This window comes from Martes martes, assembly GCF_963455335.1.
Source record: "Martes martes genome assembly, chromosome: 16".
NCBI lineage: Eukaryota > Metazoa > Chordata > Mammalia > Carnivora > Mustelidae > Martes > Martes martes.
Window position 1 is genome coordinate 54188220 of NC_137904.1, and position 144179 is coordinate 54332398.

At 38.7% G+C, this 144179-nt stretch overlaps 2 protein-coding genes across 3 annotated transcripts in view; both read right to left on the bottom strand.

The window, feature by feature from the left end:
• Nucleotides 1-9292: 9292 nt before the first annotated feature.
• ABCA9 (ATP binding cassette subfamily A member 9) lies at nt 9293-67287 on the bottom strand. The gene is made up of 38 exons (XM_080825950.1): nt 67186-67287; nt 65439-65646; nt 63260-63424; nt 62351-62454; nt 61529-61755; nt 52798-52939; nt 52244-52429; nt 51200-51347; nt 50628-50796; nt 49808-49869; nt 48929-49039; nt 48344-48519; nt 47981-48100; nt 47211-47349; nt 45934-46024; nt 43333-43472; nt 40271-40390; nt 38655-38853; nt 36445-36611; nt 35657-35790; nt 32994-33131; nt 30649-30756; nt 28314-28487; nt 28012-28125; nt 24814-24933; nt 22331-22399; nt 21796-21887; nt 20446-20566; nt 19738-19855; nt 18927-19018; nt 16435-16595; nt 15957-16032; nt 15787-15881; nt 14751-14870; nt 14407-14547; nt 13466-13545; nt 10471-10526; nt 9293-10339 (listed from the first exon to the last, which is right to left on the bottom strand). Exons 1-38 carry the CDS (start codon nt 67279-67281, stop codon nt 10241-10243), a joined length of 4878 nt encoding a protein of 1625 aa, XP_080682076.1. The 5' UTR covers nt 67282-67287; the 3' UTR covers nt 9293-10240.
• An 18310-nt stretch (nt 67288-85597) lies between these two features.
• The window catches only part of ABCA6 (ATP binding cassette subfamily A member 6), a 58938-nt gene continuing 356 nt past the window's right edge, over nt 85598-144179 (bottom strand). Inside the window, exons 2-39 of one of the 2 annotated variants that reach the window (XM_080825948.1) lie at nt 143165-143265; nt 141415-141613; nt 140183-140344; nt 138600-138706; nt 137787-138013; nt 133837-133978; nt 132602-132787; nt 128385-128532; nt 126298-126463; nt 124149-124207; nt 120759-120869; nt 120197-120372; nt 119872-119991; nt 119493-119631; nt 118845-118935; nt 117594-117733; nt 114287-114403; nt 113107-113287; nt 112575-112741; nt 110031-110164; nt 108315-108452; nt 104414-104521; nt 103422-103595; nt 102882-102995; nt 100167-100283; nt 98445-98522; nt 96895-96986; nt 95609-95729; nt 93973-94090; nt 93147-93238; nt 92497-92675; nt 91963-92038; nt 91795-91889; nt 90640-90759; nt 90305-90445; nt 88839-88918; nt 87042-87097; nt 85598-86910 (exon numbers count right to left, since the gene is read on the bottom strand). In XM_080825948.1, the coding sequence (XP_080682074.1) occupies nt 86809-86910; nt 87042-87097; nt 88839-88918; nt 90305-90445; nt 90640-90759; nt 91795-91889; nt 91963-92038; nt 92497-92675; nt 93147-93238; nt 93973-94090; nt 95609-95729; nt 96895-96986; nt 98445-98522; nt 100167-100283; nt 102882-102995; nt 103422-103595; nt 104414-104521; nt 108315-108452; nt 110031-110164; nt 112575-112741; nt 113107-113287; nt 114287-114403; nt 117594-117733; nt 118845-118935; nt 119493-119631; nt 119872-119991; nt 120197-120372; nt 120759-120869; nt 124149-124207; nt 126298-126463; nt 128385-128532; nt 132602-132787; nt 133837-133978; nt 137787-138013; nt 138600-138706; nt 140183-140344; nt 141415-141613; nt 143165-143260 (4869 nt within the window). In that variant the 5' untranslated portion in view covers nt 143261-143265 and the 3' untranslated portion in view covers nt 85598-86808. The remainder of the gene's footprint in view (nt 86911-87041; nt 87098-88838; nt 88919-90304; nt 90446-90639; nt 90760-91794; nt 91890-91962; nt 92039-92496; nt 92676-93146; nt 93239-93972; nt 94091-95608; nt 95730-96894; nt 96987-98444; nt 98523-100166; nt 100284-102881; nt 102996-103421; nt 103596-104413; nt 104522-108314; nt 108453-110030; nt 110165-112574; nt 112742-113106; nt 113288-114286; nt 114404-117593; nt 117734-118844; nt 118936-119492; nt 119632-119871; nt 119992-120196; nt 120373-120758; nt 120870-124148; nt 124208-126297; nt 126464-128384; nt 128533-132601; nt 132788-133836; nt 133979-137786; nt 138014-138599; nt 138707-140182; nt 140345-141414; nt 141614-143164; nt 143266-144179) is intronic. The other variant, XM_080825949.1, reaches the window with a different exon arrangement.

The following is a 144179-nucleotide window of genomic DNA, read 5'->3' on the forward strand; positions in this document are numbered from 1 at the left end:
GAAAATGTTTCCAAATACTTAAGGAAGGACTGGTATACTCTCACAGAAACTTTTAAAAAAATAAAAGGAATACGTATGTCAAGACTTACCTTACTGCTAGACTGGAGGGGCTCATGTGATCTCCAGGGACGTTGGAAGTTGGCTACTGACTCTTGGACCTCTTGGACAAGAGAAGGCTAGAAGGACCAGCTAGTAATTTGCTTAAAATGTGAATTGCCCTTGCCAGGACCTGGGGCTATCCTGTCTTCTTTGTATGGAGATGTTGAGGTGATAGTTTACGTCTAATCTAACCAATTACACAGCTTGGTTTGGATAAGTCACTAGTGGGGGATAAACATGCTCTTATAGACTTTTACCTGGGCTTTCCTGAAGCCAATATTCCTCGCACTTATTTTGGTGGTTGATCATTAAAATACAAAGAGTAGCCCTTGTGACTGAAAAAGGACGGTGAGGATTTACTTCTGGAATTCTCTCAGGCCCCAGATATTTTCCCTGTCCTTTGTTTCCCATCTTGTACCTTACAGAAATATACCCAAAGAGTCTTGTGAGTTCTTTCAATTATCTGCCTCTACATTTATGGAATTGGCACTGTGTATAAGATTTTTAACAATATCCTTGATGCCACAATTTTAATAATGGCTGTAGCTTTGTTTGGGAGAGAGACAAATGGGAATAGGTTGTTGAAGGAGAAGGTGTTCTAGAATCACCGATGCCACCTGGGTTTCATGGCCATCCCTGGGGTGAAGTTGCAAAATCATTGCAGTCATGGACACCAGGAAAAGCTTATCTGGGGTTTTGGGTTGGTATATCTATGACCAAAGATGAATTAAAAGTACATTGTCAAAGAAATTCAAGCCAAGGTCAGCCAAGAAAATGGTTCCTTGGCTGCTTTGGGATCTTTCACCAAGAATGAAAGTAGCTAAGAAACAGCCCGAGGCCACTGGAACTGCTGAGTTATGGTTGGTGATTCAGTTGGTAAGGGAGGGACATAACATCGTAAAGGAGTTTGGGGAAAACTGTTTTGGTGGGAGTATGGTCCCTGTCCAACCAATGAACACCAAGAAGATGATATAGGTAGCAATGGAGAAGAATCAAGACTACCTAAACATGGGGAGATGGCAAAGGGTTAGGCTGCTTTGTGAGCAAGCTTACAGAGCTCCCTTTCTCTTGACCATCCATTGAAGTGGATTTTACACATGAATATCAAAGAACTCTTTTTCTTGCACCAGATACGCGCAAGTGGAAGGGAATGCTTGGTTGTAGGAATTTGTATCAAGGGACAAATTCCCAATCCCCAGTTTGGGGATTGTGGGTAAATATGGTAAAGGTGGAGGTTGTATAAAGTACAATGAGACAGGAATTGTGCAACCCCAGATATGAAGTGGGATATGCCTTCTGAGGCTGCTGAAATGTTTAGACATGGTAACTGGTGAGTCTTCAATTTCTTTTTATTTTGTCTTTACCTCAGTTCATGTGGGATGCTGTCATAAAAGGACTTCCCACTGTTTGGTCCCTCATAGACCTTTATTGTCTGGGGGAATAAGCTTGGGGTTGGGAGGGGAGAAGGAAGTAGTTGTAGACCTCCTCACCCAGCTACCACAAATGTGCCTGAATAATGGGGAGGAAATGTCCATCGTGTGGAAGAAAGAAAATCGAATAAAAATGTGAAAAAAACAAAACAAAAAAACCTTGGAATAATTAAGTCATGTAGGCTCTGTAGAAGGTTAAATAAAAATGGAAGAAACGGATAGAGTAATTACTAAAATTGGAATGGAAAGCTAGAGATTAGATGATCCAGATGTTCCACCAACACTTAGAGCCGTGACAGGGCTGATGAAGTTCTAGAACATCGGTGAGGTTCGGTGGGGTGAGGTCTGGAGCCGATGACCAAAAAAGAATTCTTGAGACATCTTTGGTGCAAAATGGTGGTTTGTTAAAGCACGGGGACAGGACCCGTGGGCAGAAAAAGCTTCTGCCCTCTATCCTGAGGAGTGGCTGATTATATACACAGGAGTTGGGTAGGTGAGGACAAAGGGGATGATGTTAGTCTCTAAGGAATTTTGGAAGCAAGGTCTCCAGGACCTTGAGGGGTTAGCTATTGTTGGGAGAAAAGTTATTTATTACTAGTAAAAAATCTTCTCTGAGACCCTTTAGATGTATATCAGTGGGCCATATGTTTGGGAATGATTGCTGACACTATCCTGGAGGTTTAGAGATAAAGTTTCACATTTCTCCTATCAAGTGTCCTTGTTAGTGAGATTTAGGTTTAGAAGAAATTTAACTTTATTTACATTTCCTTCTGCCCCAGCCTCCTTCAGTTTTTATAGAGGGGAAGGCGACATTAGGGCTTGAGGAACTGAGTTATTTGCCTCTGGAAATTGGGCTATTGATGAGACAGTTTCTTTGTTGTAAATCTCTAAGACATTTATAAACCAAGGGAGACTCCTGTCTTGCAGGATTGTGATCTCTGCAAGTTAACTATTTGTTTTTCTTTTAGGGCAGCCAGGGGTGCCTGAAGAATGTCACACATATTACCGAGGGGAGGGGGTGGAGAGGGGGTGCAAGGTGCCAGCTTTTGCTTTGTCCTCAGCCAGCCTTCTGCTTCCTCATCAGGGCCATGGCAGATGTGAGCCATTTATGCTGACATCAGTGACTTTGAAATATATGATGATCACACAAAAAAGGAATCTACAGTCAATTCCAAACCAGTGTCAATTGAAATAGTGGGAAACAAAGGCCAGAATTATGGTCCTGAGTGACGGGAAGGTGAGGGTCTCTTGGCCCAACTCCTGAAGATAGGTTGGGGTCATGAACAGTGAGGTATGGACGATCTTGCTAAAAACTTTTTCCCAGACTTCCCTGATGTCCAATTTCTTACACATATCTTGGTAGATCTTAAGTCAAAGAAGCACATTCTGTGTGACTAAAAAGAAGCCTAGGGCACTATTCTCAGAGCCCACTGCTTGCCGACATTTTTCTCTGGTCTGGCATATCCTTTACCTTTAAAAGCTCACATGAGGAGTCTGAGAGTTCCTTCAGACATTGGATCTTGTGTGATCCACGAAAATTCTCAATGTGTTTTAAGAGGTCAGCACTACTTTAATACCAACATCAAGCAAGGGTATTTAAGAAATGAAAATTAAGACCAATATGTCTCGAAAGCACAGATACAAAATCCTAAGCAAATGTTGTTGAATCAAATCCACATAGTTGTGACCTAACTGACCATCAACTGGTTCAAGAATGAAAGTCTGGTCAGTATTCAAAAATCTATTGATTTAATTAATCATATGAACTACCAGTAATTAATGATCATTTTACCAGAAGAAAAAAATTATTTTGCAAAAGTCTATATCTGTTCATGATAAAAACTATCAACAGACTAAGAAAAGAGGGGGAATTCTTCAACATGATAAAGGATTTAAAAAAAAAAAACATAGCTAATAGTATTCTTTATGGAAGATGTATGGGATGTCTTGTCTCTGTGAGGAGGAAAAAGAAGGATGTCCATGATCAGTGGGGTGTTTTCAGCATTGTATTGGAGGTCTTAGCAGTGCCAAAATAAATGAAATAAATGTTGTAATCAGGAAAAATTGAGCCTTATTCAGAGGAATGTTTTCATGACATTGGGAAAAACAAAGTATTTTTAAGGCAGAACTAGCCATAAGTGAAACTCTGTTCATTTGAAGGAAGTATTATGAGAATGAAACTGAAAATCACAAAATAAGAGAACATGTGTACATCCACTGTAGATCTGCACAAATCAATAAACAAAAAGCATACAACTTGATTTTTTTTTATGGACAAGAAATCTCAATACAAAAAAATTTCCAAATGGCCAACAAATGTGAAAAGATACTTAACATCATTAGTCATCAATGCAATGTAAATTAAAATCGCAGTAAGGTACTCGTGTACACCCACCATAATGACATATTTTAAACAGATAAACAACAATGTGGGAGGCTCAGAATTCTCACATACTATTGATATAATTCATGTGAATTTGTATGATTACTTTTCGTGACTGTTTAGTAGTATCTACTGTGGATAAGTAAGTTCCTGCTCTATGACCAGCAATTGGACACAAGGCATCAATACACAGAAATGAATGCTTATTTCCACCAAAAGACCTATGAAAGGATGTTTGCAGCAGGTTTATTCCTAATAGCTTGAATAGATAAATAAATCATGGTAGATTTGTACAATGCAATACTACACAACAATAAATAAAAGTGATTCATGGCCATGTAGATGGATTTTACATATAATGTTGAGTTAACAAAAAGAAAACTAGACATGACCCACAGAGACACAGAGACTGTGACTCAGTGCCTCTGTTCACACGGTGGCTGCAACTGCCCAGCCCTTGCTCCTCCTCTCCATCACAGGAAGAATCATGTGTGTTTCTCAGGAAATGTTTAATATTACAATTATAATATTACAACTTTGTCATTCTAAAACATTTTTAGTAATTTATAACATTATATTTCTTTTGTAGAAACCCAAAAGAGTATTTGGGGCTACAAGGCTCTTCCTGAAGTGTGCACTTCCCTGAGGGATAAAGTTTCTCAGCAAAAGCATCCAGTTCTTGCTCCTTGGAGAGGGTCAAGAAAACCTCTCCAGGAAAGGGGAGCAAGGAATAGAGAGAGGGATGTCACCCTGCTTCCTGTAGCTCCAAGTGAGTGTAAGGTCTATGCACACTTTGTACATTGATAGTCCCTGGATGACATAAAATCACTTCACACTGACCCACCTGCTCTAGGCTGGGCAACAAGAGGCTGTACTCCTCCAGGTTGAATTTCTATTCAATTTCTATTCAAGCCATGTATTAGGAGTTCATCTATTTTCAGTCTGGATGGTTTACAACATCACCTTAGGGTACAAACCGAATATACAGGCAAATCTGAAGTGGAGAGGTGGACAGAGTCCTTCTTAAGAGCTAACACACAAACGTGTTTGCTAAGGCTCAGGTGGAAAAGAGAGTGTGTTATGTTTGCATGTTGTCTACCTTATGAGACCTCTATTTAAGGGAGGAGAGATCCTGAGAAGTTTTCCTTCCCTGCACGTGAGCCAGTGCCTTATTAGACTCAACAAAACAACAGGAAGCTGTGGGAAGAAGAAACATGTGGAAAGGGCAAACGTCAGGAGGTTAGAGGGAAGACAGCTCTGGATGTCTAAGGAACAGATAGCCTCCTGGGCTTTTTTTTTTTTTTTTTTCCAAAAGCCATTACAGCTTACCCCTAATCGAGTTGAAAATCCTTCTGGTTCAACAAAATAGCTTGGGAGGCACAGTTAGAGTCTCAATGGGAGCCTAGTGGATTGGAAATGTGCCACCACATGTCCCAGGCCAGTAGCAGCCACCGTGCGGATCTGGGGCATACTGTGAATGACCACACAGGTCATAAGGTTGGGATACTCAGGTGGGAGAAAAGAAAGAAGCATCACAGTGACCACGGATGCTATCAACAGAGGGGAGAAGAATGTCTCTCTTCTTGCTCGATGAGATGATGCCCAAATCATCAGTTGTCTCATAAAGCCAGTTAGATCTTCAAATTGACTTTATCCTGGTATTTTAGATTACATATTATTTATCTCATCTACCTACCTGTCCTGCACTTGGCTGTGTGTCTCCCATTAATATCCTAATGGATTTGCTTCTACGGCTTCTGTTATGTCCTAATAACCCTTAAAGCTCACCTGGAAAAAAAAATGTGTGTGTGTGTATATATATATATATGATAATAGAAAGATTATTAGAAGTCTCAGTATGTGACAGGCTCAGTTGGTTAAGAATCTGACTCTTGATTTTGGTTCAGGTCATGGTCTCAGGGTCATGAGATTGAGTCCCACATCAGGTTCCACACTCCGTGTGGAGTCTGCTTGAGATTCTCTCTCTCCTTCTCCCTCTGCCCCTCCCCCCACTCACATGCTCTCTCTCTCTCTCTCTCTCAAAAAAAAGTTCATGTCTCTTGTTCCCATAAATACATATTAATACATCTGCAATCTAACTGAGATTCTCCACAATGTTTAGCCATGTTAATACGCTGGTAAGTACCAATCTTCAGAAACTGATTTATCTAACACAATTTAAGGGGTATTTTGTTGATTCCCCACTGATGTGGGGAAATTCTCAGATTCTCTTTTCCTTGTGATGAAAACATAATCTTCACTTTGTTTGAAAATACTGCAGTGTTGAAAAAGAAAACTTACCAGAATTTTGAACTGGGAGGCTTCTGTGCCTCTTGACAATGTAAGGATTACACTTAGAATAACGCAGACCCTTAATGCATGTGTGAGAGAATATGTCTAGGGGAAGGACCTAGAAGAGAAATTGTAGGATTTCTGGGTATGAATATGTGTGTGTGTGTTTGTTTGTGTGTGTGTGTATGTGTGTCTCCACATCCTCAATGTTCTCTCTTTTCCCACCTGAACTATGAGAACTTATTTTCTTATTTCCACTGCAATGCCAAGTATTGCCATTCTCTTTGCCTGTCTGATAGGAGTATACAGTATTTCTTTGCTCTCTGAGGCTCTCTTCCCTTGCTTTCTAAAGAAGTCAAGTATCTTCTCAGTCAGCTTTCTTCTTTTGTGAATTCTCCTTTTGTATCATCTGCCCACCTTCTTATTTGACTTTTAAAACTAATGTATTTTGGTGGCACCTGGGTGGCTCTGTCTTTGGCTCAGGTAATGATCTCAGGGTCCTGGGATCGAGTCCTGCATTGGGCTCCCTGCTCAGCAGGGAGTCCTCATCTCCCTCTCTCTTTGCCTGTCACTCCCTCTGCTTGTGTCCTCTCTTTCTCAAATGAATAAATACAATCTTTAAAAATAAATAAAGAAATAAAATGAATATATTTTTAGGAGATCTTTATTCTGGATAATCTTTTTTGTGTTTCGTTTCAGACAACTTCTTTACACATTTGCCAGCTCTTCAACTTTCTTAATCTTAATTTTGTTTATCGTTTCTTTTGTTGTACTGAACTTTTAATTTGGTTATGATTGAACATTATAATTTTTACCTTGTTTGTCTCTGTGCGCCCTGTTTTAGGAACACTTTTCTTTCTGGAAGTCAAAATATATTCTTCTATATTTCCTTCCAACCATTCTGTAGTTTTATTTGTCACATTTTTCGTGATTCCACCTGCATTTTGTTGGTGGGGATCTTTTTTTTTCTTTTATATTTATCAAGCTAACTGTCACAACACCATTTACTTAAGTTCTTTCTTTCTTCATGGATTTTTTTTTTCTGTTTCCCTCTCATTTTCAGGCTTTCTATTTGTATTATGAATCCCTTTGTACATTCCTTCCACACTTTTTTTTTGAAGATTTATTTATTTTAGAGAGGCGGGGGTGAGCATGTAATTGGGGGGAAGGGCAGAGGGAGAAGGAGAGAGAGAATCTCAAGCAGACTCCGCACGGAGTGTGGAACCTGATGTGGGACTCAATCTCATGTCCCTGAGACCATGACCTGAACCAAAATCAAGAGTCAGATTCTTAACCAACTGAGCCTGTCACATAGTGAGACTTCTAATAATCTTTCTATTATCATTAATATATTTTTTTTCCAGGCGCCTGGAAAAAAACTGCCTCATTTAGCTTTCAATGCTCTTTGCCACACTTGCTTTTTCACTGCTTTGGGACACAACAGTTTGCATGGTTCTTCATTTTCCCTCACGGAGGTCATTCACAGACCCTCATGCAACACGTTCCTGAGGCTTGTGCTCTCTTTAAAGAGTTCAAGGAGACGTGAACTTCAAACAGAAGTTACTCTAATGCCTGCAAATTTTAAAATGTGTTATTGACCATTTTTATTGCAAGTTTTCTAGATTTCTTCGAAATGAACAGTTTTTATAGTTTAGTCCAGAGTATTTAACGCAACATGCCAAAACCCCCGAAGGAACAAGATCCACTGTTTTTAATTCATTTTTTACTTTTCTCCAAGGTCATAAAATTACCAGGCAGTTGATTTAAGGACATATAATTTGATTTAGACAATATCTGGAGACGTTTTTGATTGTCACACTCAGGTGGCGATTGCTACTGGCACCTCGTGGGTACAGATCAGCCATTGAATATTCTACAATACACAGGATAGCCTCTCCTTTCTCCCTCCCCCAACAAAGAATTATCTGGCACAAAACACCAACAGTGCCGTCGTTGAGAAAAGCACATCTAGGATGAAAAAAATAAACCCACTCTCATTAAAATTACTTATTCATAATCACTGCGATGTTTTCATTTAATAATCCCTTGGAATAACTTATTCTTACTTTCGACTTCAAATACTCCAAACATTCACTCAGTATATCTTTGTATACTCAGTTAGGTCATCCCTTCTTGGATTTTCACAATACAAAGAAGGGTAGACTCACCCAGAGGCATCCCGTTTTGGATTGGAAGTTACTGTTGTTTGCCTATACTTTGAGGATGGTGTGGCACAAATGGGTTGAAAGTGAAGGAGGGGTCATGCTTGTAGAGTTGATTCAGGCAAGGACTGGGAACAGGGAGCTTAGAATAGTCTTTGGCAATTCCATCAAGAAATACTCCAGGGTTTTGTCCCCACCCATTTCCTGGCATGATCTGGGTTAGTTAATGTAACATTGACTGTCTGTTGTAACAAACAACCCCACTGTCTCCGTAACCTCAGTAGCTCAAAACCACAGTGTTTTGTAGGGGTTTCATTTTTTTGGTTTTGTGTTGCAGTGTGCATAGCTGTGTGTTTCATGACCATGTCCTGCATGGTCCTGGAGCTCTGTAGACAACTCATCTCCAAATGGTGACTCCCAGGCCAGGTGTCAGAAAACTTGGTTTCTGGTGACATCTCTCTTCCTGGCTTGTGGGTAGCCAGCTTGCTGTGTCCTCATGGGATCTTTTCCGTGTGAGTGCACAGAGGTAGGGAATCTCGTCCCCTTCTTGTAAAGATACCAGTGCTATTGGATTAAGGCCCCAATCTTCTGACCTCACTGAACTTCTGACTCTTTAAAGGCCCTATCTCCAAATACAACCACACTGGACTTTGGAGCTTTAACCTATGAATTTCGAGAGAACACAATTCAGTCCATAAGAGCTAACAACAACAACAGTAGCAAGAACAACAACAAAAACTTGCCTAAATAAGAATATACAAGTATATTGCACAGATTTTAAGGTGTTTAGAGGGTCACCAGTTAGAGAAGTCATAAGATACATAAACACGAGAAATTAAGATCTGCTAGACACTTGCATCATAAGAAAACCTATCAAATCAGAAATATGTTTCAAAATTGTGAGATATGTCCCTTTTTTTTTTTTTAAAGATTTTATTTATTTATTTGACAGACAGAGACCACAAGTAGGCAGAGAGGCGGGGAGGGGGGAGGGAAGCAGGCTCCCCGCAGAGCAGAGAGCCCGATGCAGGGCTCGATCCCAGGACCCCGAGACCACGACCCGAGCCGAAGGCAGAGGCTTAACCCACTGAGCCACCCAGGCGCCCTGAGATATGTCCTTTTTAAACTTCCGTCAACTTGATTGTTCAAATTCTTACTGAAATTACTTATTTTAACAGGTTTTCAAATTTCCTTGACAGTCACAACAGACAGAACATAGACTGTACAATATAAAATGTGAAAAAGGACAGAAAAGGAAAATCCATGTATTACGAATAGGCCAAAAAAAAAAAAAAGAACCAAAAAACTCTGAATTACAGAAAGCAAATACTTGTTGGGATGAGCGGTGCGTGTCGTATGAAAGCGCTGTGTCACCGTATTGTACAGCTGAAGTTAATATTACACTGCATGTTAACTAACTGGAATTTAAATAAAAACATTAAAAAAAGCAAATACCATGTTTTTCTGCAATCACTGCCTCTCTCTCCCCTAAATCACAATTAGGTCTTACTTTGTCCTTACACACTTCATTCAAAAGGATAAGAAAATACGCAACATTTTGAGGTTCAAACAAAGAAAATAAAGCAATCTCTGTATCATTTTGAGAGACCCAAACATTCTGTAACAAACACACTTTTAATTTACTTCCCTATGACATGTGGGGTTTAGTTGCTGGCACAGAGGCCCCCATGGTCGGTTTCAAGACTGTTCTCACTGACTTTTCTCCTTAGTCCTGATAGACGTCATGTTATTGAGAAAAATGGTGACATGAATTTCAAAAGCATTTTGTATCATATCTGAGATAAGATATATTAATGATACAAAATATTATATTTTAAAATAGGCCTAAGATTTTTAAAAGGGTATTTGGGACTTCACGGGTCTTCCTGTGGGAGAAGTTTCCACTTCACTGAAGGGTCAAGTTCTTCATCAAAGTCATCCAGCTCCTGCTCCTTGGAGAGCTCCAGGAAAACCTGAGATGGACAAGAAATGAAGAGAGAGAGAGGTCACACTGCCTTCTGTCACTCTGAGTGAATGCAAGGCGTATGCACACGGGGTCCCTTTATAGTGCATGGATGAGACAGAGTCACTCACACCGACTCACCTGCTCCAGGGTGGACTGGGAGAGGCTGTACTCCTCCAGGTCGAAGCTCTGTTTGACTGCAGAAGGACGGACAGACGTTAGGAGTTCATCTATTTTTTATTTGGAGAGTTTTACCAAGGTATGCACAAAATCTACATATAAATAGATTTTAAATGTGAAAGATTAGGTAATAAACACTCTCGGACTAGATCTGTCGGAGACATGAGCTTGTTTGGGCAGTACATAGGCTAAATATGGAAAGGCAAATTCACCGTGTGGTCTTGTAACAGGATGGAAGTACTCTCTCATTACCTTCGAGTTCGGGCAGGGGCACACCAGAGTGGAAAACAAGATGCGAGGTCCCAGACCACCTATGCAGGCTGAGTGGAGAGACGTCCCCTCTGTGCCAGAATGCTACCATGTGCCTCTCGATATCTGCCTTCAGCCTCTCTACTCTGTTCTTTGCTCCACTGGCTGACTTAAGAAAGAGGTTTTTTCTGGTGGTTTCCACCAGTGGTAGCTCATGAGAAGGGAGAGAGGGGAGGGGAGGTCAAAGCCTTTATTCCTTCACTCCCTCCCTGACATCAACTTTGCCCCTTGACGGAAAGTCACTGCTTCTCACAAGATCACAAATTCTACATGATTCTACTCCGGGGTTCCAGCCACTGCTTCCTTTCTTCGTCCCTTTGGACCTGAGAATGTCAACACTTCTGCTGTGTCTAGCCTGGGGTCATCACACAGTGCCTTGTCCCTTGGCAAATGGTCCCTGCCTAAACCAAAAGTCACCGAATTATCCTAGTTTGACCATCTGTTAACAGTGTGGATTGTGAATAAGATCCCCAAACGTGCAGATGCATAAAAGGAAGAAAATAATGAACTGAGAAGTGAGACTAGAAAGCAAAGGTTTCTTGTGGGCTGTTGTCACACGGCTGTAGCATTTCCTTTCTCCTCTCAGTGGACAGAGGATGTGGTGGGATTGGCCTGCAACCTGGGAACATGGGACTGGGTCCTTGCCTCAAGTCTGGGAACACGTCAACAATTGTGCACGGTGATGGCCCTGTACTTTCAGAGTTTGGAGAGGCCAAGCCTCTGCATCCAATGGGAGGTCCTCTAAGAGATCTCTTGGAAAGGGAAGGGAAATCCAAGAAGTGGCCCTGGGGCTGCAAGAGACCAAGAGACCAAGAGGAGAAGGCATCTCCCACCTCAGAGTAGAAGATTTCGTCAGAGGTTCCAGATGGGAGGGGAGAGGGAATCTTCAAGGAACTCCTCTCTGCATAGGAGGTCCTCATGCCATAGTCCAGCTCTAATGAGCAAATCAAGCCTTGCTCTCATACTATCTCTTCTTCCCTCCCCTTACACTCCACACCAAAGAGGCTCAAAACATTAGCAGATGAGTGGAGGAGGGAATAAGATAAGAAGGAGAGAAAGCCAACCCACCTATCTCCCTACTTTCAAGTCTCCAAGCATTAGGCAATGCTGACCTGGAGTGGGCTCACGAGGGCAGAGTTCTGTTGCAGTTCGCAATACCCCAAAGTGATCTGATGCTACGGGAGAATGAGTCAATGTAGCAGGACACAGGAATTGTCATGGGACATGCACTGTGCTTGCACACTACGGGGTCTACCTCATTCAGCTGTGTTTCAGCTGAGAAGATAACTGTGTCTCACCTAACATCTGGAGGGAAAAAAAAATGTTAACTTACATTTCCACCACACGGTGGGGTGGAAAACTGTGATTAAAAAGTTAGGGGTCCCCCCATCTCCTAAGCAGAACTTTAGTTTTTGCAAATGAAACACAGCAGAAGGAATCTGAGGTGGGAGAGAAGATGTTTAAAAGCAGAAACATTAGAAGGCTCTGAAGAAAGGGTTCCCTGTACTCTAGAGACACAGCCCATTCTGGAATATCTCCCTCCCTGCTCCTAATTGGTCATAAAACACTTCATGTTGATCTGAATCTGCTGTGGGAATCTTTCCCACAGGAATGATGCAAAATTGGTCACTAGGCCAGGATGGTGAAAATGGTTACAAAATTGGTCACTAGGCCAGAATGACGACCGTGGAAAATGGTTACATGGACCCTAGAGCAAAGGTGACCAGCAGGAGGACAAAGTAAAAAAGAAAAGCTATCGGGGGCAATCGTAACCTTGTATCAAGGAGAAACACTTCTCTAAGGACTAGAATATCTGGGGCTTCTAAAGACTGACAGGTGACAAATAAGAAAGCACAGATCAAGAAGTGGGGGGGAGAGGACGCCTGGGTGGCTCAGGTGTGTCGGACTCTTGATTTCAGCCTATGTCTTGATCTCAGGGTCCTAAGTTCAACCCCTGTGTTGGGCTCTACTCTGGGTGTGGAGCCTACTTAAAAAAAAAAATAGAGAGAGAGGGGGAGGTGGGGTTCAGCTTTTTATCAGATTTCATACACTGGTGTGATAGGCAAAATCAGAGCTTTGTATACTGATACATCAATGCAGTATACAAAGATCACAATCCAAGAGTCTAGAGAAGAGTTATGGGTTAGCGCACCTCAACAGACACAGACCGCCTAATCAACATTAAACACTATCAAAGAGTACATACAGACAAAAACAAATGCCTTTTTTTTTTTTTTTTTTAATGAATCTGTGGACACTCCAGCTCCAAATGCCAAAGATCTCTTCCTTCTAGAGTCTCATTCAATTAGGTCCCAACTTCTCAACCTTGGCACTAATGACATTCTGGTCTGATCCTTCTTTGCTGCGGGTGGGAGCTGACCTGTGTGCACTGTGGGATGTTGAGCATCACCCCTGGCCTTGACCTGCAAGATACCAGTCACATTCCCCAACTTCATCCCCACTTGTGACAACCAAAGATATCCACAGACATTACCAAATCACTCGTGGTTGAGAACCATGGATTAAAAGTCTTTATTTATTTCTGGTATAAGCGCAATTTCATGCCCGTGTACCTCTTACACTGGTTTTATCCAAGATCTGAATTTCTCAGTTTCCCAGAGTCCTATCTCCAAACAGTGACTCTTACCTATCTCTAATTTGAAGAAAGCTTGCGATAAGGGACACACATCCTTGACGGGCAACTTATAGACCATCAGGGAGGAGTACCTGTGAGGAAAGGAGAGGGAGACTGAGCCCCACATTTCAAGAAGACAACCATGGATGGATGCATGTCTAAAAAGCAGCATTAATGTCACCAACAATTTGTTCCAATGTACGAGTCTACAGACCCATGGACCCAGTGGTAGTGGGAATGTTCTTTAATCAACAAGAAGTCACTTTACTCAAGCAGAAGCAGGAGGAGGCTCTCACAGTAAGGCTCCCTTCTACTCTCAGGAGGAATGGGAGACAGAGGAAACAAGCAGTACCCCAAGAGGGAAGAGTCAGGATTACTTATCATCCTTCGTCCTTAGTGAGAAGAGAACAGCATTTAAGTACAAAGAACTAAGACCAGCTCCTGGCTCCACTGCTAGGATTTGGCGTGATGGAAACAAACTCAAGTGCCACTACAGATAATAATAATAATGCTAAGAACCCCCACTCACTGAGCTTTTACTGATGCCTGGCACCGGGTCTCAGCTTTAGACAAGTGGTCGCATTTAATGGGGATGGTTTTACCCTCTAGAAAGGATCTGGATGACCTAGGTCCATGCACACATTAGGACCTGGCACATGACAGAGCCGCTAGGAATGTGAATTCCCTTACAACAATCAGCTTCCCAATCCGTACTGTGTGTGCTCTCATTTCCCTCCTGCAGAAGGAAATTCCCTTAGAATTGGGCCTTTCTTTAATAATTAATCAATAAAATCACAATTAATTAATTAGAGGTAGTCTCTAATTAATGAATTAAATCACAATTATCATAAAGTCAACAACAACAGCAACAAAAGAATGATCAAATAAAGTTTTATTTCTCTTCACCATAATAGAAAAACAAAAAGATGAAACAAGCCAACACCTGTCCTTACCTTTCTTGCCGAGCAGCCTGGGGGAAAAGTCTCAGAATTTCACAGTGGAGGGGCTCCACCTGGGCCGGGTTCTTCACCTTCATCTCGAGCAGATAATCTTTGCCAAATTTGCTTTTCAGGTGTTGTATGGAACCAATACACCTGGAGGTAGGACGAGGATAAAGTCAAGGAAGAGAAGGAGAAGACAGAGGGATCGCCATCGACTCTCAGCCCCAGGAGGCCAGGGCCGTGCTGAGCGGGAGCAGCCAGTCACCCCAGCCCCTGCCAGTGATAACCCTGTGCAATGCAACGTCTTTGCTCAGGGCCCTCTGGGGGGCCAAGGGTGGGTTCGGATGAGCACCCACCTCAGCCTTCCAGACACCATGATGGCCACACGGTCACACACAGCCTCAGCCTCTGCCATGTAGTGGGTGGTCAAGAGGGCACCCCTCTCCGTGTTCCTAAAGGTGGCCCGGATCGCCTGCCTAAAGGGAGGTCAGGGGCAATGTTAGATGCTGGGAATGCTCAAGGTAAGATGAGAAGACTCTGAAACACCTTTCACAGGCACAGAGGAAACAACTAGTGAATTCGACTTAGACAAAGAAAGGATTTTTGGAGGGAGAGAAGTCATGTAAATACCCAAAATATTGGGTAGAGTATATAATTCAGAACATGGCTGGGGCTGAAGGTAGAAGATGATATTGGGTAAGAGTTTATTTAGAAAAATGCTGAGTTCCAAGAATATGTATGAGAAAGCAGTAGGGAGAAAGAAAATGAGGAACATTTACTTAAAAAGCATGATCATAATCATATAAGCCCTAAAGTACAAAGCAGCAGATTTCTGTATAGTCCTAAGAACTTGAGATTTTTTTTTTTTTCTCGTAAGAACTGTGTATCAGGTGATGCTGTAGAAATTGAAACTGGGGGCGCCTGGGTGGCTCAGTAGGTTAAGCCTCTGCCTTCGGCTCAGGTCATGATCTCAGGGTCCTGGGATGGAGCCCTGCATCCGGCTCTCTGTTCAGCAGAAAGCCTGCTTCCCCTTCTCTCTCTGCCTGCCTCTCTGCCTACTTGTGATCTCTGTCTGTCAAATAAATAAAATCTTAAAAAAAAAAAAAAAAAGAAATTGAAACTGAATAATAGATTGACGTGGTTGAATATAAAAATGGGCCAAGCATACCCCAAAGATCTATCATGAAAACAAGATTCTTAAGAGGATTATGGTGTTAGAATTATCTTTATCTTCCTAATAAAAGTTGACTGTGATAGGGCATCAGAGTTCTCTCCCCTGAATATTGCATTTCCTGATAATGGGTTGTCTTCTGCCTTATAAACCACAATTTTGAAGATCAGTTGTTATAGGGCTCATAAGTTCCCTTGGGATGACTCATGACGTCTCCTCACCACATTTGCTGCTGCCCCTCGGGGTCCATGCCCGTGGAGGGCTCGTCCAGAAGCACCACCGACGGGTTTCCCAGGATGCTCAGCGCGAAGCAGAGCTGCAACGAGAGGAAAAGCGAGTCTGGCACCGACCTGGGGTGCGCAGAGTCAGGCTGAGCCCCCCCCCCCCTTACCTTCCTCTTTATTCCTTCGGATAAAACCTTCACGGGCTGCTTCAGCTGGTCCTGCAGCTTGAGCGCATCTGCCAGCCTGGAGGAGACACAGTGGGTCCATCCACATTAACCCCACACTAAGGGGAATGTGTGGTGGGGGATGGGCAAATCGGAACAAACAGTACATTAGAGACGTTTTTAAAGAGAATATTCTGAATGATCATACAATTGAAACCACCTGGGATGCCTTAGGAGCTTTTTATCGTGGTCAAGTTCATATTTTTCAATGACTAATATGGACTAATATTCCATATTAGGAATAATCAGAAAAATTATTCTCTCCAGGTTTAATGTGTGAAAATACAACACTCCACTGGCTTCTTGAGAGCTAAGTCTTCTCCCACAGACGTGGCGTCATCGGTTAGAATCTCCCTTCCTTAATTCTCTGTGAACATCATTCCTATCACATTCCCCCAGTAGAGATTCTCCCCCCATGTACCGGGTGATGGTGACTGTGGCGTCCCCTTTCTCCAACCCTTTGATGGCGGCGAAGATCTCCAGATGTTCCCTCACCGACAGGTTGGGCCAGAGCACGTTCTCCTGAGGACAGTATCCCAGGAACCCGAGGGAATCCCCCTCACTGCTCCCTTTCAAAATCACCTGCACAAAAAGTTCATTTTCGCATTCAGTCCAAAATTGTGTATACATGTGTATGGGCACATGAGTGCAAAATTCAGTGATGTCCTCGTCTTACACACATGACTGACAAGAGTGGAAATGTAAATCCGTGATCACTTAGCAGTAGGAGAAAGATGGTGAAAAACAAAACAAAACAAAACAAAAACCTCAATAAATCAAAAGGAAGCTATTCCACATTGTCATATACCTCTACAGAGTTTGTTTCCAAGTCCGTTACCCTGGTTGGCTTCAGGGTGGCTTACTGGGTTTTCGCTGTTTGACTTCCTTCACTGATCAAAGGAGTAGACACTCGTTGAAGGTTCTATTTCCCCCATGTTAAATGAGCTATACCTATACCTATAGGTATATACCTATACCTATAATTATAGGGTCTGTTGCATAAGTTTATTGTGAGCATTAAAAATGGCAGCGCTTCTCAATCAGGGGCGATCTTCCTCCCAGAGGACATTTGGTAATGTCTGGAGATGTTTGTGGTTGGTACATTGGGTGCTGCTGGGATCACACGGCGAGAGGCCAGGCATGCCACATAGGACAGTCCTCCACACATGCAAAAAACGGCTAGCCCAAAATGTTACCAGCACCAAGCTTAAGAAATCCTGAACTAAGATAATAAATGAAAGGTCCTTGGCACTACTCCGGCACATAGAAACCAATAAATACTAATAAATAGCATTTATTATTTTTATGAGCCAATCACGGTGCTTTACAATAATATAAATAAGTGATGTGTACCAGTGCTTACTGTGTGCTAGGATCTAAGCAGTTTATGTGTTTTGAATTACATTATCCTTCGAAAAACCCTATATGACTCAGGTATCACTTTTAGAAACTGATTTAGAGTTTAGAAACTTGTAGAAGGTCACACAAGGTAAACCTGGGGGTTAAAGCTAGACTCTGCCTTCAGAATCCAAGCCCTGGACCTCAACACTACGCTGTCTTTTCCAAATACTGCAGAGAAAGGAGCTAGTTAATGTGGGCTCACAGAGCGTTCACTCTAGAGAGAGAAATGGAAAATAAAAACAACTAGACCCATATGGGGATGATTTATAGCCCCTGCTTAATGCTTTCGAGGCAATAAATGGGATAAAGAATAAAAAAGGTGGATCCAATGTTGCCATGAGTAGAGTCAGGGAATGTCCTTTTGGGGAGGTAAATTACAAAGTGACAAGAAGGAGGTAACTAAGTGCAAAGCCGAAGGAGAAACACTGTAGCCAATGGAAAAATAATAAACCCATAGGTCCTACAGAAGGCCAATGACCAAAGGCCAATGTCAGCAAGGGGTGAGCAGAGCCCAGATCTCACAGGGTCTTTTTTTGGCTATGCTAAAGGTTTTGGATCAATTCTAACTGAAGGATGATAAGCAGGAGAGTGACATGATCTCAGCAGCATCTTTTATGGGCTGTTCTGTCTGCTATGTGAGGCAAGAGTAGAAATGGAGAGACAATTTGGAAACTTCTGTTGCAATCCACACCACTAGAAAACCTCTCTTCATGGCCTCTCCCTCTGCCCTGAACCTTCTGTCAAACGTCAGCAGCAGCTCCTCTGCAGTGTTGTGGTCCCTGAGGACGTCTGGCCATTATTTTATCCCACTTGGCCTATACGTACCGCCAAGCGGCATTCACATACCATTCTAGTTTTTTGTTTTTAAGATTTTATTGATTTATTTGATAGAGAGAGATCAGTAGGCAGAGAGGCAGGCAGAGAGAGAGGAAGAAGCAGGCTCCCTGCGGAGCAGAGAGCCCGATGTGGGGCTCGATGTGGGGCTCGATCCCAGGACTCTGGGATCACGACCCGAGCCGAAGGCAGAGGCCTTAACCCATTGAGCCACCCAGGCACCCCCCATTCTAGTTTTTGATTGGGAATTTAGACAATCCTTCCCCCCTCACCAATCTATGATCTTTCTTTTCTGAATAAATCCCAGATCTTGGCAATTTAATTCAACAAATTCTCAGGATCCGTAAGTCAAAAAATGAAAAGTAAAATAACCCCAAAGATCCCTGACCTGAATAAAGCTAGTATTCAGCTTTACTTTTACCAAAACATTTCCTTTTAATGTCACTACTTTTCATCCAATGGAACATATGGTGTCGATAACATAGAGTGCTTTTTGGCATCTAACTAGTTTTGGAATTAAGGAGAGAAGTTTTTAATGACTCCTCTTCATTCTATGCATAACTCGATGGATTCATAAGAAAGGACCATTTATGTATTTTTGAGACTATCATCAACGTTCACAGGTTAGAGCTTGTTCGAGGCAGCGTGAATGACCCTATTTCTGTGTGGTTTACTGACCTGTCCTGCAGTTGGATTTGTATCTCCAGTTATCATCTTAATAGTTGTACTTTTGCCAGCTCCATTGTGTCCTAAGAGCCCTATAATTTCACCTGAAAGAAACAGGTATGCTTAGAATTATAACTTCAAATAATTACAATAAACATAGAGGCAAATACTCCTGGAGGGCTCACTATGTGTCAGGCTCTCTGTCGAGGGCACGGGTGTATTAATTCATCTGTTCTTCACACACACACACACACACACACACACACACACACACACACACACCCCTAGGTGTTGTTACTGGCTTCATTCTATAGGCAAAGAAACTGAGGGGTAAGGAGGATACATAACTTGCCCATCGTCACACAGCCACTAAGATGCTGGAACAGAAACAAATTTCTATCTCAAGTCTGTCGCATTTAATGGACACTTGCCCAAAATGTGTTATTTAGCATAGAGACTGCACTGCTGTACCCCAGTGAGTTCCTCCTGGGTGCATTCCTGTTGTGAAATGAACGATACTCTTTCAAAAGCTACAGCATCCTTCCTAACAGAAAGGCTACCTCCTTTTTTTTTATAGTTGTTCTTTTTTTGTTTCTTTGCCTGTTTCAACAGAACAGACAGAACTGTCTTCTCAGACCGGGAGAAAACGTTGCTATCATAACCGAGGCTTTTAAGCAGGAGGGTTCTGCCCGTGCCTGCGGGGGACAGGCTGCCTTTCATGATTATCAACAGATGGCCCCGGATTCAGCTACTATTATTCCCTCGCAAGACCTCCTCTCGGGAGGTCAAGATAGCTTTAAACATCAAATCTAGTGTCTCCAACCTTTTTTAACACAGAAAGAGACATTTCTTATGGCCACTTTTTTCTTCCTCTTAGCGAAGCAACTTTTCTTCTTGCCTGTATACTCCTTCCGCAGACAGCTAGCAATGATGACGGGTTTCTGTAGAGACAAGGAAATAACAGTGGCGCTTTATTCTTACCTTGAAATGAGTGAGTGCACCACATTCCCTACAACCACATTTTTCCCTGTACAGAACCATGACTCAGACAAGTTCTTTCCCCCAGAAACTGCCATGTTCAGGTGAGCTCTCCCAATCTGTATTCCTGCAGGGAAATAACATTTGTATCATATTGGAGGACCTATGCTTGACTTTTCTCAGAAACCAGGAACAGAGATATCCACCAAACCAATAGGACTGTTCAGACACACACTCACACATGCACACAAACACACATAGATCTCAGATGGACTCTCTCATCTTGCAATAAGCTTCACTCAGTCCGTGAAACTCACAAAGTCTTACTTCCTCAAGTTTTGTAATGTGTAGCTTTTCTTACCCAAACTACAACCCTGAAAAAGGAATTAACAAGTCTCTGCCTGTGGGTATGGGTGTGTATTCCCTTGTTCCCCTATCTCTGGGGACATCGCATATTCAGTGAAGTCAAGGAATGAGCTCTGTGTGTAAGGACAGAAGAACCGCAAAGTGTTTTTCAAAATATTCAGATGAACGTTGTTGTTCGTCGTTCTACCTCATCAAAGTCTGCAACGGTCCCAGCATTTGCAGTTCTCCTTCTTTCTACCTGAACATCCTCATCCTCTCCTTCGGGTTCTTCTGGGTTTGGAAAAATGCCGCTGCTTCTTGGGGAAATTCTAAAATCAAAACAGTGTGATAATAACTGGTCTCCAGTTGAAAAACTTGCAGCAAAAATAATGAGCTTGCTGTAGAGTGCTCTCAATTACGTGAATAGATTCAGTCTGAGAACAGTATAACCCCCATTTTTTGGCTCTGGGCCATCTGCCTTGCAAAGAGCCTGGTTTCCATCAACAAGTCAAATGACGCTACGCTTGCTTTTCCCCTATTTTACTTTTCCTTGTCTGTTGTGACGTTTTAAAAATAAATAAATAAATAGATAGATAGATAAAACAGGACACGTTCTCTGGCGAACGATTTTGGGGGCCCAGTTGTGTGAGAAAGGCATCTAGGAACCGTAATTCTGGCACAGGTATTTTGGAATTCTGAAGACTTTGAGAGAACTGTGGATTGAAACATTTGGAATTCGAGGTGCATCCCAGAAACATCCAGGACACGTAATCACCAGTAGGTGAGCACTGTCACTTCTTAGAGATATGTTTCAGAATCACTCCTTCCTGACTGCTATCCGCCCAGTTCTTTCCTTCGTCACCCCCCACCACTGATTAGTGCTGATGCTCATCTCCCTCCTTCATGCCGTTGCAAATGGCTGATGTCTGCCGATCTCCTAAAATAGGGCTGTCGCATTGTCACACTCCTGCCCTACTACCTACTTTACACTTGAACTGGATTCATATTTTGTGAGTTAGACAAGGTTTCCAAAATCTAGCTGTCTTGATTTTCCCTTATGTAGTTTGCAAAATCTTCCCTATGCTTCCCTATTCCAAAACCCTCCCAAATTTAGCTTTAATTTGATTTTTCATTATCTTCCAGTACAAACCTTTAAGTTCTTTCCAGCTGTCTTCTCAAATCTACAGGAAGGTGGCATTTATATCAACTTCTGCTTTTTTCTACCTTTCTGGAGTGGCTACACTTACCAATTGTTTATCTATATTTACCCATTATTTTAAAGATTTTATCTTTTGTATATAACTTTCTTTTAGTATGTCAGTGAAATTATGGTATTAATTTTTCAGTGTCTCATGTGTGTTAATGTGGTTTCCCTCCCTAGATTGTAAGCTCGTTAAAGTATCATGAATTAGAATAATTTTGTACACTACACAATTCCTAAAAAAAAAAAAAAATCCTGTGTGGTAATTTTTACTTAATTAACTTAGGCATATTGAAATATTTTTAAACAATGAATATTAAAATAAAAAACATGAAATCGTATTTGAATTTTCTCAACCTGAACACAGGATCTTTTCTCATTGATTTCTTTCTAAAGTTCACTTCCAGACACCGGAGAACAAAAACGAAAATGCAAAAATGAAGGTAAGGCTAAGGGGAGAAAAAACAATCAGTGTTAGAAACCACCATAAAAAACAACAAGTTCAATACTGGAATTTATTTAAGGAGTTTGACTGTATGTACAAAGACAGATCTGATAACATTTTGACAAGCTTGAAAGACAATCTATTTAATGTCCAGTGAAACTCTCAGAGCTAGCTAGCTTTCCTGCTCTTCAGAGAAGCCACAACAGACAAGACAGTAGTAAGTTGGTACCAGGACTAATCACACCATTGAGAGTTTGGGCTCTAAACTCCATGTCAAATGATTGTTAAAAAATAGCCGTCCAAATTGTAAAATGTGTGTGTGTGTGTTGCTTCAGATGCCTCAAATACTGCATTTTCAAGTGCCAAAGTTAAACTTTTTAACTTAAGGCTAAACAAACAAATGTGTCCCCCTCATGCAAGAACATCTAAATGGAAATGTATTCTTACTATTAGCAGTGCCAGGAACACGATTTGATGTTCCGAAGCCCCTAAGTAATCCACAGAGTCAGGAGAAATCTGTAAAATGAGGAAAGGTAGGTTTAGATGAACCTTTATCTGTTCTCGAATCTCATCTCACATAAGACGCACTAATGTCCTTTAAATGACCTTGCCAGTGTTCTCTCTCGTGCGTCAGGTAAAAGTCTACTTCTAACCTCACTATGTGTGCTGGCAGGATCCATTGAAGCCATAGGCAAGATTTATCTTAAGACAAACTCTTTCCTCTAACTTTTACCTGCCTTTCTCCCTAAATCTGTGCTCCTTCCCTAAGAACCATTACATAGCTCATCCAGTGCTCCACCCACTCTTAATAACCATGACAATCACTCATGCTACAGACAAAGCTCTTCACCTACAGTTCTGCACAGTTTTCATTAGATTTACAACACATGCGTAATACACATAATATCCATGCACAACATGTAAATGCATGCTTTTCATCAGATTCGCAATACGTTTTGAAACATCCCCCCATTCCTTAGTAAATAAAGACAAGAGCCAATTTTGCTTCTTGAACTTCATTTCCCAGGACTTTTTTCTGAGCAATGGTGAGCTGACTTAGTAAATCTCTATCATAGCTGTCCATCTCTATCATAGCCATCTAGAAAAGATGATTGTGTTCCTCTCCTAGAATGGTTTGCCAGGACCCTGACATTATCAAATGATCTTATTCTCCTACGTGACTTGGTCACCTGCTTCCAAACACCGTACTACACCCAATATCAACTTTAAGCCCCCTGATCTTTGCCCTATCTACCATGTTTTATTTTTTCAGCTTTGTCGCTCTACTCTCTTTACTCCATAAGTTGGAGTTGGTGACCCTCCAACCCACCAACCCCACTGTATTGCTGTCCATAAACCCCCTCATTTCCTTAACTTCATCATTCCGCTTAGAATCCATGGTCTGTTGCTACAATCCCTCCTTATAAGGAACCACCGCTCTGTTATCCTTTTCTCTGTCAGATAGACTCCCTTGGCAAAACACTAACCCTGATTGAATGTAACTCCACCTGCCCTGAATAGTATCTGGGAAGGAGACTATGATAAGAAAAACTATCAGCTTTGCTGACTGCACTTGGAAAGTAGGGCAAGGGATCTTTTAGCACTGCCTGTCAATTCTTCTGACCTACTTTCTGAAATAATTGTTCACATCCTTTCCTCTATCCTCAACATCCCAACACCCCTGTTCACCTCACTCTAAGTTAAAAACGTCATCTCTTTCCATAAGAAAGTAGGATCACTCAGAAGAGAATCATGCATCTTATTATCATCCAAGCCACTAAACTATTTGCCTCTGGCTATGGTCTTGATAAAGAGATAGAATGTTCCTGCTATGATGGAAAGCAACCTCTCTGCTTGGGCACTGTGCCATAAATTTTTTCCCCCTCAGCTATTCAAGGAGTCAGACTTCTTAGGTAGTTCATGTCTCTCTTTTCATCAGAAATTTCTCTCTTCTAAGCATGTTATCTCCCTTCTTAAACAGAAATGTATTCTCCTCATTCATCTACTTTTCCATCTCTGTTACTCTTTTCAGCAAAACTAGAAATAGGTGTCTCTACCGCTGCATTACCTTCTCATCTCACAGTATCTACTAAGCTCACTCTAGTTAGGTTGGGTGCTCACCCTTCCCTTGAATCCTATCTGGTTAATATCACCAACGACTTCCATGGGGTCTCCATCCAATGGTCTCTTCTCAGTCATCAACTTTCTAAACCTCTTGTTTGATGGTTGAATCACTCTCTCCTGCCTAAAATAGTCTTTATTGCCACCTAGAACATATCTGCCCATACAGATACTTTAAGTGTTTAAGGAGAGTTTCTGAGAAGACATTCTGGCGCTGGTGCACACCATCCCCCACTTTTTCTCCTACCTCAGGGTCTCCTCCTCAACCTGACTTGCTGACTCTTTTTACCAATCGTTAAAGTTTGGAGTCAAGGCCAAATCTTTGGCCCACTTTTTATTCTAACTATATTTGTTCTGTAGGTTATATTATCTAGTGCCATGGCTTTAGATATCGTTTATACACTGATGCGTGTCAAGCAGCCACAAGCAGGATTTCAGATTCATACATCCTGCTGGTTACTTGGCATTTCCCATTGCATGCCCATTAGGAAACTTAAAACCAGTGTGTCCAAAATTAACAGAAAAAGCACATCTCATTAGCCTCCCAGTAGGGTCATTTGTTCCCAGGAGAGAGGGTTATCATGAGAACTATAAAATTCCACCACTGCATAGATGCCCTTGACCTTCATGAACCAAGGCAGAGCTTCTTATTAAATAACGTGACTCTTGTCTTTGGTAAAAGAACGATCTTTCCAAAGACAGACTTCAAATTTTGTAGATAAGGACTCCACCAGCATTTTTACAGTATTCTAGGCTATCTCCAGTGGCTGCACACTTCATGACCTAAGGACAGGCATAAAATTACTTACCTCAGAGAAAATGAACAGAGAGCCAATCAGTGAGAAAGGTGGTATTAATATAGTGCAGAGAAATAACCCTAGAAATCCATATTCATTTATATCTGTAGCAACTATTGAGAAGATGGTGATCTAAAAGAAAAAAAAAGTGCAGCTTAATTTCACTAATGTGTAAAAAATCTGAATTTTAGGATGTTTTCCAAGAGGGTGGGAATTCGTCTTGTAAATGTTCTTATTTTCAGCTTCCCCTCACAAGACAGTATTACCACCATTTTTTTTTTCTTTGCAGCACAAGATTGTGTCAGAATTCTGTATTTGACTGACTGTGATATTTTTAAGACACAACAGGGCTCTCAAATTCAATGTGCTTGCAAATCACTTGGAGTTCTTGCTGAAATTCAGATTCCGACAAGAGGGATCTTTATCACACATTGCTCAGTCTTTTCTTTTGTTTCATTTCACAGGAGAGCACAGACATCTGTTTGGATTTAAACATACCAGTATTCATTTTCACAGCTGCATAGTATTTCTTTGAATGGATGTGCAAGAATTCAACAAATTTGCCTTCAGAAAACGTGTTGTTCCAATTCCTCTGCTCCTATAAATAATGGTCTACCTAAATCCTTATCTATTGGCACTCTTTATCTTTATTTTTTAAAGATTTATTTATTTTGTTTTAGAGAGAAAGACGGAGTGTGAGCACAAGTGGGTGGGGCAGAGGGAGAGGGAGAGAGAATCCTCAAGCAGACTCCACGCTGAGCATAGAGCAGGACACGGGGCTCGATCTCATAACCCTGAGGTCATGACCTGAGCTGAAACCGAGAGTCTGGTGCCTCACTGACTGTGCCCACCCAGTTGCTCCAACGCTCTTAGTCTTTTAGAAAAGATTCTGAGAAGGGGCGCCTGGGTGGCTCAGTGGGTTAAGCCTCTGCCTTCAGCTCAGGTCATGATCTCAGGGTCCTGGGATCGAGCCCTGCATCGGGCTCTCTGCTCGTCGGAGCGCCTGCTTCCTCCTCTCTCTCTCTCTGCCTGCTTGTGATCTCTCTCTCTGTCAAATAAGTAAATGAAATCTTAAAAAAAAAAAAAAAAGAAAGAAAGAAAAGATTCTGAGAAGTGTAAATGTGGGTTAAAATGTATGTGGATTCACATTTTCAAGAGTTACTAACAGATTATTTTTCAAAAAGATGGTGATAGTCTATGCTCTTATAAACAGGGATGGGTGTGTATATTAGATCTCCTCACGCACACTGGGTGCTTTAATTAATTACTGTAGGTTTCCTTGTTTTATTGCTGCATAAGTTTACTGTGTCCTATAATATTTGTCATTGGTTTTTAGTAATTTGTCCTTTCTGTGCTTATACTTTTACTGGACATTTTTAAAGGAATAGTATGGTGTTTTCTTAACTGATACAGTTTTCCTCTGTTAGTTTGATAGCTCCTAATAGTGGATCATCATCGTAATCTGAAATAAATCATACTGGACTAGTCATCTTCTTCTTTTAATTTACTTCTGCTTTGTCATCTTTTTATTTAGAGAACTGTCTTTGATTTTCCAAATTAATTTATCAATAATTTTCTTTTTTAGTCAGTTTTTCTTAGGATTTGTACTAAAGTTATGCTCCCTTTATTAAAGGAAATATTAGACTTTGTGAATTATATATATATCTTAAATATATATAAATATTTATATATTATATGTAAATATATATTTTATATATATTTATGATTCCCAAAGTTATTCAACTTTATGCATGTTTAACAGAATTCAGTGTTCCCTACCAGTGGTTTTGTAGCATTTTTAAGTTTTCTTAAATTATTTTTATTTATTAATTTAATTTAATTTTTTTTTCAGTGATCCATAACTCATTGTTTATGCACCACACTCAGTGCTCCATGCAATACATGCCCTCCTTAAAACCCACCACCAGGCTCACCCAAACCCCCACCCCTCTCCCCTCCAAAACCTTCAGTTTGTTGCTCAGAATCCACAGTCTCTCATGGTTTGTCTCCCCCTCCAATTAATTTAATCCTTAAATGGTTCTCCTCCCCCCCCACCCTGCTTTATTGAGATATAATTGACATATTCCACTGTGTAAGTTTAAGATGTACAATGTGATCATTTGATACACATATACACTGTGAAATGATTACCAAAATAAGGTTAGTTAACACACCCCTAACCTTACATAGTTACCTTTTTTGTTGTTGTTACAATGAGAACATTTAAGATCTACTCTCTTAGCAACTTGCAAGTGTATAATATAGTATCGTTAACTATCACCATCCTGCTGTACATTAGATCCCAGCAACTTATTCATCTAATAACCAAAAGTTTATACCCTTTGACCAACATCTCCCCATTTCCCTCATCCACAGCCCCTGGTAATCAGCATTCTTTTCTGTTTCTGTGAGGATGGTGTTTTAGATTCCACACATACATGAGATCACACAGTATTTGTCTTTTTCTCTCTGATTTATTTCACTTAGCCTAATCTCCTCAAGGTTAATCCTACAAGGGGCAGCAGTTCCTTCTTTGTATGGCTGAATAATACTCCATTGTATGTATATACTACATTTTATCTATTCATCTGTCAGTGGACAATTAGGTTGTTTCCAATAAGCATGGGATGCACACACCTCTAAGAGATAATGATTTCATTTCCTTCAGAGAGATACCCAGAGGTACATATCTGGATCATACAGTAATTCTATCTTTTTAATTTTTGAGGAAACTCCATACTGTTTTGCATAGTCGCTGCACCACTTTACAATCCCAGTAACGGTATAAAGTATTCCCTCTTTTCCACATCCTTGCGAGCATGTCTTATCTTTTGTGTTTTTCTTGATAGCCTAACAGGTGTGAGGTGATATCTCATTGGGGTTTTGATCTGCATTTCCCTGATGATGAGTCATACTGAGCTTGTTTTCACATACCTGTTACTATTATTATTATTATTACTATTTTGCTATTGAGTTATATAAGTTCCTTACATATTTTGGATATTAACGCCTTACCAGATACATGGTTTATAAATATTTTCCTCATTCCATAGGCTTCCCTGTCATTGTATTGATTGCTTTTTTTTGCTCTGCAGAAGCTTTTTAGTTTGACACTGTCCCTCTGGTGGATTGTGCCTTTAAAATACATATTCTTAAAATTATTTAAAAATGATTTAAAAATCAAATAATATGTACTGTGTACATACTTACAATTAAGAAGAAAAATGACCAAATACCACTATTTTTTCTCCTATTGCGAAAAATGAATGAAATCACGTATGTCAAGAAAACCAGAGAGGAGACATATCCAATACTACACAAGATCTGAAAATAGAAATATTAAGGTTGGATAAGGTAAATCCAAACCTAGGAAAGCATTCATACCAAAACCTCAACTTTCCAAACTATGCTATAGCAAAGGTAATTTGAAATTGTTTAGTTTAAGATTAATAATGTCATTGCATTCATGAAATATAGTCTAATAAAACTATCTCATAATTTTTGCCACTTACCTGAACTAACAGGTTTTGAATTATATATATAATCTCATCTGGGCTAAAAACGTAATCCATTATTTGCATCAGAAGGAGGATCAAGAAGTAGAGTGGAATATCCACCAGTGCCTGGCCAAACCAGTAAGCAGAAGGATAGAGGCCTGAAATCCGTAGCTGGGAGTGAGCTTTTCTCTGGGAAAGAAAAGGAAGAATCATCAAAAGTGCTGAGTAGTTGAGGCTTGAGAAACTGCAAATATGTGGTCACATAATCATTCATTTGTGTGTGTGTGTCCCTTTCATATATTATGTTGATCCAGTAAATGACACTGTTATCAGCCACACTCCTCCTTTCGGGAGGATCAATGGTGCTCCAAATTGCATGGTGACCTCATTGTCCAAAGGAGAAATGCACCAACAAAACCAGCCCACATTCTGTCACGGAATGACTGGACATTGCCTCATTAAGATGCCTGTTCTTTTCTTTGCAAAGCTACTCTTCCTTTTGACACTAATGGAGACTTATAAATTGTACAAAGATTCCAGAGGTGTAGGTCTACAAATTTCCTGTAAGATTCTTCAAATTTATGCTGGGTATAAACAGTCCTTTTATAATTGGCATTTTATTTTAGGTCTAAGAAATGATCTTCTAAGAAGTCAATTTTATTACTATCTTTTTAGGTTGGCATAAGAAGATGTCTGTTAAAACTAATAAGATAAAAATAAGACACTTATTGTCTTGAAGTAAAGCACATTTTTCATTATTACGTATGAAAACTAGTAAGTAGATTTTGATATTGTGACCTGCTCTAAGTTATATTGTTGCGGTGATTGTCTTAACACAAGGCTTAAAATATTACTTGAACTTTAACAGAAACACAAAAGCAATGAAAATTTTAAATCTTAAACTGAGTCTATATAAAGACATTCTTTAGGAAAAATGTTAGAATGGAGATAAATATTCTGGAAAGGGAAGTGTACCTAAAAAAATCAGGAAAGAGAATGATAGCTAGGATGCGTTAGAGAGCTGGACTTTTCCTATACATTAGTATGTTCAATATATGTTTACCGAGCGCACCATATGCTTTGTGTTGGTCATGGGGCTCTGGTGGAGGTCAAGTTGCAGGGGCCAAGAGAGATAAAGGTGACATGCAAATAAGTGTAGTGGTAGCTACATAATTAAAATTGTAAAAACTAAAATTTAAGAAGTAAAAGTAAAAGTGTTAGATAAAGGTCATAGGAGAGGTGAATTGTAATTAGGGGTTCTGTCAGAGAAGGTTCCCTTGTGAAGGGCCTGAGTGGGGGTCTAAGTGGTGAGTAGGAGTTGCACAGGTGACAGGTAGGGAGCACAGCAGGCAGAGAGCACAGGAGAGAAGACCCGTAATGGGTACAGCTGGCCCTCTCAAGAAACTGGAAAGAATCCAGTTGGCTGGACATAGTTATCGAGGTAATAGTGGCATCATATTAAATTGGAGAGAGACATCTGGGCCCAGTTCATGCACTGATTTTCAGGCTACAGCAAGGATTTTATTCTTGTTGCTTGGTTTGCCAAGAAACCAATGGAGGGACTTAGGTGAGTCATCAACGTGGTCAGATGTGTGCGTTTAAATACTTGTTCTGTCCCACTGTGTGGAGAACGGGTAAGGAGAACACTAGTGAGGAGTCATAGTAAGCATGTAGGGAGGCTGATGTGCTCGTCCAGGAGACAGATGATAGTGGCTCTGACCAGGGTGTTGTAGGAGAGACGGAGGAACGTGGGAAGATTTTAGGTAGATTTCAGAAGTAAATTCCATGACTTCACCATTAGCGGGCCATGGAGGCTAAGGAGAAAGAAGTATTAATATCATGGAGTTTCCAATTACATGTGGATTTTAGATAAATATCTTTAAAAAAAATTTAGTACAAATATTTTCCAACTGAATGAAGCTAAAATGCATCTTGAAAGTGTCAGTCGTTTTCAACAATAAGCCAAAATTCTGTGATGAATTGGTTAGGACTGTTTCACTGAGTAACTTCACCACCACCTTGAAGCAAAAACCATCACCGAGAGAGGCATTGTGATAATGTCAGAGGGTCGTGGGTACCAATCAAAATCTCAGTGATAAGCCAGATGAAATCTGCCATTCCCTGTTAGCTGATGATACCTCCTCCACTGTCCTTCCCGAGGTCTCACCGCTGTTTGAGAAGAATAGCATTTTCTTCATATTTGCCAACCTTTTATTAAAATGTGGGATGATGCATTGTATCAAGTATGTAAATTTGGAGTGTCCCCCCTCCATGTAAATGTACAGTCATAGAGTGGAGAAGGGGTTTCTGAGTAATAAGAACATGCAAGGACTTTGTTAAATCTCCTTACTTTATAGTCGCCGACGCTGCTCATCGCAATGTACGGAGTGAAACAGGCTGCCACCGGGATCCAGAAGAAGAAGTTACTCAGGTACCCATGCTCATAAGACAGGTGCTCCTGAAATCATGCAGAACACGTGAGTTGCTGGCAATTGCACATACGGTTCATTTGTGCTTAATCTTTACTAAGTCATTCAAATAGGTGAATTGGTGCTATGAAGAACGTGGGACAGCCCCCATCTCAGTCCAAATCTCTGTAGCTTCCCAACAGCATGCAAGGGGCAATCAACAGTTCTCACAGTTCTTTCTGAAAAGGCATGGAGGTTAAGGCAGGGGTGGAAGTTGTTAACTGCCTGCGTGATGGCCACATCAAGCAATGCACAAGGGAAAGGGGAGAGCTTGACAGTGAGGACTTCTCCACAGCAATCAAAGGGAAATTCTGCTCAGCATCATCAAGTTCATCTTCATCTACACAAGGGACTGAGGTCAAAGCTAAACACTACCCAAGACAATCACACAGGTCACCTAGGCTGTGGTGGCCACATGCACAGCAGCTACAGGGAGCAGATACAACTAGAGAAAGCAGGATGTCTCCAGAGCACCATTTCTTCCCATCTTAATCTCTCCATCTTTCCTCTCTGCTTCCAGCCCCAACAGTGGAGAAAAAAAAGGGTGGGGAGTCCAGAGCAAGGTCACTCTCTCCTTTTCACTCCAAGATGTTAGACTAGAAAAGAGGGAAAAGGGCAAAGCCCACCACTGCCCACCCACCCAGTCCACCCCCACCATTAGGCCACAAATCGACCCTGCAGTGTTTGAATTGGATAGGAAATTGAAGTTTGAACAGCACTGGAATAATTCTTAATAACAAAGAGCGACCAGGGAGCTGTAGAGGACGCCTACGGTGTCATTTCAAGAAGACGAAGGGAGATTCAAGATGGCGCCATGATGGAGATGCACGCCCTCCCCTCACTGAGGAGATTCTGACTCCAATCTGAGCAGGCCTGGCAAACTACATTTTAAATAAGAACTGCTTCTAGTTCAAATTCAGCCCGTCTGCTGATCTCATCAAAGCTGAACCTTCTTTAATGGAAACTCAAGGCACTCCCAAGAAAAAGAACAAACAGCAATAGTGATGAGAGCAATTTATCGAGTGCCTGTGGTTTCCTACGCTTATGTGCCTTCCTGCTCATCTTTAACTCGGTCAACTGCACCTTGTGCTCACATTGCCTTATTTACGTCTTAAGAAAACTTTGTGATGACGTTTTTATCTGTATTTTTTTTTCCTGTGGATTGCTGAACCAAGGGCTATAGAAGGTCAAGTTGTTAAGACAGCCACTTGTCTGGCCTTTAAGACTCTGACTGTTTCAGTGAGGTCCCACTACCTACTGCCACCGGTGGTGACAGATCTAAGAAGCTGTTGTTAGGGCCAATTTCATGTCAAAACCTGTTTAACTATTAGGGCCTGCTTAGCCAGAGCAACTCCATATTGCCGAGGTAGCCATATTGTTGTTTACATCCACGGACTTCATTCCGGGAATAAACGCCCCCATAGTTCCTGGTATGGTTCCGGGTATTGATTCCGGGAGTAAACTTAACAATAGAAGCCACGTACCTTGGGTCTGTGGTTATGCCCTATAAAACCAGCCTGTGAGATTGGGAGGGGGTCGCTCTCTTCGGAGGCGGCCCTGGCCGGTCAGTCTGACTTCTAATGCTTGGCATAGAATAAGGCTTTGCATAACTTTCACTTTGTCTCAGTCTCGTTCCCCTGGTCGGTCAATCTAACTTCTAATGCTTGGCATAGAATAAGGCTTTGCATAACTTTCACTTTCTCTCAGTCTCGTTCCTTTGATAATGGACCCCAACATTCTACCACATTCTACCACCACAGGTGGTGACAGATCTAAGAAGCCGTCAGTTCTTTTTCCCCAGTTATTTGTCTTTTCTACTCTTCCACTGACCCCAAGTCATCCAATTCAGGTTATAATGTTACATAATCATCTCTAGATAATGTGTCTATGTATATATGTGTGTGTGTGTGACTGTATAAACCCGCAAATATAAACAACATGTGTGTAAAACATACACTTATTCAAGAACAAGTTCACAAGTTATTTCTGCATTTCAACTGTCTTCTTGAAAACTTAAAGTTCAGGATAAGTGAGATAATATTATATTGACTTCAGGTGCACCTGGGTGGTGCAGTTAGTTAAGCATCTGACTCTTGATTTTGGCTCAGGTCATGATCTCAGTGTTGTGGGATCGAACCCTGCATCGGGCCCAACCTGGGTGTGGAACCTCCTTAAGATTTTCTAAAACTCTCCCTTTGCCCCTCCCCCTCTGAAAAATTATACTTACTTCGAAATATGTGCTTCTATCAGTCTGAATGCGTTCTGAAGAATTAAAAATTCCAAGTAGCCCATTGCTGATGATATCCATGAGGACAGGAAAGCAATTCAGCCTTTTGGTATTACATGCTATTGAGAATCTGTGATACTAAAATATAATAAATGTGCATTCTAAGCCCTCAGGAAGCAAACACAAAATTTAATGAAAGAATATGGTAGAAAATAGTTCGAATTTTTGACAAAACAGCAAGGCTAAAGCATTGAATGTGATTAATATCACCATCATTCATATTATTTGATTAATTCCCGATACACAGCAAGGAATTCAGTATTTTGCTCTTTACTGACCATAGCAGCGGACAGGTGACTCTTTATGCCTAAATGCTCACAAAACAAAATGCCTCAGATGACTTTTAGCAGCAATACCATAAAACTCCACAAAGCAATGTCTTTGTAACATGCCTGTAGGCTTCCTTTCAAAATGCGATACATGCATTGTATATATTAAGAACGTGTGGATACTTAGAAGCAGATGGCAGGCAGCTACTGTAATAAAAGCATAGGTTTTCACAAACACTGAGCTTGCAGTAGCAATGCTGCATGTAAAAATCTCCTTTAAGGGATGCCTGGGTGGCTCAGTGGGTGAAGCCTCTGCCTTAGGCTCAGGTCATGATCTCAGGGTCCTGGAATCAAGCCCCGCATCGGGCTCTCTGCTGAGCAGGGAGCCTGCTTCCCCCTCTCTCTCTGACTGCCCCTCTGCCTACTTGTGATCTCTCTCTCTATCAAATAAATAAATAAAAATCTTTTAAAAAAACTCCTTTAAAACGGCATTTTAAAATCATTTCACAGGATATGTAAGTCAAGTCATGATGCTGTACATCTTAAACTTGTACAGTGCTGTATATCAATTGTATCTTAATAAAGCTGGGGGAAAACATATGGTAAAAAAGTTACCTCTCTCTCCATATACATATACATACACACATATGTATAATAAATGATATATAGATACATATATACAACATGATTACTTCTTGCCCAAGTAAAAAGAATATAAGTAAGTTATTATTTTTGCAATCACAAATAAATCACATGGATTATAGCTAATCTAATTACTTAAAGCAATATTTATTGATCTTAAGAATGCCATTTTTTAAAAACGATTTTTCTGAGCACACCAGAAACTAACCTGCTTAAAACATACCAAGGACGAATTTGATCAAAAGTAAGTTTTAGTTTTATTGTGGGCACAGAAATGATTTCTGAAAATTAACTCTGACAAGTTGCAAATGGTCAAGCTTTGCAACACTTACCTGCTGTGGTTTACACATATAACACTGTCTTCTTTTTTTTTTTTTAAGATTTTATTTATTTATTTGACAGAGATCACAAGTAGGCAGAGAGGCAGGGAGAGAGAGAGAGGGGATAGCAGGCTTCCTGCCGAGCAGAGAGCCCGATGCAGGGCTCAATCCCAGGACCCTGGGATCATGACCTGAGCCAAAGGCAGAGGCTTTAACCCACTGAGCCACCCAGGCGCCCCACATATAACACTGTCTTGCCATCTTTTTTCATTTGTCTACCACAGGAATCGCTCCCCATACTCCCATGGGACCCAGGTAGATCATATACATGGGTGAAGCAGCGTGGGGTTAGAGAAAGTTGGCAAGTCTAGGTCTAAAGCAATCTTTAGTCCAGGTCTAAACTGGGCAACTGTTTCTTGATTCCAGCCGGAGACTGCCAGAATTAGCATATGGAAGGATTTTTTAAGAGAGGCAGAAAGTAAATTTTCATTAGAAATACACCAATCTTAAATACTGCCAAATAAGGCATTCCTTCTCAAACTTTAGTGAGCATAGGAATCTCCTGCAGATTTTATTAAAGTGCAGTTACTCAGTAGGTCTGGAGTGGGAGTGGAAAGTCTGCATTTCTTTTCTTTCTTTCTTTTTCTTTTTTCAACATCTGGCATGTAATTTTAATTAACCGATTAATTAATTATTATTATTATGTTTAATATAATAATATATATTATATATATTATATACTAATTGTATAGCACATCATTAGTTTTTGATGTAGTGTTCAACGATTCACTAGTTGAGAATCTGCATTTCTAATGAGGTCTTAGGGGATCCACTGTTGTTGATTCATGAACTGCAAGTTGTAGGAAACAAAGTTTTAAATATCATATAAATATTTATCTGCAGATTTGACCCATTTGTGTAGAGTTTAACAGTCAAGACATGAACTTTTTCCCCATAAGAAATATACAAAAATCTACTGTAAAAAAATTAAGAACTTTTTTTTTTGGTAATGGAGCTGAAGTTCATAATAGATATCAATCAGACTTATTCTTAGAGGATTCATCAAAGAGTCATTTGAGTTGAAATCCAATCGAGAATAAGATTTAAATTCATTATTAGAATGGAATAGAATTGATAATAAGGTTTAACTTCATTGTTAATAATAGTGCAAACAATTTAATAAGGAATAAAATCAAATGACCTTTCATTCTATCTTGTTATAATGGAGGCTATGGGCAAATATTTACACTCACAAATGAGAGATATCCCATCTGTTTGTGTTAAACTGGCCTTTTATGTCTGTTGTTAGGTATTACTCAAATGGCCCTCGTACCCCATCTTTGGTAAGAGGCAAAATCAGAGTCCAATATACCTTGTCATCACCTGACACCGTGATAGCACCATTGTACAATGGCTCGTTTGGGCCACTTCTCGTTCCAAAGGCATCCACTTCCAAAGCTATGTTCTGTTGCCTCAGTGAATGTATAAAGTTATCAATACTTGACCCTACCATGAAAGTAAAAATCAAAAGAAGCAAGGGAAGTAAAACAACAGATAAGTAATATGAAAAAAACAAAACAACTAAACTAAACTAAGTGATATCACCCAAAGCATACCATAATAAAGATTGTCTAAGGATTTCCTTAGAAAGGCAGAATTGATACTGCGATACCAAAATCCTGATACCAAAATTCTGATATCAAAGATAGGACAAGATGACTTGCCCTAGAGTCAAGCCACTTGCATATAATTTCTGTTAGTGTAAAAATACTATTTTAAAATTAACATTATAATCCTTAAAGATATTAATCTTCTATTTTCTTAGAAATTAGGAACAGATTTTTTTTTCCAGCCCTCAAGAATGCATAGAACTTAAAAAATGTTGTGGAAAGACCTCAATGATCAGTCAATGATTTATCTTACTAAATCCCCTTTTGTTGCTCCGTACAATCAACTTCAGGATTTAAGTGACCTTGCAGGATGTGTTTCTAAAATAAACTCCCCAACCTTGAATTTTTCATTTTTTATATTAATTTCCTATTTGGCCTCAAAGGTGATCTAAAACATGCAGAATTTTTTCTACCTCCTCATGGTTTATGTTGTCTGGGGAGTCTCTCAAGAAGAACAAAGCTGGAAAATCACATTTTGCTCCATGTTTACCTGTTTTATTGATGACCAGTAAGTGGGTCAGAGGAGCTTGAGGCGGTTGTCCCGGCGAGAGGAAGTACATATCAGGAGCCAGTCCCCAAGAATAACTTTTTTGATATAATTCATAGAGTAGATGCTCTAAAAGCTGAGGGCAAAAGTTGATACCAAGGAGCAATAATCTACATGGAGGAAAATGTAAAAGAAAAGAAAATCATCTATAGCAACATTTATAGATTTTTAAGTTTGAGTAGATAATGGATATTAAAATAGAAATAAATTCTTAACACTAAGCAAATAAAGGAATCATGCTTCCCCCACCCCTTGTTTCTTTTTTCCGAAATGAAATGGTTCCTCTGTATCTATGCTTGGTCTTTCTATCTCTCTAATGCCTCTCCCCCACTCCCCCACCTTGCCCATTGTGGACATGTCACTCAAGCTCATGAGGTTGGCTGGGTAGGACTCAAATCTCTCTCCAATTCCCACTTCTTTCCTCTGTTTCCATCTTGCATTTCTTCCTTTTTCTAGACCACTGCACACTGGCATGCCACCAACACCCAGACTTACTACACTCAAGCATTTTCCCCTCCTGTTTCCAATTTGTATAAATTACAACATTTTCTCATTTATTCAAGTTCCAAGGGCCATTTTCCACTAATCTGTCTCCTTTAAGTCCCTTTCCCGAATAGCTGAAAATTTACATCATATCATCATTATTAGGTATCTAAAAACCTTTTCTCTTCTACTTTCTAAGTTTGGACCTTAATTATCTCTCTCCTGACCTCTTTCAGTATTGTCCTCAATGACTGTTTTCCCCGTCTCTAGAGTCTATTTCCAAGCCGTTTTTACACTGGTGCCCAGCTAAGTGCAATTTGGCAATATGTTTATTTTTTTGTTTTAGAGAGAGAGTGAGAGTGAGCAAAAGTGAGGGGAGGGACAGAGGAAGAGAGAGAGAAATCCCCAAGCAGACTACCTTCTGAAGGCAGTGTCTAACACAGGGCTGAATCTCATGACGTTGCGATCATGACCTGAGCTGAAATCTGGAGTCAGATGCCCAGCTGGCTGAGCCACTCAGGGCCCCCACCCCTAGAAATCTGTGCTAATTATGTCAATCATCTTTTGAAATAAAAAATAAATTTTCAATACTTCCTTTCTAGTCACAAAGCCCAAACTCTTCAGCTGTATGTAATACATTATCAAAATTATTTTTTAGGGGTGCCTGGGTGCCTCAGTGGGTTAAGCCTCTGCCTTTGGCTCAGGTCATGATCTCAGGGTCCTGGGATCGAGCCCCACGTCGTGCTCCCTGCTTAGCGGGGAGCCTGCTTCCCCACCCCATCGCCCGCCTCTCTGCCTACTTGTGATCTCTGTCAAATAAATAAATAAATAAAATCTAAACAAACCTATTTTTTACTTTTCTGTATACTTTATGTTGTTATCAACTCAAGTTGGTAATAGCGATTCTGACTTTTCACCTACCTCCAAACTCAGTGTTGCCCCCTTTGCCTGAATTTCCATCCTCCTTTCTTTCCTTGGTTAACTGTTACATTTTCCTACACCAGACTCCATTCCTCACAAAAAAAATCATAAGATGATTTTTCTGATGCCCATATCGGAACCTAATTTTTCGCATACTGAATGTTCTGGTCGACAGTATTGTCTAATTGTATGCTATGGTTTTTAGTATACTTCTAATCACCTTCATGAGCCAGATTTCATGTCTGATTTATATTGGTAAATGTTACAGATATTTAACATAGAGTGTTAGGCAGAAATGCTAGCAAGTATTTTTTAATGAATGAGTCCTGGCTGGAGATCACGGTTTTTGCAAGGAGGTATTGCTTCATGAAGAACCCGAAGCTATAGGGAAATGCGTGAACCATGAAGCAGGTTCCCAAGGATGGATGGCTCAGATACAGCCTGGCACAGAGCCTTTTGGGCAAAGACAAAGTTCTGGGGATGGGACCCGAGTGCTAACTTCCATGCTTCAGAAAAACGATTTCAACCCTTGGATAAGAGCAGATTCTGTGTGGAATTAAAAGAAAAAGCCCAAACTTTACCAGGTTTAGTTATATACCCACCCAAGCAATTAGAAATTATTTTCTGTGTTAAAAAAAAAAATGACCACATGCATTGCTGTACTTTATCTCAGAGGTGTGTTTGTTTTTTCCCCTTGAATTTATTTCGAGAGCACTGACCCAACATATTTGAAACACCTGGGTACTCACATGGTCAACAGGGTTTTTTTTTCATTCTTTAACTTGAGGAAGCGAACTTTTGCTACTGCACAGAGCTGTTGTCTCCAGAGCGCCACGCCACGGATGGATTTCTTTGTTTCCTTAAAGGAAGACAAAACTTGTTCCTGCTCAACAAGGCTTCCTGTGTCTTTTGTCCTATTGCTTTGTAACTCTCCCCAAATTCCAGCATCTATAAAACATTAAATCGATAATTTATAAGGTGTCATTTTAGATGCGTATTACTTAGATTTCTCGATGACCGCTTTTCCACCAAGTGGTTTTGGAGAAGAGAATCTTGGCCAAGGAGATGAATTCATGGCCTTACGAGAGTAGCTACTAAAGTAAAGGAAACAAAGCCAAAAAAAAAAAAAAAAAGCGTAATACAAGAAGAAAAACTAATGACATAATAAAAGAAATCTTGTTTTTTCTTTTTAAAAAGGTTTGGGTCTATAGCCTTAAGGACTTAATTCATTCTAGGGAAATCAATGAAAAGAAACCCATATTTAGCTTAGAAAAATATACTCATTGCAAAAGATAAACTATCAGTATTTCTGACTAAGGTAGAAAAGTCAGTATATATAGAACCCTCCCTACCCCTTAAAACTGGTATATTTTAAGGACATTAAATTGGTAGAGACAGTGTTTTTTTCATGTAGCCATTTCTTGAAGACAAGAAAAAGGTTACTTCTTTTGGAAGACAAGCCTAGAGAAACTGATCAGCTCTGGACTTTTAGAAACCTCTAATACATGTATATTAAAAGTTAAGCATAACCACAAGTATGTAACTTCAAAAGTGGGTAAAAGAGAGAAAGAGGTATTTTTAAAAACCCACTCAACCAATAAAAAAATAGAAAATGGAAAAAAAAAAAAAAGAACATAGTGAAGAGGAAACCAAGTAGGATGATAGTAAACCAAAAACAAGGAATTCTCTTAGAACAGGTAGAGAGGACTTTCCAAGGAATGGCAGTTATGCTGAAAGTAAATCTTCTCATGACTAAAATGGAATCCTGAAGACATTGGGACAATATCCTCAAAATGTTACAAGAAAAGTTAACTGTCAATACGCGATTCTAATTTCCTTCTCTCTATAGCACTTACATATTTATCGTCTACTCCATGAGGACCTAATCTTGTGCACTGCTATATCCCACACCCTTAGTAAAATGCATACTACAAAATAAGGAAGTTAAGAGGGGGGACCAGTGCTCGGAGAAAAGGGAAGAAAGAGACAGAAATACATCTCTTCTCTGCTCTAAGAATTCCCAAGACCAGGGGTGCCTGGGTGGCTCAGTGGGTTAAAGCCTCTGCCTTCAGCTCAGGTCATGATCCCAGAGTCCTGGGATCGAGCCCCGCAACCTGGGATCGAGCCCTGCAACCGGCTCTCTGCTCAGCAGGGAGCCTGCTTCCTCCTATCTCTCTGCCTACTGTGATCTCTGTCTGTCAAATAAATAAATAAAATCTTAAAAAAAAAAAAAGAATTCCCAAGACCAGACTGAATCAGAGCACCTCCAAAAACATACAACCTCATCATTCAAAGTATATTTTCAAGATAGAATATTCTACAGAAAGGCAAAATCGAAGTTTCTTCTTCTTCTTCTTCTTTTTACCTGATTCATCAATAGCTGATTTTCCTTCTAATTTCAAGAACACTTCATTCAAAGTTGTCATGGAAACGCCATAATTCTCAATGCCTTGGTTAGAGCATCTATCAAGGTCCCTGTAAAGATCTAAAAGTAGTCACAAAAATGCATTAGAAGAATATAATTTGTAACGATATCAAGTAACTATATTTTTCAACAATAGATAACATGTGTGATAGCCCAAAAGCATTCATAAGAAACAAAGCTACGATATAGACATTCCCTTATTTCTAAAATAACCTATACAGTGTGTTTCCAGGTCTTGAGTATAAAATTGTCATCTATGTTTCATTCTTGGAAAGCTACATATGCTGAGTTCTTTAAGAAATATTATGTTTTATTCGTTCTGTTTAAAAAAATAATCTGTTTGATAATGGGGACTGTAATAATTGAACTGAATGCTTGTGGTCTCCCACAAATCCCCATAAATCTCTATGTTGAAACCCTACCCTCTGGTGTGATGGTATTAGGAGGTGGGGGCTTTGGGAGATGATTAGGGTTAGATGAGGTCCTGAGGGTGGAGTTTTGATTAATGGGATTAATACCTTTGAAAGAGTCACAAGAAATCTGGCTTCCTCTCTCTGCTCCCTGCCATATGGGAAGACTGGGAGAAGTCTGCACTCTGCAACCCCAAATGGGTATCTCATGAGAACCCAAAGGTGCTTGAACCCAGATCTTGGACTTTCCAGCATACAGAACCATCAGAAAAGCAATGTCTACTGTTTGTAAGACCCCCACTCTACAGTATGTGCTATAGCACCCTTGAATGACTAAGGTAGGAAATATTAAATTCTAAAACCCCATTAATTCAGGAATATAAGAATGTAAGAATGCTCTTAGGAATAACTAGTAGGCAATAGAATACAAATGCAAGGGGCGCCTGGGTGGCTCAGTGGGTTAAAGCCTCTGCCTTCAGCTCAGGTCATGATCCCAGGGTCCTGGGATAGAGCCCCACATCGGGCTCCCTGCTCAGCATGGATCCTGCTTCCCTACTTGTGATCTCTGTCTGTCAAATAAGTAGGTAAAATCTAAAAAAAAAAAAAAGAATACAAATGCAAAAGAACTAATGTTTATAGAAATAATTAGGTGCTTCACAATCTTCCCTATTTTAGAGAAATATATAAGTTAAAGGAAAAAACAAAGTATGTATGTAACTTTGCATTTACTCTCTCTTTTCCAGCTTCTGACCATGGTATGAAGATTACACAAGAGCCTTCAAAGAAGTTAGGTCTTGAGAGACAAAACATAAGAGACTCTTAACTATAGGAAACACACTGAGGATTCCTGGCGGGGGGTGGGGAGGTAACTGGGTGATAGGCATTAAGGAGGACAAGTGATGTAATGAACACTGGGTGTTATATAAGAATGATGAATCACTGAACTCTACTTCTGAAACTAATAATACACTATATGTTAATTAGTTGAATTTAAATAAAAAATAAAAGGGACATCATGCTGCAAAAAAATTTTTAAAAAGAAGGTATGTCTTAATAGGGATTAGTAGGCCATTTTGAGGGTTGTTTTTGTTTTTTGTTTTCTTAAAGATACTGGGCATGATTTGGGGCCAGTTCAGGAAAATTTGAAGTAGAATAAAGGATGAACTAATTCAAATATTGGGAGAAATTAAAGGTATCTATCTTAAAGGTGTGTTAGGTAAATAAAAATACAGAAATAGTCATGATTTCTAATGAGTTCTAAGTGTTGGTTCTTTTTCAGTCTTTTTTTAAATCGTGCATTCCCCTCTGAAATGCATTCAGCAAATAATCATTTAACACTTTGCTTTGTGGGTTTCATAAAGATTTCTGTTTCCATACGTATATGTATATCAAAGACATGGTGTACACATCTCGGACTACAGTTACTTCACTGATTCTAAGATAAATACATTTCGTCATCTTTTGTCATGTTTGAAATGAGCATGTATCCCAAATGTTCGTATGTCATTGTAAATGGTGGCACCATTTCTTTCTATTTCACATATTACAGCTGAGACTTACTTCTTAGACTTGAAGAAATACTATAACTTCTATGTCATCTATGATTCTAGGTGCTGTGCTTATTTTTAATATTTTAATAATATATTTAAATATATTAAATCATTTAATCCTCATGAAAATCCTATAAAGTTAGTACTATCATTATCCCTTTGTTACAAATAGGGAAACTAAAGTACAGAAAAGTATTATAATTTGTCCAGGATAATGGAGCTCATAACCGCCTTGCTTGGATTTGAACCTACCCAATCTGGCTGTATTATCCCAACTTTCAATGACCACATGCTACTGTCTAGTGCTATATTTCCTTATGAACCATGATTCTGGCAGGCTTATTCATTCAGGAGGACAGTCACGGAGCCATCAGCATCCATTAAAAGCTGGCAAATTCCTTGAACTCAAAGTAAACACATTTTATGGTCATACTTTTTTTTTTTTTTTAATGCCATCTACCTCAAAACTCTTGGCAAATGAAAGCATATTGAGAGACCAGCTAGAAAAGTGGGAATGGCTCTGAGCCTCCAGGCTTCTATATTTGCAGCAAAATTGTGAGTTTAGAATGTTTGGCAACATATGGTTTGATTGTAATTACTATTCGGTTACTTGGATTATAATATTATGTCATGGTGTTTATAATAAAACCATCTACATGTGGTGGTGTACCATTCCCTTAGCTCCCATTTAGTACTCCATGCTGTTTTCACAGACCCCCTCTTTGCTCAGACCAGGCTCTCTCATTCATTCCTGAAACAAATGTCTCAAATATTCCTAATTTTAGCTTGATGTGGTCCTGTACCTCTTAACTGTCTAGATTGCCACTTGAAGCATATTTGGCCTCTTTTGTCTCACTTTACTCATAAGTGATTTGGGGATAATATCAGGGGCTAATACTAGCAGTAACTCTGGGGAACATCAAAGGATTACGCACACTGCCATGCACTTAGCAAGCATAAAGATGTCAGCCATCATTCTTAAGGCAACTGTTATTGTTAGTAACATTGTTATAAATCATTCTGTGGTCTCTATGACTGTTACCTGGAAATTTGTTTGTCCTCTCCAAAGGCAAAATATATACAAGCTTTTCTTCACTCTGTGCCCTTAATTTGGCATCAGGGATGTGTTGTTTAACAAGTGATGTTATACTGTCTGGATCACACATTTCATTCAGATGCAAACTGACATTTAAAAAGAGCATGTTAAAGCTATTTTTTATCCAACACCATCTCTATAAACAATTGTAGTAGGTTTGTCACTTCATTAATATTTATGAGATTATATATATATATATATACACACATACATACATACACACACACATATATAGTATAGTATAGTAATGGTAATATATATATAATATATATAGTAATATAGTATATTATATATATATGTATATAGTAATGGGAGAAGCAAGACATAGTAAATAGTCCAAATATAGTCCAAACTATATAATCTAGAGGAACTAATGTAAGGGGTAATAACTCAAGTGTTATTATTTGGAGGGAAGAGATATTCAGCTAGATGTTGGCTGGAGTGAGGTGGAGGACATGCCTGATTTTCTCTCCATCTATCCAAAAGCTCAGCTTCAATTTCCCTTTTGCAATAAAGTATGGGTTTTACAAAAACTTAAGACTTGAACATGGTGAACACAGACCCAGGGGTAACTCGATAGAGTCATTAAGATCATGGTCCTAATGTCCCACTGATCCATGTTCCTGAACTTAGGTTTAGTTAGTCTTCCAGCATCAATTTTCCATCAAAATTCCAATCAATGTTCTAATACTCAGCTCTCAAAGAATTTCAAAAGATAGAATAAAATAAAGTATGCATGTGATCACGCAGAGCCTTGCACCAAGTAAACCCTCCATATACATTAGCTAATTTTATCTTTTTTTTTTTTAGATTTTTTTTATTTATTTATTTGACAGACAGAGATCACAAGTAGGCAGAGAGACAGGCAGAGAGAGAGAGGGGGAAGCAGGCTCCCGGCCGAGCAGAGAGCCCAATGTGGGGCTCGATCCCAGGACTCTGGGATCATGACCCGAGCTGAAGGCAGAGGCTCAACCCACTGAGCCACCCAAGTGCCCCAATTTTATCATTTTTTGATCCAAAATTTATTCAGCTCAAAGATGATCTGTCTTCTTAGTGAAAACATGTAAAGTTCTTCATGAAATCATTGGATTTTAGAAGCACCATTATTAGTCACATCCATCGAAATTCACTGAGGCTATCAAATGATGAAGATATCTCTTTGATCACACAACTTAAAAAAATCAATTTTAGATAAAACTATTCTGTGTTTACAAGGCCCCATGTAATACATGATCCTGGATCCCAAACAGAAAGAATACAGAACCTTCCGTAGAGGAGCTACGGAACATGGCAGTAATATAAAGCAGCATATTATGGAAAAAGTGAGAGAGAGGGAAGTTTAAGTCAGTTAAGCACTTGGCACCTTGTCAAATATTCATTCATTCAATATTTTTAGCCTTAACTGCAATGTGGATATCTTTACCACTATTATATAAATAAAATTACTGAGGATCAAAGACAGGTTAATTAATTTGCCTGAGGTAACAATTCAAAATAGTGCTTCCCAGGTTCCCAAAAAGAGGATGCTTATTAAGGAGAAAATATTCAGAAAAGACCTTTAAGAATGGACAAGATTTGAACTTGGTTAAAATGGGTTGGAGGAGGACATGTCAAACAGATGTCCTACCTTGAGCAGAGAGAAGACAACTAAATCATGGAACATACTTAGAAAACAGTGGGTGGTTCATTTTAGTTGGAAGGTATTGATTGATTAGATTGTACCAAGCAATCATGATAGAGTGATAGATTTGATCAGATAAAACCCTCAGTAAATAACGTGGGGTATACCTTTAACTTCTGAGGATAAAGTGACTTAAATTATTTTTAAAGAAACACTTTTATTTTAGCAGGAAATATGGGGAGAGATTCATATCACACCTGTAATATTGGCCCAAAGATTCTACCACTTTAAATAATATGAGATTGGGTCTATTACTAAAACTCCCTGACATGTCAGAGGCCAACAGTACCATCTTCTTATGGTTATTTGAAGGATTAAATAAATTATATGAGTATTCCACATGTAAATATCCTAGCAAGAACCTAGAGCATACCCAACATGGGATAAGTGATAGGGATTACTTAATAACATAGCAATAATCATAATGATGATTAATGGTGATATTCATTATTATCAGGAAAAGAAAGAGATAGAAAAGAATGAGGGAGAGTATGAACTCAGGGAGGACAGAGAGACTTGACATTGTCGTGATGAACAAAAAGGAAGCGTTGGAAAAATGATGAGAGAGGGTTGGAATGTCACTATATTCGTTGCAAACAATGTGTTGTGAAACTGTTTTCCAAAAATGTTGTTTAAGCTTAGCTTAATCATCCCCGTAGTCTCTGTGTCTACAATCCTGCCTGCCCTTCATGCTAGCTAAGAAAGAGAGCAGCGTGGTGTCATTCTAACATAGCACTCTTGAAAGGATCTTAATCATTCTGTAGCCTACATACTAATACTGACATATTAATAATTAATAAGGTACTAATACTGAGATCTCCTGTCTGCAACATGTTCTAACATGTCTGCAACAATACAGGTTGTACCTTAAATGGTAGCCAATGCCCCATTTCTTCTTCAGGAATAGAGAAGAGCCTGCACACTTCAATCTCCCATTGGATATAAACACCTTCCTGTCTAAGCAGAAAAGAAAAACAATGCATTGTATTAAGAGGTTATGCTCTCACTGTTTATAAAAGAACAAATCCATTAATAATGTATTTTAGGAGCATGTTCTACTAAAATATTTGCATTCTAATTCTGGTCATATGTAAGCCAATTTCCTCATTATCCAATAACTAAAATGTTATGTTAGTTTATTCTCTAGTCTGTTGAGAAAAATTATCATACAATGGAAGGATCTGTTTCAAGCCAACTGAAATTCCTAATGAATAATATATATATATATATACACATATATATATAGAAAATATATATATTGAAAAATATATATATTGAAAATATATAGCACACTCTTCAAACATATATATGAAATATATATATTGAATATATATATTGAAATATATATATTATATTATTATTATGAAATATATATATTCAATATATATATATTGAAAATATATAGCACACTCTTCAAATATATATATATTTATATATATATAAATATATATCTATTTCATATATATATTCAAATATATTTCAAATATATATATATATTTGAAGAGTGTGCTATATATTTTCAATATATATAATATATATATTTATATATTTATATATATTTATATAAATTTATATATTTATATAAATTTTTATATATTTATATATAAATATATATTTTTATATATTTATATATAAATATATGTATTATATTTATATATATATATTTGAAGAGTGTGCTATATATTTTCAATATATATTGTCATATTGTCATATATATTGATATATATATCAATATATCTTCATATATATATATATATTTGAAGAGTGTGCTATATATTTTCAACCAATGAGTTCTTTGCAATAAGATCAGAATACATTTGTGGGACAATTACGTGGAGATGTGGACATTCAAATGGATGACAGCAAGAATCTCCTGCACACACACACACACACATACACACACACAGTAGCTGTGTTGGAACTTATCTACACATACTTCACCCATGTCCTTAATTTCTCCACTAAGATACAAGAGAAAACCAAGAACCACCACGAAAGGACATGGACGGAACTTGAAGACATTAGGCTAAGTGAGATAAATCAGAGAAAGCAAAAGACAAATACTGTATAATCTCACTTATACAGGGAATCTAAAAAAAAAAAAAAAAAGAAAGAAAGAAAGAAAAGAAAAAAAGAAAATCACCAGCCAGGATGTCAGCCTCATCCATGAACTGGGTACTGAAGAGAATGACTTTATCAGATTTCCTCTCTTTTAGGAAGTTCCATACATGGTGCCTTGAAAGAGCATCTGACCCAGCAGTGGGTTCATCCAACAGCAAAACCTGCACAGTAGGGAAACATAAAATCATTTTCCCCTTTCAGGCAAGTTTTTTTTTTTTTTTAAAGCAATATGGAACTAGAGGGTATTATGCTCAGCGAAATAAGTCAATCAGAGAAAGACAATTATCATATGATCTCTGATATAAGGAATTTGAGAGGCAGAGCGGGGGGGGGGGGTTTGGGGGAAAGGGAGGGGAAAATGAAACAAGGTGGGACCAGGGAGGCAGACAAACCATAAGAGACTCCTACTCTCAGGAAACAAACTGAGGGTTACTGGGGTTGCTGGGGGTGAGGGCGAGGGATAGGGTGGTTGGGTTATGGACAGTGGAAAGGGTATGTGCTATGGTGAGTGCTGTGAAGTGTGAGTGCTGATCATTCACAGACCTGTACCCCTGGGGCAAATACATATACGTTGATTTAAAAAAAAAAACAAAACTCCATTCTTGGCAAAAAGAAGAATAATAAAAAATAAAAAAAGCAATATATGTGTAAAAGTGTTTGGGAGAAATACTTACTACTTAATTTTTCATTTGAACAGTTCTTTTACATTTACCATTTGCAAATTCAGTCTGATGGAATACAATAGTTCCACAGTCCTCAATCTCATTCACCAGTAATTTTGGCTTGACTTACCTGAGGGTCTCCTAAAATGGCAATCCCAAAAGTTAGTTTCCTTTTTTGTCCACTGCTTAAATTTTGAGCAAGAATATCTTGAATATTTTCCATCTCCAAGTCCCTTAAAACTTGTTGTATCTAACCAGAAAGAAAGAAAGAAAGAAAGAAAGAAAGAAAGAAAGAAAGAGAGAGAGAAAAGGATGTTTAGTCCAAAACCCAGCATGTTTGTTTTTAAAGACATAGTCATTTTACTGTTCATTGCCAAGGGCATTTTTGCCTTTTTGATGGTGAACCGTGTAGCAATAACACAAACATGTTTAGAATTTTCTAGATAAACAATTTCACGTTCATGGCTGTGTGGCACCTAATATGTTCCTCTACCTCTTGTTCCACTTCATGTGGCTGAATCCCTTTTATTTTAGCAAAAAGCCTGAGATTTTCTTTCACAGTGAGGAAGCCAAATTGCACATTGGATTGTGGACAGACTCCAGTGAGCTTGATGATGCCTTCCAAGTCAGCCATTTCTGAAAGGGTGTGATTATAGATGGTGACTGAACCTAGAAGCAGAAAGGTTAACAGTTAGCATCGGGATAACCTGCCATGCTTCATTTACGTATTTTAAAGGGAAAAAACAATGTGTGTCCAACACTAGAGTCTTTTAAACATACTGTACCTTTATGGAGTACACTCTTGACTAAAAGTGGAATGCTCACAATTCGTCTGAACCAGTTAGAGTGCCCATTCATAAAGCTACTTATCTTGAGATATTAAAACCCCAAAGACTTTTCTAATGACTTTCTCCAAGAAAACCTTGGAGAAACTTGTAAGACTTGTCTCTGAAGTACGGGCTGTGACTAGCAGTTAATGAAACTACTAACTATTGAAATGAACCAACAAAATGAATTAATTAATAAAATGCACAGTTAATTTATGGGCCCGTGTTCTTGCCTGTAATTATCTTCTCACCTGACGTTGGGACGGACAGTCCACTGAGAGTGTTCAACAGGGTTGTTTTCCCAGCTCCACTGTGACCAAGGAGGGCAGTGATCTGGCCTTCATATATGTCAAGTACCAGACCTGGCATTATTACCAAAACAAAAAACAAAAACAAAATCCCATTCAGAGCCCACATATTAACTTTACATTTGCCCCAATTTTTTTTTAAGATTTTATTTTTTTATTTAGAGTGAGAGCACAGCAGGGGGAGGGGCAGAAGGAGAAGAGAGAAAATCTCAAGCAGACCCATGCAGTGTGTGGTGCCCGACGTGAGGCTCGCTCGATCTCACGACCCTGAGCTGAAGACCTGAGCCGAAATCAAGAGTCCGACACTTCACCGACTGAGCCATGCAGGTGCCCCCACATTCTCTAAAGGTTTTATAATTTCTTATAGCATGTATATATTTGCCTAGCAATATTCAAAATAAAATCCATCCCCAAATCCTTCTTTTTAAAATTGCATCTTCCATGATACACACTTTATAGCTATAGCATTGTGATGATATTACGTGATTAACGATTTTTAGGATGAAGGCAGATTTGTCATTAAAAATGGGCTGACTATAATAAAGATCATTTATTAGGATTAAGGAGGGTGATGAATTGAAAATAAAGAACTTCATGATGCAGTCATACAACTTTCAAACCCTTAAGTTATCCATGGCACACCCTGAATTTCTAAAATTGTTCTATGGTTTTACGCATACTCAGGAGGAAACACAGTGTGCTCAAATGAAGGAGAATTGTGGTGTCTGGAATATCTGTTCTTTATCCCCACGAAGACAGTACAACAGTGAGGCAGAGTCACCAAATCGAACAGCCATATTAAATATGATGTTAGTTCATTACCTTTCAAGGCTTCTACTTTTTCATGGTTTCCTTTTCTATATTCTTTCTTAAGATTTCTAATTCTGAAAAAGGGAGAAAAATGTGTTAAGGACACTGTGGAAGTGGACAGAGGATTGAGAAATCAAGTCTTTGGGGTTGTGAGAAAATTCCGGGGGCTCTTTCCCTCACGTGACCCGTGGTGACGGGAACTTTCCTCAGGAGACAATGGCAAATTGAATGAGGAACAAATGTTGAGCAAAGACCCAGGGAAGTTAGGGATTTCTAGTTGTTTGGAAATAAAGAAATCAGCATTGAATAAAACACATCCATATCTCAAATGGAAGATACGCATGGCATGAGTACCCTAACTTACATTTTCTTCCCATCTCTCTGGATGCTTGTCTCCCCTTTTCTGCATCACTTGCCTCTCCCCTCTCCCCTTCTCCATTAGGAAGCAAAGAGGAGAGAGACAGAGTAAATTAGAGAGAAAAGATGAAGAATAACAAGGGATACGATGACAGTGTCTTTCCCAAAGAAAACAGTCACAGAAAGGGAACACAGCATCAAGAAGAGGGAGAAAAGAAAACGAGAGAAACGGAAATATGAAGATTCCTTGATGTTTGTTGTTCTGCAATAAGATACTCGTAAATATAAATACTGACAATGTGGGAAAACAGAGTGCTTTTAACAGTAATTGTGGCCTTTCATGAGTGGAACAGCCTGGATATAGGTAGGTACAAAGAGGCACCCAGGAAATCTTTGTCACATCTGTGTTTTGCCAGATAGACCTCAGGTCCCTGGCCTGTTCTCCATGTGCAACTTCATGTAATTTATTTATTACCTGATGGCTTCTTTCCCATGGAATTCTGGAGACACCGGTTCAAAAGCGTCATTGGATGAAGAATTTGAATCTATTTCATTCTCAAGGGCCACATGATCAGCCCTTTGGTGTTGAAACCAAAAAGAGGATTTCAGGAAAAACCAAGGAGAACGTCGATGTCCATATTCAGCTATAAGAACAGGAGGCAATTGAGCGTTGGATCAGTCACTTCTATAAGGATTATTGATCACAGAACAGCTTGTCAAGGCAGCTGCTTTGGGAAGCATTTAAACACCGTTAAGATCCAGTACCAAGCACTAGCTTTCTTCATCTAGCACTAACATAAGCATTAATAGTATAATTATCCTTCATCTCTTGCAAGTGTCTCTTTAAAAAGAAACAATTTAAAATACATCTCTTAGAATGAGATCTTAGAACGCAATTCTATAAAACAAAATGCAGAATACCATTGGGCTCATTTTAGAAATTTTGAAAAAAAGCTTGATAATTTATATTTGGTATGTTGTAGACAGTTATTTTAAAGAAATGCATTGAATGAAATTGCACTGAAACACAGTTAGGTTACTACTTACTGGGCAAAATTTTGTCAAAATATAATGTCAAAGCCAAATACAGAAGAGTATCAAAAACCAACATGAAAAGAGTAGCTATTATTAGGTATGGGTTGTCGGAAGAATCCAAATGGATGTTAGAATTCACATCATAGTCCAAATGTATAAGCTGGAAAAAAGATACATACATTGAATTTCAGAAGGATAAATGGAGTATAAAGAATTATTATTGTCTTATTTCTGCTGAACACTGAGATTGAAAAAAATAAAACACGGTTCCTGTCTTCACAGAGCTCTAATCTATTGGAAGACATAACAATGAATCCATGTAACTACAAAGCAATTTGGGAAGTTAGTGGAGGTAGGTACTGAAGGCTTAGAGACCCATTGGCAGAAGTAGGCAAATACTCTGGGAAGTAAAAACTCAAAGGAGGGGCTGCCTAAGGATTTCATCAGGTGTAGGATGGGGGAAAAGGGGATGTTCTAGAAAGGGGACAGAAAGTAAAAACATGAAAGGCTGGAAATACTTCAATGGCTGGACAGAAGACACAATACTAATTTCTTATTATAGTAAGAAATTTTACATTGTACATTGTAACACACTATAGTGTGCATTACAATGAGTTTATATGTAATGTAACCTTTCATGTAGCATTTTACAGCTATGATGTCACACCTGGAATTAAGTTTTCTAAGAAGAGGTTCAGTTTCATGTACAATTGGCCAATTAATAATAAAAATTTATTTCTATTGAATTCCTGGCTTTCAAATACTTGTGATAGTATTAAGGGTCATGTTCCCTGTGCATTAAATAAGATAAATGTTCATTGGGAAAACCCATTGAAAGTAAAAGCAGAACCATGTCAATAATGGAGTATCAACCTATCTTTAATGACTTAAAGCCAGTTATGCTGGGAGAGAAAAATAAAAACCTCCCCAATACTTTAGATGTGTATCTTTACAAAAGTGGATAGGAATTTTGATGCTTAGAACATAGAAGATGAATTCCTCAGAGAAAATTTTTTAATGTTCTGTAAAAAATGAAATAGTTGTATTAACTCTTACCTGGGCCATTCCAGCAGTGAAAGCAAAAGGGCTAAGAAGACATAAGGTCCATTCCCAAAATGCAGGAAGATGTCTGTACAATGCAGTGAATCCCAGACTCCCCCAAAAGACAGTAAGGAGAAAGACAACCAACCCAGTAAGGAAAGGTTTCTTTATCAACACGCTCATCAGGAAAGCTAAAGTTATCTGAGAGGAGAGAAAAACTTCAGGTAGTATATAAATTTCTGAGAATCATCAGTATCATAATAAATAATAATAAGAACAATAAAAATATAAAATAATAAAATAAAATAGATAATATATTTATATAATATATTAATATAAATTTATAATATATTTATACAAATACAAAATAATAAAATTAAAAAATAAAAAGTTTCATAATACAAAAATATATAACTTCCATTCCTCTTCCCCTGCCCCCAGATACTGTCTCATGCAAATACTCTTATACAACAAACAGAAACACAAGAGATGTGACTAGAATCAGTGAGACATGACTGGCAGGCTTTCTCTGAGAGAGAGAGAGAAAGATATTAAATTCACCAACTCACCAAAGACAGGCCATAGAGGAGAAAGAGGGTGAAGACCACCACGAAGCCAGTTAGGACGACAACTTGGGCAGATTTTGTAATAAGAGCCATCAAAGTAGCCACAATAAAGATGAAGCCAGTATACATCAAACCCCAGGAGAGCCTAGCACGGAAACTAAGCATCAGTTCAGAGGGCTGGCATTTTAATCATTTTATTTATGCAGTTACTCTGCAAATGCTTTGGGAAGCTTACCCTCTATGAAGAACAAAGGGAATATAACAGCTAAGAGATTAGAAAACTTCTCTGTCCCCAAAGTTCATATGCTACCGGGGGAGGTAGACATAAACAAGTAAACAGGTAAAATAGGTAACTAATTGCAAAATAAGAAAGAAATAGAGTCATGTGATGAGGGTAATTGGGAATGGTTTTCTGGGAAGACATCTACAACCTATATATCCATTCTGGACTACATCCTTCAGTAGAGTATAAATACTATGGAGGAAAAACATGATGAAGCAGGGATCAGCAAACATTTTCTCTTCTGAGCCAGATAGTAAATCTTTTAGGCTCTTTGGACCATACAGTCTCTTGCAACTACTGAAGTCTGCCTTTGCAGTCACAGGAAACATGTAAATGACTGGACTCCATTCCAATAAAAATTTATTTATAGACACTGACATTTGAATTTCATATAAATTTTTGTGTGCCATAAAATATTATTGTTCTTTTGATTTTTTAGGCATTTTCATAAAAGCCATTCCTAGCTTGTAGATTGTCCAAATAGCTTGCCAACCCCTTATAGAGATGAGTAGATATAGATTAGGTATAGATCAGATACACAGGTAGGCATTGCAACACAGAGATACAGAAAGATAGATGGATACGAAGATATGTTTTTCTTGCTATCATTGCCACAAAAAACAGGAATAAAGGTTTTTATAGGGGAAAGAGAACAAGCTTTCTAATCATGCAGATGTAGGTTCAGGCTTTCTGTGCTACACTGTAATTATATGATTTGAGAGGTAGCTACAGGATCTCTCTAAATTTCCTTAATGTCTACTGAAAAATAAGATAATTAAATGAAATGTTGTACGTTATGTGTTTAATGTGGTAACTGGTTTATAATGAGTCCATGATGAATACTTAGCTTTCTTTTCTCCAAAGTATAAAATGCGATCATGTTTTAGGAAGTCTTGCCTAATTGTAATGATACCCTTTGCTCAATCACATCTGTTCATCTGAAATTGTTCATCTCTCTGAGTCCTATAAACTTCTTAATTTCATTCATATGAAGTATCAATAGAATGTCACAACCTTTTCTTATGGGGGAAAAGTCCTGATTTTTTTTTTAACTTTCCTTCATTGGATTTATTTGGTTTCTCTCTTTTTATCATATTGTTTACTTTTCTCTGACTCTGTAGATTTCTCATTTTATTTATTTATTTTCTTTTTTAAAAGATTTTATTTATTTATTTGACAGGGAGAGATCACAAGTAGGCAAGAGGCAGGCAGAGAGAGAGGAGGGGAAGCAGGAACCCTGACAAGCAGAGAGCCTGATGCGGGGTTCAATCCCAGGACCCTGTGATCATGACCTGAGCTGAAGGCAGAGGCTCAACCCTCTGAGCCACCCGGGCACCCCTAGATTTCTCATTTTAAAAAATGTATAGTGAGCAAATTTTTCTTCAGTATTGAGTTCCAGAATTTTAATACAAAAGAGACACCAGAAAAAACTCCCATTCTAGACCAAACCAGCAATCCATTTTCTTCACTTTTGCACTGAGTTAATTGAACATTTCTGAAGGAAAAAAAAATAAATTGGTTTAAATTGGCAGTATTAAATATGTGGGGTCTTCCTACTCAACTGAACAGTGCCTCATGTTCTTTTTTTTTAATTTAAAAAATTTTTAAATTTAAATTCAATTAATTAAGATATAATGTATTATTAGTTTGAGAGAGAGAGGCCAGTTATTCATCAATCTTATATAACACCCAGTGCCATTATATCATGTGCCTTCCTTAATGTCCATCACCCACTTACTCCATCCCTCCATCCCCTCCTCTCCAGCAACCCTCAGTTTGTTTCCTATGATCAAGAGTCTTTTATGGTTTGTTGCCTTCTCTGATTTTATCTTATTTTACTTTTTCTCCTCTTCCCTCCTGATCCTGTTTTGTTTCTTAAATTCCACATATGAGTAAGAATGTATGATAATTGTCTTTCTCTGTTTGACTTATTTCACTTAGCAAAATACTCTCTAGTTCCATCCACGTCATTGCAAGTGGCAAGATTTCAAATTTTTGATGGCTGAGTAGTATTCCATTATATATATATACACCACATATTCCTTAGCCATTCATCTGTGGATAGACAGCTGGGCTCTTTCTATAGTTTGGCTACTATGGACATTGCTGCTATAAACATTAGGGTGCAGGTGTCCCTTTGGATCACTACATTTGTACCTTTGGGGTAAATACTCAATAGTGCCATTGGTGGGTCACAGGGTAGCTCCATTTTCAACTTTTTGAGGAACCTCCATACTGTTTTCCAGAGAGGCTGCACAAGCTTGCATTTCCACCAACAGTGTGGGAGGGTTCCCCTTTCTCCACATACTCACCAGCATCTGTTGTTTCCTGACTTGTTAATTTTAGTCATTCTGACTGGTGTAAGGTGGTATCTCATTGTGGTTTTGATTTATATTTCCCTGGTGCCAAGTGATGTTGAGCATTTATTCATGTGTCTGTTGGCCATTTGTATGTCCTCTTGGGAGAAATGTCTCTTCATGTCTTCTGCCCATTTCTTGATTGGATTATCTGTTCTTTGGGTGTTGAGTTTGATAAGTTCTTCAGAGATTTTGGATATTAGCCCTTTATCTAATAAGACATTGCAAATATCTTCTCCCATTCTGTTTTTGACTATTTCCTTTGCTGTGCAAAAGCTTTTTATCTTGATGAAGTCCCAATAGTTCATTTTTGCCTTTGTTTCCTTGCCTTTAGAGACATGTCCAGCAAGAAGTTGCTGCAGCTGAGGTCACAGAGGTTGCTGCCTGTGTTCTCCTCTATGATTTTGATGGATTCCTTTCTCACATTTAGGTCTTTCACCCATTTTGAGTCTATTTTTGTGAATGATGTAAGAAAATGATCCACTTTCATTCTTCTGCATGTGGGGGTCTAATTTTCCCAACACCATTTTTTGAAGACATTGTCTTTTTTTCCATTAGATATCCTTTCCTGCTTTGTTGAAGATCAGTTGACCATGAAGTTGAGGATCCATTTCTGGGTTCTCTGTTCTGTTCCATATCTATCTATCCATTTTTATGCCAGTACCATACTGTTTTAATGATTACAGCTTTGTCATAGAGCTTGAAGTCTGAGGTTGTGATGCCACCAGGCTTGATTTTCCTTTTCAACATTCCTTTGGCTATTTGGGGTCTTTTTTGATTTTATACAAATTTTAGGATTATTTACTCAAGCTCTGTGAAAAAGTTGATGTTATTTTGATAGGGATTGCACTGAATGTATAGATGCTCTAGGTAGCATAGACATTTTAACAATATTTGTTCTTCCAATTCATAAGCATGAAACATTTTCCCATTTCTTTGTGTCTTCTTCAGTTTCTCTCCTGAGTGTTCTATAGGTTTCTGAGTACAGATCCTTTGCCTCTTTGGTTAGGTTTATTCCTAGTTATCTTACGGTTTTGGGTGTGATTGTAAATAGGATTGACTCCTTAATTTCTCTTTCTTCTGTCTTGTTGTTGGTATATAGAAATGCAACTGATTTCTGTGCATTGATTTTATATCTTGCCACTTTGCTGAATTCCTGTATGAGTTCTAGCAATTTTGGGGTGGAGTCTTCTGGGTTTTCCATATAAAGTATCATGTCATCTGTGAAGAGTGAGAGTCTGACTTATTTGCCATTTTGGATGCCTTTTATTTCCTTTTGTTGTCTGATTGCTGAGGTTAGGACTTCTAGTACTATGTTGAAAACAGTGGTGATAGTGGACATCCCTGCTATGTTCCTCACCTTGAAGAAAAGCTCTCAGTTTTTCCTCATTGAAAGTAATATTTGCTGTGGGCATTTCACATATGGCTTTTATGATACTGAGGTATGTTCCCTTTATCCCTATACTATGAAGGGTTTTAATCAAGAAAGGATGCTGAATTTCATCAAATGCTTTTTCTGCATCTATTGAGAAGGTCATATTGTTCTTGTCCTTTCTCTTATTAATATAGTTTATCACATTGATTTGTTTGTAGACATTGAACCACCCTTGCAACCCAGGAATAAATCCCATCTGGTTGTGGTGAATAATCCTTTTAATGTATTGTTGGATCCTATTGACTAATATTTGGTGAAACTTTTTGAATCCATGTTCATCAGGGATATTGGTCTGTAATTCTCTTTTTTGGTGGAATCTTTGTCAGGTTTTGGGATCAATATAATGCTGGCCTCGTAATAAGAGTTTGGAAGTTTTCCTTCCATTTCTATTTCTTGAAACAGCTTCAGAAGAATAAGTATTAATTTTTCTTTAAAAGTTTGGTAGAATTCTGCTGGGAAGCCACCTGGCCCTGGACTCTTTTGTTGGGAGATTTTTGATTACTGCTTCAATTTCCTTGCCAGTTATGGATCTGTTCAGGTTTTCTATTTCTTCCTGTTTCAGTTTTGGTAGTTTGTATGTCTCTAGGAACACACCCATTTCTTCCAGATTGCATAATTTGTTGGCATATACTTGCTTGTGATATGTTCTTATAATTGTTTGTATTTCTTTGATGTTGGTTTTGATCTCTCTTCTTTCATTCATGATTTTATTTGAATCTTTTTTTCTTTTTGGTAAGTCTGGCCAGGGGCTTATCAGTGTTATTAAAATCTTATTAATTCTTTCAAAGAATCAGCTCCTAGATTTGTTGATCTGTTCTACTGTTCTTTTGATTTATATTTCATTGATTTCTGCTCTAATATTTTTTTTTCTTTTTTTGAGAGAGAGTGGGAGAGAGAGAGAGAGCATGAGCAGGAGAGATGTAGAGGGAGAGAAAAAGGGAGAAACAGACTTTGCTGAGCAGGGATACTGACATGGGGCTGGATCATAGGACCCTGGAATCATGACCTGAGCCAAAGGCAGATGCTTAATTGACAGAGCCACGCAGGTGTCCCAATTCTGCCCTAATCTTTATTAATTATCTTCTGCTAAGTTTAGGGTTTATTTGCTGTTCTTTCTCCAACTCCTTTAAAGATTTTATTTATTTATTTGACAGACAGAGATCACAAGTAGGCAGAGAGGCAGGCAGAGAGAGAGGAGGAAGCAGGCTCCCTGCTGAGCAGAGAGCCTGATGTGGGACTCGATCCCAGGACCCTGGGATCATGACCTGAGCCGAAAGCAGAGGCTTTAACCCACTGAGCCACCCAGGTTCCCTCTCCAACTCCTTTAGATGTAAGGTTAGGTTGTGTATTTGAGACCTGTCTTGTTTTTTGAGAAAGCCTTGTATTGCTACATACTTTCCTCTTATGACTGACTTTGCTGCATCCCAAAGATTTTGAACTGTCGTGTTTTCATTTTCATTTGTTTCTATGAATCTTTTAAATTCTTCCTTAATTTCCTGGTTGACCCATTCATTCTTTAGTAGGATGCTCTTCAGCTTCCATGAATTTGAGTTCTTTCCAAATTTCCTCTTGTGATTGAGTTCCAGTTTCAAAGTATTGTGGTCCAAAAACAAGCAGGAAATGATCCTAATCTTTTGGTACCAGTTGAGAGCTGATTTGTACACCCAGTATGTGATCTATTCTGGAGGATGGTCCATGTGCACTTGAGAAGAATGTGAATTCTGTAGCTTTAGGATGGAATGCTCCTAATATATCTGTGAAGTCCATCTGGTCCAGTGTGTCATTCAAAGCCCCTGTTTCCTTGTTGATCTTCTGCTTAGATGATCTGTCCATTGCAGTGAGGGAAATGTTAAAGTCCCCTATTACTTTTGTATTATTACTGATGTGTTTCTTTAATTTTGTTATTAATTGCTTTATATAATTGGCTGTTCCCATGTTAGGGACATAAATATTTACAATTTGTTAAAACTTCTTGTTGGATAGACCCTTCAATTTTGATATAGTATCCTTCCTCATCTCTTATTACAGTCTTTGGTTTAAAATCTAATTTGTCTGATATAAGGTTTGCCACCTCAGCTTTCTTTTGATGTCCATTAGCATGATAAATGGTTTTCCATCCCCTTACTCTCAATCTGGAGGTGTCTTCAGGTCTAAAATGAGTCTCTTGCAGACAGCATATCAATGGGTTTTGCTTTTTTATCCAATCTGATACCCTGTGTCTTTTGATTGGGATATTTAGCCCATTTACATTTAGAGCAATTAATGAAAGATATAAATTTAGTGTCATTATATAACCTGTAAAGTCACCATTTCTATATATTTTCTCTGTTCCTTTCTCCTCTATGTTACTTTTGGCCCCTCTCTTCTCCTAAAGCATTCCTTTTAATATTTCTTGCAGGACTGATTTAGTGTTCACAAATTCGTTTAGTTTCTGTTTGTCCTGGACGCTTTTTATCTCTCCTATTTTGAATGACATTCTAGCTGGATAAACTATTCTTGGTTGCATATTTCTCCCATTTAGCTCTCTGAATATATGATGCCACTCCTTTCTGGCTTGCCAGGTCTCTGTGGATAAGTCCTCTGATGGGTTAATGTTTCTACCCTTGTAGGTTAAGGACCTCTTTTCCTGAGCTGCTTTCAGGATTTTCTCTCTGTCTCTGAGATTTGCAAGTTTCACTATTATATATTAGGATGTTGACCTATTTTAACTGATTGTTGAGTGGGTTTTTCTGTGCCTCCTGGACTTGAATGCCTGTTTCCTTTTCAGGATTAGGGAAGCTCTCTGCTTTAATTTGCTCCAATATACCTCCTGTACCCCTCTTTCTGGGATCCCAATTATTCTAATATTGTTTTGCTTTATGGTATCACTTATCTCTCAAATTCTCCCCTCGTGATCTATTAGTAGTTGATCTCTCTTTTCCTCAGCTTCTTTTTTCTCCATCATATTGTCTTTTATATCACTAATTCTCTCTTCTGCCTTATTTATCCTAGCAGTTAGAGCTTCCATTTTTTATTACATCTCATTAATAGCCTTTTTTATTTTGGTTTGATTGGATTTTAGTTCTTTTATTTCTTCAAATGGGGATTTTCTAGTGCCTTCTATGCTTTTTTAAAGCCCAGCTAGTAGCTTTATAATTATTATTCTGAACTCTATTTCTGACATCTTACTTATGTCCATACTGATTAGGTCTCTGGCAGTCAGTACTGCCTCTTGTTTATTTTTGTTGTTGTTGTTTTTTGGTTCTTGGTTTTTTTGAGATGAGTTTTTCCATCTTGTCATTCTGTCTTGTGGAAAGTGGTCACTTTTCTATTTGTAGTTTTGCAGCAATTCTTTTCTTAGATCTCTAGCTGAGTTTGCAGGTGTTCAGAATGGTTTTATATCTGTTCTAGCTGAATTCCTGAGACCAGATGAAATTAAGGTCTCCTACTCTTCTGCCATCCTGGACTACCCTAACATCCTTTTAAAAACTACATTTCATATGTCCAGAACTATTCTATAGATTCTACAAATCTTGCTTACCAGTGAGAATAACATCAGTGTGTAAAGAAATCAAATTATGAAATCAAACTATGACTTTTTCAGTCCAGAACTTGTACTTTTACTATTCAATATCTCAAATACATCTCTTGGCTAAATTCATTAAATTTTTGTTGTTGATAGTTGGAGATTCACTCCTTGGTTTCTTTTGTTGTTGTTCGTTCTTTCTTTCTTTCTTTCTAGATTTTATTTATTTATTTGACAGAGAGAGAGAGAGAGCACAGCAGGGGGAGCAGGAGAGGGAGAAGTAAGTTCCTGGCTGAGTAGGGAGACTGATGTGGGGTTCAAGCTCAGGACCTTGGGATCATGTCCTGAGCTGAAGGCAGACACTTAACCAACTGAGCCACCCAGGCATCCATCACTCCTTGGTTTCTTAACTTACATCTACTGTCCTCTCAGACTACGACCTTTTCCAAATTTCTATCAACTGTCATCTAATATTGAATGCTTAATTTTTTGCTAAGCTCAATGCTAAGCACTTTAAATACATTCCCTTCTTTATTCTCACAACCAGTGAGAGATAGATGCCATTACAATGTTTTACAGAAAAGGAAACAGAGTTTTAAGAAATTAAGTAGGTTGTTTGGGTGGTAATGCTCAGATGGATAAGACCCGTGGCTTCCTGTCTCCCAGGCTGTGTTCTAATCACACTGTTAGTCCTCCACTAAGGAAGCTTTGTGCTGAAAGAGCATAACAGGCTTTTTTTTTTCCCCCCATCACTGTCATCAGAGTGATGATTCATTCAATTCAAGGGCAGTATCAACCACCTGATCTCATGAAATATCTGAAATGTATATTTCATTGAACAATACAAACCTCATGTTCCCCAAACCATATTTCAGTGTACTCGTGTCTAGCAACTAGTGTCTGAGAGTCATCATTTTTATTTCTTAATGACTTGGGTATCAGTAGACACCTATGGGATCAGGCTTCCTTTAATTTAAAGAGGTTTGAAAAGCTTTATTTACCATGCTTAATTGAATCTATTCCATTCATTTATGATGCACTTCTTTAGGAAAGAATCAAGTTTAAATATGATACTTCATAGGCTTAGGGAGTCCAACCAGCTAGCTTGTTGTGTTTATCTATGTTTCTTGATAGATTGTGGCCATGTAACTTACCAGAATGATGACTCTCGAAGGCCCATCATCATCATCAATGACTTAATGTATTGTCTTTCTTGTGTAACATTGACTGATACATAGTAAATGAATGTGGAAAAAGAAATAATGCAGAAGAATATGAAAAAATCAGTTGCAACTCCTGCTTGGGCAACAAAAGGTAATATCTTCATGTTTATACCAGTGATTGACATCAGCTCTTCCATCACTGAATGATTTGTTGTGATCTAAGGGAAGGTATCAAGGAACACATTGTTATCATCATACCAATTCTAACCTCGTGTATTTTCTCTCAGTTATAACAAATTATGTGCATTCCACATTTAAATATATATGTTCATATAAATCTATATGACCCCTTGTAGTTCCTGAAACACTCCAGTTCTGGCCTGACTCCTTAGAGCTTTCCTATTTACCATCTTCTCTGCACAAAATTTTACTCATGCTTGAAGGTGCAACTGAAATGTCACTTCCGTTAGTCATCTTCCCCGATATTTCTCATTACAGTATGTTCTGCTTCATTGTTTGCCTTGCACAGCATGTGTAATTCCATGATAGAACCTAAACTTTTATTGTGACTTCATGTCCATATTTCTGTCCCCTCAATATCCAGGATCCCTGGAGAAAAGTACCTGTGTTCTACTGATTTCTTGATCCTCAGTGCTTAGCATAATGGCTTACATATAACAGTTGTTCAGTGTATTGGGCCAAATAAATTCAGTGACTCAATTAAGTAAATGCTAAGGTAGGGCAATCCATTATAGCGCCATGCATCAAAATGCAATATACAATGCAATTACTTTTCTTTAACCTAATACTCACTTCTATGATCGCAGCATTAATGGCAGCTTGAAAAGCTACAAAGCCTTTTTCCCAGAACATGGAACCTTCACATGTGACTTTTTCATCCATTACTTGACAATGAGCTTTAGTAAAAGAAGAACACAACTGTTTATGATGGGATGGGATGATCTTGGTTATAGGGAAAATCAAAACTTCAAATGTTCCAAAAGACACTACAAATCCACAATAACACAGTGTATGGTAGGACTTCTCCAGTGAGTTTGGAAGAACATATCCAAGAAGAATACACCAGAATTGCTTTATTAATGTTTTTAAGACCAGTTATCAATAATTTGCATTTAATCTTATTATTCTCTCAGTTAGCCAAGAATGCTTTTTTTGAGCTTTGCTCTTCTGTTGTTTTTGCCATGAAAGCACTACATTTTTAATTTTTTTTCATTTTTAAAAAAGATTTTATTTATTTATTTGATAGAGGCAGAGATCACAAGTAGGCAGAGAGGCAGGCAGAGAGAGAGGAGGAAGCAGGCTCCTTGCTGAGCAGAGAGCCAGATGTGGGGCTCGATCCCAGGACCCTGAGATCATGACCTGAGCCGAAGGCAGAGGCTTTAACCACTGAGCCACCCAGGCACCTTAGCACTACATTTTTTAAAATGTTTGGGAATCAATGATCAAGAATCTTTCCTTCAGGTTATATTTAGCTGTAGCATAGGAATAATAGCAAATATTGTTTTTTAATAAAACAATATACTTAAGAACACAGGCTTTATTTAAATAAGAATAAATCGCATTTATGTTCAGAAATTAGGAGAACATCCAGCGTATGGTTGTGTAGACTTCAGAGATCACATGTGTCTTCTAGCAGCTAATGACATAATAACAAACAAACCAAAAACCAAAAACCAAAAATCCTTCTAGTAGGAAATTTACCTGAATGGTCTCTGTGTTCCTTCATCTTGGGGATTCTCCCTCTCCAGACAAACTTCAGATGATATGAGAATGTATTATTAAAGATGATTTTTACTGCATCTATAGAGTAGTTTAAATCCAAATCGTCCATGCTTTTCTCATCTGGCCACCCCATGATTCTTCTTCCTGGCATGTGAAAGAAAGAAGTAGCTAACGTGTAAGATTTTTATGTGGTCCAATGACAGCAGACCATATTCAACTATGTTACAGTTATTTAATGTTAAACCTCTTTATTCACTAAAGGCAGGGCTGATCCTAAATAAGAGACCCATACTGTGGCAAAATGTCTAAAATTCTGGATAAAATCAGAGTTATGGGGCAATCACTTTTATCACAAATAGATCATGTCTTTCCAAATAAACTTTTAAACCAATGATTTAAAGGATTGAATTTGGGATAATATCAATACCACTATTACACCAGCAATGTCCCTAGCAATACACAGCAATACACAGACCTATCCAAAGTGGAAATATATCATATAATAATAATATGTATTTTCATGTGACCATGGTGTCAATGTGGCCAAACCTCTGAAGACAACATAAAATCGTTAAGTTTAGAGAATGTTTTCTCAAGATAGCATCTCAAGATACCTAAAAGATGCAACATGAATTAATAACGGTTACTGACCAAACCCTGGCTACTTAGCCCATGTAATTCCCTGCAGCCTGGATTCTGATGGATGCGTACTTCCAGTGCAGTATGACGTGCTTCTAGTTCTCTGCATCTCCTGCAATCTGGCAGCTGCATCCAGAGGCTTAATCAGACTCTGGTCAAATCCTTTTGGTGAAATTAGAGGTGGTGGTATGTTCTTTCATCAGAGTGTCAGAATTTCTGATAATCTGGTATTTAGAGATACTATTAGCACCCATAATACTCAGTGCCTAGATCCATTAACTCAATGGGAGTTTTAAGATGGTGATATTATATTGCCAACATTTGTTTTAGTGAAAACATTTATAAAATAGTACTTTCCAGCATCTGTTTGATTATCCAATAATATAGTTCATATAGGATAAATATTGGGTATCTTCTCTTCATATACAAATTTTCATATGATTTCATATGATTCTGTACCATACTCTAAAAGCAATTTTTTTCTTTTAATACATTGTGGAAGCCTGGATTTTATGTATACATTGGATGAGTTTCATATCATCACACCTACTATTCTTATTGAAGCTCAAAGTATGCCAACTAGACCAGTGGGAGTCTCCTCAAATTGAGTTCCTTTGACAGAACCTGTTCACTACCACTGGCTTCCTAGCAATCTGAAATGACAATATTTGAGAGAGAGTGCATGTGCTCGATCATGGGGGGAGGGGCAGAGGGAACGAGAGTCTCAAGCGGACTCTGGTGAGCACAGAGCCTGATGTGGGGCTCAATCTCATGATTCAGATCCTGAGATCATGATCTGAACCAAAACCAAGAGTCTGACACTCAACTGACTGCACCACCCTGGTGCCCTGACAATATTCTTTACCCTGTAAATTTCCTGTCCCAGACCTCTGCATCTCCTTTCCTCCAGGACTGAGACTCCTGGGTTTCCAAGACATAGGGGTGAGAGAAAGAGACTATTTCATAATTACCTGTTTGGTATATCCCACTTTCCATATGTAACAGCTTTGGGATAACTGTCTAATACTACCCTACCAGGATAGTGGCTGAAAATTGTTTCAGTTGTTCACAGATTGGCCTACTCTGCTTTGCAAGGGGTACTTGTTTCCTCTCAGGGGGCTCTTCCCAGCTCTATCAGACACCCCACTGCTCCCCTTTGCTCTCCCAACACCCCAGAGAGAGATGCTATGCGGGTTTGGTGGCTGTTGGTGATTCCTCCCCCGACTTAAATTGTGGGGTTTGGAGAAACACCCTACCACCTAGTTTTGTTGGTAGCTACTGCTGACTTCTTGGTTTTACTGTCTAATTTCCCTCTCAATTTTTTATGTATTTGAAGAGAATTAAAAACAATGCTCTCAGTGCTGTCCAATATTTCCAAAATCTTCTCACTAACATACATTTGAATAATACCAGACTGTCTCATTTTGATACGGATGATAATGAGGATAATACAAAATCCCAAAATATATGTGTGTGTTTTGCAAATCAGGAAAATGTGAAGAACTTCTAGAGAACATACCTTTCATGAATGGGGCTGAAGCCACTTTTTCCATGATCTCCTGGGTTGTTTTGGATTCAGGGGCAAATGCAATCACATAATTAGAATCATTAAAATTATCTACACGTCCCAGATTCATTGCGGGCAATTGAGGAAAGTCATTAACTTGATGTAAATTGGAGGAAAGTCGGTATGCAAACAATACTAGAAGAAACGAGAAAAACCATTCCTACACAGCAATGAGAGAAAAATGAAACCAATCAAGAGCTGCTCATCCACAGAAAAATCATTCATAAGAACTTCAAACGTGTAGTTTTGTTATGTAGCATGGACCATTTTTTCCTCTCTCCCAGTTTCCAAGTGTTTCCGTTTTCTTTTGCTCTTTGATTAGCATATTTTGAAATACACACATTGTCCATCAAAAGAGAGTTGTAGCACTGATCCCAGTTACAATTAAGAGTCTAAGTTTATCATCCTTTAATGTGAATGTTAGAGGTTATATTGCTTCAGGAATGACCCAGTAGTTTACGGTCATGCTGACACCTGGGTGTCGATGGTAGAGAAATGTTAGATGTCATAAAATTGGTTTCCAGCTCTCAACAACAGAAGTGAGGTCCTATTTTTATCAGCTAATGCTGTACATGTGAAAGAAGACTGTCCCAAAACACTGCTCCTAAAAAGAATTTTAAAAAGTCTTTGTCATTGTGACAACATTCTGAAGTTGGAAATGCAACAGAATGCATTTAAATTCTGGTGTTAAGAAAAGACCCTATTGCATACTTTTGATTTTAAACACAGGGACTTCAAAATATCTTGTTTGCCATCTGATCTTATTTTAGTATGTGTGATGTTCTCTATCTAGATAGATCAATTGACAGATGTGATGCTTATATTAAAAACAACTAAAAAGTTGGAAGTAACACATCTATGTAGGGTTGAATCCAACTTTTATATTTATACTTTATAATCTTTACTGCATGCTTGAATTTTTGTATGCTTTACTTATTGTCAATCCAAGCATTCAATATATATTTGTTGAAAGAACACACACACACACACATATACAAACACAATGTTCATAAGATCCAATGTTAATATACTAACCCTTGAACTATGGGATTTTATAAGTGATTTTAACTTTTTAAATGTATTTTTCTCAATTTACTTAATCTTCTACACAAAGTACATCTGATCATTCTTATTAGAAGAAAACAGTACTGTCTTAATAGAAGCAAAAGTTCAAAATGTCATTTTCTTCTTCTATTTGTTTATATTTCCATTACTTCTTTCAAATTGACACTGTATCCTTAGAACAAATGTGTATAAGGGCTACAATTTGTCTTTTGAAGTTTTGTTTTGTTTTGTTTTTAATTTTGGGTTACTTGCTGGATTAATTCTGGATGAAATATTTGTCTTTCTTTGACTTTGACCCTGAACTTTTGTACCTATACTTTCATGAGTTTCAAAGGAGTTCAGATGTTAAGAATTATTATTTCTGCAATACAAAGGTATGGATTTGTTTTTCAGGGAGTTTCTGAATATTGATTATTTAAAGAATGTCTCTAGTCAGACAAATAATAATAATATACTTAAAGGACTCTCATTTGAAGTAATAGCAAAGTCCAGAATTTGAAAACATTTTCCAGCCTGTTAGTTAACAATAGACTATATATGAAACATTAAATAATGAAGATAAACAATTTGCAGTGCCCCCTCCAAAAACATGTTCCTTTCCTAAATATGAGACGATGTAGACTCTGAACCATACCAACAAGGTCTCTCTCTTCATCCTCCATTTCTTGAGAAAATTCTTGCAGAGGAGTGCCCATGTTTGCTGACCCACACTTAAGTGCCTCTGGCTCATTCTGACCTGTTTATTTTAAAATAAAGAAGTCAAGGAAGTAAATGTGATGGTCTGAAATAGGAAGCATTGTGCAATGGAACCAAAAAGAAACATCGTAACAGCTGTTTCCAATTCCATGCGTAGGAAAGGGAGCCAGAAGGCTAAAAACATACAAAGCAAAGCTCACGTTAACTAACAAATCAATTAGTTGAATCCTCATAATAAATCTTTGGGATAGATCCTACTATTCTCCCCATCTAAAAGATGAGGGATAGGAGGTACACAGAGGCTAAGAGACTCACCAAACAGCTAATGGTGGCAGAACCAGAGATTTAACTTAGGTGACCAAGTTCTAGAGATCTCACTCTTAACCACTGTGCCAATGTTGTTGTTAAAATTTGTCTAAGGATTGTGTGGATCAATCCACCATTTAGGACGAGATCAGAGACTCTACCAGCATCCAAAGGAGCTCAAGGAGGGATCCACTCAGACTACTTAGCCACAGGCTTTGGTCCATCCAGTCATTATCAGGAGCCCCCAAATGCTAGAACATAAGAAAGATTGATTACTCTCAAGAGGCAGAGAAAATATATGATCTTTCCAAAGAAAACTTTATTACAATAAACAGAAGAAAAGTTTTCAAATCTTCCATTTAATGACTACAATAAAATTTAAGAAGAAAGAAAAAATGAAAAGCAAATTACATACTTAAAAATCCCACTGAAGTCAGTAAAGAACATAAGATCTATGCTACAGAGAAAAATTTTGTAATCTTGCCAGATTTTCAATGAAAGTCAAAACTCATTTAAAAACATGATAAAAATACATGAAGTAGAAAGAAAAAAAAAGTAAGGTCAAAAGTAAAGTATTTGGTAAAGAGATACCCCAAAAGAAGAAAAAAACAGGAGAAAAATATATTGAAGAAAGTACCTTGTAAAAACCCAATGGAAATTAATTTTTCAAGGTAGTGGGAAGACGCATATTTCCTAAAAAGGCTTGCCAAGTACTAAATACAATGACAAAAAAATAATGGTATTTTTAAAATTAAAGGACAGAAGCAAAAGTTAGAATTAAGTTTCAAGGGTAGAGGTGGGGTTGTCCAGGAAGGAATGAGTAAACAGTTTATAACGGAACAAAAATCAGCCTGATATCCTCAAAGTGGAAGTGAAAAAGTGATTTGCCCAATTTCCTTTGAAAAATCTACCCAAAGGGACAAATACAAAGAACTGCCTGAGAAGGCACAAGAAGAAATATATATTTGCAATAAAACTAGAATATGATTTAACCCCAAACCACAGATACTCCCCCACAAAATGTCAGCCAAATTATTAAATGTTGCCTCAAATTAAGAAATAGACACAAAAAAGTCTTCCGATTCTCCTGTCCAAAATATGCATATTAATTGAAGATTGAGAAAATTAATTGAATCTAAAATTATGATGAAATCCCTGAAAACCACACAATAGTCTCTTACTTAAAATGACCTGTAGGGCTAAAGGCCATATCAGAAGGATGGCGTCTAGTTCCACCTCACAGAGTATCAAGGAGGTGATGAGAATCTGCTTGAATACAATATCGTTGTTCTGTTCAAGTCCACAGCTGAGATATAGAAGAATGTGGAACATCTTTACACCAATGGTAAGAAACAACAATAACCCAACAGAATTAAAACCACATTTCCCACGACACAAACAAAAAGCAATAGATGCGGGCGCCTGGGTGGCTCAGTTGGTTGAGTGACTGCCTTCGGCTCAGGTCATAATCCCGGACTTCCAGGATTGAGTCCCGCATCGGGCTCCCAGCTCCTTGGGGAGTCTGCTTCTCCCTCTGACCTTCTCCTCTCTCATGCTCTCTCTCACTCATTCTCTCTCAAATAAATAAATAAAATCTTAAAAAATAAAAAAAAAGCAATAGATGCGAGGAGACCTTGATGAACTGAATTCTCAAGAAAGACAAGCCCATGTGTAAAGAGAACCACCCTTGCAGCTTCCATACCTGGGCAAGCGTCTCATCTAGGTGTGGGCAGAAAGACAAAGTGCATCCACTGGAAAGGGTATTTGCAAAGATGTGGAGGGAAAATATCAAACCTTAGGGGATGTGTGGGTGGGATGCAAGAAGTAGAATGGAAAAGAGTCTAATATGCCAAGAATAAAAATAGCCTAACCAATTTTTTCTTCACCTTACAGCCATGTTGGATTTTCTCAAAAAAAAAAAAAAAAAAGTGAAAGAGGTAAAAGAGAAAGAACTTTCGAAGTTCTGTGCCTTCTCAAGCTGTCTAGATTCTGAGATCTTGCCAGAGTTGGACCCAGTGGTGGGAAGGTGCTCTTTGTTGGAAAAATATGGGCAGAAAAATATAGTTATTGTGGTAAGGTGTGTTGGGTAAAGAGGTATGTGTGGTGTCATTACAGACAACTTTGATTCTTGTGAAGTAGCGGGGCCCATTTTATTGCCAGTAGAAAAGAGCACCTAAAATAATTTTCAGATTCATGATGTCTGTTACTCCTGCATGCTTATGAGTGGATAGGTAGGAGGTAGAAATAGGGAGAAAGGGTGAGCAAAGAATGAACACATGAATCAGATAAATTTGTATTTGGAGTTCCTTGAACCAAAACCTCATTCTGATAATATATCACTGGAGGCAATTGAGGCCTGATGATTTGCAGACCCCCACGGTGTTCTGCTCTTGTCAGTGGAAAAGTCATTCATTGCCTCCTATTTATGGGTTCAACCTTGGCCTTGGGGATAATCCATGTAAGGGCTTAAGCTCACAGGGAAAGAGTGCTACCCTTTAGGCTTACACACAAGTCTACCAATCAGCCAGACTGTCAGTTTCCAATAAGTAGGCCAAGTCATCAGCAGAACACATTATATAGAGAGAACCTATATAACAACCACAATTCAGGACATAGCTGTCTAACAGCCACTAAATAGTCTCTTTCAAACCTAGTGAAGGCAGCCGATTTTGGATATAACACTCAGTCTGGGAGTGGTAGCATGATGTAATTATTTATATGGTCATTGTAGTGCAGTCCAAGAATTACTAGTGTATCTCCCAGGATGAGCTCCATAATTGAATTGCAAGAAATCTAGCTCATTATTTTCCCATCAGGAAGAATAACAAAACGACTCGGAGACTTGTAAAACACAAATACCCATGAGTTATCCTGGTTGATAAAGAAAACGTAAGGTGTAATCTCAGTTAACAGAACCCAACCTTGTAGGAGGGGAATTGATCCAGGAAATGTTCCAAGCATAATGGTTTGAGCTTTGGTGCAAAGTTTGGAGCACAGGTCAATAAGACTTGGGTTTTGGGGGTCATTGTGTCCTTCTTTGGTGCCATCTTGAAGAGAGATGGAAACCATAGAACTGCTGTTGTCTCTTCCATCATATTACTAATAAGGTTGTTTCTGGCTACTACCTTCATAGCCTAATGCTGATCTTATCCATGGGGCGAGAGCAAAGCCATGAATATGCTGGTCCCTCCTGGTATTCAGGAGGTGGCTCAAATGGGAAGATCACCTACCCAAGGCAGAGAATATTGTGCATCTGCCATTTCAATCTGAAAGGTAAGGAATAATTGAAGAGGAATAATGCAGGCAGAAGAATGGTCCCGTTCTAATCCTGGAACTTGTGAATATATTACATTACATGATGTATTAAGAATTAAGGTGGGAGTAAGGTTGCTAATCCACTAAATCAGGGAGATTGTCCTGGGTTATCTAGGGGGACCCAATGTAATCACAAGGGTCCTGAAAAGTGGAAAAGAGAAGTAAAAAAGATAGTTAGTGCAAGGTGCTGTTAAAAGGACTCAAGCCATTGCTGGCTTTGAAGATGGAGGACGGTGGGCATGAGCCGAGGTATGCCCGCAGCCTCTGCAAACCGTAGAGGGCAAGAAAACAAGAGTTCTCCCTCACACCCCCCAGAAACCAATGCAGCCCTGCCAGCATGTTGATTTTCATCCAGTGAGACTCACAACACACTTCTCACGTCCCCAACAGTAAGATGATAAATCTGCTTTGTTTTCAGCCATAAAGTTCAAGGTCCTCTGTTGCAGCCGCAACAGAAAATTAACACAAGAGCACAAAAGAAAGCGTGAAGACTGAGAATAAGACAAGGACGAGGGCTTTAGGGCGTAGAGTTGCCTTTACGAGGTGTCCCCTTGGAGAACAAAAACTGTCCAGAAATGAACAAAGGTTCATTGCTGAGCTCCTGACGTTAACTATCATCAGACTGTGATGGCCTGGAGACCCCCACTCAAATGAAACCACGACATTACCAATTAAGAAATCAGTGCCCTAGTGAACCATGGTATCTGAGGGGGTTAAATATGTTGCTTACGTGCCTGCTCTCCTTTCTTCCTGTGGAGGAATGCGTGTGCCAGAAAGTATTATTGATGACTACAGAATTAACATGATCAGTCACAATTATGGTTATTTACTTCTTTCTGTTAAGACTGATTTTTTTCCCCCACGACACATCCTGATGTAAATACCAGAGTGGGGGGGAATTACTATTCACCAGAGGAGCACAAAACATCTAACTAGCTTAAATTGCTCTGAATAGGAAGTTGTGTGATCTAGAAATAATAACATGGCTATAAAAAGCCAGTCACGCCCCGCCTGATAGATTTCCTCGTATTCGGAAAATAAACACATTGCACAACAAGTTAGATCAAAGATGTAGTATGACGAACAAGGTCAATAAAAATATTGTCCTACATTTTCTTGATGAAAATATTCTCAAGCCAGTTAAAACAATTCAAAACTCAGAAAATCGTGTGCCCCCCTCCTACCCTCCCACTCCCTACCCCCAGTGCTTACAAATCCTCTGGAAGTAAAAGTAAAAACAAACAAAAAAGAATAAGTAATTCTAACCACTTGGGAAACAGCCCATCATCATACTTGCAAAAAGGCAACATAAAGTTACATTCCTTTCAATTCGCCCAGTACCCTCTTAGATAATATATGCTATGCTTTAGTCCTGGGGTGAAAATGGGAAAAAAAACAAACAAACAAACAAAAAAAAAACCACTTAGTTCTTCAACTGGTTCTTTTTAGTTGTACAATATAAAATACTCGGATGATTTGGAGAATCAAAACAACTAATAATTTGCTGCATTTACTAGTCCCCATCCAAATGTTTGGCATTCCCTATTTGAAGTCATAAGTTATAGTTTTATATGCAAAACCACCACAATTTTAGAGATTAACTTACTCTCAGGAAAGCTGGAGCAAGAATCTAGAAATAGTTCATCCACAGGTCTCTGCATGTCCTGGAGAAGAATTCACATTCCTTTTGGATCACTACTACATCATGCTTTTAATTTCATGTTTATTGCGAATAGTTCCGTTTTAGAATGATTTCCGAAAAGGATTATGGTCCTCATTCAGCCGGGCTGCCAGAAAACTCCGGGCTCACATCACATGGTGGCTTCTTCGCTGTTTTCCGTTTCTTTGTATCCCCGCCAGCAACTCAGCATGGAGTTTGTAGCTGCAGATGGCTGGCTGGACGTATCAAAACATTAGGAGCTATCAAACCAAAGAGAATCTAGTCTTTCTCAATTAGCTTTTGCATACAAGGTCCTAATGGGAGAGTTGGCCCCAGGACAGTCTTTTTAAAAGAACATAAGTAAAGAGACAGTTCAGAGAAAAGCAGGGCAGAGAGAGGTTTAAAAAAAAAAAAAAAAAAGAAAAGAAAAGAAAATATTTTTTCAAAAAATGATAGCTATAAATACAAAACCAGATCAGAAAATTACTCAAAACCCTCCACTTGAGTTCTTAAAACTTAGGTATAGAAATATGGCAATGAAACCATGTAATTTTTTTCAGGGTAAAACCGTGAACTCTGAGTTTTAATCTGCATTTCAGTTACTTTGCATCCAAGCTAACTGCGCATCACTCTTCGAGTGCAAACCAGGAGAATCCTTTGAGCAACATTGTGTAAAGTCACCAAGATCTACCGGCTTGTTCTTTCTGCAACAAATCCCAGCAAACAAACCACTTTCTCTATAACCAACTGCTGGCTTTGAGTACGTCCAGTTTTCCATATTTTTCAAGACACATTTGTAACGGGTAAGAGTTGCCACTCTATCTTCTTTGAGCATTTCATTTAAGTTGAAGACAAGGCAATTGTAAAACTTCTTGTAATTCCTGGAGTTTGGTTTGGGCTGAAGAAGACACATGAGAAAGGGCCACTCTCTTCTGCTTGCCCTGGGTAAGTCGGCTCCCTGCTTCTGCGCTGTGATGTCTTTCTGAATACGTAACCGAAGGGGAAACAATGTGCTGTGCGTGCAGTTCTTAAACCCGGCAGACTCATCTGTGTTGCATTGTCTCCGGTAATCACAATGAAATCTTCCTCACCTACTTCCCACCTCTCAAACGTTTATTCAATCATGCGTGCGCTTTTGCTAATTATGAGTTCAGGAATTGTTCAGCAAGCAAAACAAAGGCAGATCAAACTCATTAACGCCTGAGACTGTCAAAAAACCAAAAAACTTATGAGCGTTTCTGCATATCTGCTGTGTTCTGCAGAAGATCCGAAATTATCCCATGTAATAACATCACCAGCATTTTGTAAACAGAGAATAAAATTGAGGAAAAGCTTTTCAGTAACTTTTTTCCTAGCAGAATTTTGTATCAAGGATGGAGTTTATGCCTTCTGATGCTGGTTGGCTTCTAGACTCTATTCTCTTTTTCTTTTCTTTTCTTTTCTTTCCTTTCCTTTCCTTTCCTTTCCTTTCCTATCCTTTCCTTTCCTTTCCTTTCCTTTCCTTTCCTTTCCTTTCCTTTCCTTTCCTTTTCTTTCTTAATTGAAGTAGAGTGGACACTTTGACACAGAACGTTGCATTAATTTCAGGTGTACAAACTGCTGATTCAACAAGTTTGCGTGTTACGCTGTGCTCACTCTAAGTGTAGCTAACATCTGTCCATACAGAGCTATTATAATACTACTGAGTGTATTCCCTATGCTTTCTCTTTCATCCACATGACTTATTCATTCCACAACTGGAAGCATGTACCTCCCACTAGCCCTTCAGACACCACCCTTTTCCTCCAAAATGTGGGCTTCTTCCTTCTCGTGTGCCACATTGTAATCTCCATACCACTCTAACAGAGCAAGGGCCCTCTCATTAATCCTCTTTTCAGCATTTCCTTGAAGAAGCCATACATCTTCACTCTTCTAAGTAGGTTTCAGAATCTGCTTGGCGATTTAAAAAAAAAAAATCATCCTGCTGGGATTTAAAAGACGGGAGAACACTGATTTTATGCAGAAGATAATTACTAAGCAACGACATACGGCACTTAGGATGTGCGGGATACGCTTAAATATCAACACAATTAATCCACATAATAATCTTCTCAGCTCGGTGCTATTAAAATCACCCCCATTTTGGGGAGCCTGCTTCCTCCTCTCTCTCTGCCTGCCTTTCTGCCTACTTGTGATCTGTCTGTCAAATAAGTAAATAAAAAATTAAAAAAAAATTTTTTTAAATCACCCCCATTTTACAGATGAGAAAAATGAAGCCCGGAGAGTTTAAATGACTTGCCCAAGCTCACACAGCTGGTGACTAGCAGATCCTGGGTAAAATACTCAGACCAACTTCCGTCTGTAGCTTAAAAAACAAATACTATGGTGTCTCATTGGTGTGTGTCTCTGTTCACTCAATGATTCTCACTTCAGATGCATACATTTTACAATTCGCCTTGCTTTTTTGCTTCATGTGTTTTGCAACAATATTCCCCAGGGCCGATACCTGGTAGATTTCACGTGCTGTGAAACTGTCCTTTGAATTCTTTCCCAGCTGATGGTACAGGGTACTTAGCTTTGTGGACCTGGGTGCAGCCCTCAAGGCTGTGTCCAAAAGCAGGGGAAAAAACCCAGTTTGCAGAGAAAGTAGAGTGGAGTCCCCCAGCCGCTTGAGAGAGAGAGAGAGAGAGGCGGAGTGAAGAAGAGAGAGAGAGAGAGACTGAGAACATCTGCTCGTTTCCAAGAACTTTGCTGTTCTTGCTTTTTGTCCTTCCTCAGACCCAGCTGCATGGCTAAGTTGGGTTTTGGCAAATATTCTCCAAAAATCTCTCTCTCTATTTTTTTTTAAATATAAGAAACAAATTCTATTTGGTCCTGTTTTGTCCTTGCGCTCTTGCTCTGTGTGCTTTCCTGTGGTTTCCCCAACTCTCTGCACTGGTCATGTTTTTTTCTCTGTCCCCCTTTTTTTTTTTTTTAGATTCCCCTTGTCCTTTTCTCTTCTCCTGTGGAAAGCCCGTGGGTGAGAACTTTCTAGTCTTTTATTCTACTAGTGACCACTCTCACATGTTGACAAACATATTTGAATCTGTCTTACTCTCACAAGGGAAAAAGATCAGCCTAAGCATCTTTCCCCCATGACCTGCTGTTTCCGTGTCCATATCCCACCCTCTATGGAACAAGTCTGCCAGCATATTTGACCTTGAAGCCCGAGCTCTACTCCTTACTAGCAATGCAATGCCGGGCAAGTGACTCACCCGGGAGCCTCAGTTCCCTCACCTGTAAGATACAAAGTGTAGGATACTGTGCAACAGAGTCTTTTAGGATTTGAAAAATTGGGGGTTGAGATTAAAGGAAACAACACATATGAAGTATTTAGCCCAATACCAAGCACTGAGTGGGCACTCAATAAATGGTAGTGATTACACTTTCCACAGCCTTGGCATAGCTGAAAATCATAGACTTGTTTTTATTTAAAGTATAATTAGCATACAGCATAATATTAGTTTCAGGTGTACACTATAATGATTCAATGATTCTATCCATCACTCAGTGCTCATCACAGCAAATATACTTTTTTTTTAAGATTTTATTTATTTATTTGACAGACAGAGATCACAAGTAGGCAGAGAGGCAGGCAGAGAGAGAGAAAGAGGAGGAAGCAGGCTCCCTGCTGAGCAGAGAGCCCGATGCGGGACTCGATCCCAGGACCCTGAGATCATGACCTGAGCTGAAGGCAGAGGCTTAACCCACTGAGCCACCCAGGCGCCCCGCAAATATACTTTTAATCCCCTTTGTTTCTTTCACCCATCCCACATACCCACCTGGAAATTACAGGTATTTTAAAAAATTACTAATCTGAAAAAAATATATACTATCACCTTGATGACTTAACATACATTTCTTAGGTTACTTGTGGTTTCAAGCATATTTTAATATAATTTCTGGTCCTTTGTAAACTGACCAAAAGATCTGCCTTTTCTTCTCTTCCTATATTTCTGTTTACACTGTCATTCTGGATTTTTTTATGTTTTTGTTTCTGACCACGACTGAAAAGATCTTAAATTATTTATTTAAAAAATTACGTTACTACCTTCTTACATCAAGTTTTGCTGATAAGCATGCTTATCTAACTCTGATTCTCATTAACTTAAAGTCTTTCATAGTTCTTGCTAGGTTATTTCAGGATCTTCTCCTTAGTTGCAGATATATGAAATTTCATGAAAATGTGCCGAGGTTTTGGTTTTAGGTTTTGGGTTTTTGGTTATGGGTTCTGCATGGCATTCTGTGGCCACTTGCAATCAAAGAACTTGCATTTTTTTGTTTTGTTTTGTTTTGGACTTTTGGGAAATTACCAGCTAATGTTTTGTTCCAATACTGCTTCCCTTTTAGGCTCTCTATTCTTTCCTGTAAATTTATTAGGTATTTGAGATCGATTGCCTTTGTCTTACTTTTTTCCTATCTACTCTCTTAAAACTGGAAAGTAATCCATTTCACACCACATAAATCTCTCCAACATACAATTTTTGTTATGTCACTCCCATCGCTGCCTTCACAGGGTCCTGGCTTCTTTGCAAAAGTGCACAAGACTTTAATCATCTGCTCACGGCTCCTCTCCAGCCTGCCTCTGCCTTAACCCTTCCTCCAACTCCAGGCGTACTTAGACATGACTTTTTGAATTATTTTACTTTATTTTTGTTTTACTTTGAGAGAGAGAGAGAGAGAGTGAGTGCAAGCATGCAAGCAGGGGGGAGGGACAGAGGGAGAGGGAGAGAGAATCTTAATCAGGTTCCACACCCAGCATGGAGCCCAATGCAAGCCTCGATCTCACAACCTTGAGATCAGGACTTGAACTGAAACCAAGAGTTGGACGCTTAACCAACTGCACTACCCTAGCACCCCTCATTTTTTTTTTTTTAAACCAATGCATCATATTCTCATTTACCTCTGTTTGCTCTCCTGGAATTAACCCCTCCCCTGAACTGGCCTTCCCATAATGACCTTCTAAATGATCATTGGGAGACCTAGTAGGTGTAATTAGTAATTGGTGACTATCCTCCTAATTCTTACTTGTCCTTCAGGTCTTAGGTCTGACTTGTCCCAGAGGAGGGGTAGGTCCTCCTACCACGTGGGTTGGATGCTCCCATGGTACCGTGTACTGCTACGGCAGTATGTACCTCACCATACCTTAAATTAATCATACTCACGTCTCTCCCCCCATAGACTATAAACATCTGAGGAGTACCGTAGGCTCTTCACTACGGTTCGTATCACAGAGCCTAGGGCATGAAAGTTGCTCAGTGCCTATATTTTGGGCTTTAGATGTATAGTGCTGATGTGAGATAGGGAGGCAAAAACAAAAACAAAAAAATGTGAGGTATTTTTTCTAGAAGCCTGGTTATGAAAGAGAGGCCATTGGTTGGGTGGTTGCCAAAATGAGTTGCTTGGGTCGAGGGTAGCTTTTTGTTTTTGTTTTTGTTTCTTTAAAGATGATGTTTAGAAGGGAAAGTAAGCAAGGAAATGCCAAAAATCCAGGAGAAATCAGTAACAAATGGAGCACTGCTTTTTCTTGGTGGGAAGAGGAAAATAAGGGACTGGGTCAGAACCAGATGAGAGGAGAGTATTTCATAGGAGGAGGAAGAGTTTCTTTGTCACAAGTGAAAAAGGAAGTGAAAGAGAGGGCTGAGTGAATGTTTACATACAACAACACGAAGTAAAGAATTCACTACATGAGAGTTAAGATTTTTTTCTGCGAAGTGGAAAGCAAATTCTAAGAACCCACCAACAGATGTGCTTGGCAACCGAGGATGCAGTTAGGAGTCTTGAAATAGAAGAAGGGAAGTTTTCCTTAGACACGTTAGTAATTCCCGAGTCACGCTGAGAACCCTGCAGAGGCTGGTGGGACTCCTGAAAACAGAAGGAAAATTTGTGAAGTTTGCTCTGTATAAGACATTTTCAAAAGTTGTGTATCACTGATTAAAATCACTTATGGATCAATAAAAGAATCCATGGCTACTGAAACCAGTAAGTCATGAATTAGTGATAGACTTGAAAATGCTTAAAGTGAGCAAGAAAGAAAAAAACATAGTTACCAAACAAGATGAGTTAGGACAAACTTAGGACACAGCGTCAGCACTAACAGCTTGGTGACAAAAACAGCAACAGGGAACGTGAATGTACCATTGAATTTTGTAACATTTTTGCTATTTCATTCTTTTTACAAAAGGTAATCTGCCTAAAGTATAATTAAATATGACTTAATCTTTTTACTTATATTCACCAATTTTGAGTTTATAAAGTCACTGGGTCTATACACGTTTCTCCCTTCTTTTTATTTTACGTAAGCCTGTTAAGCTCGGGGCTTTTTGAATGTTATCACCGATTAGAAGTACATCATTACAAGCTATACTTAGATTTGCAGAAGCTGCACACAGATCATTGGGTTTGAAAGAACTAAGCAATACCGACCTTGAATTTCTCCTTGGCTTTTGTTGTCAGGGAGGGAATATCTCACGGCACTATGTGAAAAGGAGTTTGTGAGCAATGGTAGATAGATGCCCATCTCGGGACAGCAGACTTGAATGGAACCTGGGGAATCTCTTTTATCAATTAGGAAATCCAAGCCTCGGTCCACAACATTTTTGGCTATTAATCTTTCTGCTATGTATTTTTTAGATATTTGATTAAATCCATATATCCCGAATCTTGCAGGAGCTTTTTTTCCTTCACAGAAATTATTTACTATTATATAAGAAACTCAGATGCTCAGCCTTTTTGTAAAAGATCGTCTATGAAAACCAAATTAATTTGTCGAACAAAATCGAATACTGGGGCGCCTGAGTGGCTCAGTGGGTTAAGCCGCTGCCTTCAGCTCAGGTCATGATCTCAGGGTCCTGGGATCGAGCCCCGAATTGGGTTCTCTGCTCAGCGGAGAGCCTGCTTCCCCCTCTCTCTCTCTCTGCCTGCCTCTCTGCCTACTTGTGATCTTTCTCTGTCAATTAAATAAATAAAATCTTTTTTAAAAAATCAAAGAAAAATAAAAGTAATAAATAATAAAATAATAAATAAATAATAAATAATAAAATAATTAAAAAATTGCTTGCAATGTTACAATTATTACTCTTCTAAGCCCACCCCTAGAGTACTTTTGCAAGTTTCCTGGTTTGCTTAGTGTAAAACTTAAAAAGCTGGAGGAAATGCTGGGCCAGTTACCTTTTAATTAATCATTTGCACCAAAATAGCACATGGTGTAATTTTAAGAGACAATCACAAGATTTCTACCAATTGCTGGACTATGCTATTGTGTTTGTTCCCTAACAAAGACATAAAATGGATGAATAAAATATAAAAAAAATACAAATCAAATTCAAACAAAATGAATATCCAGATGCCAGAAATCAAATGGCGGGGGGGAGCTAAAACAGGATTGCGATTTTAAGCCAGTTAAGTTTTAGGTGGTTTGACAAAGGCTGATTGGTAAGACAGCAAAAATATAATTTGTATGTAAGGATAAAGAGTCCTATCTTCAGACAAAATCTGGGACTGCTCTTTTACAGATATCTCTGGAAGAACTGATAGATCTCCCTCAAGAAGAAAAGCATGAAAGCCAGAAGGAAGTAGTTGGTTGTTGAAAACTAATAAATATACTGATAAACTAAATAAATATTGATGTGCAATGTAATGATGATTGATTTGTGTTTGGGTGGAAGGAAGATATTAGTCACAATAGGGACGAAAATGTCAGGCAGCGATTATATGAGAGAGGAGGAAGAGATGATCAGAATTAAGTTCCCTTGAAATCTTATTTTTCAGGATGAGGAGAGAAATACCACTTAACTTTAAAAACGCAATATCCAATATGGTAGCCACTAGCCCCAGGCAAGTGTTCAAATTTAAATTTTAAGATTTAAACCATTAAGATTTAAAATTAATTTTCTTTACCTCTGACAGTCATCTTGCTTCTAATAATAAGAAAAAGCTAAGCAAACTGAAAATCAATGATGTTTCCTAGTCCCATCTGATATTGAGGCTTCAGAGCAAACCATAGTCTTGAGATCTGGAATCATAGGAGTCCAAAGACATTGGGAGGCCTATCACTTTTTTTTTTTTTTTAAAGATTGTATTTATTTGACAGACAGAGATCACAAGTACGCAGAGAGGCAGGCAGAGAGTGGGGGGAGGCAGGCTCCCTGCTGAGCAGAGAGCCCAATGTGGGGCTCGATTCCAGGACCCTGGGATCACGACCTGAGCGGAAGGCACAGGCTTTAACCCACTGAGCCACCCAGGCGCCCCGAGACCTATCACTTTTTATCATTCAGATGCGTCATGCTTTTATTTAGGTCCCCACTCAAATATGGCTTTCTTTCAAGGAACTAACAATATTCCCAGATGTGGAGTATGTATTCCCCCATCCAAATAAAGCAACCAAACGTGGAGCTTCTTATTCGGTCCTGGGAGTAGGGAAAAACAGTCACTCGAGGAATATCCTAGAGGGCTCCTGCCCAGGCCATTCCTAAGGATGTTATCATTAAGTTAGGTCCTTGGACTTTGCTGGATTCATTAACTTGATTGGGTCACCATAGCATTCAAATCCATCCCAAGCCTTCTCTTCATTTCCAATATTACCATGTCATCAATGTGGTGTATTATTACCCTGGAGACCTGTATCAGGTCCAAATTCTTTCTGACCAAATTATGACAGTAAGCTGTGAGTTTAGATGACCCATGACTGCACAGGAACTGTGAACTGAGATCCTTCCCGTGTGAAAGTGCTTTACGGTTGGGTCTCTTCTGAGATTGAGATACAGAAGAAAGTGTTTGGGGAAAAAAAAATCACTGGGTACCTGTTGTCTTTTGTGGGTGGTTGAAACAGTGTCTGGAACTGCTGATGTATTCAATGATAAGGCATTACTTAAGCCTCAGTGGTCTCCATGAGCTATATTCATGGAGTACTCATGGAGTACTCTCCATGAGCTATAAGACTTTTGCACAGACCACACAGGGCTCTCATACAGAGAAGTCATTGTCACCAGCGCTCCAGCTTCTAATGTGTCGTTAATTAAAGAGGTAATCTCTCTGCCCACCAGGTATTCTGCATTGTTTTAAATTAACTACCTGTGTAGGCTTGAGAAATTCTAGTGGTCCCCATCGAGCCTGTCCAATTAAGACTGGCTGGAGGGCGGACTGTCATGCCTTCTATTTACAATAGAATAGGTAGGGGAAGTAATTGCTAGTCTGACATAATATCCACCCAATTAATACAGTCAGGTAAAAGAAAACCAATTGCCTCACCTAAAGTTTGCTCAAAAATCCCAATTTTCATCTAAACTTTCACCTTAATCCTATCAACATTTTGATCTTCATTTCTCCCATGATCTAAATTAAGCCACCATTAAGATGTCACCAACAGGTTTCAAATCACAGTGCATTGACTCCTATGTTAAGGAGTCCCCCCAAAAGTTTCTCCTCCTCTCCTTCCTCTCCCTGGCCAGTTTATCCACACATGTGCCCATGGCCTTGGGTCCCTACCAGGCTGTGCCAGAAGACCTTGGCCTCTCCTTCAACATTTGCTTTGATTAATCTGCTTAACCTATACCTCAGGCAATTCTGGGTGGCATTTCTCACATAACCTTTGTCCTCTGGCTTTTTAAATTCCTCCAAAGTGGGGTAAGTGGAGAGAACCTGCTTAGGGCAGGTGTTGGGTGTTGGGAGCCCACGGGAAGTCTCACTGGTCCATACACACTTCCATAATGTTGCATCAATACCTTTGTTTCAACACCATCCGGGTCTACCACATTCATTCCTTTTTCAATAACCATCTAAAGATGTCCTCTCTGCTGGGTGGAGTCCCTTGATGCCTTTCTGTCTCCACCATTTTCTTTTTAATTACTTTGGTGACCTCAGTATCAGTGAGATCCGAGTGGGAAAACTAAGACAGTAACTCTGATAAAGCTTCCCAGACTGTTCAGTCTTGCAAGAGTGATGTCACACAGGCTACCCATGTAACAGGGACCCCCTTAATCACAGCATTTACCATAGCCTGGTAACAGGCATATTCAGTGGGGGAATATCCTAGCCAATCCCACGCAGCTTGCCTACAAAGTGTATCAGCTGCTTCATCTGAAGTGCTCCACTGGGCAATGATAGGAGGACTTGGGCAGTCCTCCTCCTCAGGTGAGCACACCTTAAGGTGGCTTTATCAGCTCAGCAGGAAGCCCTCAGGAATAACGTTCTGTGTGTCTGGATCACATATAACCATCTGTGATTGTTCTGTAGTGGGATGCGGATCCAGCAGCAACCCAGAAAGGCTCTTCCACTCTGAAACATTCAAAACCAAAGACAGAGACCCCAGATTAGTTACTCTCATAGTCCATTTTGGTAGAGATTCTCAGGAAGCTGATAATTCGGTCCATAAAATGGGACATCTCCTTCACGCTCTACCCCCTGGTTTTAGTAGTTTGTTTGTTTGTTTGTTTTGGTGTTGTCCTCCATCCACCACACTGACTATCTCTTTCGTGATCAGGGGGTGATTAGAGGTAACTTCCTGGCATAATTTTTCCCTTTCTGAGCAGCTTTTGAAGCTGGTGGCCAAAGCTCAGACTGATCCAAGTTTGAACTTGTTCCCGCATCAAGGTCCACCTCAGAAATCTCTCTTATTTTAGCCATTCCAGATAACAATGACCAAGCGATTATACACTTAACATGCTTATTATTTTGCATTTCCTTACATATCCAAAGAGCCAACTCCTCAGGAGTTGGGTCTACTCTTATCTCTAATTCCACTGGTAACTTCTACTCTTAGTAACTGATCAAAGAGCAGCTGCATTTTTTATACTATGAGGGACTAGGTAGCCATCCAGAGACCAAGAGCTCCTCATCCCTGCATCCCAGCCCTCCATTCTTCCTGTTCCCAAACCATGTGTTTCCATGAGCCAGAACTGTTCTAGCAAATTCCACTTCACTGACACCAAATGTCTAGGAAAACTATTTTTGTCCTTTGTGTTTTCCTTTGTTCTCATACTTCTGGCCACCAAATGTGGTGGGTTCCCCCCCCCCCATACCAAACAATTCTCCAAAACCATCTGGGTGTCCTACAATTTATTTAGTTCTGACACTATCTGTCTGGAGTTAGCATCAGATCCCACCAGTTACTCGCCCTGTCTCACAAGACTGACTCTGCTTCAGGTTCCAATCACTAAACCCCATGTTCTCTCCTCTACTTCTGACCTTCCAGCTATAAATGGGGCTCCCATGATCTCATCTTTGGGTTTGACGATTTGTTAGAACAGCTTACAGACCTCAAGGGAACCCTTACTTATGCTGACTGGTTTCTAATATAATAAACAATATGATAAAGGATTCAGATGAACCGCCAAATGAAGAGATACATAGGATAAGGTCTGGAAGGGTTCCAAGCATAGAGCCCCAGTCACCCTGGAACTGGGAGGCACCCACCACTTTCCTAGCACATAGATGTGTTCACCAGCTTGGTCACTCTCTGAACACAGTACTTTTGGAATTTTCTGGAGGTTTCATCAAATAGGCATGATTGACTCTCAGCTCAATTTACAATGCTTCTCCCACCTCTGGAGAATGAGGATGGGGTGAAAGTACCACGCTTTTAATCATGGCTTGGTTTTTCTGGTGGCCAGTGCTGATCCTGGAACCCACCAGCATCATCTCATTAGAACAAAAGTTACTTCTATCACCCAAGAGACCCTTAGTGTCTTAGGAGCTCTGTGTTAAGAACTGGAGTCCAAAACCAAATATTAGAAGGACCTGGGAGCAGAGATCATTTTATGCATTTTGCACAAATGAATAAAAAGAATTGCAGCCAAGACCAGCTTACTTGGAGCAGAAGCCAGTAGAGCCATAAACTAGGAACAAACAACTTAAATGATAATTCTGATGATTTCTGGAGCCTGAGTGAGAAGGAGGAGGTAAGGGTAGGACATTCTTGGGGGCAATAGTGTTAGAGGGGCCAGAAGCAGATGTGTGTCACTGGAGGAGGGCAGAAGTTATAGGCCTGGAGGGCTACATCTACTGTCTGAGATCTGGAGCTAAAACGAGGACAGGAGGGAAGAGATCCTCTGACCTTTCTCCTCTTCTACCTTTGCATCTATTGTTGCTTTTGGAAGGGGTATAGTAGGAAAATAATGAACAAAACCAGCACAGGACCTGTCTACAACAGAGTCAGAGATAATACAACTATTTTTTCTTTTGAAAAAATCCTTTCTTTAGTTTTATTCTCATCTCCTTCCCGTTTCATACCCATTTATCTTCTCTTGAATATATTCCTAATAGAAACCCAAATTTTCAAAAGCGCCCATATTATGATGGATTTAGCAAATCATGTCCAACTTAATCTTTTAAAATATTTGTACATCTGATATTGGTTATTCAGTATTTTGTAAACATAATTCTACAACAGTTAAGAAAATTAGTAACTTATAATGAATATACGCAAAGATTTCATCATCTTACTATGTGAAATGGTTATATATGTTGTGATCTCATACATTTGAGCAAGACAGGAGAATTTATTGCTTGAATTTTAGAAATAATCTAAACCCAACTCTCATTATGATATGAATTTGCTTTTACAGGGCACTAAAGTATCCTGAATAAATAGTAAGCTATTGATTATTTATCATAATGTTCCAGATATAATTTTGATATGTAATATATGCAGGTAAAATATTTAATTATGTGAGAAATGGGTAAGAAAAAGATTAAAACACAAAAATAAGTGAACAAAAAATACAAATAATTAACACAAAATAAAATACAAACATATAACACTGGAACTTCACCATAAGTTTGAAAGTAAATTAAAACAATTTCAATGTTACATCAGCAGATATGCATATATAGTTAAGAAATTATATATACTGTAATGATTTCACCTATGTAAGAGTATACTAAAGAAAAAAGAAACTGATTTTTTTTTTTTTTTTGCATGGAGGAAGTGTGGTGATCTTTTATTCAATTTCTGTGTTTTTCTTCATTATACAAAAATCCCTCAATGAGCATAACAATGTGTTTTAAGTTATATAACATATCACCAAAAAAAAAAAAACATCAAAAATACTGCTTGGTCTTCAAAAAATTTTCTCATGATATTTAAAATGAAATAGCTATAATTTAAGGAAAAAAATAAAATTACACATAAAACACACTTTTTTAAAATTTAGTAATACAAATGATTTATGCCTGCGTGTGTATAGATATAAAAACACATGATGTACATATGTAAGAAGGAAGTGATTTAAAAATGGCAGTAAATACAGTTAACCCTTGAAGGGCATGGATTTTAACTATACAGGTTCACTTATATACGGGTTTTTTACCATACAGTACAATAAGTGTATTTTTTCCTTATGATTTTCTTAATAACATTATCTTTTCTCTGGCTGACTTTTATAAGAATGTGGCATGTAAAGCATATAACATGCAAACTGTGCTAATTGATGATTTATGTTTTGGGGAAGGCTCCTAGTCAATAGTAGGTTATTAGTGGTTAAGTTTCGGGGGGTACTTGAAAGTTATACTCGGATTTCTGACTGCACAGAGGGTTCGGCACCCTTAACCCCTGTGCTGTGCAAAGGTCGACTGTACACAGAAAACTACTGATGAGGTGATGAGGGAAATCAGCACTCCCCCCAACCATGATGTGGCATTCAAAATCTTAGAAAACGGAACGAATGTTGCTGTGACGTCCCTCATTTCCACAAGGTATGTGTGAATGCTTATCCGATGCATGTGCTCGTTCATGGGTGAGTCCAATGCGCTCCTCGCTCTGAATTTCAAAACAATTTCTGAGAAGACTTCAAAGGTCTTTTCAGAGGTCTTCAGAGGACTTCTTAGGTTTTACTTGTGTTTCAAAGCAAACTTATAAACCTGAGCTTCCCAAATGCATGCGGCACTCCTATAGCTTCTGGCTTGTTGAACAGATCCCTCGTATGGCTCTGCTAGGGAATTTCTCAGTAAGTGTCATTTTTCAAAGTGATCCACCATGTTTGAAGTTCTACTTCAAAAAAATCCCAAGTTGGTGGTTTTATTTCCACAATACCTGCTACCTGGTCTTCAGGTAAATTTATTAATACTTTATATTGCCTGTATCACAGATTTTCTATCATTCCTAAATTTAAGGGGAGGAATAATTCTGACGTGTATTCGTTTGTTAACCAAATGTACAAAATATACCCTGACATTGATGTTAATGATTTTTAAAATTATACATACTGCCAATTATTACATAGAACATAAGCTTATATGACACAAAGTATTAACAGGCTTGAGCTTTTAAAAGTCGTCTGAAGGAGAGAGGAGTTCCAATCTCATGGTTGTATCAATTTCTTCTTCAAAATTTCCCAGCTCCTGCTCCTTAGAAAGCTCTAAGAATACCTAAATAGGAGACAATGCCGAAAGAAAAGGAATGAACAAGTTGGTTATTGTCTTAAAATAAATAGAATACATGCATAATTACTTTCATGTGAAATTTATAGGAATGATATAAACCATAAAAGCTGACCTACCTTTTCCAATGTGCACTGAGAGAGGCTGTACTCTTCCAGGTTAAAATTATGTTTCACTGGGGGGGGGGGGGAAAGATTACTAGTAGACGCTTACAAGATGCTTATTACCAAGAATGTTTTCAAAGTTATACAAAATAAAAATACACACAATTAGTATAAATAGGATATAAAGCTGAATACACGAATGCTTGGAGAAAGAAGGGAGATGTCAAAAGTCATAGAGTTAATATAAATACAAATTAAATGAACTCTGATGTGAGAATTTTCTCATATTACATTCTGATACATTTTATTACATAGTATATGTGTCCTGGGAAACAGAAGTTCCTTGAGGAATTACATAATTGACACATTCTTACACACAAGGAAGATTCCAATCCCATTCCTTTCCCTATGAAAGGACCCAGTGCTTCTGTGTAACTGGCTTCAGCCAGTTTATCTGCTGTACCCAGCTGGAAGCTGTGCGTCCCTGCCAGGAAACCAGATGTACGTATTCACATAGTCACAGTTCTCCACTCCTACACTGAGATCTTCTGTGTGTGTCCACGCTTGGTACCAGGGACAGAGTAGCAGTGAAAACAAAACCCTGCCTTTGTGTATAAACCCCTGCATTCTAGTGGCAGGAATATGGGCATTAAATAAATAAGGACTTAAATATAAAATAAAGGAAATGATGATTGCTACTATACGGGAAAAATAAATGAAGTCGAGGAAACAGAAGTACCAGGCACTCGTTTTTAACAGGACGGCTGGGGTTGGCCATAGTTAGAAGGTGAGAATTGAGCTGAAACTTGAAGGAAGTGAGAGAACAAGCTGGATGTTTGGAAGTAGCAGAATTTCAAGAAGAAGGATCAGCGAGTGCAAAGTCCTAAGGCAGGAGAATGCATGTCTGGTAGCCTTTAGGAAGAGCTAGAAGTCAGGGTGTCTGGACTGAAGGGAGTCAACTGGGGATTCATATTCTCTCAAACACAGTGAACCTGGCTCAAGTCTAAACACTCTATAAATGAATTCACTTAATCTTCCCAATGACCCTGCCCAAGTGGGCACTGATATTACCCCCCCCCCCCCCCCCACTTAGAGACAGATCACCTAGATGTGCAGGGTTTCAGTAGCGTTACCCAGTGCCTCCCAGCTGGTAGAGAGGCTGACCCTGAACTTGTAGCTCTTCACCACTAGGCTGTGTAAAATTACTCCATGACAGTCTGCTGCTGGGACTTTCCCAGCTGGAAGCAGAAAAACGATGATGAAGAGAGAAAGTAGACAATTTCGAATGGCAAGAGGAGTCATGCACGATGGAGGGGACGGACTTAGTGGGAAGGCAGAACAGGCAGCCCAGATGCAGAGAAGTGGATGCGTGGGTGGAAGGTTTTCTGTGGCTTTTATTTTATTAGTGAAATATAAAGCAAGGACATCAACCGAGGGAGAAAAGCAAGAAGGAAATGGGTGTGTAAGGAATAATTTAGGACACTTGGTGTGAATGGGTTGTGCACACACAGGCAATGCAGCACTCACTAAGGGGCTTTGTCAGGTTAAAGTTATGAATTCACAGTAAACCCAGCCAAGCTTAGTTGTGTGTTTTCTGTAGCTTCAGTTCCTGCCACAGAGATTAACCTCTTTCCAGAGAACTGGATTAACGACAGTTGGGGTTAAATCCCACTATTACCTACCATTAGAATTCTTAAAACTATTAAGCATTTGCACATTTTTAAAATGGATTACACAATTACCTACCACGAAATTACTACCTGATGCTGAACTGATTCTTCAAAAGTTTTCTTTTACAATGGTAACTCTTACCTGCCTCTAATTTGCGGAAGGTCTGAGATAGAGGGTAGACATCTGCCGGAGGTAGTTTATAGACCAAGAAGGAGAAGTACCTGGGGACATGAAAATGTCATATCTGACCTTGAGTTTCAAGGGGGAGAAAATGGCCATCAAAGTAAATGCTGATATTAACATCAATTTCCTTTGACGAAAATAAAAGTAATACAAATAAATATACAGCTTACATAAAAAGTGAGTAAAACAACCGATGCAAAATTCTTAAAATGTCTTTGGTGGCTGGCTGCTGGAGATAATTCTTCTAGAAATAAACCAGCATAATTGCATTTATGCTCAGTGTATGCAAACCTTTTGTTGTTGTTGTTGAGCATAGACCATCTGGACTATCCCCTTTGCTTAGCTTAAATTAGTTTGCAATTAATTCATTCACTTAATATTTCATCCTTGCGACCAGAAAGCTCAGGAAAGGGAGATGTGGGGTTAAGAGAGAAGGACCTGATAGGAAGGGTTCAAAAGGCTTTAACTATAAACTTCCCTAACCTGTGAGGAAAGGAAAAGCCAGACGGGGTCTGTGGCCTCTTGTTTCCATGTGCCACTTTCAGCTGGATGACCTCATGCCCATTCTCAGCTCATTCCCTAGTAGTGTGATGCCCCCAGGAGGCCCTAGAGCTGCCCAGACCTCCAGGCTTGGCCCTCTTCAGCCCAGCACCTGCTCTTTCAGGCTTGCCACTCATGGTCTCCCCACTTACTTCGTGACACCAAGAGTGCGGTAGCGGGACTGAGTTGCTTTCCCTGGCATAGTCTCTGATAATTCCGTTATATTTATGCTGTGCTAAAATGGAAATGCCACTTGCTTCTTTGGTGTGCTTACGCCTCCAAGGAATTCCAAATTCGGTTCTAGTTCCACCTCCTTGCCCCCCACTCCCCCAACACACAGACATACACAAACACACAGATATAGGTACACACACACACACACACACATTTCTATTCTCCATTTTGAGGCATGAAAACTCATTAGAGGGAGATTATTTGAGTATCTCGATGGCTGTTTTTTTTCCAACGGGGGAATTCACCTTAAATAGTTACATCTTTTAGATTGTAAATATTTACATCTTTTAAATATTTTCGGGGAGGTCTGTGGAGGGTGCCATGAGTCCAAATCTGGTCCCATGAAGGGTTCTGGGCATGAGAAGTTCCTTTCCCCCAATTTTTCTACATCCTCCTCTGAGCTGGAGACCAGCCTTGGATTGCTGAGGGGGCCCATGTAAGGGGTCCCCAAGCTTTCCTTGGGACAGGAGGACACAGCTTCCTGGGGGGGGTGCCAAATCTTTTACAATCTGGAGGAGTCAGTAAATCCGTTTTTGAGGTCCCTAACTTTTATTATGAAGTCAAATCACCCTGAAGTCTTCACAGAGCAGGAAAGAAACCTCTGAGAGGGTAAAGCCAACACATTTCTCCATAATCAGAAGCTCCTTCACCTTTCCTGCAGTGCGACCTGTGGGAAAAGTTTCAGAATCTCCGTATGAACACAGGTGACTTGGGCAGCTTCCTTCACTCTCAGTTCTAGAATGTAATCCTTGCCGAGTTTGTCTTTTAGGTGTTGGATGGAGCCGATGCACCTATGGGCAAGAAGAAAAACATGTCCGAAAAAATACTGCCCCTTACGTTTTTTACATTCTTAAATTTCAAATGTAGGGGAAAGGGCATCGCTGAGAAACTGATGGGAAGAACTCCAGGTGCTCACGGCGATCTTTCCTTTTCCGCAGGGAATTTCATTTTGAGGGTCAAGCACAGCCTCCAGCAAGACACCCACCTCAGCCTTCCAGACACCATGATAGCGATGCGGTCACATATGGCTTCAGCTTCGGCCAGGTAATGGGTGGTCAGGAGCGCTCCTTTCTCTGTGTTTTTAATGGCTGCCTGGATCACCTGCCTGAAAGGAGCCCAAAAATATCACTGTTAAAAAAAAGGGTAGACAAAAAAGAAATGGAGGAGAAACTGTATAGATAAAATGAATCATATTTCTAACTAAAAAACCAGAACTTTGAACACTGATTAGGTTTTTTGATAACATAAATGATAAAGAAAAGTGTTTAATATTTTTAGGTATGCTAGTGGTATTCTGATTAAGTTTTTTAAAAAGAGGTCTTTATATCTTTTGAATAAATTAATTGATATATTTATAAATAAAGGAAAGGCTGCCTAATATTTGCTTCAAACTGATAGGAGTGGAGGAAAGGAAGTGGGTAGAAGTATAATGGAAAAAGGTGGGCCTTATATGGGTAACTGTTATAATAGGTCATGGGTATATTGGGTTCATAAATGATTCTCTTTACATTTGTGTAAAATTTCCACAATAAACTTCTTTAAAGAGATAGGGAAACTATTGGACAGTCACAAATATGAAATTAGACTGGATGATTTTATTAATCCAAACAGTACATCCTAGAAGGGAAAGTAAAAACAATTTAAAAACTAAGAAAAACTGGATAAGCAAATTTGACAGATTTGGTAAAGGGGGGAAGAAAAGGAAACGGAGAAAATATGTAAGTTAATATCCTCTAAAAAAAGAAACAGTTACATATACCTCAATAATTTAAAAAATTTAACTCCAAATTACAAGACCTAAAATTCCAACACAATACTTAGAGGGTTTTTTTTAACATTAATACCACATAAATATGATACAAAAGAGAGTCTATTTATGAAATATTTATTTTCCTAATGATATAGATTATCTCCACTAAATTAGAAATCAGTGGATTTAGATTTTTCCAAGATCAGGGTTTTATTTAGTCTAGAAAAAAAATTTTTTAAAGTAAGCTAAACACCCAGCATAGGTCTTGAACTCACAATCTTCAGATCAAGAGCTGCTTGCTCTACCGATTGAGCCGGCTGGGTGCCCCATCTAAGCTTGGTTTAAAAACACAACTTTGATAGGAGGTTTACACTCCTGTGTTATGCTCACCACATTTGCTGCTGCCCTTCTGGGTCCATGCCTGTCGAGGGTTCATCCAGGAGCAGGATAGGCGAATTTCCCAGGACGCTCAGCACAAAACACAACTGAAAGGCAGAGAAGCACCTTATTTGCTGCCACCACATGAGCCTTCAGAATACCATCCCGCATCCCACATACCTTTCTGGCGGCTCCTGCCGTTAATTTCTGCGCCTGAACTTCTAGCTGTCCGTGCAGTTTGAAAGTATCCACCAATCTATTGGAAAACAGGAGAATATCCATTCAAAAGAGGATCTTTGGACACTGTAATCCCGCAGAAGATTACAACAGCATTGGAAGGAAGCTAGGCACTACTACTCGGAAACTCATGATCCTAGAGAGAAAGAGTTTGTTTTGGGACAGGAAAGATATTTCATCTCATAAAAAGTTCTAAAGAATAGCTAGAATTTTGAATTTGGAACGGAAGTGGACGATTATTCGTGGTTATTCATTCATTGAACACTGTCAATTATTTTATGCGATTTTTTTTTTAAAGATCCCTCAATTGAGGATGCTGGAAATAGCTCCCGTCCCTCCAACCCTGCTCTACTGCTGATACTCTCGGATAAGGTGCAGACGTCATTTCTACTCTCCATTCTTCATCAGTGAATTCACCATCAGTGGAACAAGCTTCCCTGGCTCTGGACACAAAAGAATCCCGTGACTTCTCTTTACCGTGAAATGGCAACGGTGGCGTCCCCTTTCCTCAGCCCTTTGATGGCGGCAAAGATCTCCAGATGTTCCCTCACTGTCAGGTTGGGCCAGAGCACGTTCTCCTGAGGACAGTATCCTGGGAAGCTGACTGTGTTGTTTCCCTGATGATCCCAAACCAAACCACATCCTTTCAGTTCTACCTAAGAAAGGAAACTGGTTTTAGAAACACAGGTAGCCTTTTCTCCAATCTCACACTCAAGAAACTGACATGTAGCTAATAAATACCTAAATTTTTTGAGCATCAAAGAAATATTCTATCAGTGAACTCTTACGGTATTTGTCTTACTCTGTCTGACTTATTTCACTTAACATTATGCCCTTTATAATCTACATTGTTGCAAGTGATAGAAATATTGAAATCATTCTATTGTACACCTAAAAGTAATATAACACTGTATGCTAATTGTACTTCAATAAGAAAATGTTTAATTAGAAAGATAAATAGCTACATAAAAATTAAAAAGCTAAAACAATACACATTATAGGAATTCACACATTTATTATGGAAAACTATTTAAATTATTAAAAGTAGAGTCTTATAAAGATATAACCTACATTTATCATGAAATGTCTATTTTGGGGATGAAAATCATGGTGTCATTTCTTACTACCTCTCCAGCTGTTGGCTTCGTGATCCCAGAAATCATTCTAATAGATGAGCTTTTACCAGCACCGTTAGGTCCTAGCAATCCCAAAATTTCACCTGAAAGACAATCACTGATTATCAGTCTCGAAAGTGAGTTATCATATACCTGTTTATTCAAACCTTTTGAGATATGTACACCCCCCCCAGTACTGTTTTGAGATTTTTAACATATATGTAATTCAGGTCACCAAACCATGTTCTCTAACTCCTATAATTATATGAAATATTAGTGAAAAGCTTATGGATTTGATGTCAATAAGCCTTTTGTTTTCCACATTACATTTTCAGTGAAAAATGAGCCAGATTCTTTTTGGTAGTAGATGGCTAATGTGCTAAGTACATGTTTAAGTGATTCCTAAACTTGGGAAGTCAGGGACATTTTCTCCATCCCTAATTCCCCCACCTGTGTCTAAGCCACCACCATCTTTCATCTGAACTAATATAAATTTAGCCTCTTGTCTGCCACCCAGATTTACAAACAATAGCCAACGTGTTAAGTTTTTTTCAAAACTTAAGGGGTAACAAAAAGCTAGCTAAAAACCCTCCAGTGGCATTCCACTGATTTGCTATAAAAATCTAAGACCTTCACCGTATTTCACAAAGTGGGACTTTCTTATTTCCTTCATGATTCTATTCCGGAACCCAGAGGTCCCTAGCATGCTCAAAAAATACGTGTTGAATGAATGAATGCATGCCTGCACGCTTGAGCAAGTACAATGGCACCTATACCAGAGATGTTCAGTGGGCATTTCCGAAATAATGGTGAATAAAGTTAAGTGATTCTTCCGAACCTTTTTTAACACAGAAGGAGATACTTCTTGCTGCTATTTTTTTCCTCCTCTTTGAGAAGCAACTTTTCTTCTGACCTGCATACTCTTTGTGCAGACAGCTAGCAATTATGACAGGTTTCTGGAATAGAGGACAGTGTGATGTTTCCTCTTAACCTTCAGAGACTTTACATTCCTATGTTCTCATTACTGTACACTTTCTTACTCTATGTCATAAAATGAAGTATATTTTATTTTCATTTTGTAAATGTTTAAAAAAAGATACATGCATTGATTTTGAGACAGAGAGAGAGAGAGAGAGAGCACGGCCTGGAGGGGCAAATGGAGAGGGGGAGAGAGAATCTGGAGCAGACTCCCCGCTGGGCATGGAACCCAACACAGGACTTGATCCCACGACCCTAAGATCATGACCTGAGCCAAAATCAGGAATCAGAGGCTTAAAGGACTGAGCCACCCAGGTGCCCCAAAACGGAGTATATGTTAAACTGACAGTAATCTATATTGCCTGTTTCAAATGTAACCTGGAATCATCGACACCAACAATATCTCTAAATCTCTTAAATCTATCTTCTAAAATAAAACAATATAGGGAAGCCCAGGTGGCTCAGTCGGTCACGTGTCTGCCTTCAGCTCAGGTCATGATCACAGGGTCCTCGGATGGAGCCCTGTGTTGGGCTCCCTGCTCAGCGGGAAGTCTGTTTCTGCCTCTGCCTCTGTCCCCACCTCCTGCTCCTGCTTATTCTCTCTCTCTTTCTCTTGCAAATAAATAAGTAAATAAAATATGTTTTAAAAATAAAATAAAATGGTATAGATTCAGGGAAACTGGCTCATTGCCTTCCCAGAAGAGTCTAGGCTCATGGACACATCACAATATCTAAATCAGACAAAAGAATAACCCTTCAAATCCTAATCCCTATCCAGCATTTTATAACAAATCTCACACAAATTCTCCAACTCACGAAAATCTTTGGTTTTGAAATTACAGCTCTCCTTATCAAAGCCTATTTTCCTCTAAAGAACAATAAAACCATTATGTTCTGTGTGCTCCTTTGAGCTTCTGGGATACTCTTAAGAAGCACCTACATATTTAATAACAATGATAATACACCAAGCTCCCAACGTTCGAAATGGAAACCAGCATATCGACCTCTCTTCTTCATAGTTCTTGAATGTAGGTCCATTAACATCTACTCTGTCACTTGCTTTTCTTTCTTTCTTTTTTTTTTTTTTTTAAGAATTTTTTTATTCATGGGGCGCCTGGGTGGCTCAGTGGGTTAAAGCCTCTGCCTTCGGCTCAGGTCATGATCCCAGGGTCCTGGGATTGAGCCCCCCATCGGGCTTTCTGCTCAGCAGGGAGCCTGCTTCCCCATCTCTCTCTGCCTGCTTGTGATCTCTGTCTGTCAAATAAATAAATAAAATCTTAAAAAAAAGAATTTTTTATTCATTTATTAGAGAGAGAGAGAGAGAGAGAGAACACGCAGGGGGGAGGAGGAGCAGAGGGAGAGGGAGAAGCAGATTCCCCACTGAGTAGGGAGACCCGCATGGGCTCAATCCCAGGACCCTGGGACCATAACCTGCCCCGAAGTCAGACGCCCAACGAGCTGAGCCCCCCAGGCGCCCCAGTCACTTGCTTTTCTACCTCGTCTGCCTGCGAAGTGGTCAGGGCAGTGGCTGCTCTTTGTCTTTCTGCTTTAACGTCTTCATCCTCATCGACAGGTTCTTCGGGGTTAGGTCGAGCCCCTCTGCTTTGAGGGGAAATTCTGTAGAGAAATGAAACGTAGGACATAAGGTTTTCTTGTTAGGCAGGACGTCCCTCAGATCAGCTTCTCTGTGGTTTTACCAGCCTTTCTCTCAATACGCTGCTGATGGTCGTGGCCCTGGGAATACTGTTTCTGCTTCAACCAAGAATTCCCATTCCGGTTGCCAGAATCCCCTTCTCATTGCTGTCATTCTTCCAGTTAGAATCTTTGACCCTTGCCAATGTGCTGGCAACGACTGCTGCTTCTTTAAAAATCAGGTCACCTGGGGCGCCTGGGTGGCTCAGTGGGTTAAGCTTCTGCCTTAGGCTCAGGTCATGATCCCAGGGTCCTGGGATCGAGCCCCGAATCGGGCTCTCTGCTCAGCGGGGAGCCTGCTTCCCCACCTCTCTCTCTACTTGCCTCTCTGCCTACTTGTGATCTCTGTCAAATAAATAAATAAAATCTTAAAAAAATAAATAAAATATTTTAAAAAAATAATAAAATAAAGAAAATAAAATAAAAATCAGGTCACCTACATTGTCTCTGTTGACTCTGAGCCCATCTGAGTCACACGGACATTTGCCCTCAGCATTTTTTCCCATTCACCCTTCCTAGAGCCCCTGTACAATGTCCATCTTTTTTTTTTTTTTAAAGAATTTATTTATTTGACAGAGAGTGAGAGAAGGAGAGAGAGCACAAGCAAGGGAAGGAGCAGAGGGAGAGGGGGAAGCAGGCTCCCCGCTCAGCAAGGAGCCCAATGCGGGACTCGATCCCAGGACCCTGATCATGACCTGAGCTGAAGGCAGAGGCTTAACCCACTGAGCCACCCGGGTGCCCCTGTGCAATGTCCATCTTATGGAACACTCTGACCTATGGGAGGTTGCTCAGCTACTTCCACCCCATCTCCTCTTTTCAAAGACGTGCGATCAGCTCAGATGAAAAACTGGCATATCTGAGTACTCGTCAAATTTCTGAGGAACTGAAAACCTCCCTCCGCTGGTTAGTGGCAGATCTCTGACTGAGAGTCCTATTACCAGGCAATCAGCCAGGAATCCACGGACATCGTGAAAACCGGCATCCTGCTTACGTGGCAAATATCAATCCACATTAACAGGTCAGTCGTGCGGCCCACTACGGAGGAACGTTAAAATATGATATTAAGTTCGCAATTAAGTTTTATCCCAACCTGAAAACGGGATCCTTTCGCATTATTTTCTTTCCGCATTTTGTCTCCATGCATCTTAGGATAAAAACAAATAACAAAGCCTGCAAGTAAGGCTAGGAACAAAGAAAAACAGTTATATATAGGTACAAGTTCACAAATATTACTTAAACATCTGAAATAAATTGGTGCCCTTTGTCTTCAGGTAAAATACCTATGAGAACCATTTTTACGAATACATTTGAGAACCATTTTTACAAATCAGGGGGAAAATCCAGCTTGGTGGCACCTGCCTCTTTTCTTCTCACAATCCACATCCTGTCTGTCAACCAATTCTATCTGTTCTACCTTCAAAATTACCCAGAACCCAACTTCTCGCCCCTGCCTGTGCTGCTCCCACCCAGATCCAGGCCATCATAATTTCCCATTACAATAGTGTAACACCTTGTTACCTAGCCTCCTTCCTCTTCTCCCTGTGCCCCAAACATCTGTTCTCAATCCAGTCACTAGAAGTACCCTTTTTTTTCTTTTTAAGATTTTATTTAATTTGACAGACAGAGATCACAGGTAGGCAGAGAGGCAGGCAGAGAGAGAGGAAGGGAAGCAGGCTCCCCGCTGAGCAGAGAGCCCGATGTGGGACTCGATCCCAGGACCCTGGGATCATGACCTGAGCTGAAGGCAGAGGCTTTAACCCACTGAGCCACCCCGGCGCCCAGAAGTACTCTTTTAAAAAAGTAAGTCTGATCATACTGCTTTGCTTAAAAAACCCTCCATTGATTCCTTGGTTACTCAAAGAAAATTTAAAGTCTTTGCAGTGACCTAGACTGCTCTGTGCGGCCCCTTCCATCCACCGTGCACTTCATCCTGTGACTTCCATGACCTTCTCTTGTGCTACTCTCCCCTTGGGCATTTGGCTACAATCACCCTGACCTCTTGGTTGACCCTGGAATAAGCCAGCATCACCTATGCCCTCCTACTAGAATGTTCTTTCCCAAGCTATCCCTGTAGGTTGCCTCCTTGTCCCCCTCAGATCTTTGCTTCTCAATCAGGCTTTTCCTGACTGACCATCTGACACCACATATATTATCTGTCTCCTTCCACCACGATATAAATGCCATAGGACCAGGCACTTCTGTCCGTATTTGCTCCTGTGCCTAGAAAAGTAGTGACACATTGTATTCAGAGACAGCAGTTTTCTTCAGCTTAAATACACCGATATAATCATTTTCCCCTTTCATTTTTATTATTCAACTTTGCCCTTTTTATCTCTAATTCAAAGGATTTCAGTTACATCGCACCTGTATTTCTTACATGGTCTCTCAAATTTGGAGATGGCGATAAATAAATGTGAGAAATTAATTTGATATTACATTCTGGACCTACACAGTCCACACAGACACATAAAAATAACTCATGATTTGGAATCACGTCTGAATGGTCTTATTCTGAGACTATATTAAAAACACTTTCAAAGTTGGCACACATTAGACAAACCAAATGGTTATGATACCAAATGCTAACTACCCCCCTCCAAAAAAAAAAAAAAAGGTGAAGAGGTAGAAAGTCCGTCTTACTATTAGGCATACTAGAAGATCAACTCCACTCGGGTCATATTTGTGGTCTGGGTATTTTGGTTGGTGCTCGTAAGCTCTCTGCAAAGACAAAAAGAAAAACACCTAAACGCAAGTTCATCACTTTATGATTTGCATTTCAGTGACATGGAATTCCACATGTTGCATTTTTCCTTCATTAAGCATGATTCCCCTGTGTGCACTGGTGACAAGCAATTCCCTGCAGAAAAGAAAGTGGACCCCCACTCAACACTATCACTCAGTGAACAGGTAACGTACGTCTGTTCTTCTTTTCTGATTTTTTTCTTTAATGTTTAGGTTTAGGGTTTGCCTCAAGTCTACTGAAAGAATAACAGAGAGAGGAGCCTGCATTGTGAAAAGTAACAGGGGTTGACCGTATTTGTCCTAAACATCCTTCAAGAGCCTTTTCTGGGCCCCTTCCTACCCCAGTGGTGACTTGCCCAAGAAAATAATTAGCCCCATAATGTTATTCTTTCTTCATCAATCAATGGCTTCAGAAAGTAACTCATTCCTCCTAAACAATGTACGACAGATCTAGGTTAATGTAGCTCACTTTGTAGGTCTGCTTACATCTTGGGAAGCAAATGTTTTAAGCGAAGGAATGAATTTTTAGTTGAGAATTCTAAGTGTTGCTCAATTAATGGAAAAGCGTTTTTTTATTATTGGAAATTCAGAAGTTTTATTCTCTCTCTCTCTCTCTCTCTCTTTTATTATGTTATGAAAAGTGCTTTTGTAGACAGAAGTCTTTCCCAGGATCCCAAGAACACAAGCGATGAGGGCAGCTTTCTCTACTTTCACTGAAGTTTCATCCAGGATGGTGCGGGGCTCTAAAGGGTATGTTCCTGACTGAGCTCTTGGGGGTCATCCCATCGTACACTTATTTCCAGTTAAATCAAGGCTTCTTTAATGCCTTCTGGTCTCTCCTCCTTCAATTCCTTTGCTTCTCTCCACAGAACATGCTTACCTTCTGCCCTACTCTCTTGCTAATGAATTCTAACTCAATCTTTAGGATTCTGTTTAAGCATTACTTCCCCAGGAAGAATTCTCTGACTCTCTAGATTGTGTCAGCTGTGCTATGTACTCCGTGCTTGCCAGTTTGCCCTTCTTCTTTGGATCCTTTAAGCCCTTTGCATTGACTTGTTTGAGGTCTGTCTTCGTCTCCACCAAGCTCTCTGAAAGGATGGGCTGTGCTGTCTTGTTCATTAGGTGTCCCCAACGACCAGCACAGTGCCTAATACAGAATACTGTTTAATATATATTTTTGAATAAATAAATGGTATTGTATATGATTTTATCCTTGCAGTGGATAATGAATACCCATTAAACGAGGCAACATTTTTTCAATCTGCCATTAGTTTTTAATAGCATTTGACAATGCTTGTGTTTTGCAATAGAGCATAGGGCAAAGCTTTTTAAACAGCTTTATTGAGATTAATATTTTATGCTATCAAATTCATTCATTTTAAGTATACAATTCAAGGATTTTTAGTAAATTTACAGAGTTGGGAGAGCGTCACCACAATTCAACTTAATAACATCTCCATCACCCCAAAGAGATACCTCACAAGCATTTGTGGCCAATCCCCATTCCCACTCCAACCCCAGGAAACCACCAGCCTGCATTCTGTCTTTACAGATCTGGGGTGAAGCACTTTAAAAGGCTGCATGTTCAAAGTTAATGACACTGTTGGTAATATTTCTTACCTGTGCCAGAAAGGCTAGAAATCCACCCATGGTAGTTGAGGGAACAAATACCATGCTAGAAATCAAGGTAGGCAAGTTGAAATGAAGCAGCATAATGTCAAACATAATGATTGAGGTCTACAAGGCAAGTTAAAATACATTGCAAGTCAGACATACGCAGTCCATTGATATTAGGGAAAATATTTAAGATGTAAGTGTTCTCATCATATACATCAGAATTTTCCCACATACAGATTCACTGCTTTCAGAGGGAGAAAAGGAGAGAGGGGTTTTTGTTAATGAGAATAAATGTGACCGTCAGCTACCCAACAGAAAAATTTTCTATCAAAATCCAGAGATTAAGGTGAACGCTAAAGTAACCAGGTAGACTATAAAAATCCGGAGATTAAGGTGAACGCTAAAGTAACCAGGTAGACTATAAAAATCCGGAGATTAAGGTGAACGCTAAAGTAACCAGGTAGACTATAAAAATCCGGAGATTAAGGTGAACGCTAAAGAAACCAGGTAGGCTTTCTGACCGTGCATTAAGAGTCATCTAAGACAATAAGATAAAAGAGAAATTAACTTTTTATTGCTAAGGTAACAATATTGTGAATGTATAAAAACTGTATTGGATGAAAAGCTAAACAGGTAGTTGTATTAAAAAGTCCGTGCTGCCTCCCGCCTAGACTAAAGCTTTTCTAAATGTCCTCTCTGGTCCATGTCTTCCCCATTCCAAACAAATAATTTTAATGAGAGTGTGCATTTTGATTGCAACGGACTTGTTCTCTGTTAAAATACTGGTAAATGTGGGACGGGGGATAAAGATAATTTTTCATTGTTCCATTTTAAGGATAGTTTATCAGTCAACAAGTGTGTGTTGAGCACTATATTGAACTTCTGCTGGATCTTATTACTGTATGAATTACAATAAAAACACAAATAATTGTAACTACTAAATTCGCTGAATATTAAACAAACACCAGGCAGTAAGAATCTAGCATGTTGGGGCGCCTGGGTGGCTCAGTCATTAAGCGTCTGCCTTCAGCTCAGGTCATGATCCCAGGGTCCTGGGATCGAGCCCCGCATCGGACTCCCTGCTCAGCGGGAAGCCTGCTTCTCCCTCTCCCACTCCCCCTGCCTGTGTTCCCTCTCTCTCGCTGTGTCTCTCTTGTCAAATAAATACATAAAATCTTAAAAAAAAAAAAAAAAGAATTTAGCATGCACTGTTTGCTTTAATCCTCACAACAACTCCATCATGTGGTCATTCTTACTATCCCCTCCTTATATATGGGAAATTCAGGGTTCAGAGAAAGAAAGAACAGCCTCACACCACACAGTTAGCGAGTGAGAAAGCTGAAATTCAAAACCCTATGTGGGTGTAATTCCTAAGTCTTTAGGTCAGAAGACTATACTGTTTTGTGGGACTGTTATGTAGGGGAATGTTGTGTGACTACTAAGTCAACTTACAGTTTGGGGGGAATGTAATCTACAAATCAAAAGCAATTGTGAATAAAACCCAATAACCTGCAATCAAGTGTTCAGTCAGAGCACAGTAAACATTTTAGATGGCAAATCCAAAAAACCTTTCTCATTTTGCAACCACCACGATCTCTCTACAAAGGTGTCACGTGATTATTCATGTTGACATTATTTCTCTCCTCTTGGTTTCCATGACATCACATGTATCTAGTTTTTTCTCCCAGTTCCTTATTTTTGATAACTACAAGTCTATGGGTCGACTTAGCTAACGGCTCTTATTCTACTAAGCTTCCAAGTTTCTTCTTTTGTGAGTTGCTTTTTCCTCTTTTCTCATTCACTAGAACAAGAGAGGACTGCAAACCACATCAAAGGAAACATAGTATCACCCACGGTATTAAGAAGGTACACGATTATCCCTTCACCATGGGCTGAAAGGCACTTCCTTACCAGACAGGGGCTTAAGATACCCATGAGGGACCACATCCTGTGGGCCAGGAGAGTCCAACGAATTAACAGCTGAGTGTGGCTTCACTCAGTAATGAGGGGACCTTGCCTATACTTTCCTTCCAAATATATCCAAGATCACAAAAGAACAATTGTACTTACCATCATCTGATCCATTTTAATATAGGCTCTGTGAGTCCTAAGACTAACATAGCTTAAATTTATACAAACTGCATAATGAAAGATCAATTACCACATTACACATCCTGAACATCTATTTTAAATGAAATTATAAGTTCTTCGTATCAGGCATCAAATTATTGCACACTGGTTGAGGTCTCCATGAAAATGTATGATGTATGAGCCCCCTCAAGTCAAGATGTTGATCAACATAAACTTTAAAACAGTATTGTTAACCATCCTACTACCTCATATTTTTTGACATCAGGAATGAACATAAGGTCTGAGACTTCAATTTTATTCTTGAGCCGTCCCTGATTTTTATGTGGCCTTAAACAAGTACTCAACTTTTTTCCCTCTATATAATGAGGGGAATTATACCAGATGATGTTGCATATTTTTTTTCAAATCTGACATCAAATATTCCATAAGCATGTAGCTTTTCAGTGGTATAAGAATGCAATAGACAAGGACAGTGAAATAGATTCACATGTAAAAGAAAAAGGGAAAATAATTAGAAATTGTAAATGTGTATTATACTGTAATATTTCTCAAGGCAAAGATGATTATATTTATGTTCCCCTGAAAGTTACTCTATCTCTCTGTTTATATGTTTGTATATGTACTTACGATATAGAAGCAAAATGACCAAAGGCCACTATTTTTTTTCCACTTGCGAGAAATAAATGATATCACATATGTCAAGAAGACAAGTGATGTTGCATAACCGAGCCCAAATACAACCTGAAAATAATACAAATAATATCAAAGTCAAACACTGTAGTAGTCACAGAAGGAAACATTAAATTACACATATTTTTAAATATCTTCTTTCAGGGATACCTGGCTGGCTCTCTGGGTTAAGTGTCTGACTTTGGCTCAGGTCCTGATCTTGGGACCCTGGGATGGAACCTTGCATTGGGTTTCCTGATCAGCAGGGAGCCTGCTTCTCCCTCTCCCTCTGCCCCTTCCCTCTATTCATGCTCTCTCTCTCTCAAAGAAATAAATCAAAATCTTAAAAAAAAAATTATTGTACATGCACTTTGAATTTTTTTGTTTTAGTTTATGACGAAATAGAAATGAAAATGTCTTACTTACAGAAAGTATCAAATGTTATGATTTATCATGGAATTACTTTATAAGAGATTGTCTATATAACGTGTTACTTACCAGACTGAACACGATGCGACTTGTGATATAAATCTCTGTTATGTTGGCTATGTAAAAAATTAAATACATCAAAAGGAGAAGGAAAACGAAGAAGCTGATATCCACTAGCGCCTGCCCACACCAGTAGGCAGAAGGATAGAGGCCTGAAATCCATAGCTGGGACTTAACTCTTTTCTGATGAGAAAACACAGGATATACACAGATCCAGTTGAAATCCAAATTCAAAACAAGCACACTGAGAGAGATTTTAAGACAAATATAACCAAATCAGTTTAAATCTTCTAACAATTTAATTATGTATATACTGTTTGGAATTTGAGGTCTAAACAGCAATTCCAAAAGGATGGTCACTGTGCAAATGAATATTGTTTTATTTTATAAGTTTGATTCCCAGCACCACTTTAACTCATGCATAATGAAGAGAAAAGCAGATCTCATAATAATCAAGGCATAAACTTCCTTCAAAAGAGATGTTATTCTGCGACCCGAAGGACAATAAATTATCCATTATCCAAATGTGTTATGGGGGTTACTGGCTCAGAATAGTGAAGGATGACCTCTCTAAATCTGATTTAACGGTTTTGCCTTGGATAACAGACATGACCAAATGCAAATATAACCAAAAAGGTTATTTGCCACAGTAGAAAGGGGATTTAAGTCTTACATCTTGTCCTCAATTTAAACATCAGTGATTTCTTCCTTTTCACTGGGAAATAATGTCATCAAAAGTTGTGTAATAGTCCCCTTTACAAGTATAGATTAATTTGAGTCCCTGTAAAATTACTGCATGTTTCCTGCAATTTCAAAGTAAAAAATATTTTGTGTTCTTAGAAGTAAAGTTTCTGACTCGACAGAAATAATGCTTAACTACATTATCGAAATCAGACATATGCTTATCTGTTTTTCTTACAGGAAAACATGTTGGACACATGGCACTTAAATCACAATTACTGGAGTCCCTGAAGTTTCTCATTTTTTTCCCCTTCTCTTACTTTGTAATCACTGATACTGCTCATGGAGATGTAAGGTGAAATGCTGCACACAACCCAAAACAAGAACATGGAACCTTCCGGCAGTCCAGTCCAGTAGATCATAAAGTTCTGAAAATATAAAAGGTATTTCAAACTTGTGACTATTTTAAAAAATGAAACAAATACTAATGTGCTCTATCACATTGATTGATTGGAGGATGTCAAGCCACCCTTGTAGCCCAGGAATAAATCCCATGGGATCCCTGGGGAATAATCCCTCTCATGCACTGTTAGATCATCTTAGCTATTTTTGCATCCATGTTCATCAGGAATATTGACCTGTAATTCTCCTTTTTGGTGGGGTTTTTGTCTGGTTTTTGTGGATCAAGGTAATGCTGGTCTCCTAGAAAGAGTCTGGAAGTTTTCCTTCCATTTCTATTTTTTGAAACAGTCTCAGAAGAATAGGTATTGGGGCGCCTGGGTGGCTCAGTGGGTTAAAGCCTCTGCCTTCGGCTCAGGTCATGATCCCAGGGTCCTGGGATCGAGCCCCGCATCAGGCTCTCTGCTCAGCGGGGAGCCTGCTTCCCTCTCTCTCTGTCTCTGCCTGCCTCTCTGCCTACTTGTGACCTCTGTCTGTCAAATAAATAAATAAACAAATCTTTAAAAAAAAAAAAGAAGAATAGGTATTAATTCTTCTTATAACAGACACGTGAAAAAATGCTAAACATCGCTCGGCATCAGGGAAATACAAATCAAAACCACAGTGAGAATACCACCTCATACCAGTCAGCGTGGCTAAAATTAACGACTGAGGCAATGACAGATGTTGGAGAGGATGTGGAGAAAGGGGAACCCTCTTACGCTGTTGGTGGGAATGCAAGCTGGTGCAGCCACTCTGGAAAACAGTGTGGAGGTTCCTCAAAAAGTTAAAAATAGAGCTGTCCTGTGACCCAGCAATTGCACTACTAGGTATTTATCCAAAGGATACACACATAATGATTTGAAAAGGTACACGCACCCCAGTGTTTTTACAACAGCCATGTCTACAACAGCCAAACTATGGAAAGAGCCCAGATGTCCATCAACAGATGAATGGATAAACAGGATGTGGTAGATATATATGTATGTGTATGTATATGTATACATATGTGTATACACACACACACACACATATATATATACAACGGAATATTACACAGCCGTCAAAAAGAATGAAATCTTGCCATGTGCAATGACATGAATGAAACTAGAGGGTATTACATTAAGCGAAATAAGCTAGTCAGAGAAAGACAAATACCATATGATTTCACTTATATGTGGAATTTAAGAAACAAAATAGACAAGCATAGGAAAGGTGGAGGAAAAATAAATAAGAGGATAACAGAGAGGGAGTCAAATTGTAAGAGACTCTTAACTAAAGGAAACAAACTGAAGGTTGCTGGAGGGAAGGTGAGTGGGGAGACGGGTAACTGGGAGATGGACATTAAGGAGGGCACTGGATATAATGAGCACTGGGTGTCATATGCAACTGATGTATCATTAAATTCGACCTCTGAAACTAATAAAAACTAAAATTAAAAAATGAAACAAATACTAATTATCATAAAAATGTGCTTTTTGAAATACTGAAAAATAAAAATAAAAATGCATGCCTTAATTCAGTAACATCTATGCATGAATGTGGGAGGGGAAATGATTCCTGATCATTTAACATGAGGCTTTAACTCCTAGCAAAAAAAAAAAAAAACAAAAAAAACAGTAAAATGTAACTCAGGACCCACTTCAGGGTGTACGCTGAAGAGAACTGAGATCAGAGTTTCAAAGATATCTTCCCACCCATGTTCCTAGCAGCACTATTTATAATAGACAAGAGGTGGAAGCAATCCAAATGCCCACCAACAGATAAAGGGATAAACAAAACATGGTATATACATACAGTGGAATATTATTCAGCCTTTAAAAGGAAGGAAATCCTGTCAAGTGTTCCAGCATGGATGAATTTCAAGGACATTATTCAAAAACCAAATACAATATGATTGTCCTCATACGAGGTATCCAAAGTAGTTAGATTAATAGAAACAGAAAGTAGGATGATGATTGCCAGGGGCTGAGTAAAGGGGACAATGGGACATTTTTATATAAAAGGTATAAGGTTTTAGTTTTACAAGATAAGAAAATTTTAATCTGTTTCACAATAATTGAACATGTCTGACACTACTAATTGCACACTTAAAAATGGTCAAGATGGTGAATTTTATGTCATGTGTTTTTGCCACAATGCAAAAAGTAATAATTTGGGACTTATGATCCTGGAGAAACAGATCATTCAGGCCGGAGTAACGGCAGGTCTTTCTCAACTGACATAGTGATGGATATGTGAAGCCATCAGCAGCTGATCGAATGTGCTTGGAAGGAACCCAGAGCTAAAAAGAAAACTTGATGCCCCTCAGCCTGTGGGCAAGGAGACCAACTTTGAATCACCATCCCCAAATCAGCGTCTGCCTGAGGTTGGGCCCCTGCTTTGGTATAGGACTGCTTGTACCTAATCACAGTTCAGCAGTGCCATAGCCTGTCTCAAAATAATTCTACAGCTCTCAAGCCTTACTTAAGACTTTAGAGGCTCCAAGGATCAATTCGAATGTTTCATCAGGTACGAAAATCCATTACTGTCTTCATAAAAATGGTTGAGAGAAGAAGGGTGTGTGCCTCTGGGGATGCCTACGAGAGTAGCCAGGATCAAACTTTATTTGAACCTCAATAAACAAGTAATGATATGAGGACACTAAAAGACCAAGAGGGGTTACCATCTATGCCTTTCTACTGCTGGTTGGTTCTACTTTCTGGAGAGTTCCTTTCAGAGCTCCCCCCGCCACCCCGACCCTAGCACTGTCCCAGCTCGCACAGTCAGTGGTGGCTTCAACTCATAGGTGCCTGTGTCCATCGCTGGCCGTTCAAGTATTACTGTCCATCTGCTCATGCACGTACCCCCAGCACCATGAATGCAGTGAAGCCAAAACTGAATTCAACCCCTTTGTCACAAAATGGGTTTCCTTTTCCGACGGCTCCATTTCTAATCCCATGTATTGTTCTTCCGATCTTCTGGTTTGAAACCGTTGGAGTCACCTTCAAGAGATCCCTCTTGAGTATCAGGGTCTAATCAGAAAACCACTACTACCTTCAGGCCTTCAAATAGAGAGAAAATACTCATGCCAGGTTGTGGAAAGATCGGAGAAGCCGATGAAGATGAAGCAAGGAGATTGTCCCATCTGGGCTGGGGCGGGGTCGGGGGGCAAATGGAGGAAGCACTGTGACTGGAGCCCAGGGCTGCAGAGTCCTCCTGCTCTCCTGGCTCCCATGACTGCTTCCTGTCATCTAAACCCAGGCTGTCGCCAGCTGACAAAACCCCAAAGATGAAGCCCACGTGCATCAGACACCCCCACAATGCACACAACTCAGGTGGGTGAAAGAAGTAATCAGAAGGCATATAGACGAGAACGGGCAAATTCTCCTTCACATCAGTCTACTACCCATTTAGTCAATGAATGGTCCACCAACAAATTAGATTAGATTTACAAGATTCTAAAGCTGTTTTACAAGTATTCTTGATTTCCATTTCCGTTTACACGCCTCCCCCCACACAACCTCACTCACACACTGTCCAATACACATCCACCATCAAGAGTGGATCTTTCCAGAAGCTTCTCTAGAAAACTATGACATAATATTGAAAAGTATTCCCCCATGAGTACTTGATAATACCAAGGGGGGGAAAAATCATATTCTGTTAGATATAATGTTTAAAATGTCAGGACAAGAAATTTTTAGGATTAGTGACCAATGATGAATATTTAAAAGCTAAAGAGGGAAGCACAGGGTGCTTGCCATATTCTTAATTGTTTAGAATGAGAAATCCAGTACTTACAAAAGGATATGGGCTTCTCTCAATTCGAATATTTTGTGTGCAATTAAACATTCGAAGTAACCCATTGCTAATAATATTCACAAGAATAGGAAAACAGTGCAGTCTCAAAGTATTGCAAGCAACTGAAAATCTGTAATCCTTTGAATAAAACAAAAACAAATAAAATGAGGTTAATTCTAAGTCACTAAAGAACAAAGAAAAAGTTTTTATATTAAAATCCCAGTAGTGCCCCACTCTGTGTGACCATCCTCAAGTTAATGACCTTTCTGAGTGAGCTTCTGCTTCCTCATCTGTGAAAGGAAATTATTAATTGGTTGGATAGCCAGCAATATGGATTTTTCTTGGTATTACTAATTTTAGATCATTTTGTTCTCTTGCTGTTGGGGAAATTTCAAATAACTAATGGAATAAAAAGGTAGCTCTGATAAGGGGACACAGTCAGCTTACAGTGAGTAAGCAAAGGAATTCGGATTTCCTGGATAGGAGATAAGCAGAGCGTGCATAAAATATTCATGGTTACACTGCCAGTGATCCATTTTTATGCTAAGACAATTTTTACACTCTTTATGTTTATGAAACTGTTTATGCATGTATAAAGAGGCTCAGTAGTGTTTATATATTCTATGGGTTCATGTAATAAATACGTTAGATAAACAAGGCAATTGCCAAGCAATGCAGTTTCCTACAGTTGGCACAAAGGGATTATTATTTTTTTTTTAAACAAGGCTACATTCGTTTCTGACGTACAACAGAGTAAGACTGCGGTTTTTATGGTGTCCTTAGTTTAGATGGAACTGAATTCAGTGATGTATCTTATAAGGCTTTTGTTTTGGTTTTTATTTTCCTTATAGCAAGAGATAATGAGGTAGCTTCCTTTAACGTGGCTTCCTGCTTTTCACTAGCTTTTAAGTAAGACTCAGAGTTTTACTCACAATTAGGATGTATTTTTCAACAGCCTTGTACCTGGAATAATCTCTAGCCCTTGGACTCTTTGACTCAAATGGAAACATGTTAACAGGACGCTTTTCTCTCAGAGGTTTCTTGTGACTTTTATAGTATTTAATGTATATTCTCCATACAGTTGACCCTTGAACAACACAGTTTGGAGCTACACTGTTCACTTATATGTGATTTTTTTCTGATAAACACAATACAGTAGTGTAAGTGGGTTTCTCTTCCTAATGTTTTTAATAACATTGTTTTTTCTCTAGCTTTCCTTATTGCAAGAAGACAGTATACAATATGTACAACACACAAAGTGTGTGTTAATCAATTGTTTACGTTATTGGTAAGGCTTTCAGTCAACAGTAGGCTCTTAGCAGGTAAGTTTTTAGGGAGTTAAAAGTTATATGTGGATTTTCAAATGTGCAGGGGTTCAGCGCCCCAACACCTGTGTTGTTTAAAGGTCAACTGTATACAAAAATGTCTTTTGAGTAGTTAGCCATTGAAGAAAATTCTTTAAATTCACGGTTGGTACTTAGAAAGTCTAATATTTTATTGAATCGGAATAATGCAATTACACTTAGCTCCTTCCAAATGTAGAAATCATCTCATCTCAAAGTTAAGATAGAAAATGTTTTATAAAAGCTTATTTAAACTTCACAGCTTATTCAATAATGACCCCAAATATTCTAAATCAAATTGTTATATACTAGCTGGGTTGACTGCCATTTAAAAACAGTTAAAAATGAAAGCAAAACCAAGACGCAAACATACCTTTTGTTTGCCAGAAACTATGATAGCGCCATTGTACGACAGGTCATCAGTGCCGTTTCTGTTTGTAAAATCATCTACTTCCAGAAGTATGTTTTGATGCTTCACCGACTGTATAAAATCTTCAATATTTGATCCTAGCACGAAATCAATAACAGAAGGCCATGAAAAGCAGGAAGATATATGTCAAATTTTTTAAAATGAACCACCTACACAATTTGAAGTCAATATTTATAGAATATTATGTGAAGGCATGTGTCTTTGGGCATCACAATAATAATATTGGCTCATTCTACCATCTTCTGTTTATCAAATCCTAAGCTGTGATGAATTAGTTTTATGATTCTGTTCAGTGCAAATTACCATGTGACCGTTAAAACAAAATAATTCTAGGGGCACCTGGGTGGTTCAGTCATTTAAGCATCTGCTTTTGGCTCAGGTCATGATCTCAGGGTCCCGGGATCAAGCCCCCTGTCAGGCTCTCTGCTCAGTGGGGAGCCTGCTTCCCCCCACAACCCTTTGCCTGCAGTTCCCCCTGCTTGTGCTCTCTCTCTCTCTCTGACCAATAAATAAATAAAATCTTTAAAACTAAACAAATAAATAAACCTTCAGCAAAAAAAATTTTACATACATATCTATTACCTAAGTGTATATATATATATATATATATATATTTAGTAAGAAATGAAATATATGTAGTAAGAAATGAAAAGAAATATATATTTAATAAGATATATGAATATATGAAGTACAAATATAGTAAGAAATGAAATGAAATATGTATATTTAGCAAGAAATGAAATATATATAGTAAGAAATGAAAAGAGTGCCGCTATCAGACCAAAGTTTTTGACATACCCCTAAAGGAGAAAGCAGGTGATTGTTTGACAGAGAAATAAGAGCTAAGAAAACCCACCGCCTAGAGCACACAAGAGCTAACAATGACAAAGTTAAAACCAATGTCCAAGAAATAGAAACTCAGAGTGGACAAAATCAAAGGTCAAAGTGGGCTCCAAAGCCACAGCCATGCTCATTAACCGGTTAACCACACCTGAAACAAAGTGACCACTGTTCTTTCCCCGTGGTCCCCATGGAACAGGCAGCAGGGACCGTTGTCCCCAGTACACAGATGCCCAGATTTACTTTTTAAGAGATACTACTTGCGGAAAAGAGCAGGGCAAGATCTAGAGTAACTTCGACAGTTACAAGGACAGGATGGAATGGGAAAAGAAAAAAAGAGGACTCTCATTTTTTGGTCATTTGGACTTTGAAATGGAATTCATACTGGGGACACTCAGAAGGGGTGCTGGGGTCATAAAACGGGACCAAGCCCCAGATGAATCAGCATTCCCACCAGGTGGGAAAGGAACGTATAACATAGAAAATAAGCTTTCTAGGCATCCACACTCCATCTCCACAGTCACCTAAGGTAGGAAACCTTCATGGTCACCCACATTCCCTTAGGCAAACGGGGAGCCCCTGATTTAAAGATGAACATCTTACCAAGAATCATCAGACTTGGAGAAAAGAGGAACAAGATGGCAGAAAAGCCCCAAACTTAAATCCCAAAATACTTCACAATCGAATACAGGGAAGAAAAATAAGTAAGTTAATCCAAGCATATTGTTCTTCGAGTAACTGGAGAGGAAAACATAGACATGAGACGATGATAGATTGAAAAATAAAAATGAATAGGCTGTCAATGACTGGCTGAACATTTCTAGATCTTAGAGATAAAATACATAATATGCAAAGACTTCCATTTTAAGGTAGCAGAGTGAATAAAACTTACTTTCTAAAACCCAAATGGAAAAGAAGGAGAGCAAAAAAATTCAAAGACCACCTTTGTGTAAAGAGGAGAATCCATCACCCTGAGTCACAACTGTATATGAATATTTAATGGGCTGGGGTACTCATCGAGAGAGATCTCACATGCTGAATATATACATGTATTTTATATCTTAGACAGAGACAAGTGCTTTTCAAAGTTAAAGAGTTAGACAAAACCAATTACCCCTAATTTAGGTTAACAAGAGCATGGGTACCAAATTGTCTTAAGGAATCTTCCTAGGTCCTGTTGGAGGGGCATATTTTTCTCTTTATATGTCAATCATATAATATTTCTGTATAATATTATTTATAATATCTATTGTTATTATTATATCCATTATTTGTGTGTAATATGTATGGAACAGGTTAGGCTGCTGTAACAAGGAGATCTCAAATAGAGTGGTTTGGTCAATATACAAGTTTACTTCTCTCTCACATAATAGCTTAGGGCGGCGAGGTAGATAGGAAAATCTGCTTTAACCAGGTTATAGAGAAACCCACGCTCCTCCTCTCTTGTTCCACCATCTCCATCATCTCCAAAATCAGAAATATGGACCAAAATCAGAAATGCCTCCCCTATCTTCAATAAATATTTTCTATAAATATTTTCTACGAATGAAGCCTACATACAGCATTTTCTTGTCTTGTGATTTGCTTTCTTTTCCCTCTACATAAAAATAACTTATTTCTGGATTTCAATTTTGTTTCTCTCTTCACCTGTGTCATTGATGATCAACAGGCTGGTACGGGGATCTTCCGGAAGTTGTCCAGGAGAGAGGAAGTACAGTTCAGATTTAAATTCCCAATCACTCTTTTGAATTAATAGGGAATAAATGATCTTTTCCACAATCAAAGGGAACATTGCAATTCCAAATACCAAGAGTCTACCAATAAAGAGAAAATAACCACATTAATCTGTAGCAATTTTATCGATTGTCAGACTTCACACAGTCTATGCCGGCCATGATTTTAGGTGCTGCAATTTTGAAGGTGAGGCATTCGCACCCCACACGGTACTAAAGGCAAGGCATATAAACACCAGGCTATCAAACCATGAAAACTAAACAGCCCTGCTTATAAAGCTAATTAAATGCTACCATGCAAGCATTCCTACTGTTAGTAAAATGAAATGTGGTATTTATCCATCTCCTGGCAAGGATGTTGGGTAGTATGTTCTAGTTTTAAATTCTCTTCTGGTTGAACCCTCCTTTGAAACTCACTAGCGAAAGCACAGTCCTCTAATACTCACAGAATCAAAAGGTCTTTCTTTCCACGCTTTAACTTTAAGAAACGGAGCCGTGCTATTGCGCGGAGCTGCATTTTCCAGAGGCCCATGTCACTCACAGTTTTCTGCATTTCAGGGAAAGAAGGGCAAGCTGGCTCTATTTCATGTAGGTTTTCTGTGCCTCTTATCTCTGCTTGTTCAAAATCTACACACACACAGGCACACACGTTATTAATGCCATCCTTGGACGTCACAGTTTTCTCTTTCTCGTAACATTAGAAGTTGTTTTACGATGGTTACAGAGCAAACAACGTAAGAAACAAATTAAATTTATAATCTCTACACTCAATAAACTCAGTGATAAAGTATAACTAAATTCATACCCAAAGAAGAATTCAGTAAAGGGTGACCTTGTTAGGCCTAGCCTTTGAAAAGGCATAAAAGGTCCCATCTGTAACAATATTCTGAGGGATTTCAAGAAATATTCTCCATAAAAATAGTCAATCATTGATGCCTGAATGTCAGCTATAAAGCTGTCGATAATTTCAAAATGTGGGCGAACGATTACCAGCTCTAAAGTCACCAGACCTGTACCTGATTCCCAAATACATGACTTATAAGTGGCATGATTTAGGACCAATCACTTAACCTAAGCATCTAGTTTCCTCCTATATAGAATGGCGCCAATGCCTTTTGTTGGAAAGATTATTGTAGAAAGGTAATACACTATAACCACACATTGATCAAAGTTTCTGGGTAGAGGATCTGTAAATGATTGCCCTTCTTATTATTATACCCACAGGAGATGATCCTGGCGTTTTCTACATTATGACCTTAGTGAAATCTACATGAACAAGCTAGGAGCAATTTTTATAGGAAATATCTGCTCAGACTTCATGACCTTGATTGAGAGCCTTTCACATCCTCAGAATACCCAAGAAGCAGTGAGCGTCTGGGGATAGGAGAAAACTGCTGGAATAGGAAGCAAAGAGTCTGCGAGGACAAATTTGTTATATCCCAAAAAGGGATCTGTGTTCAGTCCTAGTAATGATGTTAGGAAACAATACAACCTTTCCCAAACATTAGTCAGATTTGGAATTATTCACATTCCTTAGTGTAAATCATGCATAAAGAATGATAAAATACCAAATTAATACATGACTATTTGGAAATTGATTGTCTGTCAGTCATACAATGCATTTACCTTGTCCAATAATTGATTTTCCTTCCAGTTTCATGAAGACGTCATTCAGCGTCGACATGGAAATGTCATAACTCGTCACACCCTGGCCGGAACACTTATCAAGCTCACTGAAAAGGTCTAAGGCAACAGACCAGAACAGATACATTTTTAAATATCACACTGATAACAAAACCCAGTAAATTAACACTTATTTAAAAGGTAATCCAGAACATTGTTCAGGAAATACATGTCTTTGGAGTATTACAGTAAGCAAAAGCAAAATTTTATTAGAATGTTCTTCTTCTCTGAATTGAATATGTCAGAACTTTCCTCTCTACCCTCAAACCATCTATACTCTATTTTATATCCCCAACTCATGAACTTCCAGAACACTTACTTCTTTGAGGAAAGATGAGCAATCCGAAAGAACATTATTTTCTCACCTCCACACAAATCAATGTTTATTTCTACCCATATTCTGGGTTTTGGTTCTGTATGGTTGGGCAACTTAGAGCTGCTCCCACCAAAGGCTACCTCTTTGACTTGTGTTCTGAATCCTGTTCCATTCAGGTACCTCAAGGACCTCCTAAATTAATCTCTCCTGCCCTTCTCTGGCCTGTGTCATCGATTTCTCCTACATGTACCAGGCCATCCCAAACAGCAGGAAAAATGCTCTAGAAGTTAACCCAGTAAACAAACACAAGTAACAAAAAAAGCAAAAACCCAGTCTCCCTTCCCCAATGGGCCCCCTGCTACACACATGCACCCATGACCCAAGGGTTTGTCTACTTCACCACCTTCAATTGGTCACATCCTATTCAACTGAACCTCCACGAATCTAAATGCTATCCCTATCCCTCCACAGAAACTGTTCTTCTCAAGGTCATCAACGATTCCACATTCCAAATTCAACAGACAAGAGCTTTTTAAAAATTCTTTTAGCGCTCTCTCTTTTTCTCCCTCTCTCATTCAGGGACATTCAAAACTGTTGACTCCCTCATCCTTCTACAAACATTGTTTCTCTTGAGTTAATAAAAACATACATATTCTTTTGTTTTTCTTTCAAGTTCATGGGAGGGGGGGCTCTTGATTTCCACCATTCTCTGACTCATCCTCTACTTTCTCCTGAGGGCTCAGTCCTGGCTCATCTTCTCTTTCCATACATTCAAATCCAATCACTGCATGAAATCCATCTGTATGCTAAGATTCCCAAATCCAACCCTCACTTTGAGTATTCTCTGATTTCCAATATCCTATAACCAACTGTATCCCTAGCCACTTAACCTCTCCACTTTGAAGTCTAAAAGCATCTCCAAGCAAATGTTTCTAAAATAGAACATTAATTCCTCTTTCTCCATCCTACCCAACTGTCTCTCTCATCATTTTATAACAAATGACACCATCTTCCACCTGCTGACTTGAACCAAAATTCTAGAAGTCCCTCTGGATTTTTCATCCATCTTTCAGTGGGCACCACAGTCGCACAATGATCATCATCTTTCACCTGTAAGTCTGAAATGGTCGTATGGCTGGTCTCCCAGCATCTACTCTTCTTCTATATCCAGAATGCTCTTTTATAGCCAGAAAATGAAAATATGAGTCACATCACATCAATCCCCCATTTAATGACTTTCAGTGGTTTCTCAGTGCATTTAAGATAAAATTGAACACCACACAGCGGCCTCTAAAGCTATATGCTCGAACCTCTATCTATCCCTACGACCTTACCCATTCCTACTTGCCAGTCTCCTCTTGCACTCGCTACACTCCAGACATCTCTTCCCCTCTCTCTGCTTGGAATGTTTTTGATGGTTTTCTTCTTTTGTACTCCCAGCACTCTATATAAACCCCAGCTGACATCGGTTTTCTCTTTAAACCATATGACCTTTTTTATTAGTGCATCATACAATTGTAATATACCTTGGCTTATTGTGTGCGTCCACTTCTCCCCACCCATCAGAATGTAACCTCAGTGAGGGCAGGAACTCAGATGTCTTATTTAACTCGGTATCACGAGTGTCTCAAGCATTGAGTTTTACATAATAGGTTCCCAATAAACATTGATTATTACCCTCCATATTTCCGATAGGACATAAGAGTGCCACTGGACTTGCAGAGGTCTAGGGTCAGCATAAAGAGGCTGCCATAGACCAAAACATTAACACCAGGAATTCTGGTGGGACATGTTCTTACGGTGGTATTAACATATAACTCATTATTTCCTTCCCCAACTGAAGAAAGAAGGCTAGTTGTATCTCATTGGAGAGAATAACACGGTATAGCCTATGGATTTGAGAACACCACCTTGCAGCTCCTGAGGGGCACAGAGAGCTGCCTTATTTGGGGGTCAGACTAAATCTGAATCCCTGAGTAGTTGCTTAATAAGATTGAATCATCCAAACGAGCCTCTTTTAAATCAGGCTGCAGGAGTTAAATCTTTAATAAAGCAAATGTTTAGATAAAAAAGAACATTTTTATAACAAAAAAGACAGATATATTTCCTCACTTTTGAGACAGGGAAGACTATAGCACCTCATAGAATAGTTGTAAGACTAAATGAGTTGATGTAGAGGAAACTATTAGGAACAGTGCCTGACTCCTAGTAAACATTGTACAAAGAGTTAGCTGCTATTAGAATTACTTATCAAACAAATCCTAGGTCGGGACTGCTACTCAGCAGACCGGGAACCTATGGTGAATACTTTTGTAGAATAAATAAACTATGGTTTTTTCTGCAAAATAAATATATATACAATTAAATTAAAATATAAAAGGGAACCTATAGCAGACACCTTGAAGCTCCACACCCATCCCTTCTGTACTCATCCACAGTAAATCTGCTTATTAACCCCTGCCTGAAGGCATTTTGTTCTGGGCTGTGAAGTATGCCAAGCTCGTGTTGAGCACAAGCCATCTGGGTTAGAAAATTAATGCTCCTGAAAGCATCTCTTAACCAATGAAGGGTGGAGAGTGTCCAATAAATACCCCAGCTTTCTCACCACTCTTGTGACATAACTCTGAGCCCTTTGCTCACTTATTCACTTATTTACTCCAATGGTATTACATCTCAACTTTGTATTGCAACCATCCGCTCGATAATGCAAACTCCTGTAGCCTCCTTCACTTCTCACTCTCATGTCCCCTTTCCCTCCCGGTGTTTCTAGGTATCAGTTACCAAAAAAAGTGCACTAAAGTCCTCATTTCAAGTTCTGCTTTTTAGAGAACCCAACCTAAGACAAAATCCAAATCCATTAAGTAATGAAAGCTGTAATAATGAGGTGAACACTTGCTCCCAAATTTCATGCCATCGTAATCGTATTTCAGTTACCTGGAAATTTATTTGTCCTTTCCATGGGCAAAGTATACACAAGCTTTTCTTTGTTTTCTGTTTTTAATTTAGCATCAGGAATGTAATGATTAATGAAGGATGTTATTTTTTCTGGATCACACACTTCATTTCTGTACAAACTAATATTTAAAAGAAAAGATCATTGATTTATATTTTCTCTACTGCTATTACAAAAGTAGGGCTTTTACTGAATACCTAACCTTTCAGTACTACTTTACCTGCCTTTAGGGAACAAACAAAATGAGTAAATAACAACAACAACAGAAGTAATAATAATAATACCATCAGTTTGAAAAATCTTATAATCTATACAGAGGAGTTGTATAAATTCAGAACAACTACAAATATACAAACACATGCATGCTGTAAGTGAGACTGTATTTCAAATAGGAGGATAAATAGAGCAAGGCAAGAATATTAGGCAGAAGAAATTGCTTAGGGAAAGTAATTACACCAGATTGTGTGGATATCAGGAATTAGTGACTAATAGGGAAGTTTGGTCTACACGCATGTTTTGTTTGGCCATAGGGTTTTGGGTTTGGGTTTTTTAAAATACTTTTCACCTGCACACACTTTCTTATTAGCTACAGTGCTCTTAACTCTCTCCCACTTTTGATACTAGCCTCTGAAATTATTTGATTTTGTGCCCAATGCAAGAATGAAAATATGTTACAGGACTGTACGGATCAGCTGAGGGAGACAGACAGTGGGAAGAAGAGAGAGATTGAGGATGCACAGAGCAGGTACCTGGAAAAGTGGTCCATGAAGTAGCCTTGCTGGGATCTGTGAGCCTAGGCTTAGAACTTGGACATTCTGCTTATCATTAGCATTAACAAAAATACAAGGAGGCAGGGAAAACATTTGGGGACCCCTAGCCAAGAGTTTGGCAAAGATGAAGCATAAAGTCAACTATCTCTCATAATTGTCTACCTTTTTGAAATTCCAGTATTAAAAACATGGGGCACCTGGGTGGTTCAGTTGGCTAAGGGTCTGCCTTCTGCTCAGGTTGTGATCCTGGAGTCCTGGGATTGAGCCCTACATCCAGCTCCCTGATCAGCGAGAGCATGCTTCTCCCTCTTCCCCTGCCCCTCACCACCCTCCACTCATGTACTTTCTCTCTCTCTCTCTCTGAAATAAACAAATAAAATCTTTTAAAAAAAAGCATATATATGTACACACACACACACACACACACACACACACACACACACACACCTCCAAAGTCCTTACCTTAAGTGATATCCAAGACCCCACCTTCTCTTCAAAAACATAGAAGACCCTGCACACTTCAGTCTCCCATTGGACATGATCACTTTTCTATCTGATTAAAAGGAAGCAAGAAAGAAAAATTGATGGTAGTCATTTCTTCACTCTCTAGAAAATACAGGTGAGGAGCCAATGCTCAGATTTCCAAAAGAGAAGCGCTCTATAGAAAATAAATATATGTAACATACATTAAAAATTTTGAAACACACATTAAAACTGATGCATTTAAAATAAGCTTATGAGTTCCAGCCTATTTCTGTGCCCTCCAAAATTTCTCAAAAAAAAGAAAAAGAAAACAACACAGAAATTACATTGCCACATCTTCCACTCCATATTCTAAAGAATAAGTGGTTATTTTTTAACCGTATACTGATTTCAATGCTTAAATTAATTGAAAGCTAAAAAAAAAAAAAACCCTACGATTTTTTATTAGCGGTGATAATCTAGCAAATGTACAGCCAGTGAGGAATTCTAGAGGGGGAGTAGACGTGCCGTTCCCCAGACTGCTTTGAAATGGAACACACACAAAAGTCATGGGAGCACAGTGCTTATTTTAGAAATACACACTTCCCAATTGCTTTATTACAAAACTGAGATAAAACCAATAATTACCAGCCAGGATGTCAGCCTCATCCATGAGATTGGTACTCAAGAGGATCACACGGCCTGCTTTGTGTTCCTTGAGGAAGCTCCACACTCGATGCCTTGAAAAGGGATCCAACCCAGCAGTTGGTTCATCTAATAGCAAAATCTACAGAGGATGATAATGTATAAAATATAGCTCTCCCACATTGACCCTTCCCACATAGCAGCATGGATAACAAATGATAACTATCCAGCCATTGAGGTCCGATATATTTATATCCGTAGTTTGATAGCAGATTCTCTCTTGGTGCATTAAAATGAAATCTCTACCACGTTTAGGGTTAAAAGAAGAGCCGGACTTTTTACTAATCACTCTGTATTCCAAGGCATGCAGAATCTCACTTACTTGAGGATCTCCTAAAATGGCAATCCCAAAGGTCAGCTTTCTTTTCTGTCCTTCACTTAAATGTTTAGCAAGGTTATCCTGAATGTTTTGTATGTTCAATTCTAATAAAATTCTTTGTACCTATGCAAGAAAATACACAAACCTTAAAATTCGAGGCGATTCCTATGATACAATTTTAACTATCTGTTACATCAGATAGTTATTATAGGACCTCACTGCCAAAGTTGTATTCATAACAGGGCAGGTAAATCACTAAGGCAAATTCTGATTAAGTCATGATTTAACTTGACAAATTTAGCTTGTTAATCCAAGCATGAGCATTTACCTCTTGTTCTACCACCTGTGGCTGAATCCCTTTTATTTTAGCAAACAGCCTGAGGTTTTCCTTCACAGTGAGTATGTCAAATTGAACATTGAATTGAGGACAAACACCAGTTATCTTTCTGATTTCCTCCAAGTCTTGCATTTCAGAGAGATTTTTATTATAGATGGTAACTGATCCTAGAAATAGAAGTTGAAAATAATTTAACATGGGCAAGATAATACATTTTATTAATGCTTAGAGATTTTATTCAGGAAAATATTGGCATATATTAACAAATATCTAAAATAATGACTTCACAATTTATTAACAACTACGAATAAATCTTAACATATCTATGTTCAGGGTAGCATATATTTTCTCTGGAATATCACATAGCAATGGGATAAAGCTAATGATTTTTATAAAAATTTGTGAAATATAAAGTACAGCCAAAATCCTATAGTCTGGTAAACGATGTTAGATAAAGAAACATTATTTTCTCTTAAGCACTTTCACCTTAAAATAAGAAAGGCAACACATGACCTCTAGACATCTTGCCTTTGAGAAATTTCTTTTCACTCACCTTCTGTTGGAACAGACAACCCATTAAGGATGTTTAGTAATGAAGATTTGCCAGCTCCGCTATGACCCAGAATTGCTGTGATTTGACCTTCGTATATGTCAAAGAGCAAGTCTGTTTTTAAAATAAAACGTTAACATTATAAATAAGAGGGCATTAGAAAGAGCTGGTTCCAAAAGCAGAACAAAAAATTTATTTAGCTATATATTCTCAAGCTTAAAACATATAATATCCAATATTTTGCAGGCTGCTAAAATAATAGTTATTGTAGAATATTTCTGAAATAAATACAACCACTTAAGAAGATAAACTTAACTGTAATTTCAAGTATTAACATTGTAATACACTTACTTCCAGTGTATATGGGTGTGCATATATGAACATATAAATATATATATATATATGGATTTTTATCATACTCTATTCTTTCCTAGCTTACATTTTCAAATGATAAATGATGAACATTTTTCATGGCATTAATTACCTTTAAAATATATTCACCAAAAATGTATATTTTCACCTGTTATAAATGTTCTATTCTTTTATTACAAACATTTTGCCTTTACAGGTCAGTAGAAAAAAATTATCTATCTAAGAATCCTTTATTATTTTTTATTTTGTTTACCATCAAGTGAAAACCAAACTCTGTTATGAAAAGTTGTTGGATGAAATTCTTAAGAATTTTATAATACATTATATCTGAGAGATCAGGTTCCTTCAATTAAATTTATGTGACCTACTTTCAAACATTATTGAAATTAATTAACAACTGGGATGAATTCCAGTTCATCCATTTTCTAACTGGATGATCTTGGATAAACTAAACACTGCAAAGTTCACTTTACTCAACTATTAAAGCACTGGTAATAATAATTACATTTAAAGAGAAAATTTTTCCTATTGTAATCCAATCCATTGAAACTCTCACTTATAATTTGACTAAAAGATTCTTTAAAAAATTATAAAAAACTTAAATAATTATGAAAAGTTAAAGAATAGCAAGATATTACTCTTGACTACATGGTATTAAAATATGTGGGAGAAGGGGGAGCCTGGGTGGCTCGGCTGGTTGGACATCTGCCTTCGGCTGAGGTCATGATCCCACGGACCTGGGATCAAGCCCTGAGTTGGGCTCCCTGCTCAGCGGGGAGTCTGCTTCTCCCTTTCCCTCTGACCCCACTTCTCACTTGTTTATTCTCTCTTTCCCTATATCTCTCTCTCTCAAATAAATAAAATCTTCTAGTTCTCTAATAGAGAACTATTATAATTAAAATAATATGTTAGTAATACAGAAACCAGTGGAATAAATATCATAATTAAAATAACGTTACTACTCCAGAATACACTGACTGATGGAAGGCAGAAGGAGCCCAAGACAGAGCAAAGTAAACATAAAAAATAAAGATAAATGAAACAGCCTTTTAAATTCATCAAAAAGATGAATTAATTAATAAATAATATTGGGATAACTAAATAAGCACATCAATAAATTTTATATTTACTGTTTTTAAATGGAAAAAAAATGGTGTTTTCCAGGGTGAGAGAAAACTGATGATATCTATCTTGGAACTGATCTATATTAATCAGAAAAAAATAAATATAACCCTCAGTTTCTTCATCTGCAAAATGGGAGAGATACTGTGTATCTCATAGGATTCAATGAAAAAAAAAATCACTTATCATAGTTGCCAGAACACACTAAGTACTCAATAAACTTAGTGTTTGTTGGTATTATTATTGTTGTTATTTTTAATTATTGCTATTCCCACAAGTATATAAATTTTTGTAAGCTTGAGGGAAATGATTTGAAGTATGAATAAGGAGGTTAAAAATATAGTCCTTTTGAGTAATCTGCTCTTAGAAATTTATATTCAGAAATTGTGATATTTTCAAAGATTGAACAAGAAGGTTCATTATAGAATTTTTTTTATGATAATGAATAACTAGAAACAAGCCAAATTGTGTACATGACTGTAAGTCAATCAAGGTAGCCATACAACAGAATCCTGTTAGCCGCCGAAAGATAGGCTGTAGGTAAGTAAGAACTTCAAAGTGTGTTCCCAAAGGTGTTCCAAAGCTGCTATAGGAACTAGGTGTGTGGGGAGAAGGTGGGGAGACTACAGCTCCCCCCTTACTTCCCAAAGAGCAAATGTAACTGGTGATTTCATATGGTTTTCCATGCACTGATATTCATTGCTTTTCTTTTTTCTTTCTTTTTTTTTTTAAGATTTTATTTATTTATTTGCCAGAGACAGAGATCACAAGCAGGCAGAGAGGCAGGCAGAGAGAGAGGGGGAAGCAGGCTCCCGGCCGAGCAGAGAGCCCAATGCGGGGCTCAGTCCCAGGACCCTGGGACCATGACCTGAGCCAAAGGCAGAGGCTGAACCCACAGAGTCACCCAGGCACCCCCATTGGTTTTCATTTTAAAAAAAATTTTTGGAAGATGTCTAGATGTAAAAGGTAGTTCATGGTTATTGATGAGCACAGAAGTAGTGCATCGTGTGCTCTGAAAATTGAAATGACAAATTTAAAAAATACTTCAATATATCCTTGGCTAGAATTAAAGAAAGAGACCACAGATCTAGATGGTATTGGAGGGGACAAACCTGAGGTGAGAATCAATTTGCTGACACAGGTACAGGAAACTCTCAAAGTGAGAAATGATCTCAGAGGACTATATAAGGTCTGAGTTAAGGGGCACTCTCTTCCAGAAAGTAAATGTGAGGCACACACATCGGATGGAGAACTCTCAACCTTAGGGGAGTCCTATGGCTCTTTTTTTTGTAACTTTTAAGGCTTCCCTCTTTTATAAAATTCAATTACATTCTCCCTAAAAACTATTATTAATAAAAGCAAGCTGTCCTCTATGAAACGTAGCCACTAACTTGGAGGCTTACTTAAATGTTTACTATAGAAATTTGTTAGAATTTACTATCAGATACATTGGCTGATTCAAAATTGTAACTTTGTTTCCCCTAGGGATAGTGACTTATGAACTATATAATTCACTGGTCTATGGTGTTACTCATCTCATTTTAGTTAATCTCACCAGTACACAGAAACTATGTAGATTCCCTGGGTGGTATAAAAAATTATCAATTTTAAGGCTAAACGTTCTTTCCTCACAGTGCAAATAAAACACAATATGGTTTTTAGCAAACTCATCTTGAAAAACAAAGTGAACTCACACTTTTCATTGCATCACCCCATTCTTGGAAATTGACAGATGCATGAAACATCTAGAAGGATTTATAGCCAGATCTTAATCCTTAATCTCCAAGGGGCGGAGTTAAATTGTTTGGATTGTTTTCTTTTTCTGTTGTTTTCACATGGAATTTCCTCCATTTTTTTGTAATAAAGTAGTCAATGAAACAATGAAATGTTTGTCTTTACCTTTCAATGCTTCCATTTTCCCAGACTTGCTGGTATATTCTTTTTTAACATTTCTGATTCTGAAATGACAGAAGTGGTGTTTACTCAGCCAACACAGAAATAAGTAAGGATCAGGAACAACCCAGTTCAAGTGACAGATACATCCATGTCTTTATGTGAAATAAGGGATGGCATATCCAGTCTACTCAGAAAGACAAAGATTATTTTTGATGAATCGTTTCCCCTCAGAGAGAAAATAAAAGAGTCTCTTTGAAAAGTTCAATTAAATGATTAGTGTTTTGCTTAGAAAAGGAGAACACTTCGGAATTATTCTTACTTTCTTCCTCTAGCCTTAGAATATGTGATGTGCTCTACTCTAAACAATATGTGATGTGATCTACTCTAAACAAGATCAGCTCATTTCTCTGCACTCTTTAACTACCCCCCTCCCGCCCTCTCCCATTCCCTCCAAACTTGCTCATTAATCAGACCCTCTGTCACCTGCATTTTCTATAGTTCCCTCTCGGAGAGCTTCTCTGTAACTCTGTAACTCTGCTTTGGATACAATCAGATTTCGCTCCTCCCCTTATTTTAAAACATTTTACAAAATAAGACTATAAATTTGCCACATCTACCTTCTCACTTCTCACTTTTTCCTCAGTCACTCTGGCTTCGGAGTCCATTGCTGTAGTGAGGCAACTTTGCAACAAAGACTTTTCTGTCCTTACTTAAGTAATAATGAGTTGCTATTGGTGACACTGTCCTTGTTAAAAGTGTCTACATTCAAGTTACCTATATTCAAGTTGACATCGAACTTACTGGTTTCCCTCCTACCTTCTATCTTTCTAAATGTCTTATTATTATTATTATTATTATTATTATTTTCAATTAGCCAGCATATAGTACATCATAAGTTTTTGTCATAGTGTTCAATGATTCATTAGTTGCATAAAACACCCAGTGCTCATCCCAACACATCCTCCTCTGTTTCCTTGGAAGGTCCTCTTCATTTGCCAAATACATCATCTTGGTCTTCCACAGGGTTCTCCATGTACATGCTGGTCTTCTCAACTCTAGATCCTCTTGATGAGTTGTCTTACTGATTCTTGTGGTTTTAACACCAACCTAAAGTTGACCCTATCCTTTCCCCTGAGCATTAGGCTCCCATGTCTAAAGGTTTCATCTGAACATCACATGCGCGCATTCTCTAAATGAGTGCTTCCCAAACTTGAATGCATATGAGAATCCCAAAGGAAACTAATGCAGGACGAGGCAGGAACCAGGTTTGACAGATGAGACATGTCATGACTACATAAGATCAGTGCATCTTCAAATTCAGAGGGAAACAGAATTGAGCCACCCTTTTCTCTGAGCATGAATCAAAATGAAGGTAAGGAAACTTATTCAACCAGGATGCTGGCAGTTGTGGGGGTGGGGGTGGGTAATCAAAGAGTCAGGAAATACAAAAGAGAAAGAATTAAAAGGTGTTGAATCTGACAGGGTGCTTTATCTCTGCCTTTCTTTGCACAGGGAGATACCCATTAAAATGGGGGTTTTAGGCTTTATTTTAATAAAGAAACTTCCATTAGAAGCAGCCAGTTGTTTTTGGATTTCAGAGATGAAGATAGCTGATAGCCATTTGTTTGGGGCAGACATCCTGCCTCTGTTCTGGGAATATTGCATGAACGAGTTAAAGTTACAGGAATGGATAGTTGTGCAAACAAATGTCCCCAGAGAAGGGGGCTAATAGTTGAGAGGGAGCCAGTTGTGAATAAAAAAATAGATATTTTTACATAGGCAAAACAATGATTCTAGGTAGAATTCTGCATGAGTTCCTCTATACTGCTAGATGTGTATAGCTAACAGCTGGCTAGGGAAAGAGGAAGTTCTCATTGGTTATAAAGGGGAGAGCCCCTGTGCAAAGGAGAATCAACACAGAAATAAGGAGGAAGACAAAAACGGAGGGTGATGTCATAACATTAGATGGAGCGAAGCAAAAATAATTTTTCTTCTAAGAGCAATCAGGAGACATTGGTGGTCACATGGAAGAGTTCCAAGTAACATTCACAAAGGCAAGTGTGTTCTTCAATATTTTGCCCAGGCTCAGCCAGTTGCTGTTGGTCAATAATTCATTTGCCTTACACCCATATGTGGCTATAAGTGTGATTACCTGATGGCTTCTTTTCCTTGGAATTCTGGAGCTACTGGTTCAAAACAGTCCTCAGAGGGAGGCTCAGACTCTATTTCTTTCTCGATGACCTTGTTATTAGTCCTCTGGTGTTGGAAACAAGATGAGTTCAGGAAAAATAATGGAGAATAATGGCGCTCGTCCCCATCTAATTAGTCAAGAGGCAATAAAATATTGGATCAGTCACATTAGAATGATGAGTGAAGAAGACTTATTCAGAACCATACAGAGTATCTGACTTTTAAGCATCATAGAGAAATTCTTTTCATCCTTACTTCCTATTACTGAAAAGAAAACTTGTCGTGAAGCAAACAATGAAAATTCAAAGGAAATAACATGTTACCCCGAAAGTTAAACAGTATAATAGAACTTTCAAGAAAGCATATATAAGCCAAAGTTCTGAAAAAATGTAATAAAAAGGTGTTCAGAATGAGTGAAACCAAATATTTGGGGGGAGAGCCCTTACACAGCGCATAAAAACAACTAAACCATGTTTGTGAACTTAAATCACTTGACCACGGGGGTGCATGATTGGTTCTTGATTTGGGCTCAGCTCCTGATCTCAGGGTGGTGACATCCAGTCCCTCATCAGCCTCTGCCCTGAGCATGAAGCCTGCTTAAGATTTCATCTTGACCGTTGCCCCTCCCCTCACTCATGGCATTTTCTCTCAAAGAAAAAAAACAGAAAAAGAAAAGAAAAGGAAAAAAGAAATCACAAAGCATTAGAAACTGTGGATTCTGAGAAGCAAACTGAGGGTTTTGGAGGGGAGAAGAGTTGGGGGCCTGGGTGGGCCTGGTGGTGAGTATTAAGGAGGGCATGTATTGCATGGAGCACTGGGTGTGGTGCATAAACAATGAATCTTGGAACAATGAAAAAAATTAAATTAAATTTAAAAAAAAAAGAAATCACTTGATCACAACAATAGGGTTGAATATCATACTGAAATTCCCACGGTATGTGAGTGCAAAGTACAGGGAGAAATTGTATTTGTTCAGGATAAATATATTTGCATTTTCCAAATTTGACATAATGAAGTGGGGTTTGTCACTAAGGGCTTTACCAGAAGTCACAGAAAGATAGGGATATATAAAATAATTGCATAGCAACATATAAGACAGCTTTAACTACAAAGTGGAAAGAACATAAAAAATAAGATAAATAAATAAGATTTGCAAGGAAAAACGACATTCTGATTCTAGCGTGTGTGAAGGAATTCTGGACTTGAGAAATTTTTGTTTGTGAGATAGAGAAAATTTAACTGAGTAATGTAGTTTAGTAAATATGAACAACGTATAAAAAAGTTTCAGAATAATGCTGAAAATATTCTAATTCTTATGTTGTTACTTCCTTAAAGGATAGACATCTCCCCTTCTGAAATGTTCCTCCCAAGGGGAGTCAGGGAAAGCCTGATTATTTCATATCTGAGGCCCTTTCTAGCTCTTCAGTTTACAATCTGTCCCACATTCTTGTCAGAACTATTTATTTATTTTTTTAAAAAAGATTTATTAATTTATTAGAGAGATAGAGCACAGGAGGGGGCAAGAACAGAGATAGAGAATCTCAAGCAGACTCCCCACTGAGCAGGGAGCCCGACACGGGGCTGGATCCCACAACTCTGAGATCAAGACCTGAGCTGAAACCAAGAGTCGGACACACAACTGACTGAGCCATCCAAGTTCCCCAAGAACTATTTATTAAGAAACATTTTCACTGTATGATGGCTCTACACTAGCCAAAGCCATGTTAAGAACTAATCTATTTCAGCCTGTTCTAAAACAAACCTTAAATATCATTCTTTAAAAACATGTTCCGGGATTCTTGAAAAAAAAGTAACATTATTTAATTACTGTGTATTTGTAGTGTATAATACTAAAATCAGAAGAATAATTGTTTTTATATATAAATTCAAACTATTAAAACTCTGAAGTAGAAATTAAGAACTCATTCAGCTTGTGATGGGAAAAATTTGTTATTCTTTATTTCTTAATATACATTTATATAACCTTCAGTAAAAATATAGGGTGTGATCAGTATATGCAGAGATCAGAGAAAAGACACCTTTACTTACAGGGTAAGATTTTGTCAAAGTATAATGCCAATGCCAAGTAGAAAAGTGCATCAAAAGCCAATACGGAAAAAGTTGCAATCATTACATATGAGTCTCCTGAAGGGTCAGGAAAAATTATACCATTCATAGTATTATCCAAGTAGATAATCTAAAATTTGGACAAAAATAGTAATTAATCAATATTTAAGATAAATATATACAAATAATTTGGCATAGCAGCAAGAATTATCATTTTATTAAGCAGCTTTCTTGAGAAGCCCTTATCATGAAGTTATTGGTGTAACTATTTCTAAATGACAACAATCCAAGGATTATTAGAAGGAAATATCAACTTAAAAAATACAATATTCTAAGAATAGGAATATTTTTAAAAGATTTTATTTATTTATTACAGAGAGAGAGCACAAGCAGGAGGAAGGGCAGGCAGAGGGAGAAGTAGACTCCCCACTGAGAGGGAGCCCAACACGGGGCTTGATCCCAGGACCCTGGGAATCATGACTTGAGCTGAAGACAGACACTTAAGGGACTGAGCAATCCAGGTGCCACTAAGAATAGGAATTGAAATGATAATCATTTTTTTTGTGTTCATAAAGTCATTGCAATATTGCAAAATATCTATGCAGCAAAAGGTAGCCATTTTAGAAAGAATATGAAGAATTATTTGAAGCATCTTAGTAGGATAATGATAAGAAAACTTTTTCTAGTTATCACTGCAAATAAAGACATGTTTATAATTCTGTCATGTAACCACAGGCGTTGCACTCTAGGTATTATTTTAAGGCTTTTTATAATACCTCATTTAATCCTCATCATAACCCCCTGGGGCAGACTTATTATTTTTATGTGCATTTTACATATGGTGGAAGTGAAGCAAATAGAAATTGAGTAGCTTAACCAACCAAGGTCAAAATTACAAAGTAAGGAGCAGCGAAGGTGAACTCAGAACAAAGGAAATTCAGCTCTCAAGCTTAGTTCCTCGCACTAGACAGTATACAAACCTATTTATGTTAAAATCTTAACATTCAATGACAAATTTGAGTTTATTCTGGGAACACAAGTCTGGGTTGGAATTTTAAGATCAATCTATGCAATTCAACATAAAACAGATTGAAGGAGACACTAATGTGGCTCATCATTGAACATGCACAAAAATCATTTGAACACAATTTAATATCCGCTTATAATGAAGAAAGTCTCTTCGCAAACTAAGAAAATAAGCAATCTTCTTTAACCTGGTAAAACAGATGTACAAAGACCAACATCAAAAATCATGCTTATTATGAAATGTTGAAAGCTTTTCCTTTGCTTTCATTTCTATGCAACATTGTACGAAAGGTCCCAGTCTCCACGATAAGATAAGAAAAATAAGTAACTGGCATAAGAACTGCAAAAAGGAAAAAACTATCATTATTTGTAGACATCATGACTATATGCAAGAAAATCCCAAAACAAAGCTCAGAAAAATACTAGTTTTAATAAAAGAATATAGCAAGAATACTGGATACAGTGATTTCTGGTTTTCACAGAAATCAATTGCATCTCTACATTAACAACAAACATTTAAAAATAATAATTTAAACATAGATGCTATTTATAATGGCATCAAAAGTATCAGAAACTTTGGAATATATAAAAAATGTGCAAGGCTCAATACTTAAAATTAAAACAATTACTAAGTAAAAAGGAATGTGAAGATATCTTATGTTCATGATCAAAAAGAAGTGTCAGGGTGCCAGGGTGGCTCAGTCCGTTAAATGTCCAGCTCTTGATTTCAGCTCAGGTCATGATCTCAGAGTCATGGGATCCACTCCCGAGATCAACTCCATGCTCAGTGGGGAGTCTGCATGAGATTCTCTCTCTCCCTCTCCCCCTCCCTGCTGCAAGAGCTCTCTTCCTTTCTCTCTCACGTTCTCTCTTTCTCTTAAATAAAAAACTGAATTTCTTTAAAAAGTGTCCATTTCCCTTAAATTGATTGAAAAATTCAACTGTACCAAAATGTCAACAGCTTTGTGCACACATACATATGTGCGTATATAACTTGATAAGTTAATTCTAAAAGTAACATCATTCAAAGAACCTAGAATAGAAAAGACTCTCTTGGAAAAGAAAATCAAGTGGTAAAATTATTACTACCAGATATCAAGACACATCAGTAAAAACAATTAAGACAATGTGGCAATAGAGCAAGGACAGACAGGTCAATACATGATTGGTTGAGCTGTGACAAAGGAAATCGCAATCCATTCAGGAAAAGGATGCCTTATTAATAAATGAAGCAGAAGAAATTGGATATTCATGTAGAAAAAATAATATTCCTTCTACCTATAGATGCATAAAAGTTATTTTGATATAGATTTTGTATCTGAATATAAAAGCCAAATCAACTGAGCTTTCATATAAAAATGGGGGAATATCTTTATTATCTTGGGGAATGCCATGATTTCTTAAAGGTACAAAAGCACTCTACAGAGAAGAAAACTTGACAAACCGGACTTTATCAAAATGAAGAAACATGTTCATTAAAACACCATTAAAAGAGTAAAAATGTCAGCAATGAGTAACTGAAAAATGTCTCATATGCAGTATATATAAGAAATTCCTACAAAGTAATGAGGAAAAGATTAAAAAAAAAGTCAGGTAAAAAATGGGGGAAAAGGGCACCTGGATGCCTTAGCTGGTTAAGTGTCTGCTTTTGGTTCAGGTTTCCATCCCTGTGTCCTGGGGTTGAGCTCAGCAGGGAGTCTGCTTCTCCCTCTGCCTCTGCCCCTGCTCCCCCCATGTTCTCACTCTTGTTCTTTCTCTCTCTCAAGTGAATAAATACAAAATCTTTTTTAAAAAATGGGGGCAAGGGCGCCTGGGTGGCTCAGTGGGTTAAGCCTCTGCCTTCGGCTCAGGTCATGATCTCAGGGTCCTGGGATCGAGTCCCGCATTGGGCTCTCTGCTTGGCAGGGGGCCTGCTTTCTCCTCTCTCTCTCTGCCTGCCTCTCTGCCTACTTGTGATCTCGCTCTGTCAAATAAATAAATAAAGTCTTAAAAAAAAAAAAATGGGGGCAAGACCCAGATAGGCACTTTATGAACGAGAAAAACCCCCAAATGCCTCTACACATATGAAAGAGAATTAAATTTCATTAAAAAATCAGGAAAATGCAAATTAATACCACAAAGATTATTCCCGCAGATCTACCAGAAAGGCTAAAATTTGGACAACTGACAATACCAAATGCCAGTAAACATGTGTAACTCTGAACTCTTGGTGCAAAAGTAAATTGATGCAATCACTTTGGAAAACTATTTGGCAGTAGCTATGAGGATTAAGATACACATATCCTAAGTCCTACTATTCAACTCTTACATAGATACCGAAGAGAATTGAATGCCCATATTCACTAGGAAATATGTGTAAGAATTTTTTTTTTGCAGAACTAATATTAGTCAAAAAATGGAAAATATTTTTGTTTATCAATAAGAAAATCGATAGCACAGTCCAGTCACACAACAGAATACTACATGACACTGTACTACAGCAACACTCCAACTATGGGTAAGATCTGAAAACACAATGTTGAATGGGAAAAAAGCCAGATCTAAAAAAAAAAAAAAAAACCAACAAAAAACACTTCGTTGAGTAGCACTTATATAAAGCTGAAAACAGGCAACACTAAAAAATTATACTTAGAAACACACATTAGGCGATACATGAAAAGGCAAGAAGTGATGATCACAACACTTCTATCTTTAAGAGGAAGGAGTGTTTGGAGATTCGACGTTGTGGCATCCTTCTACTTCTTGATCTGGTTCATGATTATTTTGATATACTTAATAATTATTTGTTAAGTTTTTGATAGTCCTGAAAACTTTTCAGATTTTAGGTTTCAAACAGAGGTTTACACAACAATTTTTAATAAACTAGAGAATGCCTTTGTTATGTAAAGTACAAGGAAAGGGAAACAGTTGCATATGAAATATAAGAAGAGAATACTTCAAAATGAAAATACACCCGAGACGTGAAAATCTGTCTTAGTCAAGATGTTTTCATCGAGTTTCCTTGTGTGATGATGATTTTTCTATAATGCAATGATAACATTTTCAAATTTAGCTTTAGGGGAAAAAAACTTTCGAATAAATGCTCTTACTTTGAAAGTGTTTGACTGTGAAGAGTCATGAAATAGCAACTTCTTTTGAAAGTTCAGTAATAAACGAATTAACTATGTTCTTACCTTACTCATTCCAGCAGTGAACGCAAACGGGCTACAAAAACTCAAAATCCACTCCAGAGAGGAAGGAAGTTGTCTATAATACACAGTGAATCCCACACCCCCACAAAAGATATTGAGGAGAAACATAACCAAATTGGTGAGGAGAGTTTTCTTTAACAACACGCTCATCAGGAACGTTAGAGCAATCTGAAAGAGAGAGAGGAGATAATCTAGTCGTTCAACAGATTTAGTTCACCGAGAATCACGGGCAGCACCAAAAAACCTGGATCTTTCCATCATAAGTATTTATCAATGAGACAGTGATGAAAATATTTATGTATCACAATGATCAGCTCTTGCCTCAACGCTTTTATCAAGAGGATCCTTTTTTGCTCTCCTCAACTACTGGGCTTTTGTTGTTAAAGAAAGGGTGGGGGCGGGGGGGGGTGCGGAAGCTGTCTGAGAGTTGGGGAAAGAATAGAAATGCAGACCTGGAAACATTGAGAGAACCTACATTAATGTATTAACAAAGAGCATCTATGTACCATCTGCAGAATTTAGAGGCTCCTGTTTCACAAGAAGGAAGAGGCATGACATGGGGAGTGAGGACAAGGTGTAGTGTCAGAGGGAGATACTGTGAAAGCCACCTCGTTACAGAGAACTTTGGGGAAAGGAGATGGGTCCACCCCTCAAGGGCATCCTCACTAAAATATTCTAGAAAAGCCTTAGTGTTGGGACGCCTGGGTGGCTTAGTTGGTTAAGCTGCTGCTTTCAGCTCCGGTCATGATCCCAGGGTCCTGGGATCAAGTCCTGCATCGGGCTCCTTGCTCAGCGGGGAGTCTGCTTCTCTCTCTGCCTCTGCCTGCCTGCTTGTGCTCTTGCGCGCTCTCTCTCTCTCTCTCTCTCTCTCTCTCTCGCTGACAAATAAATAAGTAAATAAATAAAACCTTTAAAAAAAAAAAAAGAAAAGCCTTAGAGTCAAAATATTTTCAGAATCAGAATTTTTTTTCTTTTTGATGCATCATTACAATAATTCAGACCTTTATGCAAAAGAGAGGTCCAATTTTATTTACATCATTTTCTCACACTCATAGATTTTCTCAAGCAAACACACACACACAACCACACACACACACACACACACACACACACACGACATGAAGGAAATAACTGTAGTGACCTCCAGAGAAATTAATTTTTGTCACAGATAGCTAAGATCTAAAGCACAGAATGTGGTAATACATGTATGAACTTACCAAAGACAAGCCATATAAGAAAAAGAGTGTAAATATGACCATGAAGCCCGTCATGACTATGATTTGGGTAGATGTTATAATAACTGTAATCATTATAGAAATAATGAAGATGAACGTAGCATAGATTAAGCCGCAGGAAAGCCTGAAAAGAAATAAAAAAGTTATTTCAATTATTTCAGCTTCATTATGAAATATTTGAAACATACAAAAATATCTAAAGAACAGCACACTATTTACCCTTCTCCTTGCCGCTTAGATTAGTAACTACAGTATTACTAATCAACCACATTGGCGTGGCTGTACTTAAATAGGATGAATGCTACATAAATTGTATCATTTTGTATGTGTCCTTCTGCTGCTTGCCTTGAACAATGTTATACATTGCTGTGGAATAGTTCATTGTCTGAATATATCCCAAAGTTTTCCTCATCACAGACATTCAGGTTGTTTCCAATTTTTATTTCTGGTGCATGGTTGCTAAGAACACGCTTGCACTTGGGAAAGAAAAACAAAATAAGGTGAAAATTGAGAGGGGGGCACACCAGAAGAGGCGCTGAACTCGAGGAAATAAACTGAGGGTTTGTTAGGGAGGGCACTGGGTGGAATGAGTCCTGGGTGTTACATGCAACTGATGAAGCACTAAATTGTGCCTCTGACATTAATGAAAAGAAAAGAAAGGACAAGAAAAGAGAAGAGAAGAGAAGAGAAGAGAAGAGAAGAGAAGAGAAGAGAAGAGAAGAGAAGAGAAGAGAACATCCTCGTATGTGTCTTTTTTGGAAAAAGCACAAAAATTTCTCTAAGGTGTAATGGCTGAATTGAAGAGAGTAAGCTTTTGTGTGTTTGGTGCTGTCACATATTACTGAGATACTCTAATTGTAGACGTGGAAGGAAATATAACAGCTACTGATCAATCCAGGAACCATGGAAGCATTGGGAGCAGATGATAATTTGAGCATTTTTGAGGATCTCAGCTAGCGGGACCTCCACTCTCCCTAATAGTAGAAAATTGGAATTTTATAACTCCATAAAGCGCATCCTATTATTGCTAGTCTTATTTATGATTTCTTTCTTAAACTGATATAAATCATGGTAAGCCCTTCAGTGTTCACTCTGCTTTGGTTTAGATGTGCTGGTGTTCACATGTTTATGAGGTCGTTCTTAAGAAACAGTATTCAGTCTCGCATCTAACAAGCCTGCGGGGTGTTTGAATCCAAGCCTCTCATTCTCCAGATAAGTAAACTATAGTTCCTATTGCACGTAATGGGCCTTTTCAAGGTCAACAACGTATATCAATAACAAAACTAAGATTTGTTGCAGCCCTTCCTAGTTCACAGCTCCTTCCTCTACATAAAATTGCCTAACTAAATGAGAATTCAACAGTTGAAAAAAAATAGTGAGACCATTAAAACCAGGAACTTGCATCAATATGTCCCAGTACAACAGGTTTAATTACTGCTTATTCGACTTCTTTTTAAAGGTCATGTCATTACAATGATTCAGCCTTTGTTAGAAACATCAGCGTTTTTGGAAAGCATATGGCATTCTGCAGAATCCACTTCCTGAGTACAGAAGGGAACTACTATAGGTAGGAATTGAAAATCTATGGAGTAGGAGAATTAACACATGAAGGAACTTAAAACATTACCTAGAAAAGGGAACTCATTGCAGAGAGTGGGGTCGGGGGAGTTGTTAATAAAGCAATAAAAACCTTCATGATAAAAACACAGTAATTTGGGCATCACATAAAGTAATTTAACAAAGTAACTCAGAAATTCTCATGCATTTCACATTTATTACATTACTTTAAAAAAGGATGCCATAAAATTTATTTCCAATAGACACCCTGTACTTAATAAAAACATTTCAGATTTTTTCCCTCTTGGTTTTAAGGACATATAAATCCATTTTGCTAAATTTAGGTTACATGCATAGGAGGAAGTATTTATCCTGAGAATGAACCCACATCTAAATATCCAATACCTTTGTGATTTTAATCTAGAGTTGACTTGTGCCTACCTATTCTCAGGAGACTGCAAGGATGCTGTACCACAGGATACTCACTGGAAGGAAAAATAGTCCTCTTTACACAGATCCCCCTCCCCCCCGCTTTTTCCTCCTAACAGACTCCATTCATTCCTTTGCATTTGCCAAAGTTCCACTGCAAACCACTTTTCTCCTCCCTCTTTTGTTTCAGAAAATGTTTCCCCTTTTTTTTACTTCATGATTACTGTATAATAGAATCAAAGCTCCCTCCTTTAACCAAATACACTTTATAGAAAATTTAAAATTTCCTAGACCATAATTTTATTTCAGAGAACATGTGGCTTGCAAATAGTTCCTTATCCATTCCAGATAGTTGACTCCACATTCATAAGCACTAATTTTCTTTCTTTCTTTCTTTTTTTTAAAAAAGATTTTATTTATTTATTTGACAGACAGAGATCACAAGTGGGCAGAGAGGCAGGCAGAGAGAGAGGAAGGGAAGCAGGCTCCCTGCTGAGCAGAGAGTCCAATGTGGGGCTCGATCCCAGGACCCTGGGATCATGACCTGAGCTGAAAGCAGAGGCTTAACCCACTGAGGCAGCCAGGCACCCCATAAACACTAATTTTCTTGATATGGGTCCTATACAAAGAAATATTGTCTAGGATTCAATGTTGAAAATGTTAAGCTTCTTTCGGGGTAAAATAAACAGATTATTTTTCTTTTTTCTTTTTTCCTTTTCCTAGACAACGTGGATTTTGTAACTGATTGCTTTGCAGAATTCCCTGCTTTGGCCTCTTGGAAGCTTAGAGCTCGCATGATCTGCATTTTTACCTGCTAGTCTTACCTACTTATCATTTTGTTAAGTCCTTGTTTCTACTCCTCAATTATTTGTTTTTATTATAATACAAGCACATGTAGACAGATAGATATATACATAAATATACATATGTTTAAATATATTTAAAAATCATTGAAATCATTTGCGAATAAAACAAGATACAAATACAACAATATAGGAAGCAAATGTTCTTATTAAGCCGTTCTTATATGCCATCCTAAGTGCTGTATGTGCTGGCCACATTTTCAACATACGGCATTTAAGTGCTGCAAAAAATACATCCCTCATGGGGTACCTGGGTGGCTCAGTGGGTTAAACCCTCTGCCTTCGGCTTGGGTCGTGAACCCAGGGTCCTGGGATTGAGCCCCACATGGGGCTCTCTGCTCAGCGGGGAGCCTGCTCCCCCCCCACCCCACTTCTCTCTGCCTGCCTCTCTGCCTACCTGTGATCTCTGCCTTTCAAATAAATAAATAAAATCTTTTTTTTAAAGATTTTATTTATTTATTTGACACACACAGAGAGAGAGAGATCACAGGTAGGCAGAGAGGCAGGCAGAGAGAGAGGAGGGAAGCAGGCTCCCTGCTGAGCAGAGAGGCTGACGTGGGGCCTGAGACCCTGAGACCATGACCTGAGGCGAAGGCAGAGGCTTTAACCCACTGAGCCACCCAGGCGCCCCTAAATAAATAAAATCTTAAAAAAATGTATATCCCTCATGACCAAACCTCTGAACATAAGCTAGCCATTACAGGATCATACTTTTTCAACGTGAGGAGGTGTGGAGAAATCAAATGATAACTGTGGGCAGACCAAGCAGGAGAGTTGCAATCCGGGCAGCTGGGTTGGAGTCCCAGCTCTGGAACACATCTTCCATTTGATATTGGGCAACTCTTTTACCCTCTTTGATCTTCCTGGAACCTCGATCATAGCATTAACGTAACATACTTATGGCGTGGAAAAAGTGCTCAGCAAATCATAATCGCTATTTTGTATAACAAAATTTTAAAAGGAGTAAATCAAAAAATCAGAACAAAAGAAAAAATAGCCAGTGTGTCAAGCTTAACTGGAATGTTGTGAAATAATAACACATTTTTACTGCTTCCAAATTTCTGATTACTCATTTGCACTCACCAGAAGGCTGATTCTTGCAGACCCATTATTTTCATAAAATCCTTGCACTTTTTTCTCTCTTTTGTAATGTTGAGTGATACAAAATATATAAACGGGAAAAAGTAAAGCAGGCAGTAGAAAATAAACAGCTCCTTTTGAAGAACGTCTTTATACATGAAAGGTAAAGTCTTCATATTTACAGCAGTAATTGACATCAACTCCTCCACCACAGAGTGATTTGTTGTGATCTACAGTAGGGTTTAAACAAACAAAATCGTTATTTAAAAAATAGAAACTGGTGAAATCTGATTAAGCTACGGAGATTATAGCAATATCAATTTCCCGATTTTAGTATTATTCTGTGGTTATGCAATATATAACAGGAGACACTGTGTGAAGGGTACACGGACCTCCCTGCACATTGTTTCTGCAATTTCTCATCATTCTGGAACTACTTGAAAATTTAAAGTTAAAAACAAAAACAATGTGTTCCTTTGCCTAAATCCAATTTCAGCATTTGTTTTTTATTTTGTTTAAAGATTTTATTTATTTATTTGAGAGAGAGAGTGAGAGTGTGAGAGGGGAGAAGGTCGGATGGAGAAGCAGACTCCCCACGGAGCTGGGAGCCCGATGCAGGACTCGATCCGGGGACTCTAGGATCATGACCTGAGCCAAAGGTAGCCGCTTAACCAACTGAGCCACCCAGGTGCCCCAATTTCAGCATGTGTATACCTGCTTCATCATATAAACATGAAAACCTGAGTACATGTCATCTTTCATCACAACCTGGATGCCTATGGAATTAGCTTACATTAACTTAAGAACTTTCGTTACCTGTATAATAGCAGCATTAATTGCGGCTTGTAAAGCCACAAATCCACTACTCCAGTATTTGGACAGAGAACAGGAATGCTCATCATCATCCAGATTCCAGCAATGAGCTACGAGCCCAAAGAAGAGCGTAACCAACATTATCAGGTGAAAGAAATTCGGGAATAAAAAATGAGAGTCCAAGAGAAATCAGTCTAGAGGAGGCTCCACCCGTCAGAACTTACAGCCACATAGAAAAAAAGAGGAGCAAGTGAAAATTCTTACGGAGGCGATTTTATCCATGGAGACCGTAGCTTCCATAGAAAGCCTTAGAAAATAGAAAGACGATGAAAGCAAACACTCTGCTCCAAACATGCTAGATTCCTTGCTCTGTCCCAAAATGCTAAATGCACTCTAATGCTACAACCTGTTTTGCTCATATGTTCTCCCTACAGATGGATCCATGGCTCACTCTTTCCCTCTACCCTTATCCCTTCTCAGAAGCAAATTCAGCACAGAGGTCTTTCCTGGCTACCGGAAGTAACAACATCTAAAAGAGCATTCATTCAGGCTCTGTCTTCTAAGCCTGCTCTATTTTACTTGGTGGTTGTATCAGCCCCTGGAAGAAGGCATTGTTTTTGCGCCACCCCCTGTCCCTCACTGGAACGATTCGTGCAAGCAGGCTCTGTGTTTCAGTCATTTCCATCCTCAGGGCCAGAGCAGTGCAGGACATGTAGTAGACACTCAGCGAATGAATGGAAAACAACCAACTCTATTAACCATATCAATTCTGCTTCCTAAAAGGTCCTCAAAGCCATTCCCTCTCCTCAGCTGCCTCCACTCTGGTCCAAGCCACCATCGGCTCCCTGGTATGTGTCCTTGCCTTCTCCCTGACCCCTCTGCAATCCATTCTCTGGGCTATATCCAGAGAGCTCCCTTAAGCCTGGGAGTCTTATCACTTCTCTGCCCTGATTAAAGAACCGCCACAGCCCTCCATCACCCTAGGTTTGTAGGACATCACAAGATCTAGGCCTGGGGTAACTTCAGCCCCATTCCTGTTCGTGTTCTCTGTTCAGCTAAACAGCTCTTCTTCCAAATATACTAACAGATGCCTGTTGTCACCCCAGGCCCTTTACACCAGCTCTTCCTCTCTCTGAAATACACTGCCTCTAGCACCCTCCCCGCATGTGCTATTCCTTCTCATTAGTTGAAACCTCACTTTGCCAGGCAGGACTTCTCTAATCCCACAGCCTATGAGGAACATCTGGTCTAAGTCTCTTGCCCTCAGCACCCTTTTCTTGCACTTGTCATTACTGTTCAGTGCCTGCCTTCCCTGCGAACCTGAACTTCAGCTGAGGCTAGGACCTCTCAGTCTTCGTCACTCTCTGTAACTTTCACCTATGCATTCACTTTACATCTGTTAGATGATTCAATAATGTTTTAAGAGTCATCTTCTAGTGGGAAGATATGATTGACCTTGGAATAAGTTTAGCAATAAAATAGGCTTTCTCTGTTTTCTCATGTTCTCTCAAAAACATCTTGCTGCCCATCCTGACCTATCCCTTATGTTAAAAACATGAAAAGTGCCATTTTATATGGAAAGTCACCTGAGAAAAGATCTTCCTTCAAAAATGGAATGTAATATCCCTGAAAAAATTTTAACTTATAAGAGAAAATGTCATTGAAGACAATTCCCGCGATGCCTGTGATATTGTCTAGAAGGATTTTATCCATGGATTTTTGGTTCGGTACTCCAATGATCCTTCTTTCTGTGAATGACAAGGCAAAAATAGACATGAAGGGTTATACAGAGTTTCACCACAATGGGGTGTGATATCCAACTGTGTCATCATATGTTTTTCACTGGAATTAAACTAAAATCATTTTCCATTTAATTTAAACTGATCCCAAAAGACAAGCAGGTAATTTTTTTATTTTATTTATTTATTTATTTATTTTAGTGTTTTAGATTCTAGAATCAGGAGACACGCATGAGAATTTAGTGTTTTCTTTTAATAATGGCAAGTATTAAGGCAAGTTTCAGGTCTATAAAAATATGACACTAGGGTAAGTATGCATTGGAGAATTGGGATACAAAAATAGAGGTAATTGGAGTAGTTATTACACAGTCAAGGGATTTCAGATGTCAGATTTACTGAAGCAAAAACACCTCATCTGATCTTTGCCTTGTGAGGAAACTAAGACCACACAGTGACCCTAACAGCCAGCAATGTTACATATTAGGAATTGAGGATTAGAGAGTAGACAGCCAAACTGCGCCCACCTTGCCTGTGAGTGAAATACACATTTTACCATCGTTATCTCAGTTACAGAGTGACTTCATTTAGAATGTTTAAAGATGTTTACAAAGTATACCATATGTGGCAGGATATCTTGAGATTATCCATCCTTACTTTTCATGGTTCTGAAATTATGTTTAATAACCATGATTTCATTTCTTTTATTTAGATGTTTTTGATGTTTTTTTTCCTGAGTTATCAATCTTAACCACTGTATTTCCACGTTAAGAACATCTGCACCCACAAGTGATGTGTTCTCCTAGACACTATGCTACAAATCTGAAATCATAAATTTATTTGTTTTAGGTAAATTCCAGTAGAAATGTAGAACTCCCTACACTGGAGTCCCATCAAGCTGGAAGGGTTTAAAAGGCTACTTGTTATGAGAGAAAGAAAAAGCTAACTAAATCTGTAAGCAGTCATGATACCTAAATAATTCACATAATAGATCACTGTAAGTTCAAATTAAACAGTTACATTGTATCAAAAAAAGATATAAGATAATATCAGTAATTCTTTATTGCCATCAGTACACCTACCTTTCAAAAGTGCAAGTGCTGTTTTATTCATTATCTCCTGGGTTAGATCAGAGACAGGTGTATATACAATAGCTACAGAGTTATTAACATGATCTGCCCTTCCCAGATCTTGAGGAGGCAATTCAGGAAAATACATGTTTTCTCTGAAATGTGAAAATAGCCCCATGTACAGCCCCAGAAGTATTGGGAGTGCCCATTCCTATAACAGGGGAAAAAAGAATGAATTTAGATTATATTCCCTTAAAAAGTTCAGTCAATACCAAAGAACTGTTGAAGACAAATTCCAATTTGCCACAGGGTTGGCTTCTCTTAAATTCTCTGCTTTTCAGAGCAAAGGGAACCCAACAAAAGATGCATATTGAGATCGTTGCCACATATATTATTGTCCAACACTGGAACTAAAATTTGCATTAAATCATGAACTACTGCAGACGCCATCACAGAAACTAACAGAGTGACTGAAAGGATGGCAATTCTTAGGCATGGGCATCTGACTTTACAGTCTATAAGACACAGACTATCCCAGACAGAATTCTTGGTGGCAAATAGCAACGTTTTTGTCAGTTGTCACATTCTTGTATTAGAAATCAAAGAACATGAAAAGAAACTGAGTGGGAGAGCCTGCCTAGTAGCTCACCAATATCAGTAATCTCTTCCTGCTTAGCACAATGCTAGACAGCATTACCAGGCCCTGGAAATTAAGCAGGACCAAGTGATTGAGTTCTAGCCGATGGAATGTGGGCAGAAATGCTATGCATCCCTTCAAGGCCTGGCTCGAGGAACCATGCACAACCTTCTATATTCTATCTCAGTCCCTGTACTTCCTGATCTTTTTTTTTTTTTTTTAAGATTTATGTATTTATTTTAGAGAGAGAGTGTGGGGGTGGGGAGGGACTGATGGAGAGTGGGGGAGACAGAGAGTAAGAGAGAGAGAGGGAGAGACCCTCAAGCAGAGTCTCCAGTGAGCATAGAGCCCACTAGGGGCTCAATCCTATGACCCTGAGATCATGACCTGAACTGAAATCAAGAGTCGGACATTCAAACATTCAGCTGGATCTGAGCCACCCAGATCCCCCCATACTTCCTGGCCACCTGACTGGATGCAGAGTATCCCGGAGAGGTCTCTAAGGTCTGGGGAGATGGCAGTGTCCCTGGATGAAGAAGGCTGGGTCCCTGAATGGTTGTGCGGAGGAGACTCCTTCACCTACCAGACCTACTTCAGTTTCACTGCCAACCTCATTTAGACTATGAGCAGAGGGAAAAATAAATTTTTGCTGAGCTCAGCCCCTGAGATCGGGGGTTATTACCTGTAGAAAGCCTACCTACCTAATGCGAACTGGCCATCGGTGGTGTTACTTGGTCATAATTGGAAATCTCTGTGTATAAAATCCATGGCTTTGAAAATAAGTCCCCCAAATTAAAATTTGTCAGACTATCAGCCATCCTTTTTATTATTTCCTTACTCTAACTTTATTACATATGGTAGCAGCCTTAATAGTTGCTATAATTTACCATACAATTAAATTTTCACTTACTCTCTTAAAAAAAAGTGAGTGATATTTTTAGTCTTTGCAATTCTACATTATGTTTCATGGACTGCTATGATCTCTTGGTTCGATGCATATGATGGGAGGCAACCTTAAAATCAATAAATCCAGACTGCTACTTAAAATATAAAATAAGAGCATCATTAGGCAGTAAAATAAAAGAATGACGTGAGCTGCGAAAAGAGGCAGACTTTCAAACATACCAATAAGCTCTCTCTTTTCATTCTCCATTTCTGAAGAAAATTCTTGCACAGAAGTGCTTGAGTTTGCTGATACACACTTTTCTGTTTCATATGCATTTAGCCTGTCATTTAAAAACAAGGAAAAGGTAAACTAGGTAGAACATAAACTAGACCAATAAGTATAATAAGAAAAACCTTGGGAGGTGGGGAAGAAAAGAAAAATCTTGATCATATTTTGTGGGAAAACATTCCCTACTTTAAAAACAACAAATAAATGTATTTAAAATATTATTTTAATACTATGTGACTGCAAAATTTTACTCATAATAAGCTATTTGGGAGAGTGGGTAATGGTGGGGAGATAGTGGCCAGTCTCACAATCTTACAGAAATACAGAGTGCAACAATGGAAAAGATATCATTAGATTTTAAAAGCTATTAGATTCTTCACATTTTCTTACCTTTTATAACAGAAATTCAACTATATGAATAGAGTAATTGAATCACATCTCATCTGACTAATAATAAATTTTTGTTCTTTGTATTTAAATAGGAATGCCAGAGCCAACCAAACTAATCCACATTCTGATTAATTAAATTCATTTGAATAATTAATTATGTCCATTAGCTGTAACCTCAATGAACTATTTTCCTATAGTACTACCTTCCAGATTAAACTGAACAGCTTTAGTCTCAACTAGCTGAATCCAGACTCAAACTAGCTGAAACTTGATTGTGAGACAACAAAAAACCCAACTCATATCAATTTTCTGAATTCAGAAGTACCTAAACAACTGAGGAAGCAAATGACCAAGTAAGAAGAAAGCAAGCAAGCAAGAAAGAAGAAAGACAGGCATCACATGGAACGTAATTTTGCCCAAATGTTTGCAAATAAGTCAACAGAGATTATTTTTTTCTGTTTTTCTAATCTCAGAATTAAATTATTTTAGATTTGGGTAACAAAATATGCAGACAGTTCTTCCCCAGCTAGTACAGAAAGCAAATTTTACTATTTTCCTATGTTCTGCTGTTGTATC

Coding starts and splice junctions, on each gene's coding strand:
- ABCA9 (XM_080825950.1), bottom strand. CDS start 67,281: ATGAGCCAGAGGCACTTAAGTGTGGGTCAGCAAACATGGGCACTCCTC. Junction 63,425..65,438: donor TTCAGCCCCATTCATGAAAG/GTATGTTCTCTA, acceptor TTCACATGCCAG/GAAGAAGAATCATGGGGTGG. Junction 24,934..28,011: donor GGTCATTTTTCTTCTTAATT/GTAAGTATGTAC, acceptor TTTTTCTTTTAG/ATCACCATCTTCTCAATAGT.